Below are 121,896 nucleotides of genomic sequence, written 5' to 3'. Positions count from 1 at the left end.
ATGTGTTTTTTTTTTTTTTTAGGATTTTAATCCCTTTGGACTTCATTAATCACATTCTGAAGCTGGAATTATGGAAAAGGTACTTTTTCCTTATTCAACTGTATGTTACGACCACGTTAAAAAGCGGAGATGACTTTAAAGGAACCTTGAGGCAATTATGAACGTACAGAGGCTGTTGTAATTTTTTAAGCAAAAACAATTGTTCTACTTTTGAAAAGGCTTGATGCTTGTCTACTTTATTGCCGACTCACTCCCTCACTATTCCATAAGCTTCACTCATCTTTTCAGCCTCACTTTTCTGTGTAGCTTGTGTGTAACACAATACTTCCTTATGGGGAGCAATCTGTAGATTTGTGTCATGTCCAATTGCAGGTATGCACTGTATGTTGGCGATGAGCTTTGTTGAGCACGCAACAACAACAATTTAAAAAACGACATTGATATATTGAGTGTAAATAGGATTTTTTTTGCCACAGGAATTGGTTCTTAAAAAGCTCATTATTGATCTGAATTAAACTGCTAATTACTTGTTAGTTTCTCTATAATAACATGTTGAAAATAAAAGCTCTGAAATTGTCTCAAACTACACTGCTTTCAGAATTTGTGTTTACCTGTGCACAGATAATCTCCGTAGCAAAACAAGTTAATAAAATACCTCGGAGATAGTTGTGATGTGTAACATCTCTTCACTTTTCATACTGTGAAATGGAAAAAAAAAAAAACTAATTCATTATTTTGACATGCATTTTCATAAATATTTGAATTATTTCAAATGTGTGATCAATAGTTGTATTATTAGAGAAACTTTACTCTGTATTCAATTGGTTTTGTTTTGTCCCTTGGATGCTACGAGTAGCTTCGGCCTCCAGGGGGAAACCAGCAATGACTGTAGCCCACTTTTGATGCCGTTTTCCCACAAATACATCTTTGTATTGCAATAATCCTTGATTAAACATGAAGAACTCACAGAAACATAAATGTGACCTCATGCTCACACATGTACTGAGGTGAAAAAAAACTGCAAAAACACCAAATGTATCTTCATGCTTTGTTTTTAATCACTTCATAAAAAAGTATTTCAGATTTATTTTTAACACAATATACAATATATTACCATACACTGTGTGAAACATTTAATAACCCACCTGCAACAACTGGTGGACTTGAACATATTATTGACAATACAAAAACCCCCATCTCTCATGCAGATAGTGCTAAATCTGGCTAACCATTTGGACACCACTAGGACCAAAAAAAGCTTGAACATAGATAAACAATGTTAATACTGACAAATTTGAATTTTCAAAACTGCTAACAAGTTTGGTCAGAAATAGTTCACACATTAACACAATCAGTTACATAAGATCATGTTTTGTTTTTAATTCAGAACAGTTCACGTTTAGTGCAGGGTGTATTGTAGCATGCTACCAATACTGTCCCCACGTTGTCTACTTTGAAATGAAGTGCGTTGAGTGTAAAAGTAGAGAATCACTTGGTGTTTGTCAGTCAAACCTGTAGCTACCCTCATACATCAGCAATCTGCTTTCACAAGCTGGATGAAGATACTCAGGTTGTGACAAGCCGCTGAAACAAAACAGGCCATTTTTGTACTTGGAAACCAAGTATGGACCAAGTTTCAGTTTTTCTCAGCTCACAAGTAGGAATCCTATATCCACACTTATGCAGTTTAACATGTCCTCTATGTTGCCTTTGGGTTACCAGTTTGCTGATGTCACAGGAAAACCTTGCACCTGCCCAAAATAACATCGATTCATAAAACTCATTTAATATAAAAACAACATGAACAAGGTGTGAATAACGTGAAATTCAACACACTAAAACAAAGTGGCAATATTTTTTGGTTTAATGCTCATGCATATTATTGATCTATAGGTCATCAGTTTGATGTATGTGACATATCAAAACACAATCTTAACTTTAATGGTAACATAGAAAAGTTATTTTGGAATTACAAGGTTTTCATGTGACATCAACAACAATTTCTTTAGCTGCTGCTCTGCTGGGTACTCAAAACATTGTGCGAATATATACTGAGATATATCTATATCTATATATCTATATATATATATTCATATAAAAAACAATATATAATACATATATAAAAAGACTCTAATCCAGAGCCTTCTACACATTAGACACCACCACTTCCAGGTAATGCAAGTGCATATAAATTAAAATAGATTTTACACTGAACCAGTATTTCTTATCTACATGTTTAAAGTATAGAATAAATACACACTGTTATAAACAGCAAAAAGGACCAACTTGAGCGCCTAGCGACAAACAGCTGAGACAAAGGTGTTTCGTGATTGGGGGGGGGGGGGGTAAGGCCTGATGCACACATGAATGCACATACATACGGAACAGACTTATATACTACAAACAAATGATTGCCACTCAACCATGCGTTTGTGAATTTAGTACCTTTGAGTATGAGTAAACCTATAGGATGATGGAAAGATGTCATTACAGATGCAACTGGGACATCCTGTCTGTTGAGAAAGCAGAAACCTGACATCTGCAAACCATGATCTGACCGTGTTCCCCTCTCTGTGTTTAAAAAGGGGCAAGACTCTGCCTTGCTGAATCCAGCTACTCTCCACCAACCCTCATAACGAGACTGCCCTGAAAAACCTGATACAGAAGAAGGGGTGGGAAATTTTTTTCTAATTGACGTCAATGAGCAGAAGCAGTACTTGAGGGATTTTTATCGTGAAAGAAGAAATAGCTGGCCTGGTTGTTTTGGGGTCATATCCCGGGGGCCTGGGGGAGGTTTGTAAACCATGTGAATACTGGCACTGACGTGGGTCCGTCTCTTTAGACGGGCAGCTGCAGGACCACCGTTTGTCGTCTGATTGTAGAGGGAGGGGCGGTGGGGGCTACTTCAGACAGGTCCAGGGTCAAAACTGTTCAAACTAATGGGATTATTAACTGTATAGCAGACCTGTGGGATAAAAATAGATTCACCGCAGCTGAGAATTGTGTCCTTGGCAGTCATGGTTTCTTATTTTATCATATATCTAAGCAGCTGGATGTCAGTAGCTCTTCGTTTCAAGTCTCCTTTGATTTCTACCTATTTTGTTTGGCTTGTGCCTCCCTCACACAAATGTAATGCCTTCAAAATTAATAAAAGCATCACAATGTTGGTTAGTTACTGCAAAACGGCGGGACCTGAACAAGAGGATTTGCTGAACATTTTGCATTAGATGATGTGGAGCCGTTAGAAACCACAGTGAAACGATGGGAGCGGGATGAATTTCACACCGACCGTGACATTAAATTGACACAGGAAGCAACTAAGCATGCAACATGAACCAAGAATGAATTAAGCTTTTGTTGCAGAGAACGTGTGCTCAAATTAAAAACAAATCTGAAAAAAATGTGGGTGTTCATGTTTTAAAATGAGTTTGTCCGAGAGTTGTTTGTCAACACTTGTTTGGATTTCTCTATTGCCCAATACATGGAAGACTGCTATATTCTTAACATTACAAAAAAGGTTCTCGCTCTTCAGATATGAAAAGAAAAAAAAAACAAAAAACTAACATTTCACAGACATACTAGAGTGTTCAATAAATAAAAAACTATTATAAAGACAATATTAAAAAAGGCACACAAAAGTCCTCTGACAAACGGTACAGGAAAAAAAGTAAACACTTTATCTTGCTATACAAATGTGTCTCCATCAGTAGATCTTACTCTATGCTACTTCTCATATCATATTTGTAGAAAAGTCTTAAGGTACAAAATATCTCTCAGTAGTGTCATTGTCCATTTAATGCCAGTCCAGAAAAGAAAAACAACCATTTTCTAAACTGGCTGAACTCCTTCAAGTTCCTCCTTCTTGCCTTGCATGTCTATCAAGACTACAATGTTCGCAGTAAATATTTCCTGAGAACTCTGAAGCCACTCCACTGAAACTGTCTTTCTGTGTCTGGCTTCAAACACCCAAGTGCAAGATGCCCCCATGCGGGCCGAAAACTAAGCCCTTGCTTCTGCGGGCTTACCAAAAAGCACAGCTGCAAGAGGAAATCCCTCTTTTTCCCAAAATTTTCAAATCACCATGTGATCGACCTGACCGAGGCCCTATGTGTCTGTGGGCGACGCCTCGTGTGTCACGATCTCTATTGCTGTCGTGGGCTCCGTTACGCTGCCGTCCTCGTGGTCCTGCATGTCCAAATAGTCCAAGGGAGGAGAACGAGAATCTCCCAGACTATCCTCCTCCTCTAATTCCTCCTCTTCTTCCTCCCTTTCACCGTCCTTTTCTATTCCATCCAGGTCCTCCTCCTCCAGGGTCAGCTCAAACTGAAATTTCTCCCCACCTCCCTGTCCTCCAGTGACTCCACTGTGTCCATGTGTGCCCTGGTCGTAGAAGGGCGGGGAGGGACTCTGGGGAATCATGCTCTGGTACCAGTTCCTGTTGTCCTCAAGTGTGTCCAAAATGTCCTGGGCATCCGGATGAACCAGATCTGCCCAAGTCTCCCACAGAGGGTGTACGATGTAATCAATGAAACCAACCTAATTCAAAGGAAGAGAAAAAAATGACCATGTAAAATTAAGTTGTTTTTTTTGTTTTGATACACACATGTGAATTTCAGCATTTCAAATCCTGTGTCTTTTTTTGCATACCTGGCTCTTCTCCACTGAGGCTGTGTGTTTGTCACACATGGGGCTGATCTCCATCCCCCTCTCTCTTTCTCTGTCTCCCTGGTGGAAGAACTCCTCCATTATTCGGTCGGTCCACTGACGGTATAACTCCAAGGACTTGGTGGGGTTACTCAGATCAGCACAATGCACCATGTTACGCAGCACCTGTCAATTATAGAGAACAGCCATTTAGTGAACGCGCCTGTAAAAAAAGTGTTTAAATAAGATTTAAATAAACAATTCCGAGAGCTTTAGAAAATTGTATTTTATAAGATTTTTATGTCAAGAATATATTTTCCATTATCTCATAACAACATTTTATGAATATCTAACATTTGAAAAACAGTGCTACAATACAGCGTAAGAAGCAAAGTGTGTGCAAAGTGCTTAAAGGAGAAAATAAACATGGATTTGGTGATATTGCTGGGAGGCGGGAGCAGAGGTCAGCTATATGGGACGCTTACTAATAAACATCACGTCAATAGCCTTGGCCACCACTGTACTATTCATGAAGACTTAAGTCACAAACTCATGATTATTGTTCGTGTGTGTGTGAGAGCTGCATTTACCTGTATTCTGTCAGTGTAATTGTCTAGCAGCAGCACTCCAGAACTTGTCACCTTCTTGGTCTCCACCATCGTCTTCAGATCAGCGAGAAGACTCATATGTTTGGACATATCAGTGGCCAAAACCTGACAGACAAAACGCACAGGTACATGAAGAGCCATCAAAGTCAGGAAGCTTTGTGACAAAGAAACTATTACAACACGGCGAGAGAAGAGGCATGAGCGTGTGAGTCCTGGGTATCTTACCATGTCAATCACCATCTTTCTCAGGGACTGTCGCTGCTTCTTGGTGAGGTTTTGGAAGATATCGCAGTTATCTTCCTGTAGTAGCTTGAATCCCACAGCTAAATGATGGTTCTCCAACACGGACTCATCGTTGTACATCAGTGCCAGCTCAGAGTCTGCACAGAGATTTGTAAAAAGTTAGTGGTTTCATAAAACACTTGTTCGGGAATTTTTATTCTTGTTGCCTTCGGGTAAAGCAGCTAACATTTCTGACTTACTGGTATTGATCAGGAATTGGTTTGATACTCCAGGATGATCAACATCATGGATGGCTGCAGCAAAGATGGCTGCCAGGATCTCAAGATCTGTGAAGACCGCCTATGAAAGAGGCAAAAAAAAAAAACAACAACTGTTGAGCAATTTCTCTCAACAAATGCAGCAGAGAGAACAGATGGATTTCCCCCCCCCCCCCCAATTTGATAGAAAGACTGTTGTGTTGGTCACTTTCTGCCTCATATAGAAAATTCCCAGCTGGTGAAAGCTGCAAAAAAATGTGCTCTGGAAAAAAAAGAATGAAAAAAGCCCCGGTGCTAGACAAAGGAGGAGTTTTCTGTGTAAATTAGTGCAACTAGAGAAGGAAAAATTAATGATTTAATGGAAGCCGGTTGAGCTCATTAAAGTTGGTGAGGCAATCCAGGAAAGTGGCATATAGGTGATGTAACAGCTCCTTTCCCTAATTTACTTTTCCTTTATTTTTGTGGATGTACTCAAAGTCAGTGCTGGAAAAATGTTTTAACTTCCAGAGTATGAAGATAAACAACCAAAAAGATAAAGTTGACCACTAAAAATGTCATGCCATACAAAGACTTACATCCAGGGCAGGAGTGGAGAGGAGGATGTGAGTGGACTGGGCGACATCAGCAGCATGGAGGCTATTGTGGTAAGCCACGTCTGAATGGTAATGATCTTCCAGCGTCATCATGTAGGCCACAAAAGTATCAACCGGGATCTTAAATGTCTTTAACAGATCTCGCTCCTGGGAAAACCACAATGCGACATATTTATAGAACAACAGGGGTTAACCTAAACCTACATTTAAATGATAACTAATTGCAGTTTTCTTTTTGTCATAGACAATGTAGATGCTCCATACCTGGAATATAGCATACATGATGCAGGTTAGAGGTCGGTTGTTTGAGTACTCGGAAACAGTGAAAATGTTCAGGCCCCATTTGTTCAGGTCCTCCAGCTCCTTGGACAGCAGTTCCTCCTTGTCGGTCTTTACTCCAAAACGAGAGATGCTGCTGCTGGAGAGCGAGGGTCCATGAGAAACCTTCTTGACCCCGCTGATCTGTGTCATCAGCTGCTGCTTCTGCTGCTTCTTCTTCTCTCGCGTCTTGGACGTTGGCGACGGGATCTCCACCTCATTCTGTTTGTCTAAGGGGAGAGAGTAATAGAAACATTGCATTAGGAAAAGACTTGTGTTTTAATTTGCTTCTTCAAAAGAAATGTTGGGGAGTGGGAGGTGGGGGCTAATCCTTGAATCCAGGTGTGTTAAACAAACGCCTGCAGTGCGATTTATTGATTGCTTAACGTTCATTTATCATTTTTCCATTCATATATTCATTAATTTTTCACAGCTCATTCATCCATACACCCCCACACCCCTACCTCCACTGCCCTGGCTCACCTCTCACACACACACACACACACACACACACACACACACACACACACACACACACACACACACACACACACACACACACACACACACACACACACACACACACACACCTCTTCTCTTCTTTTCACTGCGACAGGTCAGCCCACTGACCGGTTGAAAGCTGGGGTTAAAGCACTTCCATAAAGAGCTTGATTCAATAAGCTGCCACATGCTTTGCAGCTTTCTAAGCTGTCCTGCTAAAGGTATATAGTTTTTTCATTCATTTCTTTAATATTCAACAATATCTGATGAAGTGTAAGAGTAAAAAAGCAAAAACAAATATGACATGATAATTACATCAGAAGATTTCGAATGCCAAAAATAAAAATCCTACCGGCCAGCTTGCTTATAACAACCACAACAGGCATTGTTTACAGCATTCGCAAAATGACTGAAATAAATACTGCAGGAACAGACTATCGTCATGCACTCATCTATCAAACCTCAACTCTGCTCATTGCTGGTCTATCAGCTTTCCCCTGTGGAGTGTTATTCAATTACCAACTTTAATCCAAATAATCACTTTGAATCTCATACTCTCTTTTTCACGCTTTAGCACGGCTGTCTTTTTCCCTCTACCCATGTCTTGCTCTCTTCTTGGTCTCTCAGTAATTGAGTGTAGACATACAAACTCAAAATTAAACTAATTGATTTTCTTTGGGACTTATTTAAAGGACATGTTTTTCCACACTTTTAATGATCAATGTGATTCAAGGCGATCATCACGCTACTATCAAGAGTCTTTGTAGAAGTTGATTTGAGTGCTAATCAAATGCGTATTCATGTTATATTTCCTTTTTTAGTTTTTTCCATATTTCTAACTATTTTGATTAAAGCCAAAACATAAAAATGCAAGCGAGCATAAAAACCTAGACTTGTTGTTTTTTGTTGTAGGTCCATTTATTTTCTTCATCATCCTTCAGAATCCTCAGGCTCAACTTTAGTCCCCGACCCATTTTCTCTCCACGTTAAACAGTTAAATAGAATTTGCACGTCAAGATAATATCTGTTTTGTCTTGCTCTGTTCTGTTTCTCATATATTTCCGTCTCGCTTTTCGATCCTCAGTTACCTCCCACGTAATTCCAGTTAGATTTGAATTCCTTTCATCCTCCTCCATATGCTTTCCCGTGAGAGATGGAGATGAAGAAGGGAAGATGAAGGGGGCGTTTGGAGCTAACCCTTCTCAGTTGATTCCTTAAACTTGGTGTGTTCTGCCTGTGGCTGTCAAACTCGCCCTATGACTGAATTATGTTGTGAGGAGGGGCTGTGGTGGGAAAAACAAGCCGACATGGCTGGCTGGCTTTACGGTCCTCTGTGGAAAGTCAGATGTCCTACACTAAAATGTCACACGCTAAAAAGATTCCAGGACATCCATTTTTCTTTATGCGGAGAATAAACATGGTTCCTAAAATACAGATTTAAGAATCATGTCAATAGATAAATGGTCTTGAATAACCTAACCAAAATCACTGACCTCTGTAGGTGCAGGCATATGCGATGAAAATTAAACTGGTCTGCGCCAGCAATGATGCTTTTTTCAAAAATATTATAAAGTATGAATAAATACGCAACTGATGTGATTGGAAACTAAACAGCACTGCTAGATACAGCCATTTTTTATAACCTTATTAAAATGTACCGATCCTTTGCTTTTCCTGCCACTGGCAGGGTAATCCCTATTTCTTTATCGAAGCGATAGTCATCTCTGTTTGGATTCTCAGGTCAGACAGAGGGGGAGGGAAGAGCATGGGGACAACAAGGTGTCCCTGCTGACAGAGATGCATTAAGACGGGGATGAGTCACCCAATCTGCTAAGCTCATCTCGTTGCCAGCTAAGGGGGTTCCTCTGTACCTCTGCTTTTTCCTTACCGCAGACAGCTCCCTCCCTCACCCGTTGGCTTATTCTCACCCCTCCCCTCACTGTCAATGATCCACCGATGAGAGGGTCTGGCTACAACAACACCAGATTAGGATGACAACTGATTGTAAGCACAGTGCTTATAAACAGTGTTAACCACCTTAATGTCCATTTGACTGGCATTTCTCCTTTTGTTTTGATAGTCGATTTTACCTGTGGCTCAATTGCGTGACTGTTTTTAATCTTTGCTTATCTGGCTTCAAACCACTTTCATGAACATATGCACCTCTCTTTACTGAAATGAACTTTTATGTGTGAGAATCAGTTGGATTGTCCTACAAGTGCTGGTTTAAGACGCTTTTATCATGGTTGAACATGGTTTGGCATTGGGGTCGTAAAGTCACTCGGGTGACGTAAACAAAGTACAACCAATCAAGATAAATGTATTCTTTGTCACAGTGCAACCCATCCAGTCCCAATGCATGGCCACAATTTCTGGCAAACAACTCCCTTTTCTGTCAAATTGCTCATTTTACAAAGTAGCCAACAATGTTGATGACATAAATCCTTTTTCGACATTTCCGTCTACTTTTTTTTTAAACTTTGAATTCAATGTTTATTTAGAGTTGCATTGCTGAAATATCTCTACAAAGCGTAATGGCCGTTTTTTTTTATTTATAATTCACCCCCACAAGAAAGCCAGCCAGAGCAACTTGTACAGCTCAATATTATGCAAACGTCTGAGCCTCCACAATAACAATTGTGGCAGGACAACTCGGTGTACTGATAAACTATTCAGATACATGTCTGTATCTTGGTGAACATACTAATCCCAGCCATTGCTTGTTGTGATTTAGTGTGAATCAAAGGTGGAGCCATTATTTTGACTGTGAAACTGTTATTTACCGAGGAAGGTGTTGGAGATGAATTCTGAAACCTGATTTCCAGAGCGACTCATCTCGGATAGGTGCGTCAACTCCCGATTCAACATTCTCTTGAACTGCAAAATAGAAAGGGAGAGAGGAGGAGGTGAGGGGTTTCGGGGTGGGGTGGGAGGGGGGTGGGAGAGGCGTCATTAGTTTTCACTTGGGGAGGAAAACTTGGTGGTAAAACATTCAATGGAAAATACAGCAATCCCCAGGTTCAATCTGCCAGGTCAGGAATCTTACTTAATTACAGTGCACAAGTCAATGTGGGACACTTTGTATTTTCCCTTCCATTTTAGCTGAAATCAATTACGATGCAGACCATTTTTTGTGTTGGAAGTGGGGAGGCCAGCACCTTTATGACCACTCAAGTTACCCACAGGAACCAAGTTACAGTTTAAAGACACAGAATCATAGTTTCCAAGCCAATTTATCCCTTTGTTTTGCATCAGTGCCGGAAAATTTGAATAATGTCAATAGGAAAATCTGCACTATGCTCACGCCATTTCACTTGTTCACACGTTACAAATAATTTCAAAATGTATACACTGAATGCAATGGGAAAAAAATGCATTTGACAATACATGTAGACCCACGCACTGCAGCAGCACCTGTTTATGACTGATGAATGCGCGTGCACAAGCATACACACCGACACAGACATACAGCTCTGCAGAGGGCTCAAGATGGAGCCGGAGCCATAAAATATCATTATGCCAGCCCTCACCATCACACATCATTTATTGAAATTTATCTTTTGTGCAATTAGGCATACACTGTATTCCAAGAATATCCACAATAACGGCAGAATTATCGAAATGTTAACTTATGTATTAGAAGCACAGCAGAGACATGGGCAATGAATTGAGTGCGGGATCCCGACAAGCTACGTAGATAAGCGCCACACACCTTGATGTAACCCCAAGACACAGACAGCAGGTAATTGGCTTCAGGCATTTTGGACCCTGTTTTCTCGTTCCTACACAAAGCCAGAACTGTAATCCAACAGACGAAAACAGAGGCAGATGAACAGGATTCTTTAAAATCCCCCAAAAATCCTTCTCGCTCTCTCTCTCTCCTCGTGTTTTTCTCCTCAACGGCTAAGAGAGCAGCTTGATGACGGCTCGATCTCCCTCGCAGCAGCAAATTGCCCGCTCAGAGTCTCCATGAGTGGGGATGGAGGATAGATGGATGGGTGGAAAAGTGTGCACAGCAGCTAGGCTTGCTGACAAAGAGAGGAAATCCAGCAGGCTTGATGGATCGGCCGGAGCAGCAGCGACTGGAACCGTGAGCTGGGAACTCTCAGCCTACTGATGAATAATGGAGAAGGAGTGAGCAAGGGAGGAGGGGAAAAAACAGCGATGGAGACGGGAGTAGGAGGAGGAGGAGGTGAGACAGTGATGTTCATCTGACTGGAGGGGGGGTTCCTCCACTGGATTTGCCTTGCTTCGCTGCTCTCACTGCTGTAGTGCTCGCTCCCCCTCCTGCCTCTCTTCCCCCTCCCTTTCCCCAGCAACACACTCCAGTCAGCACACATGATTTGACCGAGACGAGGGAGAAGGGGGAGCCCTAATTACAGCCTGACACCAGTGTGTGTGAAGTTCTGACGGGGTGAAAGGGTGGTTGTTATTCAATAACCAGACTCGAAGACGAGATGTAACTTTTTCTATTTTTCCTTTTTTATTCCATCTGAGAAACCGCAGGAGATAACGGTCGTTCTCTTCAATTACAAGGCCTCTGTAATTCCTTCCTAAAGTCATTTTAAGAAACCAGCCATTGTGGTAGAATGTCATTGAGCTGTAAAACTACACCTCCCACTATAGTCAAACAATAAAGACTGGGAAAGTGGGAATCAGGCACGTATTGAGTCATGAGAATGAACCACAAATGTATTTTTAGAGCTATTATCTCTATTATCATCCGCTCCTCTTCCACTCCCTCTTTTAAGTATTCTGTTGTCTTCTGACATGTGAGTTCTACAGCGATTGCGGAGTACTCATAAATGTGTTCATTACTAACGTCCCAAAATATAATCAGACGTTGATAGGGTGTCTGCGGATGATACTCTAACAACACAACACAAAAGAATGGGAAAGACTGTCATAGAAGTGGCAGCAAAAGGGGAAATAAAGTGAAGGGAAAGATAGGAAATAATTGCATCGTTGCCCAATTTAGTGGCATCAGCCGGTGGTTCCTCTCTCTGCCTTCGACTGTAGGTATGTCTGGATGCATGTACATATGCCAATTACCACAACACCCCAATGCCATGGCAACAGCAATAGGTGACCAGTGTGAGGCTGTTTTGAAATGAGAAGAGGAGAGGAGGAGAGAAGCAGAGGACAGGCTTCCCCGTTTCCTTCCCAGGCAGACATGTGGCGTAGCTGCTGAGCTGTCACGAGGACACACCACACACATTGCCTCCGCTCGCATCCACAGATGCAAACGCTAAACCACACCCACTCACCCCTCTCCACAAAAACCCCACCACCATCTCTCATTCCGTCTCTCTTTCCCTCGCCTCTGCTTCATCAATCCCTCACTCTCTACCACTTATATGTCAATTTCTCTCCTGGCTGCAATACAGTCATCAATCTCTCAGTCTGCGGCACTGGTGGAATCGATGGGCTGTCCTTGGAGCAGGTGTTGATACTGTTGCAGTGTACCAGGGCCACAGAATACACTGCTACAGCAGTAAAAAAGAGCCAACCTCAAGGCATGTTTGGTGCGTTTGTCAAGTTTGGTCTTGTGTTTCCATAACAAGAACCAGACTCGTCAGAAACAATCCATGAGTTACCGCGGACACATTCCAAGGGTACCCCTCAGTCCGATAAGAAGAAGGGAAGATCAAAGCCTTCTTCGAGGACTCTGGCTTACCCTCCCACAGAGGGAAAGAACCACAAACATGGAGGTAGGATGCAAAAAGGAAATACAAAAAAGACAGGGAGGGAAAGAGAGAGAGAGGCCAGCTCTTTATGTAATAGCTCACTGCATAATATATAAAGAAACCCGAAAACACAGCGAGGGATGTCTCTGCAATGTGTCGAAGAGCTGTGATTCCCTAGAGGCTGCAAGGATGCCTCAGCACACGCATGCACGCACACACACAGCCTACAAATACTATTATGTGTTGTTAGCTAGACAATTGATGGTGACACATCACATGCACATTCATGCTGTTTCTATAATAAGTGTGTGCTATTGTCTGCATGTGCATGTATTTAATTATGCTCATTCAGGAAAAGTGGGGAAGCCTCTGTGTCTCGCGCTGACACCAATACTGGAGGGGGATTAGCCATGCCATGCTCAATGGGTATGTCTTCGTCACATACCCACGTACCTTTTGCCTTTTCTATTGTTTTGCCATTTTCTTCAGCACTTTTCATTCTCTTTCTGTCATTTGTGGTCATTTGCAGTCCCTCGCTGCTTGAGCTCTACCCTGGTTATTCTTTATTTTCCTGTATTCATTTTGCTCCATTTTGTATGAACAGTATTCTTATCATGCCATTCTCACTCTTTTAGCTCCATGTCTCCAATTCCTAACCTTTCACTCTCTCATTTCCTCATCCTCCTGCTCAGGGGTAGGGGGTGGATTCAGTAGCGAGGGGCAGGGAGACGGCAGACACAGAAGAAGGTGAATGGAGCCCATGGCATTTGAATGAAGGCGAGGGGGTTCCTCCGGTCAGACGTGATCCCATCGGACAGCTTACCACAGAGGGCAGCCAGGCGGACAGATAGGTAGGAAGGCAGACATGAAGTCTCCCTCCGACACGAGACTGAGCTTAATGCACCCGACTCGACAGGCTCCCACTATCTGAAAATGTGCTCCGTAATTCATTTTGCTTTGTCTCTGCTGACATGAAACTGACTATAAACCTGTAATAAAAGCGTCTTAGAAGAACATTTTTCATGTTGAACCAAATTTATTTTCGAATTATCATTTTAAAAACTACTAATTTCACCCTTGAGATGAAAATTTTGACAGTGCATAAACCTATCTAAAATATACGATTATACTGATATTCTATGTTCTGAATTTTCACTCTATGTTTATTTTTGCAATGAACCAACATATATTTGCACCCTAAGTAGTTCATATTGAAGTTGTATTTCTGAGCCACTAGTGGGTGCAATATACTTGTTCTGAGACAGGAACCTGTGAATCTCCCAAATGATGGATAAAACTCTCTAAGAGAGAGAAAAACATTCACTCATACATTCATTCATTTAGACTAAAACTTTACATTAGTTGGGGGAGACTTTGTTTGGAATTTGCATATTCTCCCTTACAGTATTCGGCCACATTCCAAAAACATGTGTTTGAGGTTAAACGTTAACTCAAATTGATTATCTATTACTGTGTAAGTGGTTGTTGCATTTGGTTTACCCTGTGATGGACTGGTGTGTACCAGTCTCCTGCAAACCCCAAGTTGGATAGGTGTTACGGAAGATGGGGAGATATTACTGTTTTTAGATAGGATGCGGAGTGTGATTTTTTTTAATCTTTTATTTTACAAACTTATCCAAATGGTGGGTAGCTCAGTATATATATATATATATATATATAATTCTTTTTTTTTAAATGTAAAAGGTGCTCAAAGGTGTTAGACTGTTAGTATGTGTTAGTGCACTTCTGCTGCTTGTGACTTCTGCAGTGCCTTCCTCTTCCAGTCAGTCAGCAGAGTTTGTGGTGTATCTCCCCCTCGCTTTGGCACAATAGCGTGGACAGGTAGTGACATAACTTTTAAAGATAAGCAAACCTACCCACATACAAGATGTGCGTATGTTAGGGAGAGCTACAGACGACTGAGAAACAGCCAGACCACTTCTCACTTCCTCTGACTCACACACTCATGCTTGTGTGACTGCGTAAGAAAGAATACCCAATATGTACAATGGGGTAAACGTAGATGGAGAAAGAGTGATTTCAGCTGTCTGCAATGCCACTTTTGTCTGCAGTTAAACAGACATAACAGGCTGTAAAACTGTTCTCGATTTCAGGTTACCCGTTGCCAAATAGCTCACTGGCACTGTACAGCAAGACACGATTTTCAAAGTACAACAAACAAATGCTCACATCATCAAAATCACAGAATTTTTTGGGGGGTGGGGGGGGGGGAATCACGACTTTCTTGACTTGGTCCATCCACTGTCCAAACAAACCAAGCATTGAGCAGCATAAAAAACACTTGCACACCATGGCTCTCTTCCTTTCCAGATGACCCAAGAGTTGGGCCTCAGTTAGAAAAAGAAGAAAGAAAAACTTTCTCCAGGCTTTGGGATCATGATTAGATACACAACAAAGTTAATGGGATTTTAATGTCATCCTCTTCCTTCAGTTTGGACAAGAAGAGACAAAAAACCAGAAACAATAGACACACATCTTTGTTTTTCTGTCAGATCCATTTTCTTTTGGCTTTGTAACCTTGTAAGCACAACAATCTTGATATAATGTTAAGATAATTCACAGACTAAGCTTTTGTAAAGTTACATTTGAATATAACATAAAAATGTCTAAGACACGAAGGCAGATCTAAGTCACAATTTGAAGAAACGTCCCCCTGTACAACAAGATGCTCTGAACTTTAATTCATGTAGAAATGTAAAGTCAGCTGCATGTGAGATGATGCACATGCATTCGGTGCAAGGGTTTCTGGATGTCAGATAACCCGTGCATGAACAGACACTGAGTAAGCAAGTTCCTTTTAAGTTTTCTACAACAGCATGTGAAGTTCGGCCATTGTCAAGTGAAGCTCAAAAGTTCCAGAGTCCATGCACAGCAAGGACAAACTCTTTCAAAGAAAATTTTCAAAACTTGAGAAAACTCACCTTTCTCCAACCATTTAGCTTCCCTAATTTCCTCTCTTTCTTGTCAAAGCAGCAGGCGCCCATGGTGCTGTGTGTTGAGTACGAGAGAAGAGCCGGGCTGCCGTCTGTTAAAGTCTGGATCTGACTACAGCATGAGTAAAAGTACCAAGTTTGTGAAACACCACAGCTTCAGTGACTCACTTCAGGGCTGTGAGGTCTGACTCGGCTTTACCTCATACCCTGTGTATATGGAGCAATGACTGAGAGAGAGAGAGAGAGAGAGAGAGAGAGAGAGAGAGCGAGAGAGAGAGAGAGAGAGAGAGAGAGAGAGACCTCTGCCTCTTACACAGTCCCTCGTGGGGTAGTCCCGCCTCTTGTCTCTATGTTAATCTGAGTTGCTATTCACAACTTCTGCAGCTGGTAGTCACAGCTTTGTGGTTTATACTGTCAATAACTTTGTAATCATTCTGATGACTCCAAAGTATCCTGCTTTCATTAACACTATATTTCCTTGAACTTCAGTCACAAAACCGTCAGTTCTACTTTTCCTTTATTAAGAGGTATTCCTTTTTCATGAAGTCACACGGATTCTGCTGGCCTCATGTCCTTGTACACATTATTCCAAACAAATGTTTCCTGATGACAAAAGCACAGTCACCTTTTGTCGGATGACCAACATCGAGCAACTGTGCACACTCAGTAAAATCAATGTGAACAACATGTTCTCAGAGGAGCAGCAGAAGCTCCAGATACACAGGAAGAGTTCAAACACAGTATTTGATTGTAATAGTTCATCCTGGAGCCTGTTTTGAAAAGTGCATGTGACACAGGTTTTAGGTATAATAGTGGGCCTATCATTAGACCTATAGCCTGATTGAGTGATAATTCATTCAGCAAAATGTACAAATGAGTTTGTGATACTTCACCACAACATAATGCAATCTATTCCAAAATTCAGGAATACTCACTGTTTTGGCCAATATTTTGATACATTTCGATACAGTTAAAAAAATTCAGATATTTTATGATGATGCTCTCGTCTTAAACGATTCGGGAAAAACAAACGGCCAAACTGAGGCGTGGCCACCACTCACCCAGACTTCTTTTTCTTTCTTTGACCCTGGCTCGTGTAGAGCATGTTCCATCTTTGCATGTGTGACTTTTCTCTCACAATCCATCGGTACGTGTTGTTATTGGTTAATAGGTGGCTCGAACGTTGCCCATATGTGTGTCCCTCTGCTTTGTTTTTCTGAAACACTTTCCATGGCCTTGATTTGGATGAAGCAGAAACATGTCTTCATTAAATGAGTTATTATATCATTATGGGAAAATGTATAAATCATATAATGATTAAGATAACCAACTTGAGTACTGTATCTTCTCCAAGTAAACCCGAAACAATTTAATATCATGGCTTTAAAAAGTATTTGAAATGGTAAACAGCTAACTCTTTTGGCAGCCTGTACTCACCTCAAACGCATAGCCAAAGGCAGATTCAAGGGAATGTAAGTCTAATGACCAAACAAGCCATTTGTGTCTACTTTATACCTAATAAAAAAAATATCTGTATCTGCAAAACATATTTAGATAACTTTCAATGGATAAAAAAAAGATACAAAATCACAATATTAAGTGACATTGACAACTATTTCATTTTATTTCATCACTAAATTAATGGTGTTTCACTAAAGCCTTAAGTTCATATAACAGACATCCTACAGCATTGAAACAGATTCTCGCTCACAACAGACCTTGATCCATCTACGTCAACCATGTGATAAAGACAGGTCGGTCACGCTCTGCCAGTGTTCAGCAGCAGCATCCCCTCAGTTTCACCTTGAAGTACAGGAGCAGCCTCTTGCATTTCACCTCCCTCATACTCATGTTTCATGCTCTGGCACGGTTTGAATAACATTTTTTTTTCCATCCCAAACACAACAGGTAAGCTGACCGGTGTTTTCATGCAAACCTAATCCAGTATGAAGTTAACAAACCACACGACAAAGGGACGGCCGTTCTGACCCGCTTTGGTTTACTGTGAAAACACAGCACAGACGGGACAGGGACTTGCCTGTTATCAGTTTAGTGATCCACAGTCCCACACAAGTAGACGCACACAGCACACGCATACAAGCATGAACGATGAGGGACATCTTATGGGGTGGTTACGTGTCAGGGTGCATTCACTCACTCACTCACCAGTCATGTTTTCAATAGAGGTTAAAGATGCACAAAAAGCACATGTGATCCAAATGTGACACATAATAATGTCAAATAAACTACTATAAATAGGCAATTTCATATGAATGAATGATCACGCATTATTCCTTTTTATCAACTCTGCTCACTGTTTTCCAAACTGAGGATCAGACATTGCTGGAGCTTATTAAATCTAACGTAGTTGAAGGGCAAGGCAAATATTGTCTACCCGAGGTCAAATTATGATAACTGATAACCACCTGCTTGAGTGGAACTACTGGCATCATGTACTGCTGCTGTACTGTGTTACAGTTTGACTATCTCGGCAGCTTGAAGGGTAAGTCTAATATTTTTGAGATGAAGTGAAAGAGATAAAGGGAAACACATTCATAATTTCATCACTTCCTCATTGAGATATTTGGGAATTTCGCGAGCTGGTGAGGCTCTTCAGATGCCACTTACAGATAAGTCCAGGCTCAATATGGCCAAACTATTCTGCAATTTTGAAAACTTACAAGTTGAGTAATTGAAATCACCAATTACTGATCAGTGCAGTGTTGTAACTCATTATGTCCTGGAATATATGAGCATCATCCTGTTGTAATGGATAAAATGACTGCCTCTTCTGTCTCTGCTGTGTCGGCCTGTCATCAGAAAGTCTTCGATTCCTTTTCAAGTGTCTGTTTGTTTAAACACTTATCACAGTATTTATTCAGCGATTCCGTCATCCTCATGGTTCTCAAGTGGAACCAGTCCTGCTGACTACGAGAACCTGATGTGTGTCCTGATGACGACAGCAATGGGATAAATAAACACGACTATTAACCATCCAAACAGCTATGATGGGAGGTCTATTGTTGTCTATAGAGCGAGCAGGAATCAGGAAGGAGACAGGAAGAGAGAGTCACTTTGCCCTAGGGTCCGCATGAATATCACACACACACACACACACACACACACACACACACACACACACACACACACACACACACACACACACACACACACACACACACACACACACACACACACACACACACACACACACACACTGTTTCTCTAATTTATTGTGTTTGACCCACTGTGGGATCCCTCACATCCTGTTGTCCAGTTTTATGAGAAATAACAAGGTTTTCCTCTTGGCTCACATGACAAGCTGTTTTCAAGCTCTGCTGCTCACAGCTGTCACATTGGGGTTTGACTTGAAAGAGCAAAAACAGGCTCAGTATATAAAGTTTTGAGTCACTGAAAACTTCCAAATAAGTGATTTATGGAATAAGTATCAACAACAACAATCAAGTCAGTTTTATTAAGGACTCCGGTAACTACTATGAGTCACAAAGTTGATTTCCAAGTGGCCAACTACATCACCCCCACCCACCCCCCCCCCCCTCCAAACCCCACTCCAAAAACAAGTATTAACCAACCAACCAATCAAAATAAAACAACAAGACTCACACCACTCACACTCAAATGCAAACACATTTTAAAAGCGAGCAGGCCTTCTCTGAGCCCTCTGGAATGATCCTATTTGCAAGTTGACTGTTGACCAATTCAATTTCAACACAGTATTTCCTTTTACATCCCTCATTTCCGAAACAATAAGATATGTTTAGGAAATAATTTCAAACGTCTTGGGCTAAGGTCCTTCAATTATGACATCACTCACTTGAAGATGAACAGATTGGAATTTTTTTTAAAGCCAAAGGTTCAATTCACTGTGATGTCTTGTCAATGCGTTTAAAAATACAATATGTCAGAAAAGGCAATATTTTTAAGCACATTGCAAACCAATGTTCACAAAATATATTTGATTAATCTAGATAAACCATTCTGCTGAAACTTAGCTGGTCATCCTCTCATACTTTAAAAACCACTGGGCCACGTCACACATCATGAGCTGACATTAACCAGGACGATCTGCTTTCAGGACTGCTTTTACAAATGTTAGTGACAGAAATGATTCTCTTGATAAATATTACAGATATACCATGAAACAACACCAGAAATGTTGGACTTGCTCAAGCTTAATACAGCAAGAGATCTGCATGCTGAATAAAGTTTGGTACCTATTGCTGCCACCATCACAGCTCAATATGTAAGAAACTAAACTTTGCTGCACGTCACACACAATTATAAATAAGATACTGAATAGCCAAAGGATGCGTTTATCGAGTAAGATTAAAAAAAAAAAAATCCTCAGAAAAAAAAGAAAAAGAAAAAAAACAAGAACTACTGGACTGCTTCAACTTTCTTCCCATCAAACAACCAATAAAAATGTAATTATGGGAGTATTAAAGAAGCACAAGTCGTTTGTCATAGGATGAAAAAGCCAATATAGTGGAACCACCCGGTAGTAAGGTTACATAACAGAGTTTCACTCATACTGAAAGATGGCTATCTAAGAAAATATGTGTATTCTTAGTTTTTCCATCTTTAATTTCATGTGTAAAACTGGGTCCCAACTTGACCACAACTCCTATTTGTACTGCACAAGAAAACATGCTGGTATTGTTGAAGCAATAGTCACCATGATCATACAAGCTAAATATCCATGTTTAGAAAGTTATACATTTAGAAGAGTTATGACACAAACGTAGCTCCATCAGACAACTAGAACATTCACTATAATGACTGATAACCCTTAAGGTGAGATATTTTTATTCATGAGTGTTGGTGAGGAATATGATTTAAAGCTTACTTCCTTATATTATGTGATTGTAAAAGAAAAACTAAAAACAGGAATTCAACATTGTGCACATCAAACAGAATCATTGACGCAGAGCACCACAGCAGACCAAGACCGAAACCACACACTTGCTTTTATGACACTGTGTTTACGCACTAAAGGAAAATAACAGCAAACACTTATGAAGCTCCTTGTCAGTTTAGGATGAAATCAGTGACTGAGTAGCCTCCAGTCACATTCAAACATTAGACCTTTAAAACCATTCAAAGTTTAGTGCAACTCTTGCTGACTAACACTCTCCTCCTTCTTACTGCACCCAAATACAGGAAACAGCAAACAACAAGGCCCATCTTACCTTGGTGGAGGCCATGTCGCTGACAGAGCGGTAGGTCTGGATGGTCTCCAGCTGGTCCAAACACCAGTCCAGCTCCTCCATAGTCTCCATGGCCAGCTTCTGGTACGCCTCATCTGTCAGCAAACAGCCGGCACACAGAGACACACCGTCAGGACTCACGGCACACATGGGGCTTGAGTGTTGCTCGGACACTCCCGGGTAACGTTCACTCATGAGTCCGACTCGGCGTGACTGAAGCTGCTGCAGTTGAAGAGAGGGAATCTCCCCCTCTGGAGCCGGTGTCACCCGGCTGCAGAGCTCCTTCATCATAAAGAGGTGTCGCTGTGGCAAGCTGACTCGCAGCTGTCGGTGGAGCAGAGGAAATATAGGACCTGACCTGGCTGTGCGTGTGCATGTGTGACAAGCCCCTTCACCCAGTTTGAGGACCTCAGCTCATTTACATGAAGTAAACCCCCATGGAGGGAAACCATAGCTGATCACTCCTTACTAACGCTTTACCTCACAGTAAGCACGTAGACACTTCCAAACAAAGAAACGCAATCTGTCAGGCCCAAACTTCTCCAGAAACTAGGAACTTAATTAGGTTAGGTTGAACATATATACACTTCATGTACAATATACACCAATGCACTGTTACATTCACCATTATCTCAAACAGGGTGACATGATAAACACAAGCCAACTACAGACGCTGATAAACAAGATGTTCAACAAGGAGTTGAGACACAACCTGTTAATGAGCCCATCTTTTCCTGGTGGAACCACGCATGAAAAATATAGGGGAAACGTTTAATGATTCCTCAAAGCACGGAGAGCATTTCTCGTTTTTGCTCTGGCGCAAAAATTATAGCAGCTGCTGCAAAGACGTGTGTGTGTGTGTGTGTGTGTGTGTGTGTGAGTGTGTGTGTGTGTGTGTTTACAAGTCTGGGCCACAGTTGTGTCTGCGTGCAAATGCAGCCCAGATCACAAACCAGCCACACATGATAAAACGACAGGAAGAGGATGAGGCTTTTATTTCATCCAACAAAAATGTTTATCATTTAACAACATCCAGCTGTTTAGTTTTTAAATCCGTGATTAATCAACTGCTCTTTGCTTGTCTTTTGATGGGTTTTCATTACTTTTAATCAACTCCTTTTTACTTTGGAGTACAATTTCCAGAATGTGATTCTTTATCTTGTTTCCCCCATCAAAAATAGAAATCATTTAAATGGATTTCCTTCCGAAAGAAACTTTAAAATCATAAAAATGATAACCTACCCTTCGTGTGAAAGTATGAGAGGGGATGTAAACTGACTTCAATCCACAATTGAAACAAAAGTTGGGATTGAGTCATAAACTATAAAAGAGATAATTATTTGGTCATATCCCAATTCCAAGGTTTGATTCTCAACCTGGCCATGTCCATGTGTGCTGAAGCGAGACACTGAATGGACCCTGATGGAGGTCAAGCACCTTTATGTCCTTGTATTCATTGTTTTGCTGTTATTTATTATGTTTGAAATAAAATAAAACAAACAAAGAAAATATATAGTAATGATAATGGATGAAAACAATGAATTACACTGTACAGGGTTTAAACTGTATCAAACAAAGTTCTAAAAAAACACAAAAGTCAATGAATGTTTGGAAATTCAAACGTCTGTCGGGAAAATATCCCGTTGTAACGAAAGCTTGATTGTGAAGAAGGAGCAGACAAAAACAAGAGAGGGAGTGTGTTAAACCATTGCTTATATATTCCTGCATTAACTAAGACTCAGTATTCCAACCCTGTTCCTGTGGTTTAACTGTTTTCAGACAACTACACCGCTGTACGTCAAGACTGCATCGAGCTCATCTTGGAAAGCAGAGGGGCGTGCTATGAGCTGGCTCTTAGGGTTGGGCTAACACGCATACGTGCACACACATGCCTGCGGCCCGCGTATTGTGTATACTTCGGGTCTCCTAGCTGCAGAGCACAACATGGCAGCAGGGTGTGCACCGCGGTGACCTTAGCGTGGCCACGTAGAATGTGTCCCCTGCTCTGATCTCCCGGCCATCAAAGCCACGGGCCTGTTTGCTCTCCCAAACATGGGAGGCACCTGGCATTATGCCCACAGCCCTCCCTCACTCTGAGGGGGGAAAATGGTGTGGGTGTGTGTGTGTGTGTGTGTGTGTGTGTGTGTGTGTGTGTGTGTGTGTGTGTGTGTGTGTGTGTGCGTGTGTGTGACTGCCAGTGTGCTTATTTTAATGCCACAAACCTCTGATGTTGAAAAGGTTCACACTTGTGCTTGATGTTGCTTTCCAGTATTTCCAACGTCTTTGAATCATGTTTGTGTTTTTGATGAGTGCAGAAAGTGCATTTTCCTTGCCATAGTTTAACTATTTGAACTTTTAAGCAAAGGTTAGGCAGCTTTGGGTTTGGGCTATGGCTTGGTTTTTTAGCCGGTTTGTTGACATTTGCAATGTCAAACTCTCGACAAACACAAATGTCTGAGAATTATCATGGAATAAACTTGAGTGTGTCTAAGGTTTCAGAAGCGGAGTTCTGTGGTTTTTCCTTTTCATTAGGAATGCTATGTGACAGTCTGGAGAACTTTTAGGGCTTAGCAGAGCATGAAACGCTCTGATATAGAAGAGAAATATTTCGTTTTGACAAAAAAAAACTATCGCATTTTAGAAAATGATTCAATAAATCTGTTTAATTAAGTAGCACATTTAAGAATCAAGCAATGAATTCACAAAGCTGAAATGTTGTCTGAGCCAGTTTTATACTTTCCGCACCAAGAGTGGTAAGAGATGGTATTGTGGAGAGTTTCCATCTTGATACTGCCTCTTGAATGAGACTAATCCTTTACACAATTGGTGCTGACATCAACATTCACAGTCGTTTTACCTGATTTTAATCACGAGGACCATTATTCACTTACCACCCACCTATCATCCACATTAAGTTTGGACTTCTATGAAACCTTTTTTACTATGTCAATTATTCTTTTAGATGACTTCTGCAAGACAGCACCCATCTACACACCCAAATAAACACCGACCCAGATGGAGGAGTCCCTCCTCCACCTCTGTGAGAGAATCAAAAGCTCCAAACAGTCCCATTATCTTCATGATAGAATAGCAAACATGAAACAAGAGATGAAGTCATGCATCTACAAAATTCTTATTTTGTCACTACCTTATCAGTCAATGGTAAAACGGTGAAAGGATTTCCCTTATATAGCACTTTTCCACTGCTTTAGCAGTGCCTGAAGCACTTCGCACTGCTAATCACATTCACTCGTTTACATACACGTTCACACATGCAATCCCACACCAACAGAGACGGCACTCAATCCATCCATTGGGAGCAAATTGGGGTTCAGTGTCTTGCTAAAGGACACTTTGACATGTGGTCAAGGGGAGGTAGGGAATCGAACCTGCAACATTGCAACCACTCCGCTTGATACGAAAACATCTGTTGTCCAGAAAACAGATTTCTTTTCTTTGATTTGGGACCAATTCCCAAAACACAGTATGTAACTGGTCCATTTTCATTCCAACCTGCTGCACCCAAAAGTGAAATATTGTACAGACAACCTGGACAATTTTTATCCCAAGTTAGAATATAAGGTTTCTATCATGAACTTGATCACAAATACAAAATACAAATAACTGCTTTCTGACCCACTGGATTTCTTACGTGTTTTGTCAGATTTTTACAAAAATTTTAACTGTGCTAAAAACATTATTTTTTATATTATTTTTAGCTTCAGGTCATTATTGCAAATTTGAATTTGTTCTGAATGAATATATAAAGTTAATAACTTAACCCTCAGCAAACCTTCACTGGGTGCATCTCAGCATTTTAACCTTTGTGTGTGTGTGAGTGCGAGTCACACTGCAAACTGGGAAGAAAACCTGACTGCTCGAATACACGCTCAACCACTTTCAGGGCTTCGATCTTAAAACACACTAAATCTGGGTCTCAAAATCTGGTTCATTGAGTCGAGACCTGAAGCTTGGTCACCATGGCCAACTTCTTGTGGGTCCCCACAAACTAAATCCAATTTCTACAAAAGGTGCCAGATCCACTTAACTGTAACGGTTGTATAACAGTTTTACTCAGTTCCCCGGTCTGCTGGCGAGCAAGGCCAATACCCCCAGCACTTCCTTCCAGTTCTCGACACAGTTTACTACCAGTTGAACAGAATCACTGGGATTTATGAGCTCAACACTGAAGAATGTGACATCACCCCCTGGTTAGCTATAAAACTACAATTGCTTCAGGATCTATAAGAAACACAAAAATGTCTGTCTGTCTGTCTGTCTGTCTGTCTGTCTTGATGGATGTTAAACTACATTTGATCTTGAATTCTAAAGCATTTGTCACAATCCCAAAAATATTTGTACAAGGTCATTACAAATAGCATTTATTCTCAGAACTTTACAGCCAAAACATACAAACCACAAAGGTGCATTAGACTTGTCTATTACTGGCATTTATAAAATCCGGAAGCTGATTATGTTTCCACTTTTGCATTTTGATTTGCATACTTGAATACTTGAGTATTTTGTAACTAACTTGTTCTTCAAGTCCTAATCACCCTCGAATATGAAACTTTCATTTGATTATTTGTAGGAAGAGAAATAACCATTTCTGTTCGCCGCTTATCAGCTTTTAGTTTGGTTCCAGCCGTCCGTCACTGCGTCAGATGGACTGGAGGGAAAACGCATTCAAAAGCCAAAAGTCCGCACTCACGCGCGCGCACACACACGAAATATACAAGGGGATTTCCACTGCCTCCAGCCTGACACAAGGGCCTCTCTGATCGGCTCTCAGACACATAATGTATGTCCCACAGGGGCGGATGGGAAAACACATGTACACAACTATAGTCCAGAAACATGCAGACTCGTCAATACATACACATATGATGAAATGTGTCATTACAGTGCACACACACGCACGCACGCACGCACGCACGCACACACACACACACACACACACACACACACACACACACACACACACAGAACAAACAGGCAGCAAGAGCTTGAAGAGGGATGAGGACGTCAGCACTCTTTGTCATTTCATTTAAAAATGGATTCAGTTTGCTGCATTGTCCTTTTTTTTACATGGACAAGAAATACTATGTTAAATTACTGGGGTCACAGGGTACACATATAAGAAACTGTCAGTAATATGATTGAGAAAAGTTAAAGTTGATAAAAACGAATAAATAAGTGCAATGATGCAACGATGAGAAAACAAGGCGATGGACATCAAACGGCGAGCCTTGGTATTGCAATACAACCCACTACCATCTGAGTCATACGTATGACAATTTAATTGGAATCATTTTTAATGGGATTTGGATTCAATTGCTGGATAAGCCTTCCCACAATATTTTCTTCAATTATTTATCCTTTTTATTTTCTATTTATACCAAGTATCAACTTCACTACTGATCAACATCTTCATAGAAATATTAAAATTGCTCCCGTGGCCACAAATTTGAAACCTGAAAAATGAAAGAAAAAACAACAAAAACATATGTGGCTCAGCAACCCGGGGAGAAGTCTGTAAATAATATGTAAAACTCATTGAAAAAAAAATTCTAGGCGTTCGACCTATGTCGGACATATCAGAAAAACATAGAGACTTTTTATCTTGAATTTCCTGAAAATCTTTCATTCTTAAGTCCATTCTCATTTTACTTAACAACACTGTTTATATGTAGCGGTTTCAAACTTTTTGTTTGCTGCAGGTGTACGCTCAACCCCAACGGAGGTTATTTGAGTACTATGGTGCCCAAGAGACGTCAGAAAGTACAATTCAAAACCGCTTGTGTTTGAGTATTCCTGTGTGGTTGTGTGTGAGATGACTGCAGTTGCTGTGCTCTCATGGGGGTAGAGACAGTTTCCTGCCTCTCATGTGATGGTGAATGCAGAAAAACAAGTGGGGTGGGGGGGATCCGTGGGTACATCAACAGCAGCCAACAGTTATATGAGAGTTTGGTGGTCTGATTGGGAAATAAAGGCCTTTACACATGCATGAAGTCCAATGTTTGGACTAAGCATTTTTTACATAGCTCATGACTGTAATGGTACTACGTTTGGCGGTAATGTGCTAACTCATACTGTGATTACTACATCACTGGTATTACGATCACAAACACTGACGTTTTACGGAGCTCATTACTTTTGAGTTTTTGTTAAACGTGAAAACAGTTCAAGAGTTGCTGTTTTTTTTCTGTTCGACTCCGAAAAGCTAATGCTAACAGAACTCCTTCAGCCTTAGCTAATGCTACCAGCCAGTGGGAATTTCATTAAACCTCAATTTACTGGAAAAGGAGAACCTCAAATTGTTAGATTACCTTTACGAGCATTGTCTGACATACATAGAGTACATCCACGCACGCTCTCCCTGCCACCAATGGGTCAATTCGGGAAGTAATGCAATAACATAAAATGAACACACACACACACACACACACACACACACACACACACACACACACACACACACACACACACACACACCCACACCCACACCCCCACACACACACACACACACACACACACACACACACACACACACACACACACACACACACACACACACACACACACACACACACACACACACACACACACACACACACACACACACACACACATAAACATCCATTCACCATACTCTAATGCAAGACTACCTTCTATTGAATTTCATGAACATCATTGATTCTTTCTTTGCATTTAACCCATCCAATTCAGAGTTTCCTTACATACATATACTACATATATATTTCTCAGGGACTTCAAGATGCTTTATCACACAGTGGACACTGGAAGCCTGTCATCAATGAGATTCGTACCAGAAATCTTCTGGACAGAAACTTGTTCAAACCTTCAAGCCAAATCCGCATTTTTTTGTAACTTACACAACACTGATGAAGACACACAAACAAGAACAGTGGGAGGGTCCACGCGGGCGAGTGTCTGCTTTTGATGCATTGATTATAAAAAACTCATCACGAAAACATTGATCTTGCACAAGAGTGACGTGCTACATTTCTAGTGAACCAAGGTAAACACACTGTACATGAAGAGAAACCAGACTCTGACGTGAGCCTGTTGGCTGCACTGCCGGGCACCTAAGACACAAAAAGGGGGGAGATTCTATAGTCTATGGTCTTCCTTTTCAAGAAATGGAGTGGGCTGATCTGAAACCCTCCGTGAGGTTACACAACACTTCCTAACAAAAACCAGAGCTGGCTGGTGAGGCAGGGCCTGCTGCAGCACTGCTTTCTCACTTCTTTTATGCCGAATTATGACTTCACATGCACAGATCGGTCAGTGACGAGATAACCACCACCACCACGCAGTTCCCCTGATGGTGGGATGTTTTTGGTTTTAGAAGCTTGTTATGTGACCCTGAGACAGTTGTGGATTGAAACTTTTGTGAAAGCTGGTTTCTGAGAAGCGACAATATGACATCACAAGTATGTGTTTGATTTAAGTGATTTACAGTAAAACTCGATATACAAATGTCTCAATACAGGCCGCTGGGATTTTGTTCGTCCACTGGTTGTAAATTAGATACACAGGGGAGAGTAATAATGAATCAACTTTCTGTTGAAGTCTAGGAACAGGATTTGATAGAGAAATAGTGGATAAATCTAAAAGGCAAAATGCTGGTAAAAACATGCTGGGGACTTCTAAATGCGGTGACCTTCTAAAAGCAGGACAGTGACACATTTAGGATGCTGATTCACAGATGAAACATTATGAGGTGTTGTAATGGCACATATTTCATACTTATTGTGTCAAAGCTACAAGAGTGTACTGGCTGATTGCATTTGAACAAATATTGATATACAGTATATTATTGATGTCTGTTTTGATATCTAAGACCGAATTATGTAAAGCTGTCATTATTACTGTCAAATGTTCCTTGAAGGCACAGTGAAAGGTTTCTAAGAGCAAAATTTGATGTAATATATTATATTTTCTGAAATTATGTTATTTCAAAATGGAGGAGGTCTGTTTGGGATGTGATTGACATTTCCAGAAGCCTATCACACCGTATGTGCTTTTAATACAGATGCTGTATTAGGGAACTCCTCTGGGTGCACTGTTTTCACCATGAGAAAAGGAGGAAAAATATACTCCAATCGTTTAAAAAAAAACAAAAAAAAAAACATTTGGAAAAGATCAATCCATAAATAAATTAGACCATCAACCCATGATGAAATGTGGGAAAAGTATATATATTTTTGTTGAACAGGGTCATCAATCACTGACCGACATCAGAGACACAAACAAAGATATTTATTCCTTAAGAAGTTTTCAAGGCTGTTTGTTAGTGAGCGTCTGGCTCTGTTGCTTTGTTACTTTGACAAATATAAAAGAATACAATATAATAGTGTTAGAGTTTTACAATTTCAGCCATGAAGATTCATACACGTGACATATTGTGACTTTTTTTGGTTGCATTTATGCTGAAATAAATTCAGCCCTGGGCGTAGAGCATCTAACAAAAACTGCGTTGACTGGATCACATGCTCGGACCATGAGTGTGTTAGTGAACACAGGCGTTAGACACCCCTCTTTATTGCTTCTGCTGGCTCTTCTCTCTCTCCCTCTTTTGGACATAATGTTCCTTGTCCTCCCTGTAACATACACATTCCTGTCTGATTTACTATAGATCTCAGTGGGAAACCAACGCGAAAACTATAAATCTTGGCAGCGAGGAAAGACTCCCAAAGATTGAACAGTGATGTAAGATCCCTCGCCGAATCATAAGTGGAATAACAGCGTAGAGTTGCTTCTGAGTTCAGGAGACTGAATGAATCCAGGTGGGATGAGAAAATGGGGTTTGTTGGACAAATGTATTTTTTTGTAGGTGACAGCCCAATTTAAGCAGGATCGGGTCAGGCATGCACACAGGGCAGAGTTTTCCCAATGATGAAAGTACTTTAATTATCCCAACCTAATTTAATCAACCAACACAGGTCAAGCCACTACTTGCCTAACTCTGACAATGACCCTGATTTAACCATTATTTTTGCCTTAAAACATGTATTTACTTAATGAGTTTTTGCTTTGCACTCACATTTCAGACAATTCTCAATAATGGGACGGTGTGTACAGCTTAAGGGTGAACCCTTCCCTCCCCAAAAAGACAATAATTGGAACCATCTATGTGCCTTCATTTCACTAATTGTTTCGTTTGTTCTTCCATTACAATGCAAAATGACATCTGCATCATTTTGTGTATTTCAGGTATGTCCGTTTTTCTCCTAAGTTACATTAGATTTCATTCAGCTTGATAATTCCTCAGCCCCGATTCAGTCTCATGAACAGATAAAATGCCTAAAGATTTTACAACATGCTTGCTTTAGAGTCTTTATCCGTCCACCAATTCAAGCTCCACACATTAGACAAATGGAAGAAATGGTCGAAACAAAATGCATAAATCACACGGTGCACATTATTTGCACAAACTGAGTTGCAGCGTGAATTACGTATGTGGGAGCTGAATGTGAGGAGCAAATAGAGACAAGTGAACTGAGCTCATAGACGTTTTAACAGCGCAGGTTTGAAGGTTGAGGCCTGTGGCGTCTCTCTCCAACTCTTCCATGGAGAATATGCCGCAATGTGACCGCTTGACATGTTTTGATGTAAAAGTCCCTCTAGTTTGGTCTATGCATCTCTCTTTATCAGTCTGATAAAACAGAAAAGACGTCAAATGGCCTGTGTATCAGCAGCTCTGCTCACAGAAGCCGTGAGTAATACACCAACTTGCCCTTGAGCTGCACTCGCTCACACTCACTCAGTGTGTTTGGATTCTTCTCTGCGCTCACATGGTCCTTTCTCTGACTTCACTTCTCACTCTCAGCTCCTATACATTCAAAATATATGTGCACACACAAAAGCGCAGTAACAGACCAGGCTTTGTCTGAATCACCTGATTTGAACTCCCACACTTGGAGCACCATCACTAATTTGATTGAATGGGCCTCATTGTCATGCTGACTGGCATTTGCAACCCCCCCCCCCCCCCCGGGGGTTGATTAGCATGGATCAGAGCTATGAACCCCAGATAGCCAAACTTCTGTCACTGGTGATACAGCTTCTTTTTTTTCCCCCCTTCTTACTTTCATGTCTTGAAGTAGCATCTGGTGGAGTCAGGATTACTGTTGGTGTGGTGGTGGATCTCAGAGGTGATGGGAGATTTCTAAGATGATCAGGAGGAGTGGGATGATATTTAGCTGCTGTTGCTGTTGCTGCTGGTGGACTTGACTCAGCGTCTGAGAAGTCAAAAAAAAAATTAAGATTGCTTGCTTTGTTATTTTTAGGATTTTCCTGAACTAAACTTCATTAACGTGTTTCCTCAAGTTCAACCTTGTATTTTTTTTTTTCCATCCAAAGAAATGATTCATCCATGGCATCTTGTCAACAGCAGGATTACTCATTTATACAAATTCAAATGAATGAAATTTCATTAGGGCCACTTAATCTTAAATACATGTATGTATTGTATATGTATTGTATGCATTTCCTGACTTGTATTTTTTTGATTTTACTGTCTAACTACCTTTTCAGTTCGTTAATCAAATCTCATTCATTTATTTCGTCTAAAAAAAAAGTAAATTATTTTCTGACTTCTTATCTTGTCTTGATGAAAAATTATTTATCAATGATCATAATAATTATTCACCCCTTTCCTGGAGTATACATGCCTATGATGCCTACAGTGACCTGAAGGGTTTACACTTTATACCTTGTTGTATCACAAAATACACATTTTTGTTTTATTCATTTGACACGGAACGTTTCCTCAGGAGCACAGGAGGCCAAGTAGAAGAATTTGCTTCTATATTTTTTTTTTTTAATCTTTGGCTGTTGTTGAACACTACATCATGTTAACTCCAACATTCCTATGAGACATACTGCCTTTTACTTTCATGTAGGGATATGGTTCAAGCCCACACATCTTTTACAGCACTTCTGTGTCCAGGAAGAGGAGAGTTCCTGGGTCTTTCTCACCACATGTGACAGCTCTTCAATACTGTTCAAAGAGAAGATGGGATGTGGAGGAGAGTGACATGAAGACAACTTAACAAAGACTCCTTGCAGGAGACAATGATCCATCAACCTCAGGAATGTTACCATTAAATCCTAAGGTCATGTGAAAGTCCAGACAGTATAAAACTGTCTCGATTAATTTAAATAGCTCATTTTGCCATAGATGAATCGATACATGTATACAGGTTAAACACGCTTTCCTTTCTTGAGCCGTATAAACAACTATTTCAGGTCTGATTTTAAATAACGTGTGAAAAAAGGACCTCGGCGAGCTGATTTGGACTGGCAGACGTTCTCTTTTTGTGTCAGGATTCATATGGTTTCCGACTTCAATATTATTTCCCAAGGCCGAGCAAAGAAATCATTTTGGTCCCAATATGTTTCCAGCTGTTGTCGAAACTGTTTTGAAGAAAAACACGACTGTTTTATTAACATTATATTGACCATATTTAGTGCGCGGGCCTTGAGACAAAGCCACGCTGGTTTGCGTTGAGACACAGCAGACCTGATGAGTGGGGCAGGAAAATGCACCGGAGGGCTTCTGTGACGAACAGGTTTGCGTGCAATGAAGGATAAATGGCTCCGTTAACATATGAAAACCAGCTGAAGCAAACCTCAGATGACCTCAAACAGCATCCCTCTTTATGATGGGTGAGCATGATGTGTGTGTGTGTGTGTGTATACCTCTCTCAAAACCACATAAAAGAATGAGCCAGCAAAGACCCTTGGCATGGGTGAGCGTGCAAGTTAAGATTGACTGTGCTTGTTCAAGTTGTCTTGATGAAACTTCCTGATTGAATCAAGATTAAATCGGGGCCCTCCTCCTAAGCAACAGCTGAATAGACACATGGTATTCAGGGGGCTAACAGCAATATCATAAAACACATTTGGATCATAACTCCAAACTTACGGGACAGTAATAAATGTGAGATCTTGTAATAATACTTAAACAAAGTCGACAATTTCATCATTGATTTCATTTTTAAAAGTCATCCCTCTGTGTTGTTCACTGCAGTGATGGTGTTTTTGAGGTGGTGGGAAGAAGGAAGAATCCAAAAGCTTCACAAATACTCAAACAAAAGAGCCTGTCTGTGGAGCAGAGAGCTTGAATCCATTTGTACAGAGCTGAACAGGCCTGCTGGCAAGGGAATACTTCAGGGGAAGGGCAACTGTCTACTTTATGACTGTGCTGACGTCAATGGCATAATTCAAATACTTGCAGAGTGCATGCTTCCAGCTCTCTCTCTCTCTCTCTCTCTCTCTCTCTCTCTCTCTCTCTCTCTCTCTCTCTCTCTCTCTCTCTCTCTCTCTCTCTCTCTCTCTCTCTCTCTCTCTCTCTCTCAGGCCACAGCTAAAACCTGAGGTGGAATCACACTCTGGTAAACTAAAATAAGGCAACAACCAGTGGAGCGGAGTCAGGGTTAACTCGCACAAAGCCACATGGAGTTCATTAGCACAGCCTCCAGTAGTCACACAGTCAAATGACAGATTGACAAGTCTCTGGAAAGATGCTGCACATTTGCTCAGAGACTGTAAAACACTACCATCCTGCAGACGTTTGAAACTTTAACTGCTCCATTGCAAAACAAAGTCCTAGTTAACAAGTAGTCCATGTGAAGAACTAGTTTTTATCGCTGAAACAGCAAGCAGAAAGCAAAACTGAAAGCAATTGAACCAAATTTCTATGAGGAGATCTCCATTACTGAAAGAAGTGCCACAGATTTGTGTGAGGTGATATGTGATGTGGTGCAGATATACAAACCAAACACACATATTTTATATGGGATGTGTTGTGGTTACACTGACATTAAGTGAGGATTTATTTGGTTCCGACTCCTCAGATTCAAACATTCCCCAGGTATGAAATGAATATAATAATTAAATTAATGATTTGTAGGGGGGAAAAAAAATGCCTTCTGTGCAGGGTTTGCATGTTCTCCCTCTGCACATAATGTTAAGGCTTCTCTGAATGAATTTGGCTCTTTATCACCACATTTCTGCTCCGTTACCACATCAGACTGTTTGCTTTTGACACTGGATGTTGAAGGATTTTGTCCTGGTATTTCACTGACATCACAACTGACATTGTGAGATAAACTTGCCTTCATGTGTGGGTATTCCCTGTGGAGTTGGCTTCTTCTCTTTAATACAAAGATTTTGGATTAATAGGAGGATGGATAGGAGTTCATAAATCCACTTGTATATTTTTGTTGCATGTTATCGTTTCTTTCAAGTCAAGTCAGCTCAGTAGTGATTAAAATGTACCAATGTAAATTAATGCTATAAAGTGTTTCAGTCCATAATAATAATAGCACTTAGCTAGTTAGTCTTTTAACCGACGTCACATAACATTTTATTGGTGTGATCTTTTTTTTTTATAACAAGAGAGGTGTGTTGGCTTGTGGTGCAAATATAATCAAACTGTTAAATTGAATTGAATGCATGATTGTCAAAATATCTGATTGGTCTGAAAGTTTCATCTTTTAAAATAAATTAAAAGTCTTTACATTTCCAGTTGGCGTTAACTACACAGGGTTTGTTTACATGTTGGAAAGACACAACAGGCCTGCCTTATTCTGACAAGACAGTGTACAAGGGCAGGCAAAGGTGATCTTTAATTTTTTTTTTAAATGATAGAAAGGTATGAAAGGAGGTAATGCGGCAATCTTAAATTCATGTTTACATCATCATCATCATCATCTGATCAAATAGAGAAACAACCAACTAACAAACAAAGTCACATGTTCACGTGAGTCACATGTTCATGGTGAGATAACTTCTATTAACTTCTTGAAACTATCAACCCTTCCATCCGATAAATAAGCAAGGGGGCCTTTTTCCAAAGCTCGCCTCTGGATCTCCCTTGGCAGGGAGTTGTGGGACTCTGCGCCAGCGAGCGTAGAGAGCTTCAAGTAGGGTAAATACTTGGCACAACAGCTTGTTTATGACACTGGAGACTTGTGAAGAGGTGACCAGGCCTGTCGTTTCATGGACACATTTCAACACTGGGATTGCATCCAACTAAACCATGAGCTCACCATCACCACAATAGAGCCTGTGTCCGACATTAAAAAATGATCAGAAGATACAGAGTCGCAAAGTTACTAGTTGAGGCCAGCTTATGGCAATGATAATGCTTTTTGTGCTTGATGACAATCAGTGCCTGACTGACACGAGAGTTTGAGGGCAGGAGAATGATAACATGTGACCTCATGCGAGACACAACATGGAAGTCAGCTGGCACCTTTCTATATATTATCTAAGACAACATAGCTGTTGATGCAGACAAATACAAAGCTGTTCATGGCAACATGAGTAATCTAGACACAGACGAGGACCTATTGGATATCTGAAAAGAATCATGTCTCATTATTGTAATTTCTACAATGTATCAAAGAAAGAAGATGTCAGAACAAGCTGCAATGTTAGACCCATATTTAATCTCGAATATACTTGTAAAATCAGGTTAAACTCTACCTTAAACCCTACCTTAAACCTTGGAATTATATTCAAATACTGGAAGTCTGATATGTTAATATTCACACTGGCTGTAATCTGACTTACTCAGTGGATGAATAACGCGATGCTTTGCACTGTTACACTGGTCGTTCATGACACAATCTTAAAAGCCAGTTTTACAGGGAACCTCGGCAGTGTCGACTTTCTTTTCCTGTTTCTTTAGAAACTGCAGCACTGTACCTTTTTTATGAAAGTTTCATAAACAGGGGTATACCTCTGCCTCCAATATGATCATAATTGTACTTGGATAGGGCAAATCTAATCCGATAGACCATTTACATGATTTTACTTGGATCAGTGTTTAATGGGATCACTTACGTTCATGCGACTGCGGCTGCTGTCAGAAACTAATAAAGCTAACTCCTCAAACTACACTACAATTCTATAATTTCCTGCGAACAACCTTCACCTAAATCCGGGTTTAGAAAGTTTAACTGGATATTCCTCAGCAATGTTCCATCACTTTTGTAACATGAAACAAATACATAATGACTTCAGCTGACCATTGACTCAAATATATAATTAGCAATTTTAGCTGTTATTATCAACATGTCTGCTGCATATAATGCACCAGTAACTGTTGTTTTATTGCTTATAATAAGATTACGCTTTGTGACTAGGAAACCAGCTTACAGAACACAGAGGTCATCACCAGCCTATGGATTTAAGACAGATGCAATAGAGTAATTTGATTTAACAAATTATTACTGTTGTTTTACAGTGGCTACTCAGAACTGTGTAATGGACATACAAATAGTTGTTGTGACCCAATGAAGGCATCAGCCTTATGTAACATCGGGCTCACATCATGGCATCATACATAATACACCAGGGGACAAGGTCATGTATTTGTATGTGTTAATTTATGACAATCCACAAATCATTTTATTTAGCTGCTCCTTTGGTCCAGTAAGTCTAAACTGCAGATGACACATTGTCTCACCCTCAAACTTTACATCACTCTCTTCACTTCATTCACATTCTGCACAACTGCTAATAAATGCAATACAAACAGCCGAAACCCACAAATTTGAGCAACACTTACGAAGGCCTAAATGACAAGGAATATTGCAATTTCAGTGACGTTTAAGCACGTAGTTCTAACTGCGTGATGATGAGCTAAGCTGTTATGCAACAGATTTCCAGAGCACAAACATCTCACAGATCCACTGCTACCTTTCTTTCGGCCTCTCGCTCTGTCTAATGAAAATCTCTATTGCAGTTCTAAAAATGCCGACCTTTGTTTCTACCCAGTCTTAGTGACAGTTGAGCGATAGATCACTGTGTCGGCACAGCAACACTTCCAGAAATCAGTGTGAACATAGTTTATCATTCAATCCACAAACGCAAGTTGGAGCTATATCATGTAAAGAGCCATTGATCAACACGATCCATAAACAATACGCTGTCTTCTCCGGACCGAAGCTCTTCTAAGATTGTGGTCAGATGAATCAAAATGAGAAATTATAGATATGCTGTGTAGCTTAAAGATGAAAGGAACCATATATCTTGTTATCAGGTAACACGTAAAGTCCTGCATCAGGCAAGAATGGACAAAGATTTAAATCCTGAACTCAAGCCACTGCCACAGATATTTCAAGAAGAGCGGTGCTATACAATGCTAAAGGGGGCAACAGCTAACGGCAATTTTCTTTTAGTACACAGAAATGTCCTCTATTCTTCTTTTTCATATTTATTTTGGATGCTCTCTCTAAGACATCTAGGCCAGGCCACAACAGTCAGTCAGTCAGTGATTGTATTCAACCGTCCCCCCCCTAATATTTAGATGTTAGAATTTTCCTTGATTGCCCTGTTGTTTTATTGAAATAATTAATAGTCAATGTTAAATAAAAAAAATAAAAAAAGGGACAGAAAGTATTACCTATCAAAATTTATTAAAATTTAAATTAAAATTAAACAAAACATGTGAATCAGACAACCTGGCTGGCTCTAGATTCATGACTAAAACCTGCATATGACCTTATAGCATCACGCATTCACAGACAAACGCTTACTGTTGCCTGTATGCCTCAGATGCTCTTGCAGAAAATATTATTGATGATGTCACCTTGTCTCCAGGAGTCAGATCATATAAACAAGACTTAGATCTGAGCTGAGCCAGAGAGCGGGCGGTTTGCTGGAGGGCTGTGATATTCCTCACCTCTTCTGTGAGAGCAAACATACACCTGCATACATCTGTTGCAACACACAGAAATGCACGCACGCGTGCACACAGGCATGCACCGGGAGACCTCACCTGATGATGTAAGGCACTGTTTACACAAACAAAGATTCAGTGAACACATGTGGACTTGGTCACAGGGTGGGACGTGCATTTGTCAGAGTCGCCAGGCTTGTATGCACATTATGTTTCGAAGTGGCAAGTCAGCGTTATTGGCAGAGAACAGTCGGGGGGGGGGGGGGGGGGACACGCAGAGGACTGTTGTGGTTTAATATTGGCCTGTGATTCCCGCTCTTCTCCTGAGTGCTAGTCATGTTTTGCAGGCTCCTTCTCTATGTGTGACACATAGTGGAGAGGATGATAGTAATGTTTGGACAAGGCAGCGCGGTTGCCCTGAAGAATTACGATCGATGGACATAAAAGGGAAACCAGCCAACTTTCTCGTCATCTCTTTTACTTTCTCAGCCATGTGCCACCAGCTACGGCACATAAATTTTACTGGCTGGGACATCAACACGTAATCCAAAGCCAAAACAGACCATTACTGCCTGTTTTGTGTTCATATGAATTTGCAGTAATGGGCATATGCCAGTATTTACACCATATTAAATAAACAAATTGTAGAAAGATTTACATATTCATCGTAGTTTCCAATAAATTTAACAGGGAAAGTGTCCGAATAGGTTGGACCAGCATTGTTAAACAATTCTATTGTAGCACTTAAGAAAGACCAGTGACAGCGCTCATTCTCATTCACAGCTATGAGAATAATGAAGTGACCAGTTAATCTTACAGACGTTTCTTCGGACTGCTGGAGAAACATATACACAGTCGACCATATACAAAGCTCACACAAGAAATGTACAAAGATCTCAATCAAACTCAGGTCTAACAATACTAACGTAAGTGCAAGAAACCATTTACATGCAATTTGTTCTTTTTTGAGTTTGCATGACAATTTCAATGAGACTAATATCTTTATTCTGGCTGAGCACATTGTCTTATGTGGCCATAGCCAGTCAATTCTGAGTTCCAGTCATACACAACCATAAACGGTGAGTGATTTATGAGTAAATCAGCAGGTAAGAGTGCAACAAAAAGGATTTTAATTAAACCAAAGGTTTTCAGAAATAAATCAAGTGCTGTTTGGGTGTGTCCCTTGACCCAGTTAAACATGGCCACATCAAGCTTTTCTTCCTAAATGAAGTGGAGGAGACACGCGACAGATGAATAAAGAATTCTTTGAGAAAAGATGGTCCAGTTTTACTACCACAGTTCAGAAGCCGCCTTATAATATTCAAGTTTGTGGCACAAACAGGGTTGGAGAGTTGTTGGCGTTTTTTGCACTTTTAAGACCTAAACATGACATTTTACAAGATAAAATAAACAGAATGTGCTTTGTGAAGATCAAACATAGATGATATGAAGCACAGTTTTTATAAATTCTCTTAATTTCTTACTAAGTGTAGGCTGCGTTGCCTGCAGTGATGATAATGGACAAAAGAGACTGTGAGTCAAATTGAAAGTAATAAAGACATTCATCCCACGCTGGTTGTGCTCTCGGCCAAGACGAATCCACAATGATGTTTAGCAAACATGTGATGTACTGCTTCTTGTGTTTTCACAGAGCAGCCCAATCTGATACAGTCCCATTCGTCCTGCTCTATGTTAAAGACATGGCTATGAATGGATCATTGTCCTTAATCAAAAACTGCGATCCACGAGGGGAACGAAAGTGTCCATTTGGGTATAAACAAGGATGTGAGAATGGGAGATGGGCATTCAGTTTAGTGAAAAAGATAACACACGACCCTGCGTCAAGCACCTCTGAAAAGGCAGCAGAACATCCTAAAGCTGCTTCTGTCCTGAAAGAGACACACATTTCATCACAGAAAACAAGAAAAGAGGAAAAAACTAACACCTCCATTTTTATTAAATCATAGCGTGTGACGCCGTAAAAACGTGTCGGAGAATTGGAGGAAACGCTTATTACTGAAGAAGAAACCTGAACCTTGAATGCCGGAGCCTAACATGTCCTGTCCAATTTTGATGTATGGACAGGATGAGATGACAAATCAAAATGTAAACCTTGTGCCTGAGAGACAAGTTGTATCTCTGTTTGTATCCAGCTTTCAATCAGTGTTAAAAGCCACATAACACTGTTTGATCTGTTCAATGGCTGCCTTTTCTCACCGTGTCGCCTTTCACGCACCAACACAAGACCCTACACCCAGTAGAGATAAACAATTGCCAGCAGCTTGTGGAGCTTTCACCATATGAACACGGCTGGACTTCAAGAACTGGTCGAAGGGTATAACATACACATTCCAGGGTGGATCAAGCAGAGCGAGAGAGAGAGACTGAGGGTAAACAGTCTTATCAGCCAATACCAAGAACAGACTCTTCGCTCTACATTGATTTCACTCTTGATACACACAAGAAAAGCAGTTTCCATGTGGTCTGTGCGGTATTGCACAACCCAGCACAACTATAATAACACTTAGTGCTTCAGCTGTTTAACCTGCAGCTCCCAAGTATTTACACGGGTATGAAAAAGTCACCGTCAGTGTGTGCTAGGTCAACACAATGCACACCTCGTACTGTACTGCATGTGCTGATTCAAAGTCTGATGGGACAACGTGTAATAAAAGGAAAGCCTGAAAGGCAAAGTACGTCTCTTTTCCCCCTGCTAACGTGTGTAATTACACAAATGGTGTCTCATCTGAACATCTGTAATCTCATTTGTGGTGTTGATTGCTCTCTGAATGAGAAGATCACTGAATTAATTTTTGAGGACACCAGTGGTAAGAAACATTCCTTATAATTACCAAAAATCCATAATGAATAACTAAAATGAAATGAAATTGGAAAAAAAACCAACTACAAATAAATTAAAAAAAAATAATTAAATTGAAAATAATAAAGTACAATATTTTGTTTTGTTTTAGTGCTACAAAGGAAGTAAGAATCTCCATGATGCATGACTGGATTTCCCCATAAAACTAAAACCAAGAGACAGAGATGTCTCTAGAACCAGCCCAAGAAACAGCTTGACACACGAAAAAAATCTGATGAAAACAACAGATTTTATCTGCTTTCTGTGACACACTGTATGCCAACGCTGCGTCTGATTCCAGAGATTTCATAAGAGTACACTCATGTTCTTTTTGTTTTGTTTTTCTTGTCAGGGCACATGTTGACATGATGCTTTTTTCGGCTTCAGTACATTAACATTTTTTTTCATCTTGCTTGCTGACCTGGAGACAGAGGCGAACACATCGAAAAGCAAATATCATCAACTCCAACCGTGCCAATGATATGTTCGAATGCAGACTCATATCACTATAGTTCACAGGTAGACGCTGAAATACAACGCTTTTAAATATGTGCGCACTCCACGGGAAGAGGGTGTAATGTTTACTATGTTTAAGTTGTTAGCTTTTAAGGTTGTGTCAACGAAACATCAACTACAAATGAAGATTATGGGGCAAAAGGAAACATTTTCTAAATCTGTCCCTGTGTTGTTGCTCCAATAAGACACCACATTAACAGGGTAAAAGAAGTGAAGAAAAACAATCGAACCAGTTTTTAGCTGATCAGTCAGCACGGCTATAAACGAGTTGTGAAACCATTTCTGAAGGAGCCACTTCATGCTTACGTTACTCGTCACAGCCTCTGTGTGCTGTTTGTTTTGATGTCACACTGAAGGAAGTCCATTATTCACACACAAAGATCAACTGTGAAGAGAAGAGCTTGTGGGTGGCTTTCTAAACACCTGTGCGTGTTGCTCTGTGACTCGACGAGGAAGTCGCTGTTGTCGCACTGGTCCGTTTCCTAATTACTGACAATCCTGCCCCGCATGGATTTCCTTCCATGCACAGACGAACACACACACTGATTTACAGACGTTCATATAAAAGTCAAGCTCTTGCTTTGCACACTGTTCACAGTTTCTGTTGTTCCATCTGTACACGCGCACACTTGTGGACCACACCTGCCAACTTTGACGCATTCCGAGACACAAATCTGTCCGCTGGCAGACGACAGCCTCATCCTGCTTCTCAACTGAAACAGGGATGTCCTGTGGTGTGAGTACGCACATGAAGCTTTGGGGTTTTTTTTAACAGTGAAGAGCATGTCAATGATTAGTTATGAGAAGTTGGTTTAATAGTTGTTTGAACTTGCAGGGCTCAATCTCTATTCCTAAAGTATAAAAGGTTTTGCATTTTAAGTTGATATTTGAGACCTGCACAGAAATACAGTGATAATCCCAGTTACTTTATTACTTATTCACAGTTCAGTCAGTCTTTTGATATCGCAGCAAATCTACATTTGCAATTTAATAAACATATTAATTTGCACCCATGATTGTCATAAAATGTATTTACCTTGACACATCTTCAAACCAGAGGCAGACGTGGTCTCAGACTCTGAGTATGTAATGTAACTATCCAACTGTAACCAAACAGTGGGCGATGTGCTGAGGAGACTCTCAGCATAACTTTTATTTTGAGCTTTAATTGAGAAACTTTAAGCCTAATTTGACAGATTTAACAGATAAACTGACAGTGCAGAATATGCATGTGCTTTCTGTGTTTGTTTGTGTTTTTTCCAGGAACAATCCAAAGACAATTGTTACATTCAATTGTCATCCCACCAATTCCCCTCTGTACCTAGCCTTAAATGGGTTACAAATGTGCATGTGTGTACACACACACACACACACACACACACACACACACACACACACACACACACACACACACACACACACACACACTTCAATGTTCTTCAACACTCTTGTTCTTAAATTTCCAATCTCATCTAGGAATTTGAAGAACATGAAAGCTCATTAAGCAGTAATGGATTAAAAGAAACACATTGTCAAATCCTAGTACACATGTAATGACTGCAATCAGGACACAAATGTATTTTTTCAGATATCACTGGCCTTCCTGTCAGCTGTCCAAACAGTTTTCGTCAGAGAAACCCATCATGCATCACCCTCACAAAAATGATTTCTCTTGCGTTTCACCTCTGGAACATCTCTGCCTGGATACTGAAACACTGACAGTAAGTGTTAAAAACGGTCTGAGAAATTGTGCGTGAACATTTATTTCCATTCTGCCCAAACACACCAGACTTTCCTAAATGGTGGATGATGATGATGTGATACTCATTTGTGTGTGTGTGTGTGTGTGTGTGTGTGTGTGTGTGTGTGTGTGTGTGTGTGTGTGTGTGTGTGTGTGTGTGTGTGTGTGTGTGTGTGTGTGTGCGTGTGCGTGTGTGTGTGTGTGTGGGGGGGGGGGGGGTCTACACTCCCAGTTGAGTCTGCTGTGGCACTCACAGCGAGGTCATTAAAACCTGAAGTAGCGGGAAGTAATAAAGAGGACAGGAAACACAAGACACCGGACAGAAATACCAAGAGCTTCTTACCAACAAGCAGGGAAACCGGACCAAGAATAAATGTATTTCAATATTCAGACACGTGAAGTAAGTGGAGGACAGAGAGGAGGACCTGGTGGAAGTATGAAGACATTTACTGCTGCTGCCAAGGAAGTGGTTCATGTTGCTGAGGACTGCAACAGTGTGACCTGCAGTGTACCAGGTCGGTGGACTCTGTATTTGGAGCTTTTGGACATATCATGATGATGCTGAGGCAGCACATTTCACAACATATTATATTGTATTAACATTTTTCACTAATAGTGTAATAGTTTTATTGCAACATAAAGTGAGTCAATGATTTATGGTTTGGACTTGAACTGCTTCAATTTCAATTACACTGCAGGAATGAGTTCTGAAAAGTTTGTTTACATTTGTTTATACGTATACAGGCTATATACAGTTTCTGGTATTTATGTATGATCGCTGTTGCCCAAGTCATCTACAGTCTTCTGTTCTCAATAATCTGTAATCTATTTCTCCAATCCACAGTACACAATAATACATAAATATTAAACATATTAAGATCACATTTAAATTCTTGTTAAATCGTGTTACATTACTGACCAGTTGTTACATTTTGTGTTTTATTACATTATATTTTATAATAATTCGGGTCGTTGTTACATATCGGGCTCTAACCAGCCTGCTGAATGGGCCCGTCACATGATGACCTACCATGAGCACATGGTAAATAAATGCTTTTGTCTACGAGTTTGTAAGGTAAATAAAGACGGACCTGCACTCAAAATGCAGCATTACGTACAGTTTGAAGAGGATGTTCATACATGCAACACTTGAATAGGAAAAGTTTCTACCAACAACAGAAAACACTGACTGATAGCACGTAGTGGCTCAAGGAGAACTGCTGTTCAGATGTTGAACTACGGGACCACATCTGTGTGTGGAGTCAGGAAGCCAATGAGTGAAACACATACAGCAGTTCTCATGTCTCATATTTCAAGGTGAAATCAGTCAAAAACGTTTCGGCCTGCACTTTCTGGATGTAATTCAGAATTGTGTAATTAAAATCTTAATCTTAGTGTGTTTCCAGTTAAACTAAGTTTGACAAATCAAGTCATCCTTCCTAAGATGCTGGCCGCTGATAGCAGGTAGACACACAAATCGCATCCTGTTCAATCTTGTCACTGGCAAAATGTGACTTTAATTTGAACTAAATCTTTGCCATACTGTTAGACAATATTTCATTTGATCAGTCTCTACTGATGGATATTTGGCACGGGCTTCATTAGCTGCAGCCCAGTGAGTTGTTTCTGTTGTGCCTGTAAACTAAACACTGGTGACAGCTTTATGAGGTACTCCGAGAGGTTTTGAATCCCTGAGATAAATTGTTTTGTCACCTCGTTTGAGTTTTGTTTCATCTTCTGCGGCAGATCATCTCAGACTTTCCTTCCTGTCCTTTTAGCATCATATCCTCCCATGCACCTGTTTATTCTCTCATTCTCCCCCCACCCCCCCAGTCAAGATGACCCTCATTTCTCTTCCTCCTCGTCTGTATCTCATGTTCTCCTCGCTGTGAGCTATTCGAGACATTCCTGCAAGCACTGACCCACTGTTTGGTCTACAGACTGTAAAGCCAGCTGAGGCCTTCATTAAGTACCCATCATTAAAAGAGACAGATGAGGTCCTTTTTTCTCTCTTTCTAATATCTTCTATGGATCCCTGTTGGCTCACCAGGCAGCTGAAACGAGACAACGCTGACCCATGCTTTAATGTCAGTGAAACATGTCAATGAAAACATGCATCAAAGTATTTTTTTTCAATTTTAATTAGAACACAGAGCAACAAAGGACGAAGTTTGTTCACGTTTTCATTTGAGGCCAGTGTGTGTGATCAATGTGTATGGTAGTGGCTGCTTCGGTTGGGTTTCGACGGTTCTGCTGACCGTAACAAAATACATTTACAGTGTTTCCTGACTTGACAATATGTACTTTTGTTTTCAGGAATCAGGAAATCTCCAAGACAGCCTGAGTTCAAGTTTCACTTTCATTAACCGTGTTAAACCGTGTTAATGACAGATAGGGTACCATTACAAAGGTTGTTGCACCCAGGGTAGAGAATGATCAAGCAGGACATGACACAGTCCAGCTTTTCCCTGGCAGCCAACACTGCCTTCTCTCAAGGACTTTGAATAACTGTCTTGCATGATGTCTAGTAGTGCCACAAACATTGCCATACAATTCACTGTGTTAATACCACGTTCTCTAATTCCATATGCAATTCTGCAGTTTTGTTGTTTAATTAAAGTTAATTTTACTTCTACTTTGCTTTGAATGGACATTTCCACAAGCAAAAATATGATTATGTTGTTGGATACTGAAAAAATGACTCTTCACTTGTGGTCAGTCATCATTCATTCTCCTGCAAGTCTCATTATGTCAGCTGTAACATAGACCAAAATCATTGTGAAGCAGATGGGTCAACAAGGTATATATTTCTTTGCAAACTTCTCTTCAAAGATAATAAGGAACATGTATCCTATGTAGATGCAAAGGTTTGAAGACCAAATATAGCCCCTAACAGCGATATCTTAACTCGCCATTGTGTTTTTATAACAATCTTTGTCCGAAGAAACGGCTCCGAATTTCCTGGTCAAACACAAAGACAAAGTTGGTGGAAACCCTCCCCACGACTCCACTATACTATAGATGTACTGTGTGCAGTGTTTTCTTTTTACCCTATTGCATAACATATTGTTAGACTCCCTTCCACTGATACTGTTCTCTCATACAGTTGCATAAAGTTGACAAAACAACAAGAACAGCCTTTTCATCTTTTTTTTTTAAGGGTAAATGCCAGTGGGGCCCTGCTCGCCTCGTACGAAAACACCCAGACAATGGAGCGACGCATTGGGATTAAAAAAGCCGACTCATTGACACCTTTCCACACCGGCAGACAGCCCAATGCCTGAGGTCTGAAAAGTTCAAGAGCCCTTTGCTTCGCGTATATCCTGTATGACGACTTCTCATCACAAAGGTCAAGTTTGGCAGGAACTCAGGCCGCAGATATCGCAGTTAATATGGCGTCGAAATGCGACCGAATATTTCCTGACTGTCACGACACCGCAGCACATAGCAGCTGCTTTTTCATCCGCGGCTCCAAAATCTGTGGAATAGTTCAGCACATGTGCCCGCAGACCTCAGTAAACCGTTTGTGATCGTGATGAGATAACAGCAGGGTGAAAACAAAGAGCCCCCTTCACACTTTTCATCGCCACTGTCAATAACTGCAACGTTGAAAGACATTTTGAAAAAAAAAGATAATAAAGTCTCTACATGCGGTTACATAACGTGTGAAACACTTTGAAACACTTCACCAGAGAGTGTGACTGTTAAGGTTTCTTGGTTTTACTTGGTTTGCAACATGTGTGATCTCAGTGCTGAGCTGTTGCTGATATCTACAAGTAAATTAGTTTAATAAAGACCTCACAAAAAAATTTGTTATTAATTTAAAAAGTGATATGATGGACTTGTATTCGCTGCCTAATATTTACCTGATCTGCACTCAAAAAAATCAAGTGTGCAGTTTTTCAGTTTACATATCAGAAATATGTTTGATTAACATGAGCATATTGAGTTTCTTGTCGTTAAATGGTTCATTCTAATACATGTTGTTCAGATAATATGAATAAATGGGATTCAATCTACTTAATATGAATAGATCGAAATGTGTGACATAATTAAATTACATTAACTGAACAAATTGTTTTTGTGTTTGTGTAAATGACTGAGAATATTTTTTTTCAGTGTGTGAACATTTACTTTAATAAGATTTATCCTCATCTCTTTGTAGAACTGTAGCAGTAATAATTACTCTTCATGAAAACTACTTATGTAGTTCAAGAGTTATTTTTTTAATACAATTATCACCTATTTCTATAAATAATGATGTATGAACAGCTGTTTAATTATAATGCCATGTGAATCCTTTTACCAGTATATACCATCTACTTGCAAAATGCCTCTCCGATGAACAAAACGGTACATACAGGTTATAAACAAATATAAATCTACAACAGGAATCCAGTCAAAGGAACCGTAATTCTCACATTACTGTAGCGATGCCCATGACACTGTGTAACTTACACTCGTATGAGTAAAATCACACACTTAGAAACTTATTACTTAACTACAGTGATGTGAATATTTGTAATATAAATAAATATCCTTATCATACCTCTCGATCATTAAAATAATCACCACCGTTATCTTTTGAGAGCAAACGTCATGTGCTGTAGTTTTCCTACCCGGTACACCACATGCACGGTGAGAAAGGCTCTGAGAAAACATCTGAAGCACGACAGACATTTCAACATTTCAACATGCGGCCTGAGACAACATCAGTGTGCCGGGGTGTGTATTAAAACTGTGGAAGTGAAACTTCAGCGCACACACAATAACAGCTCTGTGGATATTTCCATAGATGAAGGTTCAGGGTGGGACCTGACCCAGTTGCATAACATGCCCCAGACACACACTCACCCATTGACTCAATTAACACACAAACAAGCAGAACTGGGTTTTTTTGGCCTCTCCCTCGGTCAGACCTGATCATCCTTACACTTTGCTGGCAAGTTCAAAAAAGAAGTCCAGTACTATGATGACGCGTGGCAATGCAGTAAAAGATGGCTGTCATCACAAAGAAAACACACCCTTTCATTTTCATCCGAATCTTTGCAGTTTTTTTTAAATACGTTAGGTAATCTTATGTTACTGATGTAAATGTATAATCTGTCACTTTTCCTTGTGAAATCTACACTTTGTGTACAGATGACGTACACCTGTATGATCTAGTTCACCAACTCTATAATATCAGGTATTAGTTATGATGGACGTATTTTCTGGCAATTGGTAAAATGCTGAAAAACATTTCTTCTTTAAAATGAAATAAATTCTAATTGAATTTGGTTCAGTTTCAAAGGAGGTGTGGTATTTTCTTAGTTGTTTTTTTTTCAAATCTTGAAAAAAATGCCACACGTACTTTGTGATAAACTTCCTGCCTTAATAGTCTACTTTTAGTCTTGTTTGATCTGATCCTAAATTCAACAATACAGTGCAATGGAATAAACACTTATTAGATAATGTATAACATTTATTATGGAGAATATACAGGACCTTCAGTATATGCTGTATATCAAGTATAGCCTATAGATTAACAGGACAAACATTAAGTGTTCTTGATTAAAAAAGTATACCTTTTATTCAAAGTGATTTTATTATTCCTTTGTCTTGGTCATTTTATGTCTCATTCACATTGTGACTGTCTGTTTGAGACGATAATTCCCCCACAGAAGCTTAAAATGTGAATTTATATGAGTAAGGAGTCGTAACAATTCCTCTGGAGCCCAAAGAGCAATTGACTCGGTTTCACCTGCCTGTGTTGCAGTGTGCAGATCGGTATGTGTTTACCTGTCTTATCATCGTGCCAGCATGTGCATGTTTGTGCAGCGTGTTTGTTCACACAATAGGTCTTTGTTTCCTCGCATCCTATTTTTCTGAAGTGAGCTGAAACACGCACACACACAACCACACACACACACGCACGCACGCACAAACACAACCGCACACAGTTCCTCCTGAGTTCCGTCAAATTATAACAGTTTACAGACAGCAAAAATAGGAACAATATGTGTGTGAGAGAGAGAGAGAGAGAGAGAGAGAGAGAGAGAGAGAGAGAGAGAGAGAGAGAGAGAGAGATGAATAAGAATTACAGCAGAAGATGACCCATAGAGCTCAGTTGAAGATGTGTTGTATTTAGATAGTGATGATGAATGGTGAGATCACAGGTAAGCAACAGGACTGACTAATCAGTTGAATGACCAGAGGACAACTTTTAAGTTTTATGAAGAAACATACAACTCGATGCAACATCTTTTGTTCCTTCTTGTAATAATTGCTGTCAAAATCTTCTGAACAAATACGAGGTGATTTGCTGGGTTTTTCTGCGAGCTTTGGCAGAAAGTTGTGTAGATTGTCACAATTCACTAGGTTGAATAAAAAAATTGGATATTGCTTCAAACCATGGGTATACGATGGTGCTGCAGGAGGGATATATAAAAGATTTGAATTGAATTGATGGTGTAGATACAGGCAGATAATTTGCAGGATCCCACATATTTCTTTCTTGGCACTGGTTATCATAATCTCAAGACTGTGACTTTGTGAAAGCAGGGACATGAAATTTAAACTGAACATCTCTTCTTAACGCACGCACGCACGCACGCACGCACGCACGCACGCACAAGGCACCTGATGAGCTGCAGTTCCGAAGAGGGAAGTGAAAACTCAGTCCATCTGCTTTGACAGGAAGTCAACAGAAGCCACATACAGGCCTGCTGACGTCAATCAGAGCCACAGGAACACCTCCACACACACACACACACACACACACACACACACACACACACACACACACACACACACACACACACACACACACACACACTGATGCATACGCATATCAGCCTCAAAGACTTCATTTGCAAAACTGCATACAAAAAAGAAAAATTAAATGTCACTACACATTGAAAAAAGAAACGTTAGTGACTTAAGAAATGAAAATCAATCTTTCGGCTCAAAAATATTGACACTTATAAACTATGGATATTGAATAATAAGGGGTCTTAAATTACAATAAAACTCGGAGTAGAGAAAAGCAGCGTCTTTGCAAACGAAACTCCACCTTTGTTGTAAGACAGATTGTCTGGGGACCAAACATCTGTCACCGTATCTACATCAGTAACATGAACCTCACAGAACATTAGTGACCGAACACAGTTTATTCCGAGTGGCAAAGTTATACTTTCAATAGAAACTGCAAATGAAAAGTACCAATTGACTTTGGAAGGCCACTTCTAACTTTTCTCAATCAGGCCTGTCTCATCATTCTATATATATATATTATATATATATTGTATATGTAGCTAATGGACTCAACTTTAGCCCCGACCAACCTGCCAAATGCAGGTGGGAAAAGTTTAACTAACAATTTTATTTGCCCCCAAATTACTTGTCTCTTCCGCTGCCTTTCGACACAGCAGGAACCCTGTGCAACCCCGACACAATACGCCAGAGAGAAACCACAAGTCCTCTGAGCGCGAGCTGCACACATGACTGCTTACTCGTCTTCCCATTAGTTAGTTTGGGGCACGCTTTCCTGTCATCAGCGGCCTGCGGCTGAGCGGACGGAGGAGAAGTTTAAATTTAGGAAAGATGTGGAAGTATACACATGAGTGAGTAAGCTGGAGGAAAAAAGAAAAACACCTAAAAGAAATGCGACAGAGATGGTGATGGGAGGGAGGAATTCTCTGCACAACCAAAGAGAAACAAGAAAAAAAAAAGCAAGAAAATATTTAACTGAAAGTGGAAGGTGGGAAGGGAACGGCTTGAATATGATGGGAAAGTGATGTACTGTGCGGTTTGCAGGTCATGAAAAGCCTCTTGTTTGACATCGCTGCTAAACAACTGCAAACTTGAGGACCGTGCGCGCAGGGGCACGGCAACCTTTTCAACATGACGTGCTGGTTTAATTTTTTTTCCTGTCAATGAGAAACTAAAACGTTTCTTTCACGTTGCTTTGAGGAGAACTGACTCAGTTCAGCGCCCATGAATATACTTCCAGTATACAGGAGATGAGTGAAATAGCCACAGAGCTGCTCCTCAATGCTGCTGGCTGATGCTGGTGATAACAGTGAGCTCTGAGCAGGGCTGAGAAACAGTAGCTGTGCAGTTCTGCAAGGGCTTTCACATAAAGCACAAGTAGAACACCCACTGAAACTTCAGAAATTTTAACTACATTATTATCTTTACAGTACGTTTATCCTGCTAAAAGGAATGGCAGTACAGTAACCCCCCCCCCCCCCCCCACAATTTTTTTTCTTGATCAATCGACACGGTGAACGAGGTGTCTAATTAATTTGAATAATTCTGAAACAAAGTCATCCTCATGTGTGACTTGTCAATTTAAATTCCAATGCAGTTATGTTGTGTAGGAGAGAAAAAAAACTAAACTTTTTTTTAACAATAATTAAACCAACAACCTACATTCTCTAAGCCGAGGTGCATAATTTGCATACATTCATATACCAACTGTGTGAAGCGCTGTATGAAGAGTTTTTCTGTTCACTTGGCTAAAAAAACTAATCTCTGTGATGTACAGGGGGGAATTAATCATCACGCAACATGTGCTACACCTTGTTTTTAATGGCATCTATGCTTGAACGCAGACACTCAAACACTGCCTCCTACTGGCCTGAATGTGTATATGCACACACACGTACAGTACTGTGAAAACACACACGTACAGTACTGTGAAAACACACATACAGCTGCAGAAAATCACCATCGATGAAAGAAAGAAAAGGGAAGTCTGATGTAATCTTGAAGTGATCCACTTTAGAACACAACTCTGAGTGAGTGAGTTCGTCTGACCGGCCACGTTAATTGTGTTTGAACAAAAGTTAATGAGCTTGATGACAAAACCGTCTGGACTACAATGTGGCAGCTGAAGACAAACGGCAGAAAGCAGTGAAAGTCGTCACGTAGGCCAATTCATGAAAAAACGGACGGGAGAGAATTATGAGAACAAAGAAAAAAGTCATTTGAGCCCGTAAAGACCAGATCAATTTAAAAGGGCTCATCTTTTTTTGTAATGACAGGCAGAGGTCAGCTTCTTACCTGGGAGACAAACTCTGGTGATTTGAGGCTGAGTTGTTGCTGCAGGTGATCTCCTGGAAAAACACAATAAATACAAAAAACTGCTATTACAAAAGAATGAGCTACAAATTTGATATTTACTTCTTATCCTTTTTAAGCTGCAGCACATTATTTGGCGATCTCCATTGGAAGAGTTTGTTCATTTGGGTAAAGAAGTTAAGAAAATGTTAGTTTTCTTAGAGGTTGTTCTGAAAATGTGGCGTCACAGCAGTTTTTTGTTTTTTTTGTTTACATCGAATTTTTAAGCTGCAGGCAAGAAAGCTATTTAAGTAGTTTGTACACTGTAAACAAAGAAAACAACCTTTAACTAAACACATATTCAGGTTGTTGGCAAAAGGGAATCCGAAACAGTCAGTTTATATCCCATTGAATAGGTTAAATGAGTTCACTCCTTAGTATCAAGAGCACATCACTATTTGATCACGTTTAACACGTTTATCGAAGCATCAATGGTTTTCAGTCTTTGTGCTATGATGAGCTGTTGTAAGAATATATGGCAAAAGCACAGGAAACTGGCATTTGATGATAAAAACAGGTGTGCACACGCGTGCGCTCAAACACACGCAAATGCACACGACTTTCATTTTTTAAGTCTGCCTCTGACGAACTGACAATGAACTCTGACCGAAAATAAACAAAAAAAAACAAAACATTCATTCCACCTCCAGTTATATATTTCAATCGTGACCGTTTTTCCACAAATTGAAACGACAATCTTCACATTTCTCTGCTCTCCTCTCGAGCTTTTTCGTTTGTATTTTGATTGTACACAAGCCGTGTGATGATTAGAAATATAATTGAAGCCCTCGTGTCAAAGATCAGATCAGTTAATTAGCTTAACAGATTTCACCCAACCTCCTTCTGCAGAAGCACTTACAGTTTACAGCAGTTTACAGCAGTTTACAGCAGTTTACAGCAGTTTACAGCAGTTTACAGCAGTTTACAGCGGCGTGTCAGCATTTCTTCAGACATACTGTGCGTTCCCAGCTTTGAGGACCTTTAGGGATCGCAGCATCAGTCTATGTCAGAGCATCACGTGGGCCGAGCCACACAAGCAGACTGAATATTAGATGAACTGTGAGACAGCACCACTGAAATATCAAATACACTGAAGCACCACACTTACACAGTGGACATGAAAACATTCTATAGTCACAAAGGAAAAAGAGAAAATAATCAGAAGCTTCACTAATGCTTAATAAAAACATATTGATTGTAAAAATGAAAACACATGCAATTTTTCCTTTTTTTGTTTTGTTAAAAAAAAAAAAAAAGCTTCCAGAACAGGTATGAGGAAACTCCTTTTCACTATAAATACATTGAATTGTGACACTGTTAAAGCTCTACAGGATGTCTCTGGGACACAATCCGTCTTTACAACAGTTATAGTGAAATGTGGCATGTCAGGGTGCGTGTGTTAGTAACACATGGAAAGGGGGCAGCTGACAGCATGTGGATCTTTTTTATTTATTTTTTTTCAGCAGTGACACACTGATCACCTGGCTGATGTTCTGTGTAGAATCAGGTCAATGTATGTGGACAACAGCAGGTTTGTCTCTCCTCCTACTCGAGTGGGGGTGTCAGAGATGAATGTAGGTCAGACAGGTTTCAGATGGCCAATACAGCAGGCTTAATATAGCCTGAGGTTGAGCATCATGAGGAGTGACACACAGACATATTCACACATGTGGCATCACGGTGGAAAACAAAGGAAAGGGTGTCCTACATTTCCATTCACACATACTCTCTACAATCTCAACCACACTGATGATGATGTTAAAGGTGCTGCTGGGAAAACTGTAGTCTCTCTCTTTCTCTTTCTCTCTCTCTCTCTCTCCCTCCCTTCCTCCCTCCAGGAGCTATCAAGTGCAAATTCAAACCATACAAATGTTGCCATACATGTGCATGACACTGAAAGGAAAATTTCTACACTTACAATAAACACATTCAATGGCATGCCAATTTGGTTAAAAAATATCTTTATGAAGTACTTAATGTTTGGAGATACCGTAATTCTGATTCTCATATCTTAAAACCTGAAATACTTCAATTTACATATGATAAATGTAAAATATATAAATGATTCATTCATCTGTGTTTTGGCTGCTCTCTTCAGGGGTCAGTGACTCTTCTTCTCTCTCCCCTATTTACCTGCTTCCTCTGCTGCCACACCTTCTCTGAGATCTTCTCCTCCTAATGCTGAGCAGCTCCACATCGAAGGTCCTTAGTCTGATTCTCAACGTGTCCAAACCAAGTTAACTTGGCGTCTCTAGCTTTATCTCTAAAGTGCTCAACTTCAGCGGTCCCTCTGAGCTTTTCTTTCCCTTTATCTTATTAATTCAGTGATTCTGTTGGTTCACATGAATAAAAACCCCATATTTTCTATCTGTATAGTTATATCCATTTCCTAATATCATGTGAGAAACTAAATAAAATATTTTAGGCTCTGATAAAACAAGGACATTTAACTGACTGGGATGGACGAACTCCATGCAATATAGTGTTGGCAATAGAAGATACTTGCGATACTTTGATGGCACGAGCCAATTAGCTTTCTGTTTGAACGAGCTGCATACTTCCATTAATGTTTCACCACAGCAAAATAAATTCCTTTTGGAGCTGTCGACTTTTGTGACACAAGATACCATCGAAACCTTTTGTATGAAATGACGCCATAATAATATGAAGGTAATTTCAGTCAGTTAAAAAATCCCTACTGCAAAATGTGTTAAATTGGACTCAGTTCAGTGAGTTAAAACTTAATACTTCCATCTTGTGGTGGACTGACTGAACTGCAGGCTGATTGCACTTAGAAAGCTGATTGGAGATCCCGTTCTTGAGAAGTCTCCGAAAACAGAGTAATTTTCATAGCATTTCACAACAGACCAGGGAATAAAAAATGTAACCCTCAAGGGTACCGAGAGTGGTCTTCAACTTGATTTATGGAATTCTTCAGAAAAGACATTAAGGGGACTGCCAAAATATTTCTTCCTAATGTTGTTTCAGTGTTTGAGCAAATCACAGAACTAAATGCATAAGAGAAGATGGTTTTTTTCTCATGATTGAAAGAAAACTGACTTGCTGGAGGCACACTGGACATTAGTCAGTACAGTGAAGTTATTCCGTACACTTCGAAGGCTTGCCAGAACCTAAACAAGCAGACAGAGAGAGAGAGAGAGAGAGAGAGAGAGAGAGAGAGAGAGAGAGAGAGAGAGAGAGAGAGACAATCAATAACACATTTTCATGCTTTATTTATCTAACATGCTGTGCATTCTGTTTCATTTCCAGTGTAATTACATTTGTGTTTATTCTGGTTGGAGAGTAAAGGCCAAAGAAGAATATACCCAACTATCATAGTCCATGACATAAACAGTTTCAAATGATTTTAACAGCAACTCCACATCGTCTTCATATATTTACCTGAGCAAAGGGCGTCACGATCAAGTCATCGCCGTGTCTACAAACACACAAGAAAAAGAAACACAATGAGATACACAAACACAGAATACATAAAACATGTTTTATGGTTGCATGAAAGTTATTTGCTTTATCTCCATTTTAAATGAAATAACAAAGGAATTCATGAAAACGGCAATGGTCAGAATGACCCAAAAAACCACCGTTATTATTAATAACTACAAGAGGTGTACAGCGAGACAGTGGGGAGAGGAGGATCAGAGGACAGAAACATTAGTGTTACAAAAAATAGAGACAAGTTTTGAAATTCTGAGGTACAAAAACTGAAATTATTGTCAAAAGAGAACAAAATGTGAAGTTACACTGTGGTCAGTGGGACGTCTTTCTTCAACCTCTACAGAGTGGCTCATTGCACTGAGCAGTAGTGTTCAACTCATGAGAAACCTTTCTAGGATGTTTTGTAGACCCGGGAGACATCCCACTGCTTCATGTGTTTGTGAAGTGGTTGTTTTGAAGAATCCTACTTTGGAAAGGGAGTCTGCAGACTTTCTAAGAGGCAATCTGGAGGGGCGTCTAGAAAAAAAAAGATCACTGTCGAGCACTGGAGCTGTGAATGGAGCACAGGCAACTGTCTTTAATTAACAATCGATGGCATTACAACTGTGGCCAGCAGTGAATTATGTTCTCTGATTTGGTCAAAGTGAACTTAAAATATTAAGGACAGCAGGAATGTTGTGACCTCATCCTGAGTTTGCACATTTTCCCTGTTGCCTATTTGTGAGTTTCTCCTGCAGCCTAAAGCCACTTAGATTTGGTTTGAACGACGACTGTGAGTGTTATTTACTAAATACCTGATACTACAAAAAAATTTACTGTTTGTGATTTTTGAACTATAATCAATGTCTTTTTTCAAGTGGAAGTGGGTAAATTTGGGAAAATGTGACGTATTAAAGAAACTAATTGTGGCACTGAATGAAAGCAACAACTGAATGACCATTCAAACATGCTCTGTCAAAAACAATCAATTCATGGTTGATTGTTTATCTTTCACATCTCACACATCCACAGTGGTAGAAAAAAAAAGAAAAACAGTTAATAAATCTGCACTTTCTGTACATTGTGACATTTAGAGAGGTGGCATGAAAGTAAGTATTTGTACTTTGTCAATTATATTTGTTGAGTGTTTCGTACAAAGTCTAGGCGGGCTGTCACATTATTGTAATTTAGAAAATCATTTTGTTTCAGTCTCCAATCTACGAAACAACTTTAATGATGCATTTGTAAATACATGGACGATGTTAAAATTACAACAAAACAGGATTCAAACACGAGTCCCCTATCTCTCAGTGAAAGTGTGACGTTTTGAGTTATTGTATCTTATATCACGTGTGATAAGGTTTCTAACGAGACAAAACTGAATGAGAATTAGCCACGGAGTCCCAAATAGTTTCACAATAAATCTCCGGCGGTGCTTGAGACATTCAGGAACTAATTTCCTGTGTATTGCCTCACTCTGTAACTCTCGGAGCGGGTCTGCTTAACGCTGATATTTAAGAACACGGGCTGCGTGTGACGGACTGTGCCTGTTTCCACGTGTCATTACTCACAGTTCAGAGGCGATGGAGGAGTTTCGTGACATGGACTTGGGTGACAGATCATAGTCGCTGTCAGAGCGATAGAGGAAGGACTCCCTGCGCTGGTTGTGACTGGGGAAGTTAGCGTGGAGGACCAGACCAGAGCCGGGGGAGGCCTGGGGGTCCAGGGGGCTGCAGCTGGCAGACGGGCCATTCTCCACATCAAAGCTGAAAACAGAGAAACACAAAGCCCCGGGGGGATTAGTTTTTATCCTTTTATTTTTCTTTGAACCTATTTTTAAGATTCAAGTCAACTCAAGCAGGCAACATCAGATTCCTCTTGCCTCCTCTCGGCTTTAGACCAAGTGGTAAAAACAGGAGGACTGAGTAGAGCTCGAGCCGAGAGTAAACTACTTCAGACGTGTTGTGATGTCAGCGGGGTCTTATTCCGATTACCATTTGTTTTTATTTTCAGGCTTGACCTGATAAGCTTTACATGTTTGAACATGAAGAAAAGGGAAGACGGATTCTTTCACATGGCAATCAACATTCCTCTTCAACGATAAGCTTTGGCCACAAACTGCACAAACAACTGGCACATAATGATGCAGAAACACACACACACACACACACACACACACACACACACACACAAAGAACAAATATACTTGTCGTGACCGGGTAAGAAGGGGCAGAGTGACATGCTGCAGTGCACTGTGATCACTCAGTGATGAGAATCAGTCCTTCTGGGACGCACAAAAAGAATCCTGGTTTGATTCCAGGCTAGGGGCTGTTCTCTGTGTACCATGCATGTTCTCCCATGAGTTTTCTCTGGCTTCCTCCTGCAGTCCAAAGACATGTATGTTGTGTGTGTGTGTGTTATCCCTCTGATGAAAGGGTGACCTGTCGAAGGTGGAGCCTGCTTTTGGCTCATTGTCAGCTGGAATCGACTCCAGATCATTGTGACCTTAACTTGGATAGAATAGGTTTAGAGGATGGATGGGGGCCCCCTCTGTGTTTTTACCTCCCCCTGCTTGAAAAGTCAGCTCTTCTGATTGATGCGGCACCATCATCACTGCACTAATCACATCCCCTCCCGGGAAAGCTATGTGGTTTCTTGATGGTCTTGTATTTTGCTTTTATTTTGAGTAACACTACCGGCTATAAGGACACATCAAATCCTGTGGTCCAAGTGAATTTATGATACATCAATGACAAACTTAATAAACTGGTTACATCCATCTCTTCTGCTGTCAACAGCAGTGTCTGGACTTGGGTTTTTTTTGGTTTGTTGTTTGACCCTTCCTGAGTTGCAGTTGATATATGGCCTTTTTTTCTTTTTTTAAATTGAATGTCATTATTTCAATTAACATCACAACATCATCTTATTTGTTGTTGCTTCACTCTTTATCCTCACAAAATCAGCTGTATCACTTTTATATAGAGAAGGAAAAGCTTGAGACTCAACAACATCACCATGAGAATGTGTCTTATATATAAATATATAGATAAATATGTCATTACCGTGTCTAAGTGACATTTACTTTTTTGCAGTTTCCACTGCAGTTAGGGTTTTTGTAAGTCGGTCTCCTTTATAGTTTTGTTCTGCAAACACTGCTCGCCGTGTATATTAAACACAAACCAGCAGAAGGGGTGGTGGTTACACGACAAACCCTAGTAAATCGAAGCTGAAAGATTAATGTTTGTAGAAGAATAATGAAGATTAGTTGGGTGTTTGCAGAAAGGGCATCCATCTATCTTCAGTATTATAGCTTATCAGCAACTCCTTTTCAATTTATTATGATAAAACCAAGAAAAAAATATTTATGAATGCAACATTTTCCAAAAGAACAAACAGAAAGCGAGAACAACGTCCAAGTGTCTGCAGACCTATGCCTAAATCTGAGTGTTTTGAAACAACATAAAGAGTTTTCCACTTTGATGAAAGCTTAAACTGCAACTTTGGATTGCACAGAAGATTTGTGTGTTTTTGTCAACCTCAGTCATTTCCACATTTGCAAAGACCCTCTGTAGGACATTTGCGACAGAAGGGTGGGGCTTCTGGTGTTTTCTACCCCCGGGGAAGGGAAGATACGAAAGGTGAAGGTGTCTCTTGTCATTCACACATATGTGGGGGGCCTCTGGGTCCAAAACAAAAAAGTTAGATATGTGACGTCAATGTAAAAAGCTTCGTCTGCAATGAAATTGTGACTGACTGAATGAATAAAGCTCCCAAAACAGTTGCTATAATTCTCCCCAGAAGGAGGGGAAAAGCCGGAAGCAAATGAGACTTAACATGATGGATAAAAAGTTGAACGTGGACACTCTGCATTTAGGAAACTTGATCAAGATCAGAGCGAAAAACAAACAAAAAAACAAGTAAAAACACAGACATGACGTGTGTGTGTGTGTGTGTGTGTGTCTGTGTGTGTGATACATGTGTATACAAGCAGGCCTGCACTATGTACCATGCACTGAATGCTTGACTGCTCTGCCCTCCGGCCGGCACGCTGCTTTGTGAGAAGCGACCACGTGCAGAGACGACTGATTCTGGAGTCAGTGAGGGCGAGTCCACCCAACCACATCTCACAACTGTCAACTCACCACTCATAGTTTTCAAGCATTAATGCAGTTTTTCTCAGTAGTAGCCCACGTTGCTTTTCCTTGTATCATGGACAATTTTCCCGGTTGTTAATGCTAACTAAATCATTGAAGGTGAACTAAAACTAATTTTTCTGCAAAAATAATAATCAGTAATTTCATAACAAAGGTTCACTATCAATATAAGTTCATGTGTTTGGTGCTCAATTTCATACTGAAAGACCTTCGGGTGGCCTTTATCAACCATCATCTGCATTATTATGTGTATAGATAACTTCCTACAAAATATTGTTCCCAGCAAATATCATGCTTTAGTGATCTGAGATGTTCAGAAAAGGTCCTGTGAGGGTTGACTTAAAGCCAAGTCAACAAAAAAAACCTAAACAAAAACATGAATGCATCCTTTTTTCATTTGGTTTACAGGATACAACGTTAGATAAGTAGAACCACCCTGCTGTCCCGGATCCAGCGAGTGTAGTGGGTGGATGAACGATGGATTAGAGCGTACAATCATCCAGTGGGCTGCCCGGTGGTATAGTGGTTAGTAATTCGGCTTAACGGTGAAAACACCACAGTTTTACAGTTTTGAGGCTTGATATTGCAATTTCACATGTTTTCACGAGGTGTGTATTTTGTCCAGGTACTCTGGCCTCCTCCCTCCCACAATGTTTGTTAGATGGTTGGTGGCTCTGTATGGGTACGCTATGGACTAGTGACATGTTACAACACATTTATAGAGTTTAGCAGCCGACAAGAATTAGGAATGTTTCAGTTATCCAAAACAAATACCATCAATCTTTATTTGACTTTAAAACAACATTTGCCTGATGACTCTCTTGTGACTGGATGATTGATGCCGGTGTTTGTGTCTCCCTGGTCCCCAGGTAGCACTGACTCCAACCACTGCTCAGTCATTGTACAAAGGAGGAAAGATAAATATATCAAACTATTTAATCTTTGTTGCTCAGTGGTGAACTTTTGGAACTGAAACCAAAATCCACTCACTGCCATTTTTCTAACTTTAATCGTTTCTCTGGGTTATTCAGTTTGACTATATATGGTACTTTCTACATTTCTTGACATTCATAAAAGCCAACAATGGTAACTAACAGGATACATGCTTAAATTGTTTGTTAAGTAAAATTATTTAAAATGAGTAAAGTAATACAATCTCTCGCAGTTTAGATTTATTCATAACAATGTCTTTCTCTTATATTTGAATAAATATATCATGTGCGAGTGACAATTTGAGTGGACAAGTCACCAAACTGGACAGGTCACCAGTCCATAACGAGACAAACAGACAGACCAAAGGCAGTTTTGCATCAATTAAGCTCTTGTGTATGTTTTTGGATGCAAACTGTGGACCAGGAGCCAAACGATATCGTATCGGTCTCATTCTGAAGTGAGTGTGCTAACCAGTACACCATTGTGCACTCTGCAGTTTAAATAATGTGAGAACACATAGTGTAACATTTTATAAATAAAAAAAAAAATCCAACAAGAAATGTATTCTATCATTGTTTTATCCAGAAATAATTAAAGTGTCAGTTTTATTGTTGACATGAATTTGGAATATGTAAATGATTAAAGGATGTTTCCTTCCTAGTCTAAAAAGAAAAATATTTCATTGAAAACCGTTTTGGAATGAGCTGTGTGGTTAAGCTATGTTGTATTTGACTTCCCTATAAAGAGGGGAAGCTGCATTTCTCCACACATTACCATGGGCAGAATAACTGAGATGAGAAACGGTTGGAATATGACCCCATTAGTTCAGTTACAAAGTAAATGGAGGGAGCAAAGGGTTAAAGGTGAAAACAAGCTCATATATTCAAGGACAAAGAAGGGAAATCCAAGAATTTACATTTCCACAAAAAAACAAAAACAAAAATAACAACAACAACTCAAAGACATACCTGAGAAACAAAGACTGTTTGACTTGAGGTGTCCTGGGGGATTTGGCGGGCGGGGTGGGGGGGCTTTTTCTGGGAAACTACACTCATGCCACTTGAATCCTCTTCAACATAGTAGTAGCTAAAATGTGTATAATAAAGGCATGTAGAAGGATTCACACACATTTACAAGCATCAAAATTGAATTTCTGAATTCCCTTTATTCCAGTTGTGACTTTCCATCGTAGGATAGAAATAGTCAGCTGGACTGGGATGACTTTAAGTGATCTATCAAAAAGTGAGTAGAAATTAAAAGGGTCAAAGCATTATGAGGCTTCATGACGCACAGCTGAGCTCAGACTTCTTCACATGGCTTTATGTGTAACTCGTCAAACTTCTGCAGTAAATGTAGATTTCCAGATAAAGGCAAATTGTCTGCTGCTGCTGAAGCCAGAGCCAGCCATGTATTCCTTGTTAAGCGACACTAAAACAATCAGGAAGTGCTCCCTCTGACCCCACAGTGAATCTCTAGAATGACACGACATTCCTTTCCCATGATCCAGCTGCATTTGTCCATCAGATGTGCGCTGAATCGCTGAATAAGTGATGGACCAGCAGAAAAGGTTTCGCACACTTTGTGACATATTAATAGACGTTCTCTCACATGTTTGTTCCTTGTTTTGTTTTCCTCCTCATCACCCCTTACAGATGCTGATCTCCCTGCATTCCAGGCAAGAAAAGGAGAGATTGATGTGATAATTACTGCAATTTTGCTATATGAAAATTTTGTTTTAATACATGTATTTCCTATAAACGATCTTTAAAGCGTCTGAAATTTGATTTGAACTATTAACTATTCAAAAAGCAACCTATGAACTGAATGATCAATCAGTGTGTCTTTTCATTATTACCATACTTTAATGCCTTTTAGGTCTTATATAAAACACTTACATTCTCATTCTCATCCTCAACTCTTGCAAAGATAAGAATGGACCTAATGCCTTGAATGTACCTGATATGAAAGTGCAATCAAAAGACAGTCTCAATAAATGTGTTTTATCTGTATTGTGGAGTGTCACGACATGAACAGGTTTCTAGCTTTGAGCAGTTTTGTTTTAAACGGTAGTTCATATTTTGTGGGGTTTGATCTTCAGTTGGTAAGCTAAAGACAAATACTTGTGTGTATTTACATAAACAAAGTCTACTTGAAGTAGTTTGTCATTTGTACGGTAGAATAACAACAATACCAAGTAACACAAAGTGCGGATGAAGACGAATGGATCATTTATGACAAGTGGTGCTTCCTGGGAAATGACTCTTACTTCCCTGCTGGGAGTCAATGTGTTGTTTCAGGTTGATCGTAGTCACTCGGCACAAAACTCCTCTTTACTGGCAGTTGGTCTAATCAGTTTCCTGTCTCAGTTTCATGTGGCTGCAGGTGAATGGCGGCACTTTTAGCCGTATGACACATAAAATTACCTGAAAAGATTTGTAGGAGTGAGGCAACTGAAAAACTCAGGATGACAAGATGACATTGACTGAAACTGAAGTATTCAATTTGGTTGTGCTCTTTTATCTGAGGTTGTAGTAATCATCAGGGCTCCATTGAACAATCCTTTAGTCTAGTTTACCGAGGATACTCTTGTGGCATGGTCCTGCTCAAATGTTTGGTTTCTTAAAACTACCGTTACATGTGACTGGCCGGAGAAACTAGTTGTGACAACAGTACCCACATGTTGCCAGTTGACATAACGAACTTGATCACAAACAGTCGTAGAGTTAAACATCCGGCACCTGCAGAGCAACATCATCACTCAGATTGGAGTGATGCTTCAATCTACTGGGCAGCCATTACTGCAAGATCAAGTGTTAAGCTGCCAAATGTAAATTCGCAAAAAACAGGGGTCCCTGAGCGAGACCCTTAACTGCCCTTTGAATGTAAGTTCTGTCTTCTCTTGAATTGCCTTGTGACTGAATTGAGCAGTATATTTAAATGTGGCTGGCCTTGCCCAAGGTGGAGCATAATACATCACAGAAGAGTAATTTTTCATGATACACAAACAAGGATGGAAATCTAATAGAAGATTCTGGATATAATCGCTTATTAATATTTATAATAGTCTGCTGTTATCTTCACCAATGAACACTGCCGCGAAGGTTATGTTTTTGTCCGCCTGCATGTATGTATGCAGTGATGCCGGTAACGCGTTAATTAGTAACGCGTTGCTCTCATATGACCACTTTTTTCAGTAACGAGCAATCTAACGCGTTACTATTTCCAAACCAGAAATCAGATTAAAGTTTGTTCTCCAAGTCACTGTGCGTTACTGTTGAAACGTCCAACAGGACAAGTTTCTTGTCTGTAAAGACGCTTTATTATTAAACAGAACCGGGCCGCTCCTCCGTTCTCCTCCAAACGGACACATGCACCATGCTCCATACGCTCACCTGACCCGCCTCCTTCTCCAAACCAGCTCAAAAAAGACACAAAAGAATAGGAACTAACAAACATAATCACAAAACCATATCATTGCAACAAGAACACAACTGCAGAGATGTTACACTATTTTTGTAATTTTCCAGAGTAAAAACATTTATATTGGCAGGAATAAATCCTTAAACTTCAACGCAACAGGCCAAGCACACTTCTTTTTTGCTAAATCGTTGAGATGTCTATTAAGAAAAAAGGGGCACTTTTCTTAGGAGAGCGTGGTCAGAGTGTCACAGACACGCTTTATATTAATCCTTTCCTTCCTACGTATTATGGTGAGAGGAAACCAGCGACCATTTGTCTGTTGGCTTGTACAAACAGAGGTGCCATGGAAACACCTCCTGTTTGTCCCAGCGCTACACTTGTTTTATATATTACTTCTGAAACACACGCCAGAATTGGCACGCAACCTGCTATTTAATTAACAATTCTACGTTACGAGTGGATCCTTGTAAATGTTTTGAACTGAAGGCGAAGCTTGGGCAAGATGCCAGGATCACAGGCGGAAGATTTTAAAAAAGACCTTTCTGTCTAACCAGCAGGCTCAGTGAAAAGTACCAGAGCTCTGAGGTGCTCCAGAAGAAAACCCCCGAAGGACAGATGAACTGAATGAGCAATCCCATCAGACTCGGTGAAACACGTAGATGCTTCATTATATGTTCTAGAGATCTCCGTCAGATTTCCTCACATGAATCAGCAGCAAAAATTATCGCTAAAAATAAGTTAATTACTCAAGCCAGTCTTAACATGCCTTTGCTGTGGCAGACATTTCCCAGCAGCGTAGACAAGTGGCTCATTCAACTATACACATTGCTTGAATTAACGGCACGAAGTAATGTTACTCTAACACCAATAGTTTTGGCACTAAATTGGTAGTAAGAGATTACTATTACAAAAAACTATTTCATTTACAAAAAAATGTAAACAGTGTCGAGCTGAAGTTGCTGTTTTGTGTTAATTTGCACACTCAACTGACTGTTAGCATTAGCATTTACGTAAGCATTAGACATTAGCATTGACTGAAGCTGTTTTTTCAACAGTTACTTTTTCACCTAACTTCTGTTTACAGGATGAGGAAAGCCTCAATTATCCTGAACTGAGTCTAACTGATAAAGTCAAAGATGTGTGACTGTTAGTAACATCAACATTAACCCATATGTACAGCAGGTGTAATAGCAGCTGTAACGAGTTTTAGCTTCCCTTATAACACTTGTCTGCTACTGTTTACATGTTTGTAGTTCATCATATTATGTCTTTACTGGCATTATTTTAATCATACACCATTTTTCTTTTTTTAACATGGAGCTGCACGGGACTTTAGACTTATCTGTCATTTTGAAAAAAAAATATATATATCTTTTTTACTTTACTTTAAATTTTTTGGCACAGAAGACAATACTTGAAGGGGACTTGAGAGAATATGCGTCGCACCCTACTGTTACCTACTTAGCTACTTGCATTTGAATAATCTTGAGTTCTTGATTCTGTTAGTGAAGTAACAATAAAAAAGTCAACCAAAACAACAACAAAAAGTTTGTTAAAAAAGAAGAGGAAAAAAAAAAGCTAAGTAGACACTGCAGACTTTTAATGCTAAAACACACATTTTCAGAGTTTTGTGAGCCCAGGGACAGCTCCAACTATCTGCCCAGACTGCAGTTTCTTTTTCCCAGTCTGTAGAACGGTGTTGTCCGGCTTATTAGTATGCCAGTCCCAAGGGCACATCCAGGAAGGGTCATCAGCACGCATTCACGCATGCATACATGCATGCACGCAAGCGGAAAATTGAAGACTATCAAATTAACCTCATACTTTGAACAGTGAAAGGAAACCAGAGCAAACCCAGGCAAGAACATAAACTCCAATAGGAAAGGTTTCCAAGCTCGAACTCGGGACTTTCCTCAGTGTGAGGAGAGAGTAGCTCATCCTAGATAGTACTAGAGCACACTCTCACATATTTGGTACATCAACAAAGCTGTGCCCAGCTTTGTTCCATACAAACATAGTTGTTTTTTTGTCTTTGTACCCTATGATCAAACAAAGTGAACTTCACTATTATTTTTCTCACCTCATACTTGAAGCAATGAAGAAATTAGTTACTTAGAAGACGTTATGCTTCACATTAGTCTATACAGTATTAGTAAAGTTTTCATTTAGTTCTTCTTCGGGCCTCATGTGTAGTGTCCATGTTTGCAATAAGGTACATACAAAGGTTAACAGCACTGACTTTAATTAAAAACAAACAAACAAACAATAAAAAGCACATGAATAAAAAGGTTGCGTAAGAGCCAAATGCGTCCTCTGGTCTTGAGTTACTTTCATCCAAAAAAACCTCAAAGATCTAGATACAGAACTTATTAATAGAAATGAGGCCACTAACGTAATCGTGATTTGTGTCATACACGCACGTTTAAGTACAAAGTCATCCAGCAAATGCTCTCACTCAGAATCATTCACAGTCCAAATACAAAGTCCCCACATCACAGGAAGGAAACGGTGACACAGGATAAAAGTACAATGACAGTGGCAGTGATGATGAAGGTAACAACGGCTATGGCTTGGCTCTGTGTTATTAATGATATTTTTACAAAATTCAAGAGAACGATAGGAAAAATACTTTAAATAAAAAAGGTTGAGTTAAAGGTGGAAAAAGTAGGACAAATCTTAACAGGTTGTTGCTCTAAAGTAAAACATTCCTGGGTTGGTAAATTGCAGAATAACATCTCTGGTCTGTGCAGTCAGATTATCCCCAGTCAATGTTCTTCTCTCCACATATCAAACTGTAAGCAGGAGCTACACTCCAGCTCATCAGTCTCACTTCAATGTAAGTAATATTTACAGAAATAAGTTGTTTGTAGTTGCAGTTGTGCTTTGCTTCTTGCTGATACTGTGGTACGTTTGAGTACAAGACAAGTAACTGTACCTTTGTAAGTTAAGGTTAATAAAGATGTACTCATTCTCGTTGTTTGTTAATATAGTTTGTGGGTTTGACACAATAACATTAGATTATCGAAGTCACCAGTCTTTTGTCCTGTCATCCAACCAGACACAAGTATTATCACTTTTTTAATCATTATTGTTTTTACCTTGATCAACATAAACAGCATCAACATCGCCCTGGTGTCACTTGAAAGCAGCAGCATCTCCTGTCACTGAATTTCTCAGATATTACAGGCCCTGAGCCCATGCACACTCACCAGTCCTAACACTATTTCTATGCGTGTACATATCCAACACAGCATGTTTCTTCTTTTTTTTTAACTGCAAACTGAGTGTACTGCAAATGAAATACTGCTAAACCACAAACTCTACAACAAGGCTCTGCACCCCGCCCATGGGCAAAGCATGCACAAACACTGTAATTCAAAGTCCTGCACTGAAAAGGAAAATGGGTCACCAAACTGAAAAGAAAGCTGGTTTTACATGCCACTAGGTTGGTTGACATGGAAGACATTCCCAGAGGAAGCTAAAAGAGCAGCCTGCGGATCAGTTTTGTTTTGTCGTAATTAAGAGTTGGATTGAAAGTTGCAGTGATGTGGATGACATTTTGAAGCATGTCAGGGTAATTTTGCCAATTACTTTGACTCAAAAAGGCTCGATTTGAACCACATTGTTTTTGGCTTCTGCGGCATCAACAAAAATCTCGATTTTTCTGTCTAATTGCAAATACAACGCACGCACGCACGCACGCACCTGCGCCGCCGCCCCGTCAGGTTCAATTACATCAGTAAGTCGGAAGAAGATGCTTAATATTCTGAGTGTTAGCACTTTTCGAAAGAAAAAAATTCATGAACCAATGACAAAGAGATCAAACAGCAACAAAACAGAGTTAAAATAGCCAATATACAATATACATGGGTAATTTTGTTGAGAAAGCATATTTATTTGTTGATTGTTAATTATGAATGCTGTAATCTCATTTGTGCTCACCCTGATGTAAGTTGTCGATTATATCATATATATTTCTATATATCATTACAAAATCTGTCACTTTGTCAGTCGTACTGAATTCCCTGTGTGCTAGAGCCTAAATCAATAAATTCACAATTAATTTTAACCATATCGCACCAACGCTGAGCAGAAGTAAACTCTGTTGTTAACGGTCACATCATGGCGTAACCGCATAGAAAGTTTATATTTTTATGTAATACTTGAGGGCTGAAAAAAGGAGCTCTGATATTTGTTAGTATACCATACAAATCCGGGTCACTGACCAAATATTTGGTTAATCCCATCACTCTCTGTTTGGGAGATTATTAGTTCTAGCTGGACATGTGAGAAACAATCCCAGGGACATAGTCAGTTTGTATGCACATTGATGCACACTAACATTCATTAAAGGCACAGCACATCTGCACATATATACATATGTTTCAGGGCTATGCAGGAAAAAAAAAAAAAAAAACATGTTACCAAAGTACACATCAACGTGGGGAAGCAGTTATGTAGTAATTATTCTCCAGCGCTCACGTGGGTCTCATCTACCTGTCTAATGATTCAGACATACAGTACAGCACTGTACACCAGCTGTGTACTTCTGCTTTCTTCACTATAGTCCAGTACTTTCCACAGGAAACCCTCAGTCATAGAGGTGGAACCCACCCAGCCAAAGGTCTCTGACGTGTCCAGACGTCAGCGTCTCCAGACACCCATGATTACACGTTGTACTTTACCATTTCTTTACTTTATCTCCATGTTTATTAAAGAAAATAATAGCAAACTAAGATTCAAGATTGTTTATCCATGATGATGACCACCTTTGTAATTCACAAATAGATACTCAGACTGATTAATGTGGACATATGGTAGAAAAAGAAAAACTTTCTGAGATGTTTTTTCATCTTTGCAGAGTAATGTCTTTGTATTCTTGACAGGTAAAATCGTCACTAGTCTGATGTCTCATAGACCTCATAATGCTCCCAATCAGCAGCCTGATGGCTCTCTGACCGAGTTAGAATACCCACAGTCCTCCTGGGGTAAGACCCAGTGTATTTCCACCCAGAGTCAACAAGCATCAGCATTTCTCATTTTTGACTTTAACTGCCGCTTAATGTCTTTCGGTAAATTTCTTGTTAACATAAGTTCATTTTCAGCCAGCTACTTTCTAAGATACTGCAAATTATATACAAGACACCGTCATACATTTCTTCATCTGGTCCAACCTGTTACACTTCTCACTGTTCAGTCATTCTTGCATAGATATATTTTGAAAAGAGTACTGCAATGTAGAAACAACAATATTTGCATCGTGTTAGTTAGGTATCCCACCACCAATGTGTTATTTAAAAACAAAACTACATCTTTCAATATTTTAATGTAATACACCTACGCTGGAGTTCTTCAGGTCATTGGAAATTATGGGTCAAGATGTTTTGATTTGAAGACGTGTGTGAAAATATTTCTATTTGAATTTTGTCTGAGCCACTTTTGTCAACTTTCATTTGCAATAAACTATAAACTAATAAACTCATGTTACATTACATGTCCAAATGTACTATCAGTTTCAAACTAAGTTGGACTTTTTTTCTTGCTTTCCTAAGATTTAAATTTGTAAATCTGTCAACAATTTCCTACATATCCCAAAAATATCCAGTAACACAATGTGGAAAAAACAATACACTCTTACTGATGGCTCAAAATAAAACTGACTGGAGGCGAACACTAAACTCTGCATGACAACAGGACCAAATTTACCAAAGAAGCTAATGGCAAAGGACATTTCAGACACTTAAGGGACAAAACTTGTTTTGTGTGAGGGCTTTTTTTTTTTTTTTTAGAAATCTCCTTTGGGTCTGGTTGGTTGTTACTGTGATGCACAGTAACAACCAAAGATAAGTCCATTGTGGTCACCAAAATAAGCTCATTATAATGAACAAAATCACTTAAGAGACTGATTGCAAATCACTGCCTTTACTGCACATAACTCAGGTGTGTATTCATATGACACAAGTTGGTGTTTCTCACCCAAATATTAGACAGTAAGTGTAACCAGACAGCATGTGAAAGCTGAGGACTACTATGACGAAGAGATGCGGTTGATTTGCTTCAAGTGTCAGAAATAGGAAGTAAGTCTATACAAACCAAATACAGGAGTGACACATGGCAATGAGACACATAGCAGTCATCATTAGGTGAGTGTGGACTTTTTTTTAACTGGATCTACACTACGAGGAATTAACAGAGGCTGTGATATGCGGTGTGTGTGTGTGTGTGTGTGTGTGTGTGTGTGTGTGTATGTATGCGTGTGTGTGTGTGTGTCCTGACCTGCGAGTATGGCTGTGGTTGGCTGCATGGAGTTTCCTGATGACCTCCTCACTGAAGTCAAAATGAACCCTTCCTCTGGCACAGGGTGAACGCCGGTACATTGCCCTGACACAAATGCGCTCATGCACACACTATCCAGCACAAACCAGCACACATGCAATGCCACAACATACCTGGAACCTCCATGTCAAAGGTGCAGCGCGAAAAATGTCTCACAATGTCACACACACAGCATCACCAGTGATAACGACATGATAACACGCATACACATCCCTGATGTGCTCGCAAAACACACACGCTGCCTCCCAAGTCTAACACCACAAAAAGACCATCACACTCACGGTCCCTCACCTGAACCTGAGCTGCACAGCATCACTTCTTGCTCCCTGATAACACACACAACTGTTTAACTAAAATCCCCTGAATTAAAGAAAGTTACTCAGCAGGCAGTTCATCACCATAACTTTGTGATAAACAATAAAAGCAGCAAAACCAGTAGCTCCATTCATCTCACACTCTCATGTCACACACAAAACAACATTACGGCAGTCAAGGCGTCACATCACGGAAATCTTTCAGCCTTCATTCACACTCAGACGTGCTCCACTCGCTCTCTGTGCTCTTTCTGCTGGATTCTGCTCCTCGTCACGGACTATGGGCTATACTTCCTCCCTATGCCCTGTGTGTGTGTGTGTGTGTGTGTGTGTGTGTGTGTGTGTGTGTGTGTGTGTGTGTGTGTGTGTGTGTGTGTGTGTGTGTGTGTGTGTGTGTGTGTGTGTACCCAGCAGTGTTAAATAGGGGCCATCTAAGTTGTGGAGTGGAATAACTGGACTGGAGTCATAATTCATCCATCACTTACTGTCCTATTAGCTTGTATCTATGAAAAATATACAAAAACATGAAAGGGGTGCACATAAAGGAACAAACTAAATGTAAAACCTCAGTGCTTTATAAAGTGATACTTTACATATGATCCATAAAGTGATACAACAAATCCCTAGAATATAGATTATAAATAGAATTCTACTAGTTTTGAATTTTTGTTGTTGTGTGTTTAAGAAATAAGTGACATGAACTGATGTCCTCTTGTGTAGGATACAGGCTATGTGCTGGTGTGTATAAACCTTTATGCCCCATTAGAAATTGCATGTAAGCTCATGTAATGTATATTGTGACATTTAATGTCAAGAGCAGTGTTGAACACACCTTAATAGCTTTAATTACTAACATGCCAGGGCAGTAAAATGCCAAAATATCAGCATACAACGATTTTTTTTAAGTTGTATATTACATGACAGCACGATCACTTTGTTCATTATTCATAAAATAAAAAAAAATAAAAAAATAATTCTTATATAAAAAGCAAGGCAATGTTGTTTTTAGAATGATCTTGGTCCACATTAACTCTGTGTATGCGTGCGAGAGAGAGAGAGACAGAGAAAGACACAGAGAGAGAGAGAGAGAGAGAGAGAGAGAGAGAGAGAGAGAGAGAGGTGGCATCTGGTATAATAGCATGGGGCCACAGTGCCAGTTGACATACATGTTGGCCTGATATTCAAGTCTTCATGTCCTGATAACTACTGACATGATCCGTGATGAAGAGTCGCACAAATTGTACTAGAAAAATCTGAGAAGATGTCAAAGGTGGAGTAGTGACTGTGTCAATAGCCTGAGCTTGATGGTTCATGGTCTGTCACTGGGCGGCAGTCCGATTGAAAGAAAAAGTATTTCTGGTCTTTGAAATATCAGGAAAATATTATGATTATGAATTACGAGTTTTGTTTTTGTAGCACAAATAAGGAAGCCACACAGGTAATCTGTCCTGAATGACAGCTTGGGTAATTTCCAGTAGGTTCCCATCATGATAGGACAAGCAAGCCTCCCTGCCATTTCATTGGACATGATTCATAGAGATGACACATGGAGTTGGCACTTAAACAGGAGGAGTCGAATCACAGAGGCCAAAAGTGAATCACTACTAAGTTCCCACACTGCAGCTCGCCCCACTGCACCTCAACAAACACAAAGATGGGAGAAGCGGAAGATGCGGTAGCCACAAGGCTGTATATACTATGTGACAGACACAGTGCCATTCCTCCTTAATTATCTCTAGAGGGTCAACATCAGAAAAAACAAGACACAGGAAGAGTTCCTCTCAAATATATTTTTTAAATAATATTCATCCGTCACTGAAAACTGTGTTATTGAAATATAAGCAGAAAATGGCCATGTTGTACAAACTGGTTTAAAAAGCACATGTTCTGTTTGGACGACAAAACTAATGACTAAACAAAAATGAAGCTTAAATCGGCTGAAAACATTCTACATTTATGCCGACGTTTAATAATCTCAACTGACATGTTTGCACTTTTGTACCGGTAAAGGCTGAATTCAACAAAACTAACAGAAAAGATTAGAAATGTTTATAATTATACTTTTAAGATCATTTTGGCAACACCACGAGCAAACAAAAGAAGAGCAGAATATTACGAATGCCAATCCATATAGAGTTAAGCAAGCTGCAGCCCACATGTACTCTCCAGTCCTCTCCAACAATGTCAGGTCAAATGAACATTATTGACTTTATTGCTAAAGCAGGACTTGTACATAAAATTATATCACAATGCGTGGCTGTGGTGTTAAAAAAAGATTGAGAATTTAAAAAAGGATTTAAATAAAAAACAAAAAAAATTACTGCTATTTTTACACTACATACATACACAATCTAATGGGATCAAATACGACAGTGGTGATGTCCGGGGTACTTTGAGGCCTTAAAATTATTTTTTTCAGGTCGTTTGGCCATTGTATCTGTGTACACAGGGGGCTGAATATGAAGAACATATCTAAGAACCATCAATCTACATAAAAACACGTAAAATCAACAGAAATAAAAATGATCCGTTTTCTGGCCAAGTCTAACAAACACTGCTTATAAAATTCACACCTAAAAATTAAACTTAAATGTTTGTAATCCATAAATATGTTTTCTATATATTTTCGTGTCATCACAGTCAAATCACTCTAAAATGGTTAGATCTCTAAGCAAAACTAAAGCCAACTGAAAAAGTATAAAACAATCATGTTCAAAATTAAGTGAAGTCCTATTTACAACCTCAACTTAAATCTGGCACATGCTGCCACTCCAGTTCACTTACAGTGCACACCAGTCCCAGAATAAAAACTTAATATATACATAAACAATCTGCAAATTGACAACCTCTTTTTTCTTTGTCATAGATTTCATACAATAGAGAAGTAAACAGCTCTGCTTTGTTTCAATTCAAAATGTAAAATATACTTTATTTCAGGACAGTGGTGTGATAGTAATAACAATAAAGACCTGGTAACATAACAAATACTACCATATTTATCACCAGTTCTAATTACAGTGTGTCTGCAGGCATTTGTTACCAAATTTATGCAGGACATTTTCATGAACACCAGGGGACGCTGTTTCATCCATCAATTATCCATGCATCAATCCATCCATCCATCTCACAAAATGCTTGTTTTCGTACTGTGAGCTCGGGGGGGGGGGGGGGGGGGGGGGGGGGGGGGTAACCAGAGCACCTGGAAAACTACACTCACAAAAGGAGAACATGCAAACTACACAGAGAGGAACCCAAACCTGAAGCACAATGCCAGCATGCAGTCTCTGTGGCTGCATGCTGTGATTTTCAGCATCCACAAGGTGGCAGTGTATTAACTGTATTTTCCCTGGAGTCAGAGCAGTCAGCTCGCATTTGCAGGACGTGGCATCAGAGGTGTGCCACCAGATGCGCCATGCCCTGTGGAAAGCCGTAGGAGACAGCAGTACACGCAAAGTGAACATGGGTCCCTCAAATATTATTTTAGTTTGGATCAAAATTTAAGTGACAAAGTGCACAACAGTTCTGTTGAAGCCAAGTGATAAGATATAAAAGGAATCCCATTTTTATAATTAAGGTGGAAGCCCAGTGGAAGCCAAGCTCCTGGGGAAGATACTACATGTGTGCACACCGTTTATTACGCCACAAATATTTATATATTATTAATTTAATGCAATATTGTTTTTAAATTGTACATTAAGTCAATTTCTAATTACTACTGTTGACAAAATATTATTTTTCAGTGGCAACCTCCATGTGTAATTTAGAAAAAAAGAACAAAAAGCAAGCTTGCAAGCAAAGCATGGTATTTTCGACCCATATCTTTTAAAGTGTTCCATGCCAAGGCTGAGAGAGCTATAATTGGACACTTTAAGAGCATCCTGTCAAATTGTTACTCTCTGCTGCATTGGCCTCATGATTTGAATCAATATCACTCTGCAGACAAAAAGAAAACCTTGCACGCCTTTTGTCTCGACGAACCACAAATAAAGGCTGCAAATAGAATTTAAGATGTATTTGACAGAAGATGACAGGCACAGCATCACCTCTGACTCCCTCAAACAAACACACACAATCATTTTACATCAGAATCAAACAACAGGCAGAATCCCTGAAAGCTATTTCAGTCTAAAGTCTAAGAAGAGGTGCTGAGGAATAGAAGTTCACAGATGGAGATTTATCAAAACAGAGGAAAGCAAAGGAGGGGCATGAAATTATTTTTAGATGTGAGAATTTCAGACAGAGTCAAACTTCCAATTGTACACTTATTCCACTGGAACTTCTACAGACAATTCTTGAGGTAGAATCATCTGACAACCAACACTCTGGTTGAATATGAAGAATGTCGCACTTGTGACAAAACAGGTCAAAACAACATTGTAAAACAGGTCCCACTTCCCCCTGGTGAGCAACATAACACCTTGACGCCCCCTAGTGGCTCATTGTCCCACACGACACAATAAGAGCACAGCACAGATAAATTGAACAGTTTGGTAGATTTCTCATAGCAGTGATATTAGTGTTGTTTTTTTTTTCATTTTCTGTTGGGCCTTATTTACTTTAAACAGCTAAAACATTAATGGAAATCATGACTGGCTGCCGTGTGAAGCTGTAACTTCTGATTGGGTGATTGGAGGTGCACTAACAAGACGTGGAGACTGAAGCTCCACAACACAACCGACACTGAGCACAATGTGAGGCTCAGAAATAGATCAATCACTTACAAATACAACCATATATTGATTTGTTCATGTTTTGTTACATTTGCTTTTGTCACCACAATGTTTTAAATACAATTTGTAAAAAACTAAATTAATAGGTTTTAGTTGTCTTTTATTATTGCCTGTTTTATCTCGGACAAACATCTTGGTTCATAAATATGGAGTTGAATTTACAGAATTCAAGGCCGAACAACATATTACTTCATTAAACAGGTAAATCCTTACTGCTTATTTTGTGGTGGTAGTAGTAGTCAACTTCATAACGTGATGTCAAGTGTAGCCAGAGAGGACAAGGCCTGTGGAGCTTTTACAAGAGGAAAAGAGGCAAATAAAGAGAAAATGGCGAGGGAGATGATATACATGCATACATACACAATACATATTTCAATGAAGGATGCTACAGCAGGGCTGTCAGAGAAGGCACTACTTCACGTGAGTATCTTTCTTCAATTTTCAATGACATGTAAAGGGCTTTTGCTGGCTTGCCAAAGTGAGTATCCTGTATATTAATCAAATAAGTCAATGAGTTAAAAACTAGACATTTTTATTTAATGTTGCTGCTTTGTCAGAGCTATGAAAAAAAAAAGAAAAAAGAAAAGAAAACTCATGTCTTGTTGTAATAGATGTTATGTTTTGAAATAAAAAGATGATAAATTAAATAAATTAAATAAATGAAGATATCACATTCTTTTGTTAAGTTTCATGAGCTCAAAACAATGCAATATGTAACCTTTGATTGGTTACTGTTGCTGAATAAAAGATCTTCTGAATGAGCAGAAAACTGGCATTGACAAATGTGAGCCTTCAACTGCAGGACCAACCGCCTGGACGTAACGTGTGAGACAAGAGTAAAACACAACGAGCAATATCTTAGATCTGTCAAGTCTCGTCTGTCCCTCCATCCAACATCAGTCTGAACATTTCATTTTTCTAGTGACTTTTCCACAGCGACCAGTGGTAGGGAAGAGAAGAGAAGAGAAGAGAAGAGAAGAGAAGAGAAGAGAAGAGAAGAGAAGAGAAGAGAAGAGAAGAGAAGAGAAGAGAAGAGAAGAGAAGAGAAGAGAAGCAGATACCAGCAGGAAGGAGATAATAGGCCCTTCTTTTACACATTTGATTGCCAGATTGAAAATGAAAATTGAAATCGATGGGTGTCTGTCTCACTCGTCTCGCTACAGCGTTGTTTTCTGAAAGCCCCAACTCCCCCCCATACCTCTCAATATAAATCTAATTCCTTTTTCTGAAAAGAGGGCAGTACGTCCGTGCCCCCTGTGATTAACCTAATCCCTGTGCAGAGTAGTGCTCCTCTCAGTGCCAGCACCATCACGTATTTGACGTCAGCCACTCTCACATTGTGATAACCGGGGGGCATACTGTGAAAATGTGAGAATTTTAAGCAGTGCAGCAATACCAGCAGTGTGTAGCCTGAAAGAAATCGCTCAGGGACCTACAGTAAACACAGCTCCAACGCTGAGACATCCAGGAGAAAACTGGGCTCACAAAAATACAAAATGAGGGGATTCCACATGCAATTACAAAGGAGGTTCTCTAATGTTTGTCAATAGGGCGGATTTGCATGTCAAAGATCACCAGATTGATTTAACCTTCCCAAGCCGACGCTGTGACCTTTAAATCCTGACGTGATGAGCCTTGTTCCGGTTTAGCAGCGGAGAGTGTGTGAACCGTGCGCCGTCCCTGTCAGAACATGGCTCCTGGAGCACCGTCGTACCCAGAGAAGCTTACACGAGGACATATCTCCAAAATATAAGTGGGCAGCTTGTTGACACTGAGTTTTGCTTTTCTCTGATTCTCTGCTTGTGTTGAAAACAATAACGTGTGGGTGCTCAGGCTTTACGGTTTGGTCTGACTATCACCTCTGCTCTCAGTTACTTAGGTCCTTTTACGTCAGTATTTGTTACTTTGAAATATGAAGGCATCCTATAAGAACACACAGAGCAAATTTCCTGTGATGGTAATTTGACAACGTTTGCTTTCAAATCAATTATATGAAATACAAAGCACCACAGAAGTGCTCACAGTTACTCTTACTCTTAAGTCATAATCATATTTTCTATTATTCAATATATTTTGTCCAAAAACTTCTGTAACAGTATAAAATTAGGACGACTTTGAAATATTCAATGGGAGTGAATAGGATACACGAGACTAAAAAAATCAACAGAGCAGAAGGACAACTGAGGTTGAACAGCTTCGAGACAAAGTGGTCAAAGCATGTTGAAGATGAAGCTGCGAGGCAGGATGAGGAGAAGAAGAAGGCCTCAGAGAGGATTCGCCAATGTAGTGACGGAACACATGATGAGGTGGAGGAAGTGAGAGCAGCCAGAAAACAATGACGATACGACTGAAGTTGTCGTTCCCTTCACTCATGTCCTCAATTTTACCCTATAACCAAATATGTCTTCATTTGAAGTGAAATTCCCCTCATGGAGTAATTTGACCTCCTTTGACATTTACTGCAAACTGCAACCAGATACTGTGGTTCGACGAATGAAGGAAACTTTCAGCTGGTGTCACTAATATGACCTGCATCATTCCTATGGAACAGTAAAAAAAAATGTAGCGACACAGTGAGTAAATAATGGATGACAACAAGCGACTAAAGTCCCTGTTATAGTATTTCATGAAATCGAACGTCACTGATGGGTAACATCAGTGGATACAAATAAAACCACTGGCTCCCACTTATGATATTGCTCTAAAGCAGCTCACCCAGTTGAGTTTGTATCAATAACCAATATTGAGATCACATTTCAAGGACAAGTTTCTGTAGAATGACAAGTTCACATTTTTCATGCAACGCAGGTGGCGACAGCTAAATATGAGCATAATTTGACGTGGTGCTTGTTTAACACTGATGTTTGAATGGTGGTTAATAATAGTAAAAACATCTACAGTTGTCTAGTTTTGTAATTTAATCCTGCTATTAAGAAACACAAATGAGTTATTCACACTTCTTTCATCAGCATCTTTCCCAGTATTTTCTTGTTTGGCGTTGCCACAGTGGGGCTTTTTCTCCTTTAACCTTTTTCCTCACAATCCCCTGCTTATTCTCCTCCACTGCCTCCATTAACTTCCTCACAGGTCCTCCTCTTGTGCTGATGCTTGGCAGCTTTATCCTCTCTTACGTGATGGAACTATCTCAACCGCTCGTCTCTCACTTTCCTACCAAACTGTCAAACATGGGACATCCATGTGATGTGGTCACTCTCAGTTCTATCCATGATGCTCACTCCCACAGAGAGAATATCATGTATTTAATGATAAAATGTAATTATTAGAAATTATTCCAATTTTAGAAATGAAACAACCCTGCTTTAGTATAAATATACATTTCCCCAGGTGTGTTCAAGCGAAGTGTCTCTTCTAAGTGTGTTGTGGTCAGAGGGCCTGATCCTGGCATAAAGACACAGCATGAGGGAACAAGACTCACTTGTGTCAATGCTTCTTCTCTTTTCCTTCTGCCTCTATATGCAGTGGCTATTTTTTCATCAAGTTACAGGATGTGCGAGTGTATCCTAAAATGGTTCAAAACAATGATTCATGTCAGATTCAGCAATCAACAAGAACAAATGAGGCAATGCTCCCCAGATTTATACCCGGGCAGCTCTTCTCATACTTCAGCTATTCAGAATATGTATACAAGCGTCCCTTGTAAACTTGCAGACATTAGCTGTTAGATTAAAAACACTGCAATGACCGTCGCCAAGGCCGATTCCGCTTTCAGTTTGATTTAAGTCAATAATCAAAAACATGTTAATTCAACTGAGTGGGCTTTCACATAACTGCAACATTAGCCTGGCTGCAGCTGAAATAGGATGAGGAAATGTTTGTTTGTTGATGGAGGCCTGGTATATCACATTTCACTGGGACAACCTAAGAAGCAGAAACCCACTTACTGTGGGGTTTAGGTTAGCTCAAGCTACATGCTGACCGACAGAGCTCTTTCTAAATGTGCTGGTAAAAATCCCTAAGAAACCATTTTGAACCCAGACGAGCATTAGTGAGCTGATGTAGGTGGAAGTGGCTGTGCAGTTAATGAGGAAGAATAAAAGAGAAAGACAGAAAAGAGACAGTCAAAACAAAATGTTTCTTTCTTTTTTTTTCTTTTTTTTTTTAAAGGGCAATTTTCAGAGCCCAGCTCTCCTCCTATGCACCAAGGTGATTTTCTTCTCACTAAACATGTTATCAGCAATTTCCAGCAGTGATCTCACACAGCACACTGCAACTACAAAAGGACCGACTCTAATGAGAACGACACGCTGCCTCTGACTAATCTTCAATGGCAGGGACGTTGTGGAGTAAACACAATGCCAGATGTAAAAACTGTTTATACTGAATGTACAATATCAGGTTGGTTAAAAACAGATTCTATCAGCTTTCCATTAAAATAGACTTGTATGATGTACAATTGTCTTAATTAGACACTCGTAAGCTTGAGTTCACGCTCTTGTTTAAGGAAAGAGAAATAAAACGTTTCGTCAAATAGGAGTCGTGTGACGCAAGTATTTGGAGACTGGTAGGAGGGTTAGGGTTAGGGTGGAGTTAAGTATTGAAAAATAATAAGTTTCAATAAAATTATTAGGACATTATTTGTCAGCCTCGACTATGCATAATGATGTGCACTTCTATTACTGTGCAGGAGTTGTGATACATGAATTAATCGAGCTGAATTTACAAATTCCAGGAGGAAGATACTCTTAGCTTATGGAAAAAAATGAATCTCAAGAGATGGATTTATGAACTATTGACAGCAGGAAGACGCAGCAAGCAGGAGACACGGACTACAAATACGTAAAGAGCTCATATAGAGGTAACCTCACATCAATCTAAAGATGCTGAGGCGTCTCAGGTACTGTGCTTAAAGCGTAATTTCAATGTTACTCTCATGCTGCTGTCAGGAAATCTGACTGTGGCGTTTGTTCAGTAAACAGCAGGTTAGTGAAATACTAACTTTCAAGACAACCGTTACGACTAATGCTAAAGCTGACAGTGGGCTCATTTAGCAGGACGGACAGTAGCTATGTGACTCTAACAATGAGTAATGAGCCTATTGAAACTCCAGTATTTGTAATTGTGTTGCTCATTCTATAATAGTAATCAGTCATTTGAATAACACATAATTTGAACCCCAAAAAAACCTCATTAAAATAAAGACACAACCACAGAAAAGACTCAGTGGAACAAGCAAGACATCCTGATCACCGTCATGCAGCTGCAACACAGTGTGGAGTGAACCTTATTTCATTCAGTAAGACAACCACCTTCAGTGAACAAGGTCTATAATATCACTAAGTACTCAGCAAAGCACCCCCACAACCACACCAAAGACGGATGTCCAAACTTCCTTCACCTCCACACACCAAACCCAGGAGTGACGACGAGAGCAGAAAGGGCTGATGGGTACTTCCAGCTTGGGCCACGTTGTCGTGACCGCCTCCCCGAGTGATCAAAAATCAATTTGTTTTATGTTTGCTTATTGTTCTCGGCAAGTCTCAACTCAATAACTTACTTGATTTGATTCATCGATGATGAGACTGGTATTATTGAAGTTCTCGAGTATCCACAAACAGAGATCGGATCCCAGTGCGGGCGGGTCGGTCACAGAGCAGTGTCAGCAATCCAAAACATCATCAGTCATTCCATAATTGACTCCAGGCTTTAATAATGTGACTGACTCCAAAAATATCCCTCGTCGTGCGTACCCCAGTCATGCCTGAGGTACTTCAAGGTATCATCTTCAAAAAAGGATGAGACAAAAAGTGGGTTTCTCAAAAGTAAAAAAGGATAATCATCATTATTTTTGTGAGGAAACTGCAGATTGATTTGTCAACCAAAGGCAAGAATCTAAAGAAGAAAATCAAACAAAAACAAACAAACAGATGAAATATAAATAATCCAAATAACCATTTCTTAAGCAGGGCGTCTATTCTGGATCCGTTTCAAAAAAAGTGTCCAGCGCCTCATTTCACGTCTCTGCCTGTACCTGCCCTGATGAAACTGACGCTCTTCCTCTCGGCAGGCTCTACCTGAGTTCATGTCTGCTGGACCACGTTCAGGTCACATTTCAGGGATGATGTCTGATCCCCCAGCCCCAAGTAACCAAGGTACAGTATATATTTGCATGAGCCACCACAACAACTCACACTTTGGCTGTCTTGGCAACATTAGTGCTGATTCTTTTCCAAATTGTTCTTCAAAGAGAAAAAGTTCCCTTAATAAGGAACAATGAGTTAGAACTTTGTGGGGATTTTAGTACACTGTTTATAATACATTCCCCTTAAAACCCACCAACAATGACTACTGTTGCACTGGTAATTTCCTTTAGACATCGCTCAACAGTAACACATGTCTGAAATGATAAAACTCACAAAACTGTACAGCAGATATTGATGAAGTGCATGAAACTTCCTCCTTGTTTCTGTGAGAGCAACAATCATCAAGGTTTAAATGGCTGCAAAAGCATAAGCCTTCTGCGAGCGCGTCTACCGAGTTCGCCTTAAATAACAAGTGACATTAGTAGGGATGTTTTCAATCAATTAGCGCTGCAGAACTTCAGTGAAATTCTATTTTGGTACCAAAACGCACAAAAGAATTGATCATTTTGGTCTGCTGTTTTTTGTTACCCGTCGGCTTAGTTCATACATGTGCTACACAGGGTATGATTTCAAATGTCACACAGCGTGAGTCAATATAAACCGCAGCGCACGAAATGAAAAGCTGTATAAAGCTGAAAATATATCTGGAACGGCGGGTTTTAAGAGGCCTGCACTTCTGATTGATGGGCATCTCGACACTTGAGACTCTGCGTATCAAATAGCATTCAGCCAGCAGAAACAGCTGCGGCTGAATACAAAATCAACTTTTACATCAGTGTTCACTTTGCAGCCTGGAGAGAGCAAAAAAAAAAAAAAGATGTGAAACTACCTAGCAACAAGAGGGTTTAAAAGCACTTGACTTCTGGCTCTTTGTGGCGGGCCATTGTTGGCTTTGAAACCTGGTACTTTGATCACTGAGTTCAGTAAATTTCAGAAGAAAAAAAAGGACTTGGAAATAAATATGAACATAAAAAGGACAAGCTGATCTTATAAGATGGAAACACTTATGGATCAAAGGGTGTTTATGTTAATCTCATGCTATCAACCCAGTCATTTACATTTAGAGGATAATTGTGGAGGATATAGGGTCATGTAACGAGGCGGCTCCAACCTTCATTGTTTTTAAAAAGTCAGTAGGGGACCCTATAGTGGCCGTCAAACTCGTGAAATTCTTCAAGAGCCAATGTTTGGTTTGTGTGATCGATGTGAGTAGTACACTCAAACATTGGTGCACACAGTAGGCTTAGATCCACTTATTGACTCAGGAAACCGGTCTTTGGACTACGAGACAACACTGCTATCCACAAAGTGGGGGACCATAGCGATTAACTAAAATCAAAACAATGACACAACAATAATTTATCTCAGTCAACTGGACACAAGTAAATATATCAATATGAATGTTGGAATACTTGTAACGATGCCAGAACACAAATTACTTCATGGATTACTCGACACTCAAACAAAGTATTATTATATATGCATAAGGGTAGATAAAAAAATAGAGCTGAATGACAAAGCAGCTGGGTTAAAAGTAATTAGTTTAAATCAAGGTGTAGTCTATTAGTTCATATACAGTGAAATAAAAGAGAATTTATTTTGAGGCAAAACGTACCAGTCAGTTTGGGAAAAGGGATTAGATAGTGAGGAGCTGTGCAAGTGATCACTGCTGTGAATGAGCGATAGAAGAAAGGACACAAGAACTGGAAAACAAGAGAGAAGATGATCCCCATCAGATAGTAAAGTATTACTTTCATTAACATGGATGATTCTTAAGCAAATTAATACAATCTACTGTCAAATCAATGTCTGAAGATACTGCCTCTTTTTATTTTTTTATTTAAATTGCATCAACTCTCCTCTGACAAACATTATTCATAAACCAATCTTTAAATAAAGCTTTAATCATCATACATAAATACTGCGTGTCTTAAACGTCACGCATGCCTCATGCCTATGGTTTGAGTTATTTTTGGATTGACAGACGTCACTGTATATTTTTGGGAAGGCAGTGTTTCTAATTTTCTGTTTGTGTAGAAAATTCTAAATACGTAATTGTATTGTGAACAAATGTTAGCCTATAATAAATTATAATCATGAATTTAAATAACTGATATAATAACAATGTGAAAAATCTGATGCTTTTACAGTATAATTTATGGTGTTTAGGGTCCATTCGTATTATTGTTGTCAGATCACATACACAAAGAAAATGCTCAGAACAATGCTGCACAGCTTGCTGCTGCTGTCTCTACAGTATATGCCGATGCATGCCGAGTCCCAGCACCCGAGCATCGACCTGTGGGATCTGATTCTACACGGCTCCCCACCGGGGGGGGGGGCACATTGATCTCACTCCACTCTCACTCAAGCAAGCTTTAAATTAGACTTACCCAGAAGCAACACAAAACCTTCTGCCTCATCAAAAACACAAAATTGAAATTCTGGTTTCTTTGCAATTAAAATATTCTTCAGCCGAACATAAAAACGCCTGCTTACAATGGATTCAGTATCGGGGGGATAGTATGAACACAAATGAGTGGAGTCAAGCGCATGAAATTATCTTTTATTGAATTACCTTTTATTAACAATAATACAATTAGAGATGCAGATCCAAACAAAAGTGCCACTTAGGCAGAGAATATTTCGTAATGAACAAATTAAATTTCCAAATTAGGTCTAATGAACTGAGTATTATAACCATTCATTTCAGAACAGATAATTATAGGCCCAAACAAGAATCTCAATAAGGCTCTGATGTATGTCCTTGACACAAAAACTACACATAAGGCACTCATTCATCTATAAATTCCACAAAGATCAAACATCAGTGCAACTCGAATAGCAACGTGCAATATACTGTAATTATCGGCAGGGTCCTGGGAGGTTCCACACCTGCCACACACCTCACATCTCTGGATTTGTGTGCAGGTCCCTCCACACGTTAGGGACCAAGCGAGTGTACGAGGGTGAACATGTGCTCTGACAAAGGTGTGTGCTTGTGTCCAATGTGACGCACATTGTTAATAGTCAACACCGCTGACTGGTTGCCATGGCTGAGCGATTCAACAAAGCTTTGCCTCAGACGACTTCCTGTGTCTCTTCTCCATCCAAGCCTTCGTTCTTTTGCGCTCAGTCATTTAAACCACACCTTTCAAGCAAACTGCTATATAAAGATAAAAAGTGAATGCACGATTTTCAATTTTCATAGAGCTTAATAGTCAAAACACTTAGCTCCGTTTGAATTTGCAAAAGGAGCAGTGACCCCTTTACAAATATGGTGAGACAGGTCAACGTTTACCACGGGGTAGAATCACTTCTTATTGTCACAACACCTCTGGTGTCTGGTAAGTTATCAGAGCCACTGCAAAACAAGGCTGTGAAATAAGACCCAATAATAATCGACTTTATGTGAGCCATTTGCAATCTGTCAGGGTGACTGGCAACACATTAGTAATATGGTAGGTAAATAAACAGCATATAAAAAGATGATCAGAGGTGAACAACTAATTTAGGATCAATTCCAACTGTGCTCTAATATTTAATGTCATATAATCAAGGCTCTTGGTCTATTTTTATCCCATCTCAGATTGGGTTCTTTCTAAGAGGTGCCGCTTGCTTCCTTCTGAACTGAAGGGAGAAACAGCACGGGGATCAGAGACAGGGATCTGAGATAGCGTGGCGTATATAGTCCATAATGTATTCTCTCCCATTTTCACATTATCCACTAGACCAAGCTTCCTCTTTTCAATTGCTTTCCTTTTCTTCTAATCATCCCTATCCAGCTATCGATTTCATTCACTTTATTTGTACTGTTGCACTTTGTGTCTGCCAATCGCTGTATGCACTTTGGAAACAGAAGACCTGTCTTCTTCTTTTTTTGAAGCATAATACACACCTGAAAACAATGTAGTGGTTTAGTTTAGCAATCAGCTGGAAGATCCTCTCCAGGACATTGGACTACGCCTTCACCAAGGAGACTAAGTAGGGCGATAACTTAATAACAGGACCTCATCGTTCCTTTAAAAACAGAGTAACAGTCAGATAACAAGGGCAGCACTGTGCTCCATCACTTGTGACAGCTTTTCTTTCAGCACATCCAATCATTTATCACGGAAGCCAAGGAAAAAGTCTAAAATCAATAACAGGTTTAAAAGCGCAGGGAATTTTGATTTTATCTATCACTGCTCATTACCTCCTTAAGAAGAAACATTCAGGAACATATTTTCAGATGTTGTTTATGACTTGCTTTACTATCTTAACTATGCAAGCACATTTTTAAAATAGGCATCACCACAGTAATGTGTACCGTTGCAGAGCTTTTGAACTCCTCTCCTGACTTCCATTACAGAGGCAAACAAGAATCTTTAAAATCCAGAAACGTGGGAGGAATTGACAGTCAGGTGCAAGAATTCCACTTCACACGGCCTGACAATGTCTTCACTCAAGGTCAACAGTAACATTATGGAAAACAGTCTGCTTCCCATCCCTGGCATCTATGACACATTTAAAACAGGTATTGGTGTTTCGTCTGAAGCTGAATTTAAGTTAGTCACTTTGTTTATTTTACTTCTTACTTCTTAACAGTGTGATGAATAAGAGACCTACTTTATATTATCATGCTTGATGCAAATGTTGAGCTTAAAGCTTGTATTTCACAATGAGACCATTAATATTAACCACCGGAGAAAATAAATCACCCTGCTTGTTTTCCCTCTAAATAGGAACTATCCATTATCCAAAAGAGAGGAGAGCGATGTATAGTTGTGTTGTTTGTACACAATGTAGTCCTTTCGTGCTTACAAAATAATAACAAAGTGGCCAGACACAAACATTAACCCACAAGTGAGTAGGCTGGCGGATACAATTAGAAGCTATGTGGCAGGGTTTCAGCCCCACCCACCCCACCACCACCACCACCACCACACTGGCATCAGCTTATCTTGTGTCACTGGCCAGTGACATCACTGATGATGCCAATGTTAAACGACCTGTGGGGGGTGAGGTGGAGGGGGGGGGGGGGCTTTCTGTGATCATCCTTACCCCTCAAGGCGCACACACACTCAGAGATATACACCAACACTGTACTGTCTGTAACCCGAGTCTGGGAGTCAAATTCCAGCCTTTCCTTTACAACACACGCACGTAACCCCGACATCTTTCTATCACACACAGAGGGCTCTCTCTCTCACACACAATAGGCCTGAAACACACTGACAGAGTGCCATATAAATTACATGACACCGGCACCACACGGGAGCGGACAAGAAGAAAAACCTACGTCACACTCCTTTACAAAAAACAAAACAAAACAAAACAGAGAAAGGACAGACTTTTAGCAGCATCAGCACACAGGAGAACAGGCCTCTCTCTCTTCTTTCATTCCTTCTCTACTCTACTACTCGTCCTCTTTTTGTATTTCTCACAGTGGGTCTTCTCTCTCACCCAATCTTTTCATATCTCCTCTCTGTCACTCATTCATATACGTACTCTCTCACCACAGACCAGAGATTTATCATGTTGTATAGTAAAATAGGTAAGAGAACTTGTTTTTCAGCAAATGCTTCATCAACAACAAAGAACTGATGGAATTAAGTGGAGACTTGTTGATGCAGAGGTGACCTCCAGCCAATTTAGCATTTCACTATTAACAGCAACCATGCTGAAAATAACTTGTGGCAAAACGTATGTATAGCAGATCTGGCAGGAATGTTTTTCTTGACTGATTCGGATTGTATGAAGCACATTACCTCGAACATTAGTCCGACGTCTTTATTCAGTTTTTGTGTAAACGGGACAATCTTATCTCTAAATCAGGATAATTCAATCAGACTGACACAAAAAGTGACCAAGTAAACAGAGATCCATCTCTTTTGATCACTGGATCATTTTCTGCAGTTTTCCACCTGCAGACACGGTGAGAGATGAAGGCAGAGAGAGTCTTCCTCAGATTGCTTTCAGATTATCTCAGGGTAATCTCTCAATTGTGCAACCTGAAAGCATCATTTTTAATCTATTATGAAAAGTATTGCCACATTTGCCATCTCACATCATGGACTCCTCTGCATGGCTCAGTGTTGACCTACCTAGAATAGCCAAAGCGTGGTCACACAAAACACTGCTCAGACTTAGATTTTTCTTCTCTTTATTCATTTTACATTTTGTTGATAAAATGAAACTCCTATTTTGGAAGGCAATGTTATTTTGCAATTATTTTGACACCCACCTAAAAGTTTAGTGCAGTGCTGTATGTAGGCGTTAGAGGACTATTTTAGTCCCTCTGCTGTTGCCTCTTAGACTGTATGCTTTGCAGCAGCATCCTACGGCTCACCGGCAAAACACAACCTGTATTGAAGTCTGAATTCCTGCATTGAAAGGTGATTTGAAGGGATTTGGGGAAGCATTAAAATTAAGAAAGGGGCAAAAACAGAAAGATTTTTAAAAGAGCCAGGAGATGAAATGTAATACAAAGCAGACAAAAAAGAAAACAATGGTGATCTAGATGAGAAGGGAGCATAAAAAGACTGGAAGGTATGTGAGGGATCAGATCAAGATGAGGTGTGAGGGAATACAAACACTGTCCTCCTTAAAGCTGGTCCAGCTGAGTCACTCACTGCAGAGTGACTGCAGCGCCAAGTCACCTCTGGTCTGCTCCGCATTCGTTTCACTGCACAGACTCTGATAAATTATCAAACAAGCACAGTCACCATCACTACGGAAGCTGGGAGGCTGGCAGTGACACCGCTGTCTAACAAGCCAGAATTGATAGTGTTGCAGGCACATACTAATGCGACATGTCACAGAGCTGAGCAGTTTTCCTGGCGTCTTGAGGTTTACACACTTGAAATTTGTTTTGGTGAGGGGTTTCTTTTTTTTCTTTCCTTTTTTTAATTGCTGTATGAATAAATCACACAAATGGCTTTCAGTGGTTGGAAATATACACATGTCCTCGAGTGTTATGTTGACTGCAATGTTTCTGAAAGCATATTTTAAAGCAAACAGGCAGTAGCAGTATGATTAAAAGATTCGTATCACTTCTGATGTACTTATACCACACAATGTGCTTATGTTAATAGATGTTTACCTTTAGGGCATGAAAGACAAAAAGTAATTTGTGAGATTCCTAATTCAATGATTGCGCAGGTGCAGCTCTCTCTCTGTCTCTGTCTGTCAGTTAAAACGGCTCCATACCAAGGCTGAATTTATGCGCCTGCCGTTTATTAAAATCCATAGTACACTGTGGTTGACAGTGTAATATTCTAGCAAGTTCTGTGCTATGATGCAGCAAAATCAATTACAGAAAAAAGCTATTTAAGTGGCTGTCTGAGTGCTCAGTTCTCTGCTGGCCTGAGCTTTAATGAGCCATGGAGATAAAGTAGTGCTAGATTAATGGCGCAAACAGCCAAACTCCTGCTATGGGGCAATCAACAGTTCTCATTAATAAGCACATATCGCATGTGGTGTTCAGTGCTATTACCTAAACTCACTCCTCATGCTTGGTTTGTTCCACTTAAACAGAACAAAGAAATACTACAACGGAATAAAATCACCTCAAGTGCACCTAAATTAGATCAACAAGGACAAAGAGCATGCTTTGTCACTCTCAATCATCTCTGATGTAAGTACCTGAATTAGATTCAGTGCGTGGGTGCTCGGGCTAAAAAGTAAAACTTAAAAAAAAAACAACAAAGAACAATTTTAACAGTTGCACTATTATATGACATAGAAATCTACAACGACAATCAGTAAAGCAGCAACACTATGTCGGGAGCATCAGAAGTGAAACTCGTGCTGTGATATATATAATTTCATTCTATGTGCCAAATTAATTTTAACAAACAGTTTGGTTTTGAATGTTAATTATTCATTACTTGTAATGATTTACTGTGAAATGGTACAGGAAATAAGGCATGCAGCGGATAGACAACAACACACCCCAGCCCTGACAGGCTAAACCAGCCGAGATCGATGAATGTATATTGTGATGTGAAGTCATATTTGTTGACATAAGTAAATATTGTTACTTTTCTTTTTCACTGCTAAAATCCAAGACATTTTATAGATGAGTGGCATTCAGCAGGTCAAATGCTCCGTCATTTTTTATGTGAAAATCTGTGCATTGACATGATACTTGGGAACCAAATGGGACAGGAGCCTAGATGAGTCCAATGTCATCAAAATTGATAAAAAATAAATAAATAAAAAATTCAATATATTAAAACTGAGATTCAGCAGGGATCATCCTACAAAAATGATTCAAAACCAGGTATTCAGACCCATACAGGCTGCAAGCATCTATAGAGACGTTTATATGACAAATCTGTCACATCAGAATATACTTGCATGAGTCATTGATACAGCAGGTGGTTTGGCAGTCTTGCAGAAACCAGACAAAAAAAAAAACTTACATGATCCAAAGTGGTCATGGACCATAAGGGATATGGATAGCAGATGGTCCTTCTATCTGCCATTTACACCGGTCACCAGATCCTGCTGGCCATTTGTCAGTTGTTGTTTTTTTAACAACAGACATGTCTGTACTGGCCTAAAAAGTAAGACACGGTGCCGAGGAGAATGTGAGCACTTCTGTCTGCCGCTGCCCGAGAGGCAGCGTCCAGCCTGGTTGAGTGGTTTATAATGACAGATAAAGTCTGAGGGAGAGACAAGGAGCGAGCAAGATAATCCCAGAGAGACATATTTAGGTGATTGAAATGACAACAGTAAATAAGTCTGTAATTAAAAGCTCATCTCTTTTAGTCTCCCCAGTGGCAGGATGTGGATTGCTCTCTCCTGATATACCCCGAGAGCTACAGAGCCACAGACATTTTCTGCTATTCAAACCAACAGAGAGGAAGTCTTTGCTCCTTAGGAAACCAGCTGCCATGACAAATTTGATCTCCTGTGCCTCATATCGATTCTTGTAAAGTTCTCAGTTGCTGATTAGTGTTTGTCTTCGGCGAACATGATGTGGTTTTGCAGTGTCACAAGCTGAGTTTAGACGTCACGAGGGGCTTGGATCAAGTTGAAGCCCATGTGCTGTGGCAAAATGGCAGCTTGACTAATCAAACTGATAACGCTCTGAGCATCATCATCACCCTCCCGACCGTGACCCTCAAACAATTGCTGTCATTGTCATTATTAACCCTCATTAGTCCATTAAGGTTGTTCAGTCACTGGCATTCATCATCATCATCCTCTTCAGTCCGTCTGCTGTATGATGATGAGCAGGGAGTGCGAGGAGTTTCAGTGAGATGGACGCATTAACCAGTGTACGTCAGAGTGTGATTCCTGCGTGAACTACCGTTTTCCAGAGGGGTCTGTTGTTTTCACTCTGCCTGAACTCCTCACAAGATGCATTGCGAGGACGCTGGCAGATGGGAAATGTTGGCAGTGGATCGGCCCCTCGCACTGTACATCTGCTGCCAGCAGGCAGAGTGGCACACGACGACTGGGAGGCGTTTTGGGCCGCACACACTTGACACAAGGTGTTGGCAGACCGGTCAACCTCAGACACACAGCGGGGGCACCTCGATGCATGTGCAAGCAGGCCCTCATTACTACTCACATGGGCATTGGCAGCCCAGAATATGAGGTGGCCAAGTCGCGCTGTGTTATAATTCATTTTTGGGCCTTGTGTGACTTTTCTAGGCCAGAAGTTGTAAAAGTGGAGTCTTGGATTCCCTGGGGGTGAATGGAGGCGGGAGGTGCTCCAACAAAGTGAGCAATACTCCACTGAAGGTGAATCAATAATTAGAAACTATCTAAATAAGAGCATCTATTCTGCTTCCTCACCACTAACTTGAATCCCAAAACAATCACGCACAAAGAGGTCAAGATGCAAGTGAGACCTCCTGTCCTGGTTAAGGATTGTTTCAAGGGCCATGCGTGATCATGATCACCAAATATGGAATCACAGCCACCATGCTCATGCGTTCTTGTGACGTTTCCAGTGATGAAAACACAAACTAAAAATAGCCACCAACGCCACAAAATTGTTCCACTGTTATGAATAATGCACACACAGTAGACCTATAACGCTTTTGTCACTTCATACATTTCAAACTCTACATTATTTTCAGTCAAGCATTAACCTGCAGGCTGGACTAAAAGCTGTTTTAAATATTGAAAAAGAATAAACTTCATTTATATAACTCCTTTCTGAACATCGCTAAAAAGTGCTTTACAAAATTAATGCACTCTTAGAGATATAGAATCTTAGTACAAGATCCTAAGTAAGTACAAGAGTATATAAGCTTTAATGGACAATATGACAACCCAGGAAATAATAAAACAATGAATTGCATCTACTTTACATCCTTTATACAGAGTCATTTCCGTAGTTCATAATTTTTCATAAACTGTTTATCTGTTTGGTGCAGTAATTTAGAAACATGAGAAAAACGTTACCGTATTTTATTCAGTCAGACTTCGTACAAATGAGCAACCAGGCTGATAATTCACTCAAACCCCTTCATGTTATTCTGTCAAAGAAAAAGTGAAAAAAATTCAAAAGTGAGATTTCATTTTCTGCGCAAACACCCTTGGATGTGGAGGAGGTGTGTTCCAGATTTGACTGGTTCCGCGGCCAATAACACTCACACTCTATGTGTTACGCACATCTGTTATATTGAATCGGTATCTGAAGCTGGTGCTGAGGAGACAATGGCGAAGCTCCAATGCTTTTGTACTGGATGCGGAATAAACACTCTTGAAAACAGGATGAGTGATGGGTCATTGAAAACTTGAAGAGCAAAGGAAGGAAAATGATGAGAAAATACTTCTATAATAGTATTTGGGCAAACATTCACCACAGATCAAAGGTTACATGAACAATTAGAGCCAAGATGATGGGAATATGTATTTTTCCATTTCAATGGGTCTATAAATTCTCCCAATATGATATACAGTCTATCTGTTTGTTTGCATAGAAACAGTGAGCAGAGGCACTTCTCTTTGGCATGAGGAGCAGGGGCCAATCTATCACGAATCAATTTAATTTCCAATCATCAAAGCTAAAGACTGCTATTGAAGTAAGACAGTAAATGTGTGGGCGTGTGGTTGCATGGGCTTAAAAAAAAAAGAGAGAGAGAGCGAGAAAAAGAGATACAAATGCAGGATGTAAGTTTGTGTTTGGATCACGTTCAATTAAATAACTATTAGCTTTGTGTGTGGTTGTACGATTAAGTTAGTAAATTTAGTTTTCTTTCTCACTGACAAGCTGATGTTTGTTCATGTTTCATGTCATTGAATTCCCACATGCTTTTCACTTGCAAAAAAAAAAAAAAAAAAATCTCAAAACATTGATTTACAAAGCACTGAGGAGAATTTACATGGAGCTGAATATAAAGAAAATACATTTACAAACTCATTACTGCACAGTGGAGCTTTGTTTGGGTAACATTTGTTGCTCAAACACAGACGCATCCGCGCAGTTCAATTTTCAACGCTCCATTGATCTCTGAGCATGAATTTCCATGATTCCAGTGAGACAGTCACACCTAAATCAATAAAATAAATCAGTGCAGTCAGTTCAGTTAATTAATGGTGTTCAAAGATAGATAGTAAACAAAGAGTAGCACTGACTTGTTATTGAGCAAGTGGATACCTCTCAAAATGATGACTTAAGTAGCCATCACTCTGGTGACAAGACGAGTTGGAGGCATCTTCTATTACGACTATTTTCTGACCCACGTCAAGCATTTGTGTTCGTTTTTATACATCAGTCAGTTCTCAGCTAAGAATGACATTGCACACTTTGTGAGTGCTTGTATTCACCAGCAGGGACAATTCACAGCTGTCTCAGTTGTCAATAATGACAGATAACTAATTCTGGCTCTCTGACTTAACGTGGCATTGATGACTTCTTTTCCTCTTGAATTGCACATGTAATCGAAATGTACAAGTCAATGTCCATGATTCAAAGGAGGCTAACCAAGAGCAATAATACAGTAACAAGTAAACAATGTGCAGAAAATATTTTGTATTGTGCAGCAATAATTGCATTATAGTTTAGTGAGGGCTCTTATATGTGTTGGTGGAATGAAAAAATTCAAGAGACTAGTTAAATACCACCGGTACAGTTGCTTGTTTTTACAATGAAACCACAGACACATGCACGCAGAGAACAATAAGGTATAGACATTAACAATGATGTGTTCATGGACATTTGTATGGACAAACGACAAAGTTGGATTGTTATTGACTCTCATATATAAAACTACCAAGACCCAGAAGAATATTGCTGTCCATGCCACTCACTTTGTTGTTATTGTCCATCGACCCGTGCATGGGCAAAATAACTATTTACTACAGGCGTGGAGCGCATGCACAGTAACAGCATTTCGGAGACGGATACGGAGCATTTTCAAAAAGTTCCACCGTGAGAGCTGTTTTTCCAAAAATGACATTTTCAGTGTCTCCCAGTGTCATTGTTGTGTAAAGGAACAACCAAAAATTCAATGAAAGTTTATAGTTTTCACTTCAGAAATTTGTGTAAATGAGGCTTTGATTGATAAGTGAACACCGGACAAACCAAAGCTGTGTAGCAGGTTGACATTTATTCATTTCCCCACAGCAGCGTTTAAAAGCTGCCATCTACTAAAGCGTCATTGTGAAGAGACAAACTGCTGTCCAGAGCTGTAGATCTGGCGGCAGGCCGGTGCATGAAAATTAAGCATTGCCTTGTGCATGGATTAAACGCTGAACTATTTTCTGGAGTTATAATTTTGAGGGTTAATTACACACCATTTTTCACATGTGGAGACACTCTCCCCCCCCCCCCCCCCCCCAAGCAAACAAACCAATACTGAGCGGGCCAAAATGATAAAGAAAGACAGTTTAAAGGCGCTTCAATGTGTACAGCCTAGTGTTCTCTGCATGCATACTTCGGTGCTTTTATCAGCCCACTCATGGCCCCATATGGATACTACATAGTTTTCAGCATTTCTGTCAGTTCCATGTAAATGGACATTGTTTCTTTTAAAACTTTGCCATCTGAACATGGAACTTTTCTGAAACGAAAACGTGAAAACAATGTGTTTTCATGTGAAACATAGTTGTGTAAAAAAGGCCTGAGTTTGTCTTCATGGCAACTATGTTTCTCTATGATGATCACTATGATGTGAATGTATTACTTTCAAAATAAAACAAAGTCTCCACTTCACAACTCCCCTTCTTTTTCAAACTACTCTTTGTATGTATACATAGTTTGAACTGAAACAATGATTAAATTTTTGGTTTAAGGACCCTTCTTTCAATGCAGCTGTGTAAATCCTTCACTTCTTAAACCTGACAGGGCGACACAACATGAACTAGAAGCTGGGACACATTAAAGCCGACAACCCATGACCACGATGTGTCACCTGCTGACCTCCCATCTATCTCCGCCCGTCACACCCCATACACACTTACGCTAAACCCCCATGGCTGCTGCGCCTGTCGTTACCATGGAGACCGAGCAGTAGCTGTCTCCGTGGACAGAATTAAAAAAAAAAAAAAAAAGATAGAGACGTCCCGCCCATGGCATTTCACCATCACAGGCTGCACACACGGCTGCACTCCAATTCATCCAGGTACGTCATAAAGACACAACAATGCAGGGAAATGCGTACTTCTCTCGTCACATGGACACAAACACAATTTTCTGTGCTGTTGTTATCCCTCTATAGGTAGAAACCATCGGTCCCCGTCACCTTCACCCCGTCACTGTCAGACTCTTCAGTGACTACATATCAACGCCACCCGTCACACACCGAGAGACTCAAGGGTGTGACGCAAAGAGAAGGAGGCTGTGTTTCTCTGTGCGTGAGAATATTCTTCAGAGCAAGATATTTTATATATATTTCAAAATATTATTATTTTCTCATGAAAAGAACCCCCTGAATCCCATTTGATGTTATTATGCTGGACCCCAGGCCTTGGGTGGATACAGTGACAGAGAGGTTAGTGTCTGAACAGCCTATAGCCCCAGTGTGATACAACCAAGCCTCCATTCATGAGCACTCGGCACCAGCCATGTCTCATTTCATGGCTCATTACCTCCTTAACACACATCTACACACGCATTCACTGTGTATAAAATGTATTCAGAAATGTTGGTAAATACATGCAGATGGAAAGATAAATATTATAAACATATTTTCCTGATATGTAAATTCAGCTATGTGTGATATTGATAATCAGTATGATACTAGTGGTCCTCTGTTTTCTTCACTTGTACAAGTTTATTTAGCTAAAGAATGGGTTTTGATGAGCAAAAAATTTTCGAGAAGCTATTTCAAAGAGCTATGTGATATGGTCATTACCAACCTTTTTGAATCTTCAAGGGAAACAAAACAAAACAAAAAAAAATTAAAAATCCTTGTAAAATATTAAATTGTCCACTAACTTTTGGAAAATGCCCTACAAAACTAACACAGAGGATAAAGTCACTATATCATCTCTCGTCACTGGGTTGTTTTACAACAATAGTCACATGTTTTTGAGTAATTGTTTAGAAGTTTTTTTTCTAATTTGAAACAAATCAGCATATTTGGCAATGACAAATTACATTTTGTCAACATTTTCATGAAATGTATAGACTAAGCAATGGACTGATTTATCCAGAATATCACCTACACGTTAACTGATCATGAATCATTTCACCATTTTCAGCTGGTCGTGGGGGTCTTCTTGTAATCCTTATCCAAGTTTCTGTGTTGTCGTTTCCCTGGATAATACACAAAACCCCTTTTCTCCCAAAGGTATGTGAGTATTGCGTTTATCAACTGTCTCCATTAGTGTGTGAGTGTGTGAATGATGGGAAGAGTGACTGAATGATCATGGAAAGCGTGTTAAAACTGCAGAAACAGAAAAATGCGCTCTACAGGTTCATTGTTAATCCTTTTAGTAATTAACCTCTTACGTTGGGTAATTATATTAATCCAATCCAATCCAATCCAATGTATTTATAAAGCACTATTAAAAACAACTCAGTTGACCAAAGTGCTGTACAACAATATAAAAATACAATTATAAATACAACAATACAGTGGCAGCACAGAATACACTTTGAGCAGTAAAAGTCAACTTCAACACTGGTTAAAAGCCAAAGAGAACATGCGTGTTTTAAGATGTGATTTAAAAACATGAAGGGAGTCAGCCTGTCTAATGAACAGAGGAAGCTCATTCCACAGTTTGGGACCAACCACAGAAAACGCTCGGTCTCCTCTGAGTTTGCGATGCGTCTGGGGGACCGAAAGCAACGCTTGATCAGCTGACCTGAGTGAACGTGCTGGGGAGTACGACACAAGCAGGTCGGACAGGTAACGAGGGGCAAGGTCATTAAGACATTTAAAAACAAATAACAGAATTTTAAAATCAATTCTAAATTGCACTGGGAGCCAGTGCAGAGAAGAGAGGACGGGTGAAATATGATCATATTTTTGTGAGCCAGTCAAGAGGCGCGCTGCAGCGTTCTGAACCAGCTGCAGGCGGGTCAGTAAGGACTGGCTGATGCCGGTGTACAGGGCGTTGCAATAGTCCAGCCGGGTTGTGACAAAAGCATGAATCAGTATTTCAAAATGATGTTTTGATATTAAGGTTAGTACTGGTGGCAGTTGCAAAAACACAAGAAAATATATGCTATTTCATGCTAAAAATCTTGACGAGGAAATAAACTACAGGTCAGCTCACAGTCAAATGTCAGAAGAATTAGGTGGTTATATTGTCAAACACAAGTCATGTTTATATCAAACACACAATGTCATGAACAATACTAAAATGCTAATTACATTATTTGCAAACAGAACACAGAGAGGACCGACTATAATCTAATCATATCATAGCATAATTGAAAAGCGATGTTTATAAACATCTCATGCACAGCCTGCACACTCCTAATGTCAAAGAAAGGGCGTTTCTTCATGTCAGCCAAACGTCAGGTTGATATTGTGCATTACAGCAGAGAGAGCCTGCAAATTCTATCAAAATTATAGAGAAACAACCTCAGAGGGAAAAAGGATGGAATCGAGTGTGTGTGTGAGCAAGAGCGGTAGAGAGCAGTAGGGTACTTGTTGACTGTTCAATGTTGTATGCTTCAGTCTTGGAGAGGCATCTCAAAACTAACCAGGCCCGACAGACAGTGAGGCTGGAATTCAGACAGTGCATGTGCTTTCTTTTGTGAATGATAATGTAATCGATGGCATGTACACATGACACAGGCCAACAAACTATTTTTCTAAAAAAAAATTAAAATAAAAAATAGACTGTATGATTTCCATTCATTATGTAAACAGGACGTTCGCCTTTTAGCAACAGCTGGCTGCTGCACTCTTTGCATGTATTAGGCTTATCCAGCTAAGCAGATGACTAAGTTGTTTACTTAAAGAAATACACACACACGCAGGCACGCGCGCGCGCACACACACACACACACACACACACACACACACACACACACACACACACACACACACACACACACACACACACACACACACACACACACACACACACACACACACACACACACAAACCAGCATCTACACAACCCACAACAACAGTGCTTTGAAGTCTTAAGATTTGGAAACTGAGCTCCAACAAATAAATACAATGAACTTTCAACGATCCGTACTTGACTTTTTACAGATCCACATGTATGGGCAAATGAGCTCATTCAGACTCACTGACAACATTATAAAAGCTATTCTGAGGTTGATCCCGCCATAATATAACAGCAGTGATATCAGGCTGTTGCTGAATGGCTGTTAAGCCATGTCCCAAAAATGACTCCAATAAATCAATCTCCCAAAAAAAAAAGCAGGGAGTTTAAACGTAATTCCTCCTGCTGCTGTGATGACAGCCAGAGCAGCAAAATCTCACTGCCTGCTGAACATTCACTCAATAAAAAAATCTGATTCTGAAAGAGATGCAACTTAGAAAATGCAGGATTAATCATAAAATCAGCCTCTTATTATTATTCTCAAAGATGTTGGGCCCTTTACGGTCTGTACTGAAGAGCTGTCTGTTAAAATGCATGTTTCTAGGGTTTTTAACATTTTAGAATTTTAAAGTCAACAATCACTTAATAATCCAACTTGTAAATAAATAAATAAATAAATGACATGGACAAGTCCATCAGGCTGACTGAGATTCCCTGTTATTGTCGGAATAGTTCAAAAAATTTCAAATCTTCTTCATCAAAAATATTGCACAGAAGGTTATCGGAGGAAAAACATTTGTAAGCTTTTTGGTAAATCTGTTAAACCTGATTTGATCCATTATACTTGAACCTGTACATCTTGGCTCTTAAATGCATGTTGAAAAAAAAAAGGAAAAGAACGTTAACGTCACTCCCTTACCAACAGGGCAGGGATTACTCACTTCATTTCACACTTATCAATTGGGTGCATTCTTGTCGTTGTGACTGTGAAGGTAAGCAGTGAGACGGACCTGTGCTGAGTTAGGTATTCCACTCTCTTATCGCCATTCGTCTAGCCATCCAGATGCTTGCAGCTTGCTGCTAGGGCACTGCCACCCAGCACAGTCATTAATAGCTTTTTCTGACAGCAGCAGACACAATGACTCTGCAGTGTCCTACACACAACCTTGCATGTTTAACTTCACTCATCCAATTTGTTTGACAAAAGATCCACCTAATCTGTTGATCCAAATATCCACGCTACTCAATTTCACCACAGCTGAAATAGCACTGCTGTGTAATTATCCACATTTGAAGTTTCTGGACTGTTGACCAACATTTAATTAAGAATCCCTGCAGTAGATCTGCAGCGATGAAAGCAACAAGCAAAGAGTGGAGAGGCAACAACAAAGCTAAAAGACACACAGATATAAAGAATATGATCAGCCCAGGGAGACTGCTCAGACCATTCTTGTGATATCAAAGACAATTATCAACTAGCAAGGCTAAATTATTATGTACAGACAAAAAAGATTAAAATCTATATGCTTTCAGTACCACAGTGTGATCCATGATTTGAGTCTGGATGTGAGAGATTGTTGATGGCGTGTGCATGTTCTTCCTCTGGGTGCGTGTGCTTTCTCCAGGTACTTTCACCGCAGAGACCAGTAAGACACGTTTCAGACTAATTGGTCATTCTAATTTGCCTGTAAGTGTGAATGAAAGTGTGTGATTAAGTAAACGTCTGTGTCTGAAATGTGATGGAGCTGTAATTGTCTACCTACAAGCCCAGGATGGATATGGAGGTATAAAAGATGGATGGATAATTGGATTTATTTACTTACTAAAGAAATTTCACATTGACTGAAATGTAGCTTTACAATAAACAAATAGTATTACTTGGGCATTGTTTTCTCCCTCCCAATAACCACTATTCAAACAAGTTAAGATCTAGCAAAAATCAATTTAGAACAACAGGACACCCATTTACTTCTCCACTCCTGCTCCTCTCACCCCTCCTGCAACTAGCAGTGGGCTTTTGTCAATAATCTGAAGCACAATAGAATATGAGACAATAGCAATGAATCACTGGTAATTTTCAACACTGTATGTTAACTGTGACAACAAGGCAGTTCAGTTAAGTGAAAACTGATGTACTATACAGAAAATAAGCCTCATGAGCACAAAGTCCTTAATCTTCCAAGCACATAGGGTTTAGATCATGAAACCACTGTTGTTTGTTATGACAACCCCATTTCTTATGTTTCAGGTCCACCATTCCACTGACACCCCCCCAAGAATCGATTATCATTTTCAGTAGCCAGCCAAACTGAATTTTCATTCGACAGCCCTCCAGTTCAATCAAATATCTGAAGGGAGAGCTACAGACTGGTACAGAGGAGACAGCGGTAACATGCACATGCATCACAGTGTTTGGGGAGGAGCATGTAAATCCATTTGTGTGAGATGTGGAAAAAGAGAAAACACCCTCATGTGCAGGATGAGTCATCAGTTATCTGTCACCGTTTACAGGAGGTGAACAGAGGGATTTCGAGATGAAAATAATCAACTAAAAATGATTTGTGAATAATTGTTGAGTACATAAATTAGACCCGTTAATGTTGTGATAAAACTCAAATAAAATATAGTGCGTTAAAGGATATTCAATGGAAATTACACCATAATTATTGTCATACAATCTCTTAAGAGAGCAGGAAAGTCACCCTGGCTGTAATATGAGAGCCACTGCATACAGATAAATCTATCCTGCAGAGATATTTGAATAATCCGTTTTAGAGATTGAGCAACTGCGATAAACCGTGGGGTTTGATGGTGTCGTAGCCGCTCGGATGACTAAGACACATTCTGTGTACCCGTCAATCTGGCGTGCAACCTTCCTCACATGTCATCACGCCTCCCTTCCATCTTTCCTGTCTGTCTCTTCTGTCAACCACCAAAGAAAAGAAGCACCTAAGCAACTTCAAAAAACAACAACAACAACAACGACAACAACAACAACAACAACAACAACAAAACCTAGAACGGGCACATGGGAGAGCGCACACCTTCGCCAACGCCACATTTGTTTGTGGAACCTAGCCATTAGCTCATAATGAGGCTAACTAGCCTGTCAGATAGCAACATCACTGTGCGAAACACTGAGTGGGCAACACAGATAAACCACTACCCGAGGCAATGTCTTCTGGTAGTGGTACCAATAAATACACGCGGACGAAAACATAACCTTCGCACACGTGATGGTTACCGTCGCCCCAACGTTTGTTGGCGACAGTAACCATTCACATGTACAGACAAACAACGTTTACATCTAGAAACATTATCAGTGGTCCTACTGACTGAAATATATCCTCAGGTCTTCTGGCTGTGAGACAGACGAGCAACAAGAGAGCAGTAGAGGAACAGAAAGCCTCTGCGTTTCCTTTGGACACAGTCAATTCTATATCCTCTATTGATTCCAATTAAGATAGCTGTTATTAGGCAGCACGCACGACATGAAGTCGATGAGCAGATTGAGCAAATGTATTGCGCTGATGGATTTAAGTGAGAAGCAGTGTAGTGAAGGGTGCTCGTTGTTGCAGAGAAGCCTGGAGGTAAAAACTGAAGGGAATAGGGTAAGAAAGTGGAGGATCATGTAAAATATCCTCTTAGCTCTTAGCAGCAGGTAATGTGATTGAGAGTGGCAGTTTTTCTAATCTAGGCCATAGTCTGAGTGAAATCTAATAGCCAAGTGGAGGAAGAAATAAAGACGTTATTTCTTAAAGTCCCGTGTTATTCTTTCCGATTTTTTGGTTTCAAATTGGAAAAAAGGATAGATATGTTGTTCTTTTTTCTACGTCACTGCAAATATATGAACATCAAATCGGGGGGATTTTCACAGTTTGGCACAAAAGACAGATTATCCACTAAGCTATGAGTTTAAAAAAAAACAACATTCATAGTCAACCACTCACATGCAAGAGGTTTGTGTTGTGTGTGTGTGTGCGAGCGTGCGTGCGTGTGTGTCTGATGTGTTTATGCCAGCAATTACACGGATCATTGTAAAGTAATGTGAATAATGAATGCATCATACATGAAAGAGGAGAATAACAGCCCAATGATTGATCTGAATTAGCGATAACTACAATGCAGATGCCCCTCTCCTGCTCATGACTCATGGTCAGCATACGAATAGGAGGAGAGATGGTTTTGAGAAAGAAAGAAAAAAAGATACGGAGAGACTGCAGTGGAGGAGTGTTGTGAGGTAGAGGAGAGGATTGAACATCAGAAGGGAAAAGATTTCATTATCCTATTTAGTTGTGGCAGGTTGAGTGAAAAGTCACACAACAAAATAGACTAGATTAGACTGTGAGTAGACATGGAGATATATTCACAGGGGGGAGGTACCAAACACACAGGAGAAATGATACGGTCTGAACATTGTTATGATAGCTCTATTAATACCAATGTGATGATCTCTGCATGCCACGTTGTTACAGGACTTTCATTTTCATTTATAGATCAAACACATTATGTCAAACATGATGAACTGAGTGAAATAACCTTTACAAAGTGCTGCAAAGTGAAGACTGGGAAAGTGCTAGTGTAATTCATTCAATATTTCCCTCATTTTGTTAAGTGCCACTCAGCAAAACTAAGCTAAGATAAAGCTAATATAACTGATGGTTGACTTTATATTTAGGTTGAGTTTACACTTGCAACGAGGTTGAATGGTTTGGAACAATTCATGAATAAACAAATGTTTGCTTTCGTTCATTTTACATTTATGTTTTTTGAACACTGGACCGAATTATGTTAAATGGGTGCTTTTATCCAGCTTTTTAACCCTTTCAGATGGGTCTCGTTGGTCCAAAAACCTTGTATTCAAAATCTATTGCCCCAAATCCAGCTTTTCCTTGATTTTGAGCCATTTGAATAATGTCTCATATGAGCTGCATTCAGAATCTGCTGTGTCTGTGTGAGCTGGACTGGCTCCGCTCACATATGCCCATCTTGGGAAGAGGAGGAAGTACTTCCTGTGCCAGAGCAGAGCTGCCTAATTGTGAGAGGGCCAAAGGGAGGGCCTACCTTGATTGAGATTAGCTAAACCCCCGATGACACTATAAATGGTTTGATTTCTGATTCACTCGATGGAGAACAACTTTCTTCACTTCTGGGGCGCCATCCTCAGGTATGGGGGTGCGTATTACCATTGGAAAACCATTACAAAGTGAATTTTGCATAATATGACCACTTTAAACAAACAATCAAAATTCATGGTATAATCTTGATTAGGCTTTTCATCTTTAATAGGCTGTGAAATGAAAGTGTAATTACTTATTGACCACTTATTCCACAGGTAAAATTCCCTGCAGCTGTGCAGTGATGACAATTATTAGTCCAGCAAATTGTCAGGTGGGGCCTGTTGGACCTTGGAGCATTTTTAATAAATACTGAGGAGTACAAACTGGGAATACCCCACATGAGATGCATGTTTGGAGTTGCACTGATCAAGTCACTCAGCCATCACAATTAAGACTTTTATCAAGTTTACTGAAGACCTTACAATAACACATTTTTTGCAGCACATCATCATTAAGGATATATTCACTTGCTCCTCAATATATCAAACACATTAACAGGTTGCATGAAAAAGTCATTGAGTGTCGCTCACTTCAGTGTTCATAATCGTATGGCTGATTGTGACAATATACTGTAAGTTCTTGTCTTATCATTGACTTATTTTCCGTACTTTTAACTTATTTGTGGAAGCAGATATATTTATATATATATCTTTGAAGTAACAGCCCTTGATGTAGGTTGGTATTATTTTAATGTATTCCCATTTAGTAGGACATTTATTCTATCTTCTTTGTTTGTTCATTTTTATTCATCTTATCAGTAGGACTGGCTGAAAAGAGCCATTATATTATTAATTTATTAATATTTTAAACAGTGACACCCGCAACTTTTGCTTCATTGTGGTGTGACAGTCATCTCATTTTTGCAGAGGAAGCAACTATTGGTTCACATTAGGCACATTCACTTGCTTAGTCCCATCATCTCCAACATCATTGGCCTCCTGTGAAGAGCCAGCGGACGATGCAATGATCTGATTTTAAAAAGTGTTCTTTCAAACATTTTTAACAAGAAAAACAAAACTATATAATGATGAGCGATACGACTTGGAGTCTCAACATAGCAAAACTGATGCCAGTTGTTTTGATAAATTTCTTACAAAAAGAATTCACATTTTCAAAAATGTTTCCAGCTTAATCACGTTAAGCTGAGTGTTCAATATTGCAAACCCTCACAGAAAGTTCAACATTATCATCTCAGCCAAGCTGAAGCATGAGTCTGTGAGAGGATTTCCTCAAAGAGGTTTTAAGCTCTTAGACACAGTCAAAAGGCAAATTCAGCTAAGCCAAAGAAGCAATCAGTTTAATCAACCTCCAAAGTAACACAGAGATGTGCGTGTATTTATTATTGGGGATCTGGCAGGGCATACAGTCTGGAGTCAGAGCTTTGATTGGTGTATGGGATGTAAAAGGAGGGCATTACATGAGTCAAACCAGCATGTTATTAATACAACAGCGTTTGACATTACTTTCTTTGATTTTTGGGTGCACAAGCACACACTGAGCAGGATGTGTCGTATCCTCCCCTTCACTATGCTTTTTATTTTATTTTTTTTATCTTTTAACCAGTGAATGGAGAAGTTGAAAACAGTCAAAGCTGTTGGTGGAAATTAAATGTAAATTACACGATGAAAAAGAATCAGTGATACAAAAGAAAATGACACTGGTGTACTTTGTGAAGCAGGAACAGCACACTCTGAATTTATAAAGCCTGCTATTATAAATCTGGAGAATTTTGCTTTGAATAACCTCACAGACAAAAGATAAAATGTAAAAATGCGAAGGGATAATTATATTGTGTCAGCATTTCAATACACACTGTTTACCTTCACAAAAGAAATCAGGAATGTTATGTTTCATAATACGTTTGTTTCACTTTTAAGCGGTGACTTATCCCTGATTACACTGGATCACTTGATCCCCTGATCACTATCTAATACGGTAAAAGGTTTAGGGTTTATTTTTTCTCATATTTAAAATAGATAGATTATAAAAAGATTGGTAGTGAAGCTAAAATCATCCTTTTCTAGTGTGTATATTTTCCTGTTCAACATTGATTTTACCATACAAATTCATTCCTTACATTACAACACATAGCGTGTGCTTCCTGCAAGTGTACCAAAGTGTGTTTGCATTAATTTTTGCTCGCTCTTTGGTCAGATTTGTGATTCATGGCTCTTTGGTGGTTCTGTTTGATTGACCTTCAAATGCCAGGCTCACTGGCTCAGGGCTTGTTGCCTCCTAGAATAAACGAAGTGGTTACATATGAGAAACAAAGAGAATGGGAGGGCTCATGTTGCCGGCTTATGATGGACATAAAACCAAGACAACAAAAGACATACATTTTTAAAAGAACAAAATTGAGAACAAAAATTGGTTAAAAGAAAATTAAACAAAAAAAAACTAAGACATTGCCACCATTGTATATTGGATGTCTTCGCCATGTGGTGGAGTTTATCCAATTCAATGAAATGTATGTTAACTGGTGAACTGGACATTGTAGATTGTAACTGTGCAAACATGATTACAAAGATATATAATTCCGTGAAAGCACAACACAAGCATGTCATATTTGTCCACTGGGTGTTGTACTTCGTAATTCCCCAAAATATCCCTAGAATTTCAGACTTTCATTCAAATTTCACAGTCAAAACAAACTTGTATAAATAATAATAAGAATGCAAAAATGTTTATTCATTTTATGTCAATTTTCTTAATCAATGATAACAAGAAGAGTATAAGAAACAGAAGTTTACCTTGTTTTCTCAATGACGTCTCTTGTTTGTATCACTTGACAAGTATCTTTACTCTGTTGTTACACTTTCTATATAAACAGTCAACATTGATACTGTAAAGTAAGAATGACAATAGACTGCTGCGACGAGTGATGTCATCACTACCGGAAGTAAAGAAAAATATATATATATACTGTCATATTGGAAGACAAAAGTAGAGGCTAGTGTGTGTGCATAATTAGAAGTTGCTTCATCAGTGATATAGATATTTTAAATGTGTTATTAGTGACAGTTTCTCATCAATTACGTATGGTAGACAATTTTCAAACACTTAACCTTGCTGGAAGTCAGTGTTTGTCTTTCAATATAGCGGCTTAAATCTAGGTCACGGGACTACTGACATCACGTGGTAAAGGTCTTTAGGGGTTCTGCAGGATATGGACACAAGTTTGCTTACGTTCTTGTTGTTTTTTTCTCTACCAAGAAGAAAAACTTTGTGAAATTCAATTATGTAAATTTTAATGGTACCAGCAGCAATGTCTTCAATAACAAATACCCATTATAGCCGCTTACATTTGGGATGTGGGGCACTGGGGTCATTAAAGGCAGTGGGACGAGTACATGAAAAGGCCTCTCACAGTTAGTATGTGTATAAATCAATGTGACACTAACTAAACAGACACTGCGGGAGAGCAAGGATAATGAACAGAAATGGACGGCAGGCCAACAGAGTCTTAATCATGGGTCTGACATGACGGAGAGCAAGGGAGAGGAGAGAAGGCAGGTGGAAAATTGCTTGAAAGGTAGAACAGAGGACGCAAAGGGGTGAGCCTCAACACACCTGGAGTTTTGTTCAAAACACGTCAGTGAGACTATAAATTTGACTAATATGATATGAGTCGGCCTCGCATGGTTTTCCCCTGACACATAGGGACACATGGGTCTCTACATGGGGAACATTTTCAGCACCAAAAGCTGATTGTAGAGACATAAAATCTTTGAATGGTCAACAGGAAGGTGGAGAGTCCAACTGAAGGTGATCTTGCGAAATAAACACAACCATGGGTATTCCATGATCAGAGGGAGGGTAACTTCTGGACATGGCTGCTGTGCAAATATTTCACTGCCAACAAACCACGAAAAAGTCTTTGGACAATTCTCAAAGTGAAGCTTAATATTACTTCTCACAATGTAAACGTAAACAATAAAATTACATAGCCAGCACACAGACACACGGCATGGTTGAAGGACAACACCACCAGCACATTCAAAATAGTCTTCCTCCTGCAGTAAGCTTATGGACCTTGTTGGGGCTTTTTGAATAAAACCCTGCTACAATATACTTTAGTTGCTTCTATGTTTGCATGGGGTTTTTGGAAAATATAGATATAAAGAGATGTCTTGGACTGGCAACCTGTCCACAGTGTATCCTTCCTTTGCCCATAGTTAGCTGGCAGGGCGACCTTGCACAGGATGAAGTTGTATGGAAGAGTGGATGGATGGATGGATGGATGGATGGATGGAAGGATGGATGGATATGTTTTTAATACTCCTCATGGCTATTATGGACAAAGTGTGCTTTTCTTAAACTCCTCTTTATAGATAACTGTCTGCATATCAAATGTCTTTCTACAATGAAATCAAACGTTTTGACAGTCTGTGGTATCTGTAGATATTGCAGGCAGGCATGACTTTGTTTATGAGTTTTATTTCTTTTTTCATATAGCTAAATGGCACAACAGAATATTGAAAGAACAAAAACTTATAAAGGCCTGAGTTAGCATAAACATGTACAAAATAATGGACTGTAACGTGTTTCTTTATCATGGCCCTAACAATCAATGGTCTACTATCATTTTCACAGTATTACTTAGTTGCAGGCTGTAGAGGTTTAGGGCTTGAGGGGTAAGCCTGACTGACAACACACTGACTTTTTGTTTGATCACAGCATAGATCATTTTAATGTGTGTTCAATTGTGAAGAAAAAATAATAATAATAAAAAAAAACAAAAAAAAAACAAACAAACAAACAAACAAACAAACATACATACATACATACATACATACATACATACATACATACATACATACATACATACATACATACATACATACATACATACATACATACATACATACATACATACATACAGTCAGTTTAACATTTGAATACGGATAAACTGGGCCTTAGTAAACACAGGAAGTTCAGCATTCAACTAAGAACTGCATGCATCTTATAATAGAAACAAATTGTAGTGTATAGTGGGTTTTGAGTCAAATGTCTCACTGCTAAACAAATAATACCTTGTTTTTATGTTACCTCCCTACTACATAGTAGTAGCCTATTGTATGAGTAGCATATTAGCCTTAGTTTTATTGAATACATTTTTTCACTAATGATCAAGCCAGCAATTCTGACAGCATAAAGCAATGTAACCCAGTCAGGTGGAGTTCCACAGTTGTGATCATATTCAGGATGGTGTGTTAGTGTGTAATCTGGCTTACAGCAACCTTAAACCAGAAACAAAATTTCTAGTACAATGATGCATTATGAATTTGGCATCAATGCCTCACTGTTCATAAAATGAAAAAAAGTTTCCACTTGTCTTGTGAATGAATGATGACAGCTTTACCAATAAGGGACCTGTGGGGGAAGAAACACACCTGTTTCCTGTGCCAGCATGAGGGTTTATTCTGGGGATGTCTAAAATACAATATTTAGCTGCACAAACAGAAATATGAGGCAATTCAAAAATGTGATTGTCTTATGTCTTTGTAAAAAAAAAAAAAAAAAAAAAAAGTCACATCTATGCATGTAAAATGGGAAGCAAAAAATATCTAAAGCCACACCTTTCATTTAGAGCCAGAACAGACCATGTGAAATATACAATGCTGCCAAAAACACTGCAGCACTGGATTTGTTCCTAATATCCTGGCACGTGGGGATAAATGACTACAACTTGGCAACAACAATCATAGCATTTCAGCTAAAATAATGAAAATTACATCATCACAGTGCATAAATGCTGGAGAACAAATTCAAATATCCCCAAGACTTTGGTTTCCCTTGCTAGGATAAAACCCCCCCTCTGGTTTATTGTGAATCTCTCAGACAAACACTTATCTACATACACAAACACAAACCATGTGCACATATTCTTTTATCCCTCAGCACAAACCAACACTAAACCATCCAGCTTCTCTGGAAACATACAGTAGCTACACATGCAGCTATTTACACCAACGCTTTGAAAATATTTGCTTCACCTGTTTTATGTCTTCAAACTTAACTAGAATTCAGTGATTTATACTAACAAGGACTATAGAAGTTGGGCTATACAATGTAAGCATATATGCATAAGTATATGTAAATATCAAGACAGGCATATTAGAACCTGATAAGGAACAACAACCCAAATTGTTATAAAATATAATGTAATAAAACCCGAAATGTAATAACTGATCGATAATGTAACACGATGCTGAGCCCGAAACTTAAAAAAACTCAGCACTTTGTACATTTTGGGTCGTTGTTACATATCCTGCTCTAACAAGGCATTCTTGTTTATTTATGGCTTCCATTGGCACTGCATTGAACTTCCTACAGACTGCAGACACGGGCAGGGCCGTAGCCAGAGTTTCAGAAATGCTGAGGTCCACCACTCATTATCCCAAGTTGTGACCGAAATGAAGATAATAATATTAATCAAAATTGAAACATTTAAAACAAGTGATTTCAGTATATGTTGTGAAGATGCGTGTGTATCCACTCATAAAACGACCTTATTTCCGAAGCATTGTTTTAACTATTTTTAATTACATACACATCGGAAAAATACCGAGGTCTAGATCTTGGGATCCTCAATGGTAGCTACGGCCCTGGACATGGGTACTGCTTACCTAAACCTTAAGCTAAAGTTTGTTTTATCTTAAAGCACAGGCGTGTTGAATACAATTGTTTCGCAATGTAGACGATTCTGCTTTGATGCAGTGACAAAACATAATCGATTATGATGTACTAATCATGCAGTGATAATATCTGGGATGAACACTAGAATAACGGTGCATATTGCATACATACAAGACATTGTGTAGAAGATGTTAATATGCTTTTTACAAATCAAACTATACAGATATTTATACAGTTATTACAGCACAATTTGTTTTCTTAATATGCATTGAGATTTTACTGTAATTTTGCAGGTCAATTGACATGAGCTCATATCCTTGGATTTGTAAATGTACAGCCAGATCAGAGATTACCGGCAGAAATATTTTGTAAAAGATTTATAGGTCGGTGTCGACCTCGGACTCAAAGAATAATGATATTTTAACAAGACATCTGTGATCTGGCCGTCTTTTTCCATCTTACTCACATGTGTGCAGCACTGAAGCTTCATTTGATAGTATTCGGTTGCCACAGACGCTCACAATAACTTTCAGAAAAGCTTAACTGTCATTTAGTAGTAATAGAACAAAGCAAAAACAAGGCATAACTAAATCATGTATACAGGATTTTATTTGATTGAGGTATTCAGAATCTACATAAGTCATAGATTATTATCATCATCATCATCATTATTAATATGCAGCCTATATCTGTTGCCCCTGTTACACTTGTGATTTTGCATTATAGCTCATTTAATAATTTGTTTTGTTGAGATATTGTTGTCTACCTAAATATACCATGTTGCTTTTCTATCGGCCTTTGTATGCAACAATTCCAATAAAGCACATTTTCAAAGTTCACTTTTCCAGACAGATTTACAGTGTGTGTCAGACTGAAAACGTATACTGGAAAATTATATAACTGTGATGCACTGACTGCCAACGCTCTGCCGTGCCCAATTGAATGTGACAAGTATGAACTCTGCGTTGGTTTTATGGCCAAAATGAGCAGTTTAATGGGTCTCTGGGAACATGTGATGACAAATGTTAATTGTTTATTAATCCGTGTTGAGTAAAAACAACTTCTGAATAACTTCTGCAACAGCGACTTCAGTTTTCAGATGCAGTAAGTCTGCATTCATTCGATAAGATAAGGCAGCTCTGCCTCTGATCCGCGTCGATGCACACTGTTGTCTGCTGGAATGCTGAAAAGGTTGCTGCCATAATTACTTTCAGTTTGTGAGATGGGCAGCAATCGAATGGGGAATAATCCGAGTTCCTTTCTTGAAGCTGACAGAAGGGGACGACACAGAAAAAGAATCCATTCCTTTCTGCTTACTTCGGTTTATCCGAATTGTGCTTTTGCGCTCTTGTTATTAATGAATGCCTGAGCTCCTCTCAATGGGCTTACAAGAATATTCAGCAGGCACTTCATGCACATCAACAAAGGCAAAGACACACACTGCAACCATGAGTAATGGTTTAAGAGGACCGTTTTATCTCTTCTCGCTTACAAGAACTACAAAGGTGTGATCTCAGGCCAAGATGTGCCAATCACACACTGAGCAATATGTTAGTGACAAAATCCACAGCTGTAGCTGCCCTAGTAAGGGCAAAGAGTGAACAGGTTTATGGTCCCAACACACAGCACATAACCTTGTTCTCCACCTCTGAACACAATGGGTACTAATTGGACGTAATTTCATAAAGCTTCTCTCTGATTGTTTCTTCTCAATTTGAAGGGGAAGATTATGGAATGATCCTTTTAGAATCGGTCCAATTTACTTGTTTTCACAACAAACAAATAAAAAAAAGATGATCATCATGATTCTGATCATGATGAAAGCAGAACACCGACGTTTTTCACTTTGGCCTCTTTCTAAAAACAGATGACAATGTCAGTGGTGAAACACTAGACAAATCTCATCACATCACATCATCAGAGGTTACATTGCAGTAGATGAAAGGTAATGGCAGATAATGAAGACAAATGTGTTTCCTGATGCTTCCTGAATGTTGATGCTCTTAAGGCCACATGGTTTCCAGAGATCACACACGCTCTTGTAGCAATAAATGCTGAATCACAGAGACAGGTAATCCATATTACATGTTAATCATCAAAAAATATATATAGAGGGAAAGTTGAATATGAGCATAATCTTCATATGTGTATCAGTTTTGTAATCGTGTTTCATCACAAAAGGGGGAAAAGGCCCTTCCTATTCATTCCATCATGATAAATCAAATGACTGAGGAGAAAAGGTATTTTGCTAAATATGAACAGTACAGTATATGCATGGTGCACTTTAGTAATAAAATGTCTTATATAGAACAAGAATACAAGAATAACTTTATTTGTCATGTTTCATAGAATGAAATTACAGGTTCTGCTCACTTGTGCATCATATTCTTCTTTTACATACAAGTCAAATATGTGTATATACACTAAATGTAAAAACTTTGGATACAACCTGTGATAAATTGTTTTCTCTAGACTATTATATATATATGTGTGTGTGTGTGTGTGTGTGTGTGTGTGTGTGTGTGTGTGTGTGTGTGTGTGTGTGTGTGTGTGTGTGTGTGTGTGTGTGTGTGTGTGTGTGTGTGTGTGTGTGTGTGCGTAACCCATTTAAGGCTAGGTACCAGAGGGGAAGTGGTGGGATGACGAGCAATACACTCCATCAGTTAAATTCACTCTGACAGCAGTGTAAGTACATGGCACAGTATGTTCTTTACAGTAGCTTAAAGCAACCACCAAGTCATCCCAGTAAGAGACCTTCAGCATGTACGGAAACTCAAAAGACCACTTGAGATAATAAATGCCTGATTGATTTAGTTAATATCAAAAGGCTGTAAATGTCCCAATGGCTCTTGATTATGACTTTCTGATTTCCTGATGATGCTTTACCAAGAGATTTATGCCTACAGATGAAAATAATATTGTATTTGCTGAGCAGTTGTAATTACACTGAGAACTAAATAAGTCTGATATGTGTGATACGGGTCTGAACATGCAAAAGGGCATGAAACACATCAGCCACAGTGAGAAGCAAATGTTCATCCCCTGTAACTCAATGTTGGCCAAGACCCTGACATGCTAACAAGTGTAGGGACACACACACACACACACACACACACACACACACACACACACACACACACACACACACACACACACACACACACACACACACACACACACACACACACGCCTAAGCGATCGCACTCCTTCAGCCATCCGTAATAGTTAACTTTCTGCTTGGCTGGTTCAGTACAGTGACACAGGAGAGAGAGAGAGATAGAGAGAAAGACAGAGAGAGAGAGAGAGAGATGGAGGTGCAGAATGAACTGCGAGTCATGCAGCGTGAGCGAATAAAAGGGGGTGGGGGGCTAATTTTATTCACTAAAAGCAGCAGAAGATAACAAGATAACTTCTATTTGCTCGGATGTTTCACCACATATGAGAATCATTTTGATTTGTGACGGTAAAATGATAACCGAACTCCAGGGAGAGATGGTAATCCATGAATAATCACAAAACATACAAATGCATTCAAACTTACTTTTTCTGGAGCCCCGCAAATGCACAAAGATGACACTTATCACTTGCATATTAAACATCTCAAAGCAAAGCAAGTCTTCAGTAGGAGCTCGTAACTGCAAGTAACTGGAGAACATAATGTGTCTGGTTTCAGTTTTGAGAATGCACACAGAGCAAGGTGCAAGACGTGCAAACCTAGTGCAACTCAGATAAAAATAAAAAAACAGGCCAGTCTTGTCTAATGCACCATGCTTTATTAAAGAGCTTCAACTTCTTCTCCTTCAGTGCTACAGTGTTACCTAACCATTACATGTTACCAAAGTCCCAATCCAAGGAGGTGTTCTCCAAACTCCAGTTCATTTCTTGTAGAATTGCTTACTTGAAATAGGAGAAAGACTTCTCAGTCTCATGTTAACTGAGAATGGATTTCTGGTGATGGGTAGGGATGCACTGATAGAATCGTTTTTAACGGACAAGTAGAAGTACTAACCAGCTACTTGTCAATACTGAGTACCGATATGAGTACTTGTTAAATGCTGTAAAGGGACATTGTGCTTCTGCCCTGCAAATTGTTGCCGATTCATCATGGCACAGTATCTCTTAGTTAATTTTGTACACATTCTTTTGCACTTTCTCCAAACTTCATCTGCAATCTGGTCTTACAGGGACCGACTCATCGAGGCAATAAGTGACATAGTGGCCAAGATTCCCACTGAGTTGCAGGACATTACATAATTGCAACAGACAGCCACACAAAGAATGAGTGCTGGACAGAGACGAACGGGCCCAGCAGAAACATATAATGAGAACATTCCCACTGATTTTACAGACGTGGTTCTAACAGTTACCCAGAATGTACTATATAATGGTAATATCTCAATATGATTCATTAGCTATTTGCTTTGTAATGAAATGGCTTCTCTCTTGTCTCTCCATCCGTCTCCCTGTCTCTTACTCAAGTGAACAGTTGGCGTAAACACACTGGCCGCAGCAGCAACAATAATCACGTCAAGCCTTCGCTGACGTTCATATAAAGATGGTTTTGGATGAGTCACAGCCAAGTAGCGAAAGAAACAAATTATTAGCAGATGGAGTGCTAGATGCAATAGAACAGCAAGATGGATATTTAGGTTGACATTTAAGCTAAGGTAAATAAACCCTTGTGCGGCTCAGCCTCTATTTGTTTTCGCCAAGGTCAACGCCAGTGTGGTAAATGAGGTCTGTTTTTCTGTCTCTCTTTTTCTTTATACACAACATGAGCATTGACTGGGCCTCCCATAGTTTTTCTGTCCCCCTTGCCTTCTCCGGTGTCTTCTGGCCCCCTTAAAGCATCAGATGGACGTCACACGCAGAGGGAGGCCAAGCTCAACGTGGTCCAAGAGCACACTCTCTTTGTTCTTTAGCAGACGATAAGAACAGCTTAAGTATTTCGTGTTTCATAAATAGATAGCAGGTGCAGTGATCTTTAGTTGGCTGCTCAGGAATTACAGGCAGAGCTGTAACATTTATCTGCAAGATTTATTCAACATCAAAAGTTCTATTAAAGAAAGACGCTTCTATCATTTCCTCATTCCCTTAATCCTTTCCCCTCACTTCTTCACATTCCCAGGGCAGTGTCTTGCTTCTCCCCCATCTCTCTCTCCCTCTCCTTAATGTGCTTTTTGTGTGAGTGGAAAACAGCGGTCATACGCCTCAGCCTACCATCAAACATTTACATCATGTGGTGCTCTGGACTGCAAAATGAAGAAAGAGAGACAAGAAAGGCAGGAATAAGGGAAAGGGTTGCTGATTAAAAAGAAAAAAGAAAAAAGGAAAGAACAGGCAAAGTCAGAGGCGACAAAGCTGAGATGGACGGACAACAAACAGCAAGGTAGTCATCCATACAAAGAAAGAAGCAGACAGACAGTGATATTTAGGAAAGACACACACAGAGACAGACAAAGAGAATGCAACAAAACAGAGGCAGACAGAGACAGGGGCCGAGGAACAGCCGAACGGCTTCAACAGAGGAGTCATTGTCCGAGTGCCAGTAGGTCAGGAGTTCAGCAGCCACCAGTCCACAGCAGTGCCAGATAACACGACCATGAGGGATGGATTGAATAAGTAAATCACACAAGAATTTGGAAAATATGCTGCATGTTGTGAGTTTGATTGGTAATCTCTAAAACGTTGGCCAGCCCTTGATTGAACAGAAAGAAACAGAAGAAAAAAAACCAAAACAAGAGGAAGGTTGCCCATACGCCTGCCTAAATAAGAGAAATATGCGCAGGGACTATGCTTGTGATCAGCAGCCTTTTCTCAGTTCTCATATTAAAAAGGATCTAAAATGTGCGAGTGAAATAAAGTAAACTGAAACAACTGAATGAGAAGGAGAATTGAATTTATAACCTGACTTTGACTGATTTACAAAAACGTCTTACCAAGCCAGCTATTTTCCATCATATCTTTAATTGTTGTTTTCTAACCTGTGGCTCAGTTAGTCATCTCCCAATTGCAAGGTTGCAGGTTCCATTCCCATCTCCATCCCATGTCCACGTGCCGTAGTGTCCTCGAGCAAGACACTGAACCCCAAACCGCTCCCAATAGACTGACAGCGCCATGCATGGCAGCAGCCTCCATTGGTGATTAACGATATAAAGCACTAACACAGTTGAAAAGCTCTATGTAAGTGAAGTCCTTTTTTAATTAAAAATATGTGGCCATTCAAGTCAAACAATAAAGTCTCTGGTTCACCAGAGATTTCTAAAACGTTGCCCGAAAGCCGTTTCAAACCCATTCAGGAGCTGCATTTGACTTTTGCGTCCCTGTTTTCAAAATTAGAAAAGTAGAAAAGCAGTTTCACGGTGTGTCCTGAATGAGGCTTGATTATTGGATTTATTGTACATACTGTATTATACTGGATACGTTTTTCACATGATAGAAGCATTATTCATTATTTCCAAAATCGGAAAACATTTTTTGTTCCCAAATATAGGTTGAGGATTCAAAAAGAAGTCTGTGCAACTGAATTCCATTTTGAAATATATTGATCAATGTATTGCTACTATGAAGGCTATAGTTTCTAGAAACATTGGGACACTGTGTGAACAGAATGAAGTAAAGATAGTTACTTGTGAATATCATAAACGTATATTTTGTTCTCTACACATTATAAACAACATGCCATATCTTTAAAATGGGACATTTTACCATTTCATGGAAAATATAAGCTTATTTTGAAACGGATGTCATCTTCACATTTAAGATAAAGTTAGAAAAGGCTGGAAAAAACAAAAGGCCCAAAACATTATAGGCAGAAATCAATACACAGCTGTAGGAGTGTTTAATGATCAACTAGGTTGATTGGCAGCGATCTGGGTATGAAAGAAGTATTTCAGAGAGGCACAGACTCTGAGAAGATGGTCTGGCAAAAAAAGGAAAATAGTTTGTTGGTCAGATTAGAAATAAATGAAATAACTTTGAAAACTCTGAACACTGTGTTAATGGCTTCCCTCTTATCTTCAGTCCACAGGATCATCCAATGTAATAGTCTGCATCTCTGATGGTGTGCGGTCGCATTAGTGAGTATGACATTTTACACATCCGTAAAGTCATCATCAATGACGAGAAGTAAACTGAGGCTTCCCAGATACATGTCCCAGCAGATCACACGCCTGTGAGGCCCTTCATATTTGAGCAAGTAAAGGCTAAACCACATCTTGCCACATCACAACAGCAGGAGCAATAGAAAGCACGGGCACATCATGAAACAAAAGATAATTGTCTTATCACAAAGTGGCAAAATTAACATCGACTCCGTTCCCCTTATGAAGGTGATAAAATCAGCAAACAGCTGTCTGCTCACACATCCAGCACTGATGAAGCAACATCACATTTTCAATTTCATGCTTCTGGCAACTTGCTAAATGTTGAGTCTAGTTTCATCTTTACGAGCTCTGCCTATAGTCTCTGAAAATCCCACAGGGAAATATCGGAATCTTTAGCTGCTAATTGCCCCGCTGTGTTGTCCAGCACTGAGCTGCTAACTGTGTCTGTCTACTGTTTGGTCCCTGGCGAGTAAACGTGGCGCGGCGTTTCAGAGGTTTCTCACTGTAAACTGCTCCCCTCTGCATCCTAAGATAACGCTATGAGGGCAGCGATATAGAAACAAAACAGAAAACTGCTGTGAAGCACACTGAAACTGGATGGTGAGCTACAGATTTAGGTGACAGCCCACCCAGAGGTTCCTCCCTACTTTTATTCACATTATCATCTCATGCTTAATTCAACAACTATGTAACGCAGCTTTCTTGAAAAGAGAACCTGCCCAGGTCTCTGGTGCTGAGGTAGCAGACCTACAGTAAACCATCATTTCTGGCGTGAAGAGGACATATGACTGATGTCAAACTAAATAGATATTAGACAGAGAAATAGTTTCTCCGTTTCAAGTTTTAGATAAATATTAACAAGCAATAATCAATGCAGCTCTACATTAAGCACAAAACTTGAAAAAAAAAAAAAAAAAAAAAAGAATGCTGTTATGTAACTTTTTTAATAATCTAACAGCGGAAGAGCCTGGACAAAGCCCATCACTAATTCATCATCTTTTTTCATTACTTCCCAAAGATCTGGCACAGGTGGGGAAACAATTAGGCCAGAAAGCATGCGTGGGCAGTAATACCCAGGAGGATTTCCAGGTGAGGCGATTCTTTTTTTTTTTTTTTTTTTAAGGCAAAGGGGATAAAATAACATTCTGGAGCAATGCAGAGTGTATCTAATAACAAGAGATAAAGCAGAGTACATTGACTAATCTTGTAGTCTTGCTGATTGCTTTTATGCTGTGTATTTATAGGTGTACAGTATCCCAACATGTAAAAAAAAAAAAAAAGCCAACATTAAACTAAGTTAAAGTGAACAGATCTAGTCATCGAGGTCTACCACTATCTTCTTTTATTATTCATTCTTGCTTTTCCATGCCTCTTTTTCTGAAGATGACTCAGTGTTTTTGACCTCTTCATTGCTGTGTCTACCTGTCATTCTCAAAACGCTATTCCAAGGAAGGAGATAAACTTGAGTCTTCATGGGATTTAAAAGCAGTTAATGACTGTGATTGGTGTTGTACACTGTTGTGTGGTCCCTGGATCAAAACCAGACTCCCAATATTTCTGAAAAAAACTATACATTTTATGTTATGTATAATGATTTGATGAAGCCAATGCTTGTTTATCTTCTTGTGTGTTTTCCCCTTGTACCCACCCAAGACTAAGTCTCTCGTGTCTGAGAGAGAGAGAGAGAGAGAGAGAGAGAGAGAGAGAGAGAGAGAGAGAGAGAGAGAGAGAGAGAGAGAGAGAGAGTAAGAGAGCGAGAGCGAGAGAGCGAGAGAGAGAGAGCGAGAGACATGAGTCTCTAACCCGACGGCTGCTCTGGAGGGAGGACAGAGAGAGAGAGAGAGAGAGAGAGAGAGAGAGAGAGAGAGAGAGAGAGAGAGAGAGAGAGAGAGAGAGAGAGAGAGAGAGAGAGAGAGAGAGAGAGAGAGAGAGAGAGAACATACATACAAGGAGATAGAGGAGATTTACTGCAAGTAAATTCACAAATGTGCATCAAGAACACGGTCATATTCACACATATGTCGGTAACATTAGAAATCACATAGACACACACAGCTGTGCAGATATTATCTCTTTTCCATGACATAAGCAACTGAGCATGTTGACAAAACATACGGAAGAAGATCTATATCTGGACTCATTTCCCTTTCCTCCCATCCAACACAAGACTGCTTTATCATATGACCTCATATATGTGATCATTCATAGAAACGTTCTTTTAAAGCGATGTGGGAATTCCTTAGCCTTTTCAAATGATATGCAAATAAAGGAAATCACAACATCCCCGTTGAGTGGCTTAATTTAAACAACAAAAAAAAAAGTCACCTTGTGCTTTGCCAACCCAATCATAGCAGCTCTTTTATTCACCTCTAATCCATACATTGCATAACATAGCAGGCTCTTCCCTCACATCTTCTACAGAGCCAAACCGCTGCACAATGAGGAGGTAAGCTCGGGGAGTGGGTGGGGGATGGGGCAGGAAATAGATAGTGAATGAAATGTGGGGTTTATGAAGAGTAAATATGTGAATAAGTTATTTTCTTCAGCCTGTGACCTTGTTAAATTGAGACATTTCAGCATGTTCCAGGCAACATACTGAGAACTATTCAATTAGTGTGAATCACACACAGACACACCCACACGCACACAGATGTGAGTGTAACCGGTGTAGGTATTGTGTGACACTGCCCTCCACAAATCATTTGGTGTTGAGTTTGTGTTGTGGCATGTAAACGTCCATCTGCTCTTTGGGGTTGTGAACCAAAAAGGTTAAGAACCATCAGGTTGCATAACACACCAAACACTCCCATTTTATGCAGGCAGCCAACCAAAACAGGAATTGATGCACGCACGCACGCACACACACATACACACACACCTAGACACAGGGCTGAGATACCCTCATCAAAATGGAGGAGAGGCCCGTCTGCTGAATGGGATTTTATTCCATTATGTAATCCCCCAACACAGTGACAAATCATTTGACCCCACTCTTACCACAAAATCGTCTTTCTTGTCACAAAGTCAAAGCAGTTTCAGCATCCACCTCTCCTCATCCTCACAGCTTCTCACCCTCTGTTTACTGTTTGACCACATTTCTTTTTACTCCCAGCAGTGTTTGTCCAATTAGCGCCTTTTCCTCAAGTCAAAAATTCATATCTCTCTCGCTCAGTTATTTTTCCCTGTTTATGTTGTTCCCTCTTAATGACTCCCTCTCCTTTTCCATTTCGTTTACCCTCATCCAATTTCCCACCACTCAAACACCCACTCAAATACTCTTATCATCCTCTTCTGATCCACATCCACTGCTGTCTTCAGCTCTTCGTTCATTACAGCGAAGTTCAGTTACATTTGTCACTCTGTGCACATTACCCGCATCTCGCCCTTGCCAGTTCTTCATTCTGAAAAGCTTTAACCTCGTTTTATTCTTTTCAATGACCACCCAGAATCCTTACCAGGTATGAGCTACGGTGAAGCGCCGCCTCTGTCGGATGCTCTTGTTGACCATCAGCTTGCGGAAGAGGCGCGGGGAGCTTCTTGGGGACAGTTTCGGAGACGTGGCACCCCTCTTTCCTCCCACCACACCTGGTATTTTGGGGGGCTCCAGCTCCAGGTGCATGTGCTCCTTGAACGTCCTGATGCAGGAGTCCATCTCTACGCTGAGCTCGTTTGACGACATCCCAGCAGGCTGAGATCGTGCCTGTACGGGATGCTCGGATCACTCCCCTGTCAAATTCTGTCAATTTCTCTCCAATTTCAGTCCCGAGACCCAGTCATGTGCAGTCAGTGTTGTCCTCCTCATGCAGACACTGAGAAGTTTGGACTGGATTGTAATAATGGAACGCAGAAAAATTGCGGCTACTTCACATGCATACATTCACTCAGCTCACACATACCTCTGTGTTGCTTGAGTGGCTCTGCCTCTGTGCTTCCTATTCTTCCCCCCTTTTCCCTGTTCTTCACGGGTTTAAGGATTAGTGAGCCAGCAGTCATGCCCTCGCCCTTTCTCTTTTCTTTGGCTCATGTCCCGTGCTTTGCCGCTGGTCCTGTTCCTCGGGGGCTCTGAGCACCGAATCTACAACAGGGTCACATTCAGGAAAATCCTCTTCTCAACACCACTGCTCTTCCATCTCTCTGCTGGTCTTGCCATCTGTAAAGTGCACACCTTGATTCCCTCTCCTTCTCCCCGTGTCCCTCTTGCACTCTTGTCACTGTGGCTGCCAGTTAAATGCACACCTCAGAGGCACGCCAGCACTTTCTTTCAGTCCATCCAGGCAGCTTGATGTTGGAGGATCTCCCTTATGAAAGATTCAGAGGGGCTGTAAACTGCTCTCTGCCTCCTCCTGTCTTGCTCTTTCTCCATCAACCGCTGCTCGACTGACCTCCTCTCTCAGCAAACAACCCCCACCTCTCCTGAAGGCACTCCCGGAGTGGCTCCCACTAAGCTGAGCCTAAAGTCAGCTCTCCCTTCACTCGCGCAGTCAGAGCAGTGAGCGGAGGGGAGCGTGGAATGCAAGGCAAATACTTCCCTTGCTGTTTCATTCAGAATATACACAAGGAGCTCAGAGCAGGCACACAGAGAGCACAGGCCACACCTCCGCCGTTCAGGATTGGCTGGCCGCTGCTGTGACGACAAGCAGGCAGGCACAGTAACAGGTTGTCAGATTTATTATTTATTTTTTGTTTAGCTGGGATTTGTGGTAATGTTGCTGATGATGTTGTGACCTTTAGCGACGCAGGCAACTGATAAGGACGAGCCAAGAAAAAAAAAAAAGGCAATTTTGAAGGGAGATCAAAATAAACAGCTTAATGGGCATCACTGAAGAGAGACATGCACACGACTCAAAAGTCAACTGATTATAGAAAAAAAACACTGTAAAGCATGTGTGCTTAATAGCAAATAAAATTTCTACACATGTACACAGAATCACACGCTCACTTTTTCTGGCTCCCTCTTACAATTCTCACACACACACACACACACACACACACACACACACACACACACACACACACACACACACACACACACACACACACACACACACACACACACACACACACACACACACACACACACACCTCTATAATTTTATCTGGAAGGAAGCCGTCCAATCACGACACGGACTCAGTATGCGCAAAGAAGAGAAAGACAGACAGATACGATCACATCCACAAACGGCGAGGGCTACTCCGAGTGGTGAAAGGAC

At 39.9% G+C, this 121,896-nt stretch overlaps 1 protein-coding gene across 2 annotated transcripts; it reads right to left on the bottom strand.

The window, feature by feature from the left end:
- Positions 1-2,693: 2,693 nt before the first annotated feature.
- On the bottom strand, positions 2,694-70,424 carry LOC308116106 (3',5'-cyclic-AMP phosphodiesterase 4B-like). 2 transcript variants are annotated; one of them, XM_080474098.1, is made up of 14 exons: positions 70,197-70,424; positions 56,985-57,179; positions 55,381-55,417; positions 55,039-55,109; positions 51,922-51,974; positions 21,016-21,128; positions 9,948-10,041; positions 6,610-6,893; positions 6,328-6,492; positions 5,735-5,834; positions 5,478-5,632; positions 5,235-5,357; positions 4,648-4,830; positions 2,694-4,536 (listed from the first exon to the last, which is right to left on the bottom strand). In XM_080474098.1, exons 1-14 carry the CDS (start codon positions 70,295-70,297, stop codon positions 4,105-4,107), a joined length of 2,106 nt encoding a protein of 701 aa, XP_080330224.1. In that variant the 5' UTR covers positions 70,298-70,424; the 3' UTR covers positions 2,694-4,104. The 2 variants fall into 2 exon arrangements, with proteins under 2 accessions (XP_080330224.1, XP_080330225.1); XM_080474099.1 differs by lacking the exons at positions 21,016-21,128; positions 51,922-51,974; positions 55,039-55,109; ... (1 more) ...; positions 56,985-57,179; positions 70,197-70,424 and adding an exon at positions 15,794-15,991.
- Positions 70,425-121,896: the final 51,472 nt, after the last annotated feature.

Source organism: Lipophrys pholis, assembly GCF_963383615.2.
Source record: "Lipophrys pholis genome assembly, chromosome: 10".
In the NCBI taxonomy this organism is placed as follows: Eukaryota; Metazoa; Chordata; class Actinopteri; order Blenniiformes; family Blenniidae; genus Lipophrys; species Lipophrys pholis.
This window is presented reverse-complemented; position numbering and strand designations above follow the sequence as displayed.

Excerpts from the sequence above, each read along its gene's own strand:
- LOC308116106 (XM_080474098.1), bottom strand. The coding sequence starts at position 70,297 with ATGTACCGGCGTTCACCCTGTGCCAGAGGAAGGGTTCATTTTGACTTC. Across the intron at positions 51,975-55,038 it reads GTCCAGTGTGCCTCCAGCAA|GAGATCACCTGCAGCAACAA; the intron begins GTCAGTTTTCTT and ends GTGTTTTTCCAG. Across the intron at positions 6,493-6,609 it reads TCATGTATGCTATATTCCAG|GAGCGAGATCTGTTAAAGAC; the intron begins GTATGGAGCATC and ends TGGTTTTCCCAG.